Source organism: Cupressus sempervirens, chromosome 10 (genome assembly GCF_028749045.1).
Source record: "Cupressus sempervirens isolate cs-2001-9-10 chromosome 10, ASM2874904v1, whole genome shotgun sequence".
NCBI lineage: Eukaryota > Viridiplantae > Streptophyta > Pinopsida > Cupressales > Cupressaceae > Cupressus > Cupressus sempervirens.
The window spans coordinates 277,055,123-277,199,301 of record NC_143127.1 but is presented as its reverse complement, the minus strand read 5'-3'; the positions used below and the strand labels follow the sequence as shown (position 1 = coordinate 277,199,301).

Genomic DNA, 144,179 nt, shown 5'->3' with positions numbered 1-144,179 from the left:
AGAAGTTTTGATAGATAATTATTCATTAGGTTCATTCATTCTACATTTTCATTTTAGGTTGCATTCATTAATATTCATTAGGCATTTTGTTCATTTTATTAGGTTGCATCATTGGTTCATTAGTTACATGCATCTAGGGGCATATACATCATAACAACATCTCATAAATGCATCCATGCATGTAAAACAAAACAATGCATACATCTCATAATTGCTAGCAAACCTATATCATCCACACATTAGGCATCATATATATATACATCATAGGAAGCATAACATCACACACATCCTACATCACAAGTGTCAGTATCCACATCATGGATATCATATGCATCACATAATCCATAAACACATAGGGCCATTGAATCATGTCATGTATATATCAAAAAATAATGTCTATACAGTCCATATAGAAAACCATGTAGTATCATGTAGTACAAATACATCCTCAAAAACTCAATGCATCTACACATATCTATCAAAACTTATCATTGTACAAAATCAAGCCATTGGCTATGAGGGCCCAGCCCCCCCCCCCCCCCCCCCCCCCCCATGCCCCCCCCTTGGGGAGGTCTCTGTTGTCCTACTAACTTCTCTAATCTAGCCCTGCCACCTATGGTCCATGAGCTAGCACCCCTCTCAAAATATGGTTGCAGCTGATCAGCAGGCACAGCCTCATGACATAAATGATCTATAATAATTTTCCTCTCATATGGTGCGTGCCTCTACTCGGCTAGCTGAAATGGCCTCTTGCATGATTGTGATGGCTGCCCCAGGATGTAGCATCTATCTCGCTATGTCCTTCTACCTACGATATCTATCTAGTTGTGCCTGATGGGTAGCCCGCTCAGCTCATAATGTGGCCACATCTCCTCAAAGTTTCTCTAGCTCCATGAGCTCCTTAGCATCTGCATGGACCTTCATATCTGCAAATGTTCTAGCCCTCTACACCTACAACTCTGCCTATATGGCCACCATGGCCTTCTCTAGACTATCTTCTTATGCCTATTGCACCTATGCCACCCCCTATAATTGGGATACCTTTTCACAGAGGCTATCCTACTCAGCCCTCACCATGTTCAGGTCCTCTACTAGCCCCTATCTCTGTCCACTTACTGGAACCTATACCTATACCTATGGCCCATGTCCCAGTGCATGTACTGGTGCCTATGTTGGTACTTGTGTTGATACTAGCCCTAGGCCTCTCCTTGCATGGGCTATGTGCCCTTGTGGCCCCTCCTATGCTCCCTATATTGGTGGTGGCATCATAGCTACCTGCCCACCATCCCTTGCTCCCTCTCCCTCTCCCTATGCCTGCTCTACCAGAGGAGGTGCCCCAGGCACTGTTAGTCTCATGGGCTAATGAGTTGCCCACCACTATGTATATGTTGTTGTCACCCCTACATCCCCATGATCCTACCCATGTACCTAGGGCACTAGCTACATCACCAACCATTAGCTTCGAGCTAGCCACAAGGTGGTCCCATCACCCTAAAGTCTGTCGTACTCTCGAGATATGACAGGGTACAAAAACCTATCTAGAACCACATCCTAGACCCTACCAAACTACCACTGCACTCTAGAAGGCATGTAGCACATGACCACATGAACTGAGCATCCAATAATCTAGTGGTCAATCTGTGTAAACCAGAGATACATCTAATCCTTCGAGTCGTCCTCCTTACCTATAGCCAAAACTGTCCCCCACCACTCTACCCCATCATACAGAGTCCAACCGAACATGATGATCTCATCTAAACATCACCACCAAAATCCCATAGACTCTGTGAAGGTGTACTAGATTGGAGGTTGGTATCTTCAAGTGAATGGCTCACTGGGATGTCTCTTCTCCTACCTAGTAATGGGCCATGTGACTCCGATATGCTTCCAGGACCATACCATCAGTAGAGTTAGTCCTGGCCCCATGGTCCTCTATGTCTAATATGCACACATGTGAAAATAATTATAAAGCTCCACTAGAATGGTCTAGCCCCAGCAATAGACCTCTCTATCCTCCTATAGAAGGGTGCTCAACACCTATGCCTAGCCAATAAGAAATTCATGCCCAGCATGGACTGGTAGCATCGTCCAAATTAGTGACACTAGGTACACTGCCAATCAAGGCAATCTCTACTCCAAGGCTCCTCTCCATGTCATCCATGATTTGTAGAATTGCAGTCTTTGTCATCGCCACCCAAAGCACTCTCGTAGATATGGGTTTGAACCCTCCAACACATACTCTGAATAAGTCCCCCAGATGGGCACTCGCAAAATCCACCACACATCTAACAGAGTGATCATCACCTCTCTACTAGGCAGATGGAAGCTCCGTGTAGGTGTGTGCCATCGCTCGATGAGAGCCAATAGTTGTGCTGAGTGTGCCCACATGTTTGGCCACTCCTGAACGTGCTCCTACCCACATAGTCGGATATGTTCCCAATCTACATCTGTCAGCCTCTGCTCCAGCACCATAGTCAAAGGATAATGAACCCTCGACCTAAAAACGATCATCTTCTCCTACAGAATAGACATGTAGAGGGTCAGTTTCCTTAGCCTAAGCTATCCCTAGAATGGGGCATCGTACCTTGTCCTTCATCAATTTGTCCCAATTGGCGCAGATGCTAATTTAAATACCTCTATGATCCCCCATAATTCCCCCTTTTAAAAAAATTATATTTATTTAAATCCCTCCATCTCATTAATTCCTCTAAACCTATGATTAAATTAAATCTTGTTTAATTTAATCTTAAACCTAGCCTAAAGCCTAGCCTACAACCATCACTTTTATCCTCCTAAGCCTATCTACTTCCTAATCCCACTTAATCATTTGAATCACCTTGCTAAACCCCCTTCTTAGCCTAAGTGTGTGCTCACACATGTGTGAGGACCACTCACACTTTCCACACCCCTCATGCCTTCCACACCTCTTACAACTTTGTCCCCCACTCCTCTCTTCAAGTTTGCTCACACATGTGTGAGAAAACTTTGAATGTTGACCACTTCAATGGCTTACTTATGTGTCTACTTGTGGCACTATTTTGATGCCACATAGATGCCACCTCACCTAGGGTCCCTCTCAAGCCTATAAATAGAGCCCTTGTCTCAAGCATTTTCATCTCCTACATATGCATTGTTATCATGTTAGTTTGAGTTTTGAGCTTTCATAGTTTTATCATGCTAGTTTGAGTTTTAGAGTTTTCATATTGCTTTTATGTTGCATACTAACCCTTGGTAGCTGATTTTAGATTGCATTTGTATTGTTACATTTAGCTTATTCATGCATCTAGATCTTCATTTCACTTGCATGCTAGTTTAGCTTGCACATTAGCTTGGTTTATTTATTGCATTCCATTTCCACATCCTTGAATGCACTCAAACATGGCTTCTTCCATAGCCATTGTTTGAGGTGTTATGCATTTCATATAGCATAGTTTCATAGTTTCATCAATCACACTTGCACCTTCACATCAAGAGATTCAAACATAGTTGTGTTTGAAGAGAGCACACCAAATATCCCTCCAATCCAACACACCAACAAGGCCTCTCATGGGTGCCTTTGTTGAGTTGTTTGAGGTTTCTTGAGGATTTTATTTCTTGGTTTTTTTGAGTTGCAAAACTCAAACAAATGTTAGTTATCTTCTTTCCATTGTTTAACATTCGATATATGCATATTGGATAATGTTTGTTTGTTTACTCTTGCTTCCAATAGGTCAAATTTTCTAGTATACAAGAACCAATGGTTTTTTCTGTTATAATAATTATGTGATCTTTTAGTTTTGGTTTTTTCCTTATGTTTACAAATTTTATTATCATGAAAAATTGGAGAAAGGATCACTATTTTTCTTGCATAGTGTTTTGTCTCGTATGTGCGCACTTTCTATGACAACATGATTTGATGAATCATGAAACATCTTTCAGTTTTCATTAAACTTCCCATTGATAGTTACATTAGTGGAATTGAGGAAGCACTCCTCCTAATTTCATTGGTTTCTTACCATGTCCTTTTGATAATTTAATTTGCAGATGTGTTGTTGCTTTGGCTTATGTATGTTAGGAATCTCTCTTTCAGTAATTTTCTTCAATCTCTCATTAATAGATCTTCATTATTTTCTTTTGTGGTTAAAATAGGACTTCATATAGTTGCATTGATTAGAAATTACATTCATCATAAAATGGAAAAATACAAAAATATATTAGTTTTGTGGCTACATTTCTTCAAAATTGTGCAGAATTGACACATACCAACAAAGGCCTCCTTGTGAAAATTCACATTTATCTTCAATTGAGACACTCAGTGGGTTGAAAAACAACCATCTAAAATCTTGGACTTGGTCATTGATCATCTTTTCAAGAGAGGGATTCAAAATTTTATTTTGTTAGCATCATGGCAAATGACCACTTAGCAATATCTCACTTTAAAAGAGATGGAAATAAAGAAGTGGAAAAATTATTGAATTGGGCTTTGTCTTTGAAGGTAGGAAAAGTTAGAATTGAAAACTTTCAAGACATACATTTACTAGAAGGGGAGGACTTCATCATAAAAAATTTAATCAAATTTGCTTACTTTGAAGGGAGGAAAGTGTACAAGTTTATTTATTGTGGTCTATGCCTCATTAATTATGGAGAGGATGTCTCATCATTCCTCAAGGGTGGTATAGTAGCTCGATAACTTTTTATTTCAAGTCATGAGAAATTCAATTGCACAATAAAATGGTATGTATACAACCTTGAAGAAAAAATGGAAGCTTCATTCTCACAAACTTGTGAAAATCAATAGAAACCATTCTATGTACAAGCAACACAATGAAGGTGCAATCAACTGTTTGATTTTAAGCATGGAAAACTTAAGGAAGTGATTAAATTTTTGCTTGATGTGTGTTGGTGTTTGAAAATGTTACAGGTTTCCAATTACCCCGATGAGAATATGGTATATCTAGGGGCAGCTAACTCCCATCTTCAACATACTACTTCAGGCATCGGGCCAACTATAAGGCTAGACCCTTCTTCTACTTCAAGCTCTACAAAACCTAGGCGGGTGAACCTCAAATCCAATTAATATGGTACCAGTGCAAAACATATCCCTGGATCTAACAAAGAATATTGCAACTCTTATATCTCCTAATGACTCATGAAATGACATAAATCTACAATAGCTAAATGAAAATCTTTAACATCATAAGCTGAGTGAGGGCATCACATTTAGGTTTTTCAACATGAAAGGTGAAAAGTGTTTGATTAATAATGTTGAATTCAACAAAACCTCAAATATGCAACAGTATAGACTAATGATCATGTAGTTGATTAGTGCCTTATCCATTGGAAAAATCCATAAATCAAATGCATACATATGGTACCTGAGACATACTTGTATCTTCAAATACTTGATCTATCCATTTAACTTGTAAATAGACATCTATGTTCAATCTAACTATCATTCTTACCTGATATCCCCCTCAATAAACTTGCAACACTATTGATTTCTCTGAAGCATTTACATAATTCCTTGAATTAAAAGCAACAATGAAACAACATATAGCCTTAAGGGACTACAACTACGACCTAGGCTCTTTGTTCAAAGACCATAAAACATTGAAGATTATTGAGACAAGAGACGAGAATCAGAATGAAACTAATGAAGTTCTTGCTCATTTGTATTCATTTCCTTGAAACAATACAACTAAATGCATGAAATTAACTCATAAAGAACCATAGATCTAAACTATTTGTATTTATCTTCCTACTACTATTCATATAAGAGAAATTTACTAAAAGAATGAAGGTGGAATCATAGTATGGGAACAAATCAAAATTGGATCCAAAACATGGTATCATAGTAGTGACTGGTTTTTCTCCAAAGACTGGAACCCCTCCAATGGATGAAAGAAAGAAAGATATAAAAAGAAGATGAATTCCTAGATCTGATCTATGCCTAACATGTGTCCACTTGGAATTCAATCCCTTGCAACTGAATAACCTCTCTCTTCCTTGTCCCATTTTGATTTGATTTGGTTTCATCATTATCCTATTACTAATTTGAAAATATCTTCTATTCAATGATGAAATCTTTTACTTGCCAAAATCTGATTTGCTTCATGAAAATGTTGGTAAAATTTGAGGTTTTACTGAGTGAATGTGATCAAATTTGACCTTAACTACATTTCCACTGCCTTTCAACCACATTCAAGTCATTACCATGTCAAAAATTAGTTCTGAACTTTGATACCTGAATACAGTTGTAAATTGGAAACCTAATAGAAAACCTCATGTAGCTTGAACCAGTGGCATTCTATGTAAAAACTAACTTCATAATTGGAAAATTGAGATTCTCTCGATTTCGACGATGTATAATATTGCATATTTAGCCTACCAAAAATGCTCTGAAAGTCAGTTTGAAAATCCCCCCTCTAGTAGAACACTCAGGTCTGCACATCTTGAAATTTAAATTTTTCAAAAATTTTAATTAATCTAAAGTTTTTACTTTGGACTAAATACTCTATTTTATTTAAAAAATCTTGCACATCACTCATTTTAGAAAAACTAATTTAAAATGACAATTTTAAAATTATTTTGCTTTTTCTTAACTCGTTGAATTCAAGTCAAAGCTCTATTGACCAAGTGCCATGTGTCACTTGTTGATTGGTCGACCTTTGTCCACATCATCAGCTCAAACACAGTGCCATGTCATCATGCCCGAGACCCGCTAACACGTGTCAGCATCCCACAATCCTGCATTCCTTAACAGCCTTGCATCTTCTTTTTGCAAGATTGCGCAAACTGTCAGATGAGGACATGTGGCACAATCTGGGTACATCTCACCTGAACTTGCATGTCTCTACTACTTCATTGTATGCGAGACCCACTACCACATGGCACTTGCCCACTTTGCCACAATATTTATCCTCCAGGCAACTTCATTTTGTAGGCTTGCACCCACCGTCCATCTCGCCATGTGGCATAATCTCGTTCACTGCCTCTGTACCTAAGTTGCAGGCTTGCACCCACCGTCCATCTCGCCATGTGGCACAATCTCGTTCACTGCCTCTGTACCTACCATGTCATCACTTTTGTACTTTGATCTAAAATTTGTGATGTCATCGCCCAGCTGGCATCCATGTTTGATGCACGGGGCCCTCTAAGCAATTCCTGCCTTTAAAAGGCGGTCATAAAGACAACTAACCTTTTGTGTGTTGAAGTATTAAAGTAACATAATAGTCCCACTCTTATTACATGTGGGATAAAGGCTTGAGACTTCATTTTTTGTGTTTAAATGTTGTGGCTTGTCTTTGTCCATTTGCATTGGCTACGGGCTCTTTAAGGTATGGATTTTCCTTTTAATTGCCTAGGCTGAGTTCTTTTTATGTTGTACCCTTGTTACTCTTCTTCATTCAGTGTGGGTTGCTAAAGATGCCTCCCCTAGTTTTGCATGAGTTTCTACTTTCCTAGCATGAATTCTTGTCTTCTTAACTTTGTGTGAGTGACCCAGCAATTTTACTTTTATTATTGTTGACTCCAACTTTGGTATGGGTTAAATGAAATGCATTCAGGTTTCATAGCAATCTTATGCTCCAATCCTTTCCTTGTTTGATTGTAGCTTTGCTCCTTTGTTTGCATTGCTCTGATGACTCATGACTTTTCTTGTTTTGTTTGTGCATTTCTTTCTTTAAATAGTGGCTTATTACTTGCAATCATCTATGTGGTCTCTCTTACATGCAGGTGTCCTTCCCTTTTGTTTCATTTGGCATCTTCTATGTGCTAGATACTCTATTTTTGGCATGAATCTCCCTTCAATGTGGGCGTCTTTCTTTTATCTCTACTACTCCTTGAACTCTAAATGCTTTCCTCAATTACATGGGACCCCTACCTTTACCTACAAGCATTAGCTTTCCTCCTTGTTGAGAGCCTCTTCTTTGGTCACAACGTGGGCTTATTTGATCGGCTTCCTATTCTATGGCATAAGGGTCTCCTTTTTTTATACATGGGTAGAGCTCTTTGTATGAGGCTTTGGCTCTTAGAATTCCTTGCCTCTTTAGATGTCCTCTTCATTATGGGTAGCTTTCTTCATCATGGTCTATTATTTTTTTAATATTGTTGCCTTTTTCCTAAGCTGCCCTAGCTCCTCACGTGATCAGCAAGAAAGGCAACTCTTCCTTTAACTTTAAACTATGGCTGTGCTCTCCAACATTGCATTGCTTCCTTTGGTCAGTGTGTAACTTATCTTTAGTCAAATTACTTGCCACAGGCATATCATGCAAATGTCTTGGGATTGGCATTCAAACACTTCATCATCATAGTCTTCTTCATTAAAGAACGCCATACTAGCCATCAAATCAACAGATCTGAATCTCTCATCTAAATGATCCACAGACACATTGTGTTCTACCATTCCAACTGAAGATGGAGAAGAAGCATCAAAATTGTTAGCTTCCAAAAATAGGGGAGAAGTACTTGGTATGCACACTTGAAACTTTCTTTGTTAACGTGTGCCACTTCTTCCTTTTCCTGCTCTAGTGTATACACTTTTGGAGCTTTGGCAACATATGGAGCTTTATCAGCTTTTGACATTACTGTGTGCTCTAAACTCAGCAAATGCTTTCATTGACTTCCCCTGTAACCTCTTTTAAGGTCAGATTCTATCATTTTCATATTAAGTCTAGTTGAGATTTTTGAAGCTATAATTGGTGCACCTTAGTCATCCTTGTATCTTTGGACCAACTTCTAATATACCTCTCATGTCAAGAATCCACCTTAGTGCTTAGAAAGGATATCATTTCTTCAATTATATTAGCCCAATAATATTTTGTAAAAGAAAACTTACATAATATATCCAACCAAAAACTTGCTATATGGATCAATCCCTCTTTTATTACTTGTCCAGAACCTTACCTTCATTAATTTTTATAGGAATAGATGATACCTTTAATTGTTGTAAGGAATTGGGTGCAAAGTAAATATTGGATTTGATGATGGATCTGGATCTAACACAACAAAAGAATCCTTCAGAGGCTTCTAAGAAAAAGTAGTGGACAACCAAAATTCAGCTTGCTCCCTCCTTTTGACCATGATTTTTGACCGAGAGCCCTGGAATGAGATCATCAAAGAGCGAAGAAGGACCCTTCTATAGGTAAAAGGTTGAACTTTAAAATTCCATATGTACCTCAGAGTAGTTAAATGACTATAACCAATTATAATACTTTGGAAACCTTTGAAACTTGCAATTCTAATCATATTGAGACAAATTAGTCGGGCCCCAAAGCAGGTCCGGCTAAAAAAAAAATTGAACTCAAACACCTAAGATGCCAAACTGATCCATAGAACATCTAATATTGACTTGACAAAGAATCAATCAGTTCACATCACTTTTTCAACCTTTTTAAAACTCATTTCACCTCTTTCTGCAAATTGTCAATTTAGTGCCAGGAGGTCCTTTGACTGGCCTTAAAAATTGACCAAATCACCTAATCAAGCTCTGAAATCTGGCACACTGATTCTTTGTTTTGCACACTTGTACCCTATCAAATCTCATCTCATGAAAAATTCGGAGTCAAAAGATATTCGCTATCAAAGTTGATCTCTCAGAACTACCTACACATAAATATGTTAGAAAACAATATATTGGGTTCAAATTTGTCTTTGAAAACTAAGTAGACGGACACTTGGGAGAATGAAAACTAGGACATTGGTTTTCTATCATGAGGACATTATAAATCTACATTTTGGGCTCATGACAAATAACAGGATGCAAATGGTGATCAGTCAAAGTAGGCTACTTAAATTTGCAGACTGGAAACAATGTCAGAAAAGCGATTTTTGCACATGAAAATGACCTGTAAAAATGTGCAAATAGATTCATCAAGACTTTAAAACTGGCACACTTGGAGTATTTTTAGAGAAAAACATAGTGCTGCAATCCATTTGACCTAGGAAATCATAGATTAGGAGATATAACATCATGAACAGGGGTATCGATCAATCTACACTTCTTGACACCAGTAAGAAGATAGAAATTGCGTTTGGAATCATGTTTAAAAACTGATCAAATGGATTTTTCATGAGCTGAAACTTGAAACATAACAATTCTCTAACCTTTACAATACAACACAAAAGGAATTTCATCATTTGGGTCAACTGGGTCAAAATTATAACTCGTCAAATAAGGCTTGCTAGAATTTTGCACAATTACACAAATGCACAAAACAGTAAATGACCAAATTTGAGGGATTCAAAACCTAGTCAAACGAATTTGAAATAACTTGAAATTTGAAATATATGCTCTCAAGTATGGACACTAGACACTCCCAAAGTGGAAAATTAGAAAACATTTTTGGGTTCGAGATATTCAGATGCAAACATGGCCTCCTCTCGCTGTTTGACACTTGGGGTAAAATGCAGATTTGGGATTTTCTCAAAACAAGACTTCACAAAATGACTCATAATGATACTTTAACTTCACGGAACACTTAGACACATTGAATTCAAGGTGTTAGAAGCATTGAACACCTCTTGGGGCTCAAAAGTACAGCCAGGTACAATCTCATCAAAAAGCATTTATGGGTTTTGTTTTCTCATTGGTAATCAAAATAGGGAAGGAAATTTTGAGTCCCAACAATGTGAAAAATCATCATAGGACTTACATAGACATCTACTCTATGATTATGGTGTAGGGTTTGAAATTGGGAGTTTTAAAGCACATAGTAAGGTTTATCATAGAAAGGTTGGTGTCAATGAAATACATGGGTGGAAAAGATGAAATCTTATTTATCTCCACACCTAAGGTGGGTGTGTGGATGCAAGATAATTCAATAGGCATTGAAAAAATTGAGGGAACAATTTTCACTCCATTTGTGTGGAGATTCCTAGAACACCAACACCATGAGAGATTTAAACAAGCATGACTGGGGTGGTATTTGCTCAAATTGCTAATAATGACACATGTTTATGGTGTTGACATTAGAAGAATGAAATCCTTGGCCAATTGGGGTCCAACAGATAAAGATGATTTGATGTTGAACATAGTCAATAAGGAACCAAACCCTCATTCTTGAAGGCAAGAGAAATGTTGGCTAGAGTGGCGAGTTAATGAAGCAATGGATGAGTGAATCTACAGAATAATTTTGCATTCCCTTAACCAAGAAAGATAATTTTTGGTTTCCTACATGCTTTATGTATATAACATGAGCTATTAGTTCTCTAATGCTATTTATAGCTTTTTTGTAACAATTTCATCAAATTTAGTTTTAATGATTTGTAGTAGGAGAAGACCTATCTTTGGGTTCCCACATTTTGGATAGTACTTTTAAAATTTCATAATTTTTGGTATGGAGTAGAAGAATTTAGGTGGAAAACTTTGTAGAATCTACAAGATTTGACCCCTAGTTTTGAGTAAGGACAAACTAGGCTTCAGTTTTGATTGCTCTCATTTACAATGGTATTGGTTATGTTTTTGTTGGTGGTGGGTTTTTTATGGTACAAGGATGTGATTATCCCTTGTGGTCCTAAGTTTATACAAAGGCTTATGGTAGTAAAATGATGGGCTTGAGGGTTCATTTTGTCTACATTATTTGAATGTCCTAATGCAAATTTGGGAAGTGGTTGGGTGCATGTCTATGATGGATAGTAAAGTGGGTGACAACTCTAAAGATAAACACCTACAATGGTTATTTAGGTGTTGTTTTTAAAATTTTATATAGGGTCCAAACTGATAGGTATGTTGATGGCTAGAAGCTGATGTAGAATGAGTGATGAAGCTCTATATTGTATCTTACCTTGGGGTGTAATCAATTGTAGTTATGTGTTTCCTTCTTGGTACAATGGTAGTTGTATGATGCAATGTGGTTTAGTTTTGATCTATATTATTAAACTTTTTAAATATTATAAATGTAATTTTGGAAATAAACTCTTGAGAAACATTACTCAAGGAGATGAAATGTAATTTTTTTCATGTTATTAATTACAATCTTAAAACTATCACCCCCCACAAAAAAATTGGGGACCAATTAATTAATTAGTTTTATAAAATTATTACAATAAAATTTGAGAACATCACAAACCATTGGCATTAGCATGTTCTCACTTAGTTCATTTCGGGGAATTTTTTCTCAATTGAAAAGCCCTCTGAAGGTAAATAAAAATAGATTTAGCTAGGTGGAAAGAGTCAAGATTTTAAATGAATAGTCCTTCTCTATTAATTAAAATATTAAAGTTACATATTGACAAAAAAGGGTTGGGGGATACAAGATCAACCCGCGAAATTTTACATGACACAAAAGCCAGAAAGCTTATAAATTATTCATTAAAAAATAGTAATAATAGCCTCAATTTGCAAGAGCAGTGCCAACTGAGGGAGGAGGATCATAGTGATCATTTGAACCTAATACATCAATAGGGTTAATAGGTGGGTTAGGTAGAGACTACCAATATTCAACAACTTCTTTCTCTTTTTATTTTTCCTCAATCCTAAGAGGAAATATTGCCAAGGCTAGGTGAGGGAACAACCATTTAGAAGAAGTGACCTTAGGTCACATAAAGACACCATCAAGGGTGGACCAACCAATAGTAGAAACATAAGTAGGAATAGTAGGGGCACTTGGGGACTATCTAGATCTATGACACAGTGGAGAAGTCAAGTGATGATGCTAGCCACTATTGCCACCACCGTGAGATTGACGGAGAGCCTAGGACCAAGGAGTCTAAAAGTAGTAGACAAAAGAAATATGACCTCGGTGATGATCATGAGATAGAGTGTGATCAAGATAACCAAAATCTAGTAGTACTGTGGCTACCATACAGGGGACATTGCTCTAGTGATTAAGAAAATCCTGCAAGTGGGCCACCTTGTTGGCTTATACTTGAATATGCATCATTACATCATTGCATATACATGCTTTAGTATACATAGAAAGATTTCTATCAAGAAATTTGTGAGTGAAAATAACAACATTTCTATCTTTCTAAAGCATGAATATAATCTCCATCCTAAAAGCATACCAAATCTAAGTGTATTTGTAAGGATTCTAGGCCAAACTCCCAACAAAATAATATGCCAAGAAAAATGCTTTAGCCTAAAGGGATTGAAAAATTCATGAATCCAAAGCCAACACTAATGATCTCTTTAATAGAACTAAAATATATTTAGAAAGGTCTTAAGTTACCCACAAAAAGGACATTGAGGATCAAGAACTCCCAAATGCTTAAGTCAAGGACCCAATAGCAAGCCTTGGAAAACAATACACCAAGAAAAATGTGAAACCTTTGGATTAGTGATAGCACTCCAAATAGTGTTAAATATGAGTCTCTAGTTTTGCTAAGACTACAAGTACCAATGCTAGTTGAGAGTATCAACCATAGGAAAATGTGGCACCTACCAGAGGTATCCCAGATCAAGACTACACTTAGAAGAGGAGTACACATATACCATTTCCAGTCCTTCCACCATGGCTTGATAGGTTGAATATCGAGCTTGTGAAGGATGTGTGGGGGCAAAGCAAAGAATGGTAGTTCAAAATTTTTTTGATCTAGATGAGATAGACGAAACTAGACATGCATGTCATCCCAATTTTTTAGGCTCATAGTATCCCAAGAGAAAATATATATAGGTGTATTGATGCCATATTTGGAAAAATGCAGCATATTGGCACCCTTCACCTTAACAAGTGAAATCCTATGAGGAAAAAAAAGGGGAGACCACCAAATTTTATATTGGTTCATATAATTTTTATCCCTAAAACCATCTCTAGCCTAGGTATACTCTCTTATCAAGCCACTTCACTCAAGACACACAAACATAGTTCATTTTCCAAAGGAAATGCACCTAAATGTTCAATTGTGCCTAGGTTCCTAATATATTTTTTAAAATAGAGACAATGTTTGCTTGATGGTGATTTAGGAAACTTGCAAAACTAGTATGTTAGTAGTTTGATATTGTTTTTTGTCTTTGGCCAAGGCAACCTACAAGACCACTCATGAGTAGTGAGGCAAAGGTTCTTTGTCAGGTGTATCCTATATGTAAGGAATAAATCAAAATAAGTTGACTACAAGGCTACATAAAGACAAGTTAGAACTTCAGTCAAGGATTAGATAAAGTCAAATCAGTAATCAAATTTCAAGAACTTTTCATTACTACCCCAAAAAACACTCTACTTTTGTATGATAAAATAAAGCTAGAGATACATCTTGTATGATAAAATGTTATAACCTAGAATAATATAAACCAATATTATGAGATATAAGGCTAGTATTGTACGTGATGAATGACTCTATGGCATGTGATAAAGTGCAAAGGCCACTTTTATCGTATGACATGACACTATGGAGTGGCATGATTAGATGAAAAATATTATTTTATCATCTACATTTATAATTTTTATCACATGAAGATTAGTATTCATACATTAGAAACTTTTCTTTTTTATTGTAGATTTAGAAACTGGTTCTAGCCCCACAATGGGCGCAAAAAAATGTATCAGTAAAAAGTGGTACTTTAATTTGAACTACTAAAACTTCTATAAACCATTATATTTGAGATTGCAACAAATCTAAAAAATAATTAAAATTAGAACCCAGAAGACAACTTACAGAACCCTATCTATAACATGTAAGATCTATGTTATTGATTGCTCTCATATTTCAAATAATGAGACCTTAAAAGGTACATTACAAAATAGGAGATCCAAAGAGGAGTAAGGAAATCAACATGCAAAAGAATCTAAACTAGAATGAGAAACTAAGCTATGATAATGAGATTGATTTTGACCATTTAATTAATCTATTTGAATTAAGATAACATGGAAAACAAAAATAGATTAAAGAAATATGTGATACTAAAATTTTAAAAAGACAAAGTGACATATGTAAAATATAGATCCTTTGAACTAAGGCAAAGGCCTCAATTTATAGACTTGAGAAAATCAGATGAACAATTGATACAAAATCGAGAAATGTTGGAGATGTTTCCATTCTTGATCTGTGTGCTCTCAATTTTAGAAGTTTCCAAAATGTGTGTGCACTTTGAGTGGAGTTTGATTTATTTTATTTTGATTTTATAAATCATAAATATGCGTGCACATTAGTGGGGACTTTATTTATTTAACTAAAGGTGAGATATTATTTTAATTAAATGATAAATAGACTTAGTTGGTAAAACTTTACGATATGAATGATTTGAAGATTATATAATAATCTAATCATGCAAAGTAGAATTTTATGCATGATAAGGTATAGAATAAATTTAATTTAATTATTGTAGAACAAGGGCACCTATTTTACTAGACCATAATTAGGTGATTACATCTATCACTCTTGTGAAAAAAATAGTGACCTACCTTCATAACACATCCCTTGTTCTAAACTAGCTATTGCTTCTTCTATCATGCTTAATGTTTCTCTTATTGTGAGTTTCCCACATACTCTGCACATTATAGACTAAGATGGGGGGTCAGGAAATACACTTGATTAGTTCCTCTTATGTAGTGGATTTAATGTATTTTCCTATTGTAATGCATTTCCCCTATAATGTGTTTGACATAATAATAATTCTATTTTCATCTCACTTCTTCTATATGTTGTCATATTATGTTTTACATGTGTCATTATTTGTAAATGTGCCTTTTTTATTGTTCACTTAGGATAAAAATAATAATAACACTAATTCTTTTGTTTTTCTATAAAGTAACCCAAAAATACTCTTCTTTATAACTCTTATGCACCTTTCCTCCATTGTATTGTAGTGTTACTTCCATTTGGGAATGATTATATTTCAATTTGATGTAATATTACATATATTGTCATACTAACCCTAGAGTTGGTAGATCATTTTCATGCTCTTTTTGACACAGTGCAAGGTAGGAATATCCCCAAAGGAGATGTCCTAGCCCTATAAATACAACCACACAGTGGAAAAACAACAACAAAAAGCAATAACACAAGATCTAATACCAAATCACAACTCTTTATTTATGAAATAACTGTTACATGCAATGTGTCGAGTTGTAAGGCCTTCTCAGTTTTGGCCAAATACAATAATAGTTCTAAAGATGCCTCAAGATCCAATCCAAACCCTAGCTATTCTAGATCCACACACTGGTAGAAACCCCCAAGGAAGATCTCAACTTGTGCTCACAAGCCTGCCAAGCAATCTCCTTGTTTTCCAAGCCACAGCCACTAGCTCTTCTCCAAATTTTTTGTTCCAAGCTCCTCCTCTTCTCCACCATGGATGAATAATGACTAAATACTTCCTCACAACCCCTAATTATACCAATCTAAGCCACAAGTTGGCCTAGAACACAAATTAAATACAAATACATAAATTCAAGGCCACAAGTCAGCCAACAACAATAATTAAATGCCCAAAATTGATGTCTTAGTAAAATTGTTATATCTCCTAGCTCCAAATTAATTAGAACTCATTCTTTGAATAATAGGTATAAATCTAGGCCCTCTTTAATCCTAAAATTTTCATCCTCTAAATCATTTTGGAAAATTAGTTATATGAGCTACAACAGGCACCAAATTGCTAAGCAAGGCCAAGCTCCTCCCAAACCATGTCGAGCAACCAAAGACCATGCCGAGTAACCAAAGACCATGCCAAGTCCCAAGAACATACCAAGATCCAAGGTCGTTTCGAGCTCCATAGAACATGCTAAGCTCCAAGAACATGTTAAGCTCCATAGAACATGTCAAGCTCCAAGACCATGCCGAGCTCCATAGAACATGTCGAGCTCCATGACCATGTCAAGCTCCTAGATCATGTCGAGCTCCCAGAGCATGCCAAGAACCAATCTTTCTTTAACCAAGTATTAGTCCAAGAACCCTCCAAATTAACTACCAAGCCTCCTCCCATGAACTCCAAAGTAGTCACCAAGCAAACCCAAGATGCTCCTGCATCAGACTCCCTAGGTAAATAGAAAAGTGTGTCCCACACTTTGATGCCCAAAGAAAGAGTAACAACCACCTTCATCTTCACCAAAGCCTTCCACCCTGACAAAGATAATAAAACCAATCTACACATCATCCACATCTACATCATTATGTCAAACATTAGAATCTCAACCACCCAATCAACATGCTCACTCCCAGGGACAAACTAAACATAATGCTTCAACATCAAATCCTCATCCACATTAGCAACTAGTGAATCCATACCAATAGAAACAAACTCCATATCAGAAACAATATGTATCTCCTCAACAACATATGCCAAACTCACAATACTAGCAATCTCATTGCTCAAAACAAGATTCTCTCCAACACACAACTCACCATCAACAACAACTCGCTAGTACATTTGACCCCATTTTTTGACCAAAATTTTTGACCATTTATTAAAATGTTTTAGATTGGTCGGAATATGCAAGGAAAAATATCTTTTTTTTTAAATCCATGCTTGTGTTGGTCGAATTTTTGACAACACAGGCTTCATATATTAAAATTTAAAAAAAAAGTGGGAAAAATACATTGTTGCTGAGGACAAAAATGGAGGAAGGGTTTCACAAGCTAGAGGAGGCAAAGGAAAAGGTTTTTGAGAAAGGGGCATCTATGTATAGGGTGTGTGTGGAGATGGGTGTGGTAGCAGAAGTGTTAATGAAATCCTTGCAATCAATGTTGTCGTATGCTAATGAGGAGGCCAAGTTAGGGTTGAAGATGAGAGTGACGGTGTTGGTTAATGAGGATGGGGTATTTTGATAATGCAGGATCTGTTAATTGTTGGTTTTGACATCACTAGTGCAATAATAGAATGGACAATGGTAGAACTCATTCGTAATCTAGATAAAATGGAAAAATTCCAAGGGGAGTTGGAGGAGGTTGTAGGTCATAGTAGAAGAGTGGAGGAATCTGATATTGATCATCTACCTTACCTTCATGCAATGGTGAAAGAAGTGCTTCGACTGTATCCTCCTGGTCCTCTTTTGATCCCTCATAAAGCATCAAGATCTTGTGAAAGATGGGGTTTGTGATCCCCAAAGACACACAAGTATGGGTTAATGTGTGGGCAATTGCAAGGGATCTTGTTGTGTGGAAGGAGCCTTCCAAATTCATGCCAGAGAGGTTTTTGGAGGGAGAGAGAGCTACTATGGACTTTAAGGGACAAGATTTTGAGCTTATACAATTTGGAGTAGGGAGAAGAATATGCCTAGGGCTTCCTTTGGCTGATAATATGCTTTATTTAATTTTGGCGTCGTCGGTTCACTCCTTCGACTGGAATCTTCCTAATGGAATGAGCACAAAGGAACTAGACATGGACTATATATTTAGAGTGGTATTGTGGAAGAGTCAAAATTTGGAAGCAATCCCTCTACGCCTGCAACATCACTTGTATTAGTTCTTCAATATTAAGGTAATTTCTTCAATAGGTTGGATTACAAAGTCTAATATGATAATGTCATTTAGAATGGAGGTGTCATAATAGATTTAGTAAGTTGACTAACTTTCCCTACAATAATTTTATTAGTGTCTAAGGCTCTGAAGTATCAAGAAAAGTAACATTTGCGTACACAACATAGTGAATGAGGGCTACCATTTCTTTCTCAGGTGTCACACCTCTATATCAAGAGAGACATACCCATACAATGTAGACCCTTCCCGCACTCTGCATGGCACTACTTCTATACATATTAATGAATATGAATGCAATATTATAAATAATTTCTGCATGCAACTTCTTACCATTAAATACTTATTTTTGTTTAAATTAATATGATCATAAATGAGTTTGAAATTTGTATTAGAAAGACTTTGAGATTTTTATATGGTTTTTGTAATGTAATATGGGTCTTATTCAATGTTATACCACTTCCCTGAGTGTGTTTCATATTGTTTCAAGGAAATTCAAGGAAATTTGGATTTATTTGTAGCTACAGGTTCTTGTGCTTTGTCTTGATAATAAAACATGTAATTGGACCAGATGGACATTCTAGATTATCTACTTTGAAATGTGAATTTGTTGACATATGGGGTGAAAACCTCTTTTGTATCCTTGGCATACACTGATAATAAATGGCATATTGTTATCTTGATGTCCAAGCCCACAAGTTATGTGGAGTAACAATGGTTGAATATCAAAGTCTCTGAGAGAACCTTGGAGACATTACAACTCATTTATTGGATTTTTATTACTAACTCTTACTTAAGATCCATGTGGAAGGGTTTGGGTTTATCACTAGTCCATAAATATTGTCATGCATAAATGTTAAAATGCCAGTATCATTACTATTAATGAAATATATTTCCATCAGGTTTATAAAACTCTTTATAGAGTCATTTACCAAAAGCTCTCTATTAATAGGCTCCGAAAATACTCTATTAATAGACTTTAAAAATACTAAATTTTCAATAATAAGCATTTATAACTGATGTAGTACAAGGCTAAAAAATCCATTTATTTAGATTCTTTTTTTTTTAATGTTGCTAACTCTTCAAAGCCCTTTATTCATCTAGCTCAATTGCAAATGTTTTTCTCTAGAACACAAACATTTACGTGCTTTAATTCAATGGAAAGTGTTGTATGGGGGATTTCTAAATTTATTCAGGTCAAATGCAAATCAACAACTCTGTGTCAGTCTCTAGCTATAGCATCTACAAGAAAGATGGCTTTGATTTCATTCATGTCATCTGCTATCAATTTTACTGAGAGAGAGAGTATATTATCATCTTGGTGGATCCAAGAATGGGCACAACATCATTTCCCTAGTCCTGAACCCATGCAAGAACAACTTGGCTTGGGTTGCACCCTTTTCTTAAACTGATCTTACTTAGCTTTAGGAATAGATCTTGGTTCCACTCAATATTCTCACCTTTAAACCTCAGATTCCCTTGTTTAATAGATCAATTATTATGATATGAAACAATCAACAATGACAAAATCAAATCAAATTAATTTTCACCTTTATTGTCAATCTTGTCATGTAGATTTTTGTTTAGATTTTAATTTTTTGTTCAGTCTCAATGTTTGAACTCAACATCAGATCATCTTTAAAATGGTACAATTATTAAATGGAAAAAAAATCCTATCCTTTACCTTACGAAGTCATTATCTGTCACACTTTGAAGAAATTTTCCTCCTGTGCTAAAGAAACCCATGCCTAAAGGACTGTATGGAACAATCCCAATCCCCAACTCCCTATGAATGGAATAAAATAAAATAAAATAAATATAAGTAAGCTTGTATTCCTTATCTAAGTTCAAATGGAACAAAGTTTTAAAAAAATATTATTAAAAACTTCAACTTTTGGTATATACTATGAACCCAATTCACAAATATTTATTCTCAGCTCTCTGCAATCTATAAAGTAAACATTGAATCACTGACTATTGAGGTATTATATCATCACAACATTTACCTAGAGGTGGGAATAATTTGGGCCTCAAAATCCCTACTCCAGAGAGACCATTCAAGCTGTAGAACAGTGATTGGATGCACTGCATGGGCCCTACAGATTGTTGAAGCAGAGGCTTCAGACAGACCCACATATTTTATATTTCCCTCTTCTACCAACTTCCTCAGTTCACCCATCTATATAAAAGGAAAACTCATTTGCTTGTTATCAGATTTCTTTTGTTTTGCTAGGCGTTGGTAAGGAGCCAGAGGGATACAATCTTGCCCTCCAAAGCTATACAACCTTGATTATTAGACACATATTTTCTAGTGAAATTAGAGGTTTGAAATTTTGATTTTGTTGTTTTTGAGACAAATTCATTGACTCGTGTTACATTAGCTTCATAAGAACTCATCTCTCATGACAATAAGTTGGAGTAGTATTGCAATTAGTGACCTTCTGGAAAGGCTTAATGCTTCACCTTATGAGCATCATCTAAATGTAATGAGTACTACACGTTCCATTCATTCTTATGAAAAATGAGTTCTTTTGAACCACTATTAAAATAACTTGTGTCAATGTGTTTCACTAGAAAACCACACAGTTGAATCCTTGTAGTAAAATCACAATTTGACTTGCTATAGAAAATATTTCATACTTATCAATCTCAAGAATTGATATGTAAAATATATTTCTCACATCAAATCAAATTCAAGATTCAACTATGTAGTTTTTGGAGAAAAACCATTGCCCAAAATTTTATAAATAAGATTAAAATAAAAAACCTATCATAGTAGTACAGGTTTTGTATCTTAAAACTTACAACGCCATGACAAAATAGTATTTTGGTACAAGGTTAAGGGTTTGGAATCTGAAGACTTACAGTAGCTTCTATGGGTACAGTAATATCCACCCTATGCTGGTAATAAAGATCAATGTAGTCTATATCAAGCCTCTTGAGGCTTGCTTCACAAGCAGCCCTGACATATGTAGGATCTCCCTTCACACCAAATTCTCCATTACTCCAAGTCAATCCAAACTTAGTTGCAATATTCACCTTCTCTCTTATACCTTTCAGAGCCTATTTAGGAAGGAACAATAAAAGCATTATGCATGGTGTTAGAACAATCAAGCTCAGAGAATTAATAGATTAAGAAATAGAAACAGTAAGAGCTCGAAACAAAAAATGCATCTTTTGATCAATCAATGGTTTTAACAAATGCATCTTTTGAGTAATATTGATCACTTTTCAGTGATGGGTTATATAGTTTTTAGCTATGTAAGGATTTGGTACAGTTGATGCTTCCGCAGCTCATAATTATGTTATAATGTTGAATTACTTTTCAGAAGAGTCTTCTAGTGCAGACTAGAAAAGAAATGTTAGAACTTAAGTATAAACACACAAGAGAGCTTGTTAGGTTTGTTTACATGAATGATCCAATGTTTTCCAAGACGACACAAAATAAAATAACATGAATGGTAGAACCATTTTTTAAATTGTAAAGTGAAGCTTCTCGACACCTAACATATAGAAACTATTATCCAAATTTTCTCATCTACATCACCACTTATCAGTTACAGCAGTAATCTTAAACTATATCATAGCAGTAACTAGGATCCAGGCATGCTCAGATCAACATGTATGGTAGTCACAATCAAACATGGATTTCAAGAGTTTTTAAGGAAATGAAAGCATTTCATTTTATTCATGCTGCCTATCCAAGAACCTTGAATGGCACAAAGAAATCTTACTCCTTTTTTCATATATTCTATCTTGGCTATATTTATAAGATGTGTCTGTATAATCTTTTTTCTAACATGAGAAGTCATACAAAATATTTGGAAATACCTTCATCTCTAAGTTACAAGGCATAGAATCATGCTAAATTGCTTTAATCCACCTTAGGTTCAGATTTCTTGATTATGCTTCGCAAATATTGATACATTGTTATCCTCTTTTGTAAATCCAATTTGACATTATTTGATTGATAGTTGCTCTGTATTATGCATTAATGGTAGTCCATGTTCGGAGAATGTAATCCCATCTTTGTTATATGAATAGAGTTCGCATAAGAGATGTTGCTATGGTTTTTATAAAGCAAGTTAATAGCTCTATCTTCTAAATTCTTTCTTATAAATGGACATTTGGATATGGTGATATTAAAGAAGGGTCTATATTGGTCAATATGATTGTGTTTGAACAGACAAGAAAAGGAAGTAATCAAAGCAATTAAGAAACGCATTGCCAATAAGAATCCTAAGATCCAAATTCTTTCTCTGATGGTTAGTATTGAATAATATTATAAATTTCTATATACATTTTGATTTATTTTAAGTTATCATTACTGGGATATTTGGTTGAGTTCTGAGTGCAAAAAATATACTATAGTAAGAATTCATTTATGATTGACTTTGATGGATAACTTTGATTTAATATTTGCCTGGTTATTTTTGCAGCTATTAGAGACACAAAAAATTGTGGTGATATTGTTCACTTGAAAGTTGCCGAGAGAGATGTGCTACATGAAATGGTCAAGATAGTAAAGAAAAAGGTCTGGAAAAAAAGCTTTTGTGTAACCTGCACATGTTTTTCTGGGTTGTAGCTTAAACAATTTTTGGTTTGTGCTCTTAGTGCAAATTTTCAACAGTCCTTTATGTGGGTTTTATTTGTATTTTATTTTGCAGCCTGATTTAAATGTTAGAGAAAAGATCTTGGTCCTACTAGATACATGGCAGGAAGTTTTTGAGGGGGCAAATGGAAGATATCCACAATATTATTCTGCATACCACGAGTTACAGGTAAGGAAAAAAATAAAATGAATCTTAAGGATGTTCAATAAATCTCATGTTTTTCAAGGGCAGGTTGAATATATTTGACTGACTCTGCCAAATGGCAGGGTAAAACATTGACCTTGATATTGACCCTCATTTTTGTTACCTAGATTTGATTTCTAGCTTGCATACTTTAAATGCCATTTGGAAGTAGTGTATATTGTTAAACTATTCTAGGATGCAGTGCAGCAGTGATGTTGGCATAATGACATTAGTTACTAATTAATTTAATGCTGCATGTTCTTAGTTTGAAGTTTTATTTGTCATTTTAGAGCCCAATGGCTCTAGGGCCTTGAGTATGGTAACCTGAGAGAGTGCATAAATTGTTTTTTATTGCATGAATTGTTTGTTATTGCATATTAAAATGTGATTGCCTGCCTCGGTTTGCTACATTTGTAGATGCTTTAAGGCTTTCTAGAAAACAACAATAATTGTGTTACGGTTGCTCAAGTATCTTTTGTAGTCACTCCTCAAAGATCTATTTTAAGTTTTTATCTTAACCAATGGAAGGCATCAACTCCTTATGGAAATTTCCTTTTAGGTGCCTACCAAAAATGGTATCATTCTTCAGAATGATGGGGCTCCTGCACAAGCAACATAATGATCTCTTTATGGGATATATTGGATTTTGCCCAAAAATAACAAGTCCCACAACACAAGTTATTTATAAATAGTATTCTATATATAAAATATGTAATTGCAATTCAATTTAGAGAAACTTGTATCAAGGATTTATGATCATTATACAAATGATATTGAAAACAGAACACTCTAAATTCACTTGTATCCATTTCACTGCATACTTCTAATAGCTGACCATATTAGGAATTCAGTGGAAAAGCTTGATAGGATGCTGGGAGAGTTGAGACTTTTCTCCTCAGCTAAACTCAAGGGCACATAATGAGTGTCCAAGTCATATGGCCCCTTGGGCCACGAGAATGGCAGGACATCTATCATCTTGTAGTTGTCGTATTTAATGACAGAACCAGTACTGGTGCATCTTTCTATCAAACATTTTCAAATTGATCCAAAATATGACGTCTGATGGAAATCAAATAAATAATTATTAATCTTATATTCCTTGTTAAGAGGATCAGAGATATTCTTCCTCAACCAAGGCCAGGGGCATGGAATGAGCCTCTGAGCATAACCCTTAGTCCATCCATCTCACGATTGGCATACTTGACGAGGGACGACCATTACTACTACATCTTCTTAAGAAATTTATATGGAGATTAATATAAGAATACTTGCATACCAGTTACTTTCTATTATATTCTTTATTGCTTTTATACACCAATTCTTTTCTAATTCAAACATGGTAGTTTGATTTCCATGAGGTTTTGCAAATCCTCAAGACCACAAGATAGATTAAGCATCAATAAGTAATTGTGAAAGATCCCCACCCAAACCCGATCCAATTTTTCCATTTTGTTTGGTTTGATGTATGTTTTGGACTCCCAGGAATGGTGATGTTTCTGAGTTTGGCAATTCTGATCTGACTTTGGCTGAGTTCACTTTGATGCTTATTTATGATAACACATTACAAATGATTAAAGGAAATGACTATGCAATGAATCAAAACATGTATAGCTAAATGATATGGAAAAATATGAGTTTATTGTTTACTACTAAGACTAAAAAGAGAGATTACAAACCTATTATCAATCACAAATCAAACTGTAACAATTCAATCCATAGGTTTTAATGCCATATAACCAACATGTATCACATCCAGATGTTAGCTAGCTATTGTAGGCTTTTGTAAACCACTTTGGGACTAGTAAATGACCACTTTAAGGTTTGATATGAAGTATGATCTACAACAGAAATACTGATATTATCCTACACAGGTTTGATATGCAATTTCTAGCCATCATATTCAATGCCACGAATCTAATATGCACTTTCAGCCACTATATCCCTTTAGATATGGTAAGTTTGAATGACACTGTAATTTGATTTTTTAATTTGATTCCAATATTGAAAACTAAGAACTCAAATGACTAGTACATTGTGATCCTGTTATACCAAACATCTCAAACTAGATTACTTGAGCAGATTACAAATTCACACTGAATGATATTTCTCATCAATGCTTTGGCAATATAAATTGCAGAACTAACTATAAAGAAGCAAAGATTGAGTTTCATATTCAATATTAAGGCATTGTTATATCTCAAATCACATGTATAGGAATGAGAAATGTTACAGTTTTGGATCTACATTAGCTCTCCAAGCGATAGGCAGCAAGCCTCTATTTCCCATTGTGACTAGTAATTCAACTATGCTTTTCAAACCTCTGATTTTGTCATCTAGCACCAACCTTAAGAGCCTTCTAGGTGATCTATGTTGTTTAAATCTCTCTCAAATATTGCTTATTTATTTTTTGCTATTGTCAGTCCCAATTGTAGGGACACATTTATTAATTCACCCCTTGTACCATAGTTATCCTGGTATAGCCATGATAGTCAAACAGTGAAGGCTAAACTTCTTTTGAGATTCTCATGCATGGCTCTAAATACATTCTTGTCACATTAAATGAATAGACAACTATTGTTGCTAAGAACACATTTTCGGTCTACTAGTCTTTTGTTTGTTTATGATCCATAGTGTTAGTTTATAGTTAATAAATTATAATATTAGCTTATCCACCACCTATGAGCATCATCTAATTGCAATGTGTGCTAAGTGTTCTATTCATTCTCATGAGAGATGAGTCCTTGTGAACTATTACTCATGAAACATGGGTCAATGAGTTTGACTTAAAATCTACAAAGTTGAATCTGCATAGCAATATCATAATTTGACTTGCTGTGGAAAATATCTCCTACTTACTAATAATATATTGTTGTGTTGGTTACTTAATGGTTGCTTCTTATGGGAAAAATGGTTTTAGAAGCTAAAAAAGTGAAGGCCTTTTGAAAAATAATTGAATATTGTAACTGATATAGAAAATATAAAAACAATATAATATTTGTGAAATTTTATGTTACTTAAAAATGCGATTCTATATTTTTTTCCATTTTTTAATCTTGTACTCCACGTGTTCATCAATGTATCATTAATGGCCTTTAGTTATATAAGCTATAGTCTTCTTCTAATATATGTCCTTTCCCTTTGTAGTCGAGCTGTTGGGTACAAGTTTGGACCGCATCTAAATGAAACTATTCCCCTACTTATTAACTATTGTAAAAGTGCATCTAAAGCTGATGAGGAGCTAAGAGAATATAGCTTGCAGGTGTTAAAAGAGTTTGGTTGTAGAGAAATTATGTATTTTCATCTCACACTATTTTTTAACATTAGTGGTTCCATTTTAAAAGTTCATATCATCTATATTGAAACTATATGTATGTTTTGTGAAATGCATCTTCAGATTTCATTCTTCAAATAGAAAACCCTGATTATTCAAAAATCTATAAATAATCACCTTAAAGATGCAATTTGCAGGCATTGGAGAGTTTTGTCCTATGTTGTGCCAGAGATGTGGTTGTTTATTGTGATACGATTTTGGAAATTGCTCTAGACTACATAAGCTATGATCCAAACTACACTGATAATATGGAAGAAGATACAGAAGAGAGTAATGGAGAGGAGGATGAGTATGTTAAAATTGCTTAATAGAATTATTTGATTAAGAAAATTTAATTTTTGCACAATGGTGTCTTTCATTTTCATGTAATTATGAATTTTATGACCAACATGTGAATACTATTCTGTTGATGTAGAGAGAGTGTTAATGAATATAGCGATGATGAGGATATCAGCTGGAAGGTTCAGAGGGCAGCAGCTAAGTGTTTGTCTGCTATGATAACATCTCATCCAGAAATGCTAGTAAAGCTGTATGAGGAGGCATGTGCTTTGAACCTTTCTCAATTGTTGTTGGGAGATATTTATCATTTTCATAAAAGTTGACTCTATTTGTCCTATACATTTGCCCTATTTTTTGACCTTTTTGTGCCCAATAATTTTGGCTTAGTGTCTGTTCAGATTTTATGGTTTACCTCTAAAGAGTGTCAAGAATGGCCCTTTGTCTTTGTTAGAGTCAAGAGGATACATAAATTCTATTCTCTTGACATAACACTAACCTGCTAATGTTATGCACAAATAGGAATAAATTGAGTTTGAAATGATATATATATCAGTTGTTATCTCATTTCAAAATGTGGTTAGCTTTAGGAATTCTTTTATAAGATGTTATATGAAATGATTGCTAGCTAACACCTGCCAAGGAAACATAACTTGCTTCTTCTCACAGTGAATTCTGCTCAAGGTTTTGGCATTGTGAAGTGTAGCCCAGTTCTTTATGTGCCAATGGCAATACTGAGAATGCTAAGAGATGGCATGGTTACTCTCACTGATGTTATTTCTTAATATATCTATTGCATTTTCCTTGGTTTGTTAAATGGGAAGTAATCTAAGGAGACTTTTATAAATATAAAATGATAGCATTATTTAGACTTGCACAATACACCAAATTTTTCTTTACTTCAAGTGACTTGGAGGGGTGACTTGGTAAGCTGAATCAGCGAGCCGACATGGTGCGTGGACTTGGTGAGTGAACTTAAAGAGTTAAGCCATCTCACAAATTTCAAAAGAAAATATTGACAGTTAATCCAGCAATAAGATGTTGCTCTAACTAAGTGCAAAGAAAAGAAGGTTATTCACGATATTCAAAGAATGAGTTTGATGAGAAAAATAAGTGCAGATATACGAATATGAAGAACATAGAGTAAATCATACAGGCCTCTAGAAATTCAAGAAATAATATAGCTCACAATTAATATTTTATATCTTCTATACATGCTAGGCTGGAATGCTTTTTCCTTTATGGAATTGTTTTTGGGCTTCTACATGCCTTAAAATTATTTTTACCTATTTATGAGGATTCTATGAAGCTCAATAATGAGCCTTTCTTCCTGGAGAGAGAAGTAGCCACGCTTGAGATCTAGTTTGAGATAGTTGATCCATCTTAGCCTGCAACTCTTTCCATAGCATTGTAGACCTATATATATATATATATATATATATATATATATATATATATATATATATATATATATATATATATATATATATATATATATATATATATATATATATATATATATATATATATATATATATATATATATATATATATATATATATATATATATATATATATATATATATATATATATATATATATATATATATATATATATATATATATATATATATATATATATATATATTCTTAAGTTATTTCCCCCAAACATTCATATCAAACATGCACTATTAAGTTGATCAACGAGCTTCCAAACATGCATTGTTAAGTTGATCAAACACTTAGCAGTTGTTTGAAAACTGGATTGTTCTATCATGAACATCTACTACATTGAAAAAAAGTGACACCTAGATCAATAGTGAAGTAGCCACAAAAGACCAATCATTCAATTGATCTACCATACAGCAACTCATGCCTTTAATGTTTGCAAAATGAATTACTCTATCATCAAGAATGAAGTTTTTTTAAAAAACCTATAAACTAACCTACAATCTTTAAGGAATTCAAAAATAAAACTGGACATGATACAATCAGCTTAACATGCTCTTATGCCTATAGCATGTTTCCTTTGACATGATAACTTGTGATGTATTTGGTGTGTGTGTGTATGAAAAATACATAAGAAACAATTGTCATGTTCTAGCATACTCAGACTTAAAACACATTAAAAAGTCTTTATTTTATGTGCCCTGAGCACTCTATACACTTAATTATATCCAGCTATTAATAATGATTTGCCCCTTTTTTGGACTAAATTCTAGTGAGAAACATAAGTAGTCAGAATAACAAGCATTCTTACTGGCAACATATCATCCAATCGTCTTCCTCATAGTCTAGAAATGCTCAAACTCCCTCTACAAGAAACCATTGTATTTATTTATGCCCTCAGATGAGAGACCTTGTAGAAAATGGCCCACCAAACCACACTCACCTCGTACAACAAGGACTATGAGAGAAACACACATAAGAGAGGCTTAAAATTTATATGCTAAAGTTAGGCCATTGACTTAGCAACAAGTTTCACCTAGCTTAGGATTTTTTATTGCCAAGCTTCTAAGATCTTAGTGGCTCACAAGTTTGCAATCAGTGGGATATATTCTTTGTAGACTTCTATGATCTCAGTGGCTACAAATTTACAACATTTGGCATTTAAAATGTTTTTAAAACAAATTTGTTTAAAATCCTTTGTTTCTTGTGGCATGGAAACACAAACTGCCAGTGACGTAAGAGACCTAAAAATGTGTATTACCCTTAGAAATGCTTATTGTCCCATCTATTATGTTTATATATTATATTAATTTTTTACACAGCCATATAGTTTTTTGATGGAGGATTTAGATTACTTATGAATTTGTTTTATAATTTTTTGATGGAGGATTTAGATTACTTATGAATTTGTTTTGTTATCTAATATGAAGCATCAGTTTATATAAATATCTTGTTATTTGAGAGTCAAGAACCTAGAAATACTGAGTTATATCAAAGTTGTTCAAATAATATTTATGTCTTATCTATCTTGTAAGGATCTTGTTGTTGCTCTTGGTTTGCTTCTAGGATTAGTTAGTTGGTTCTTAGGTCATTGTGCTCTCAGATTTGGCCCCATTGACTGTTTGGTCTTGTAGATGTCATTAAAATCTTTAAAGATTTGAATCTTGATGATAAAAACTTAATACTATACATCTCAATTTTGTTTAAATTTCATAATTGAACTAACTACTCGTATGAATCAACACCTATATAAAACTATTTGAATGTTCATAAAGAATTGTAGTTCAAACTCTAGTGTACACCGCTAGTATTTGTGAGGGTGTTGCAATTATCTTGGCCAAAGAGCAATCCATTCTAACCATCTTGAATAATTTGAAGCTAATCTTAGAAAAATTAAGTGGACAATTTAAGGAGTTTTAGGTTTAGGTACTTTGTATAAATAGTAGCAGCATCTCCTATTGACTTGGACCTGGTAACTAGGGTTTAAATTCTTGTCTAATGATCAGACCTATTGGGGTTTCTAATAGTAGATACCCTATGCCTTCCTAGGCTAAATCACCATCTACTCTATTTTGATAAAAGTAAAAAGAAAATGTGCTGACTGTTAAAACTCTTGTAAGATGAGTAAATCATTAACCACATGGATTGGGTGAAAAAATGATTACTTTCCCAAATGGAAGTGTTGTGATGTGTGAATACCCATTGTCACGAAACCTCAAACAAGAAAGTGATAGAAATCTATGGGTGAAAGAGGGAAAAAAATGGTAGTAATACCCATTTTTCTTTTGACAATATACAGAGGTAGTTAAGCCTTTGTCACAAATTCTGAAGGGAGTGCTTAGCATTTGCCAACAGCAGAACCAGGATGGAGATGGGCTTCATGGGATTAAGTGGCAGTATTTAGGCCAGATTGGCTTGTGTTTTCAATTTTTCTACTTTCCTATAGCATCCTCATGTTGAGTCCCTTTTTTAGCAAAAGGAGGGCGGTTACCTTTTTGTTGTCTGGCCAATACCTTGCTCAGGAGTTTGGAACTAGTTTAGAGGTTTTTTTGGCAGAGCCTTTTGCGTTGTAGAGCTTTTGGGCCCAGAATGGAGATGGACTTAATGGGATTAGGTGGTGCTAGCAACAGCAGTGAGATGGAGAGGAAGTGGAATAAACAAGGCCTAGAAAATGAAAGCGATAAAAGCCCAAGCCTTAGTCTTATTCAGGAAGCTTACAAAAATAGCCATGGAAAGCTTACAGCAAAAGCCATGGAAGTGGGCTTCAACTTTCCTTATCGGGCAAGGCTAAGATTTGTAACATTGAAGATGGTGATCAAGTATCTCAGAATTTGGGGACTAGTGGTTGTTCATTGAGTAGCCATGTTGTCAAGGTTGGAAATGTCACTGGATCTCCTGGTAAGAGTTTCTTTTCCACATATAACCCTGAGAAGAAGCCCTCCTTGCTAAGGTTTCATAGTCTTCCCAAGGAAAATATTTAGTGTAGAAGTGAGAATCTTCCATTGAATGGCAAGACTAAAGCTATCACTATGGTAATGATAGGCAAGTAGCCTAGCGACCTTCCTAAAGATAAAGGTATGTTAATGAGAAAAGATTTCCACAATTTATGATAATCATCTGTAAGAATTTCTAGGATTGATTGTGTTTGGATTTTTGCATTAACTTTTTGAATCGCACTTTGTGCTCCATCATCAGAATTTGTCCTTCTCTCTTGCTTTGCTTCATCCTAATGATGATGGATCATCAAAATTTCTTCTTGCATTCTCTTACTTTGCTTCCATCTTCATTAGGATTTTTCCTTGCTTTCTTACTTTGCTTCATCCCGATGATGGATCACAGAGTGTGATTCCAAATATTAATACAAAAATCTAAACACCATCAATCCCAAAAATTATTATAGATAAAGGTATGTCATTCAATTACTTTTTTCAAAAGTGGATCATTTAATGTATTCCTTTTTTCCATTTTGTTTTTCCTAAATCTAACTTCAAGATTAATGAAATTCTCCTAACAATACTAGCCAATTTTTTTTTGGTTTAACTTGTATCTAAAATTTCATGTTCTTTCTCTCAATGATCTATATTGATCTGAATATAATGTTGAGGTTGCAGTACCTACGCCAAACATGGCCATCTAGTGGTTAAATTGGACCAATGCTTTTGCATTGCAATAGCTCGTGGATATGAAAAATGAAGAGGAAGAAAGACCTGCCAAGAGGAAATTTGACTGGTTGGTAACATCTAGTGTAAAGTCCATTCCACATGCAGATGCTTTTAAATCAAGAAAGAGAAGTCTAATTGCTTCTCAAGTAGTTAGTTATTCCCCAAATTTTAGTTCTTATCTTGTGGCAACTCTTATTCTTACTTGCCAATGATAATCTAATCTCCTTCAAGTTGAATAAATTGATTTCACCTATAGATTGTTGTAGTGATATTCTTGCATCAAATCCATTTAGTTCTATCTCCTTGCTTTCTCTCCCTCTCTATATGTGTAAAAGTTAATTATTCATTTTCTTTAAGTTAATCTCGCGATGAATAAACATAGTACAATTTCATTCTTGAAAGACTTTTGTATTGCTTACTACCTTAGAACAATATTTGAAGAATCATTTAGAGATGCTAATGCCCTTGCTAAAAAATCTCTATGATTACTGAAAATTCTTGATTGGATCTCATACTTTCAACTCTTTAATGAACCTAGACCAGCCAGTTGTGCGATGCCTTCTTCCCTTTATCTTCAAAGGATAGCTCAGTATCATATTTTACTACCCCAACCTACAAGTTAGTTTTCAATGTTTACCTAAGCTTCTAGTTTTCTTTGGCTAAAAACACCATCCTTCATTGAAGAAGTAGTTAGTCAAGATTAAGAAACAAGAAGATTTCCACAATCCATATGAAATTGCCAAATTTTATGCTTCTAAATTCAATTGATGCTTTCTTTCTCTTATTCGGATGTTTGATGAGAGAATGTAGTCTAAAAAGTTGATGCAAAATAAAACACACAATCAAATCCTAAAACATAAAATTTGATATTCTAGATTCATCAGTCTAGGACAAGAAACTCATTTCATTACTATATGAATCTGTATAAACAACATCCATGATAGCATAAACTTTTATACATCCATGATAGCATAAAATTTCATGTTCTAATAAAATATGATTCACAATACTTTGGTAAATATCACTATAAAGATTCCACATGCCTTCTTACAACCATTAGGAGCATATTCCTACAATATTCCTTTGCAGGAGAAGGATGTCTTAGACAAGGTTTTTAGGGTTGTAAATGTATCTAGAGGGGAGCAATGCATCTACTGGCTACATAGCTATGAAACCTTGCTTTTTCAAGCCTGCCCAGGATGTACAAATTTTTAGCACAATTGGAAGAGATATTTTTTGGTAGTGGAGCCAAAAAGACAAGGATAATAAAATGTGTATCATCTAATATCTCACTGAGAAACTAACTTCAATAGATTGTTGATATTTTGATTAAGAAGAAGCTAAACAAGGAAACATTAAACTGACAGAAGAAGCAATCCTTGAACTCTGCAAATGTTTTGAAGATTAAACCATGTATATTCAGCACGATGAGAATTAGATATGATATTATTGGTGTCAATGCATATTGCTTAGAGGAAATGGTTCTTCTATCAGAACTAATGGTCTTACTATTAGACAAAGGCCATCAGGGAGATGGGTTGCAGAGATAGAAGACAACATTAAAAAGATCAGTCTGTTGGGCACCTTTGACACTGCAAAGGGTGAAGCAGCCTACCTTTTGAGGGGCAAAGAGATTGCCAGGATGCTCCTCCTCAGGTTCAAGGATGCTTGTGCCAGAAACAAGAATATCAACTCTAATTCAAGTCCCAATTTTCTCTCTGATTCTGAGCCAAATTGTCTCAGGAATCATTTCATACAGTCAAAAATCAAGCTGGGAACATAGTATCTCAACTCTAATGCCCATGTCCAAAATTTTGAACTTACCTTTAGAGAAGTCCTCTTGCATTGGAAGTAGGATTTCCAGCCTAAAAAATGTGCACATTACTCCAAGTAATTCCATGGGTGAGGGGAATTTTGAAGGTAAAGACAATGACTCAACTAGTTTTTCTCACAACTCTGTACAACAGAGACATAGTAATGGTGAAAGACAATGGTTGTAAACGTTAGTGAACCATAATTTGGTAAACTTTTAGTTTTCCATCCCCTGTCTCTCTTCTATTTAAAAATGTTCTTTGTTTTGATTTATAGTTCCAATGTGCAATGATATTCAATATTCTTGGTTCATGGTTAAAGTGTTTGACAGTGAAAACTTGTAGTGACCAATCAAGTATATGTCATGACTCTAGACAAGTTCTTTTTATAATTTAGGCATTGTGTATGAACCATTATCATTTTGTCCTCTATAAGTTTAAATAGCTCTTTCTTCTATTATCTAAGCCACGTATTGTGTCTAACCTATTATTGTTTTGTGCTTTATAAGTTGAAATAGTTCTTTCTCCTCTATATAATCTTGTGTTTACACATTTGCTTTATATTTTTAATATCGTGTTAAATAAGCCTATCAAAATAGGGTCACCCTATTCCATCCCATACCCTACTTTGACATAAAATCTTGGCATATTATTAATGGGTCTTTATGGCACTCAAAGGTTTGCATAATTAAATTGGAAAGAGATGTAATACCTCCATCCCACTTATTGGATTCTTCAATCAAAGAGATGTCCATTCTCTACTCCTCCCATTTTAATTATAGTTTTAGTTTTGTAACTTGACATTGTGAGTCACATATGTGAAATTTTGAGTGAATGATGTTGAAAATTGTTCATTGGAAATACAGGCACAACCCTGATGGAATGGAATACAGAAGAAACTAAAAGAAGAGATCAAAGAAAGAAAATGAAGAGATGAAGATGATGAGCTTAGCATACATTTTTTCCTTTTTAAATCCTAGTTGTATAGGTATGCTTGCCTGTTAGTTTAGTTAAATACAAACACAATTTATTAGCAAATATTTTCCTCATAACATAATACACAGTGTTTAATCATTGAAAGATAATGACCAACATCATTTGTGCTCATTACATAAAACAAGGAAAGGATGAGAGTAGATGTAAATGGAGTAGGTCGTGTAGACTGCAATGGAGATCCAGCATTTTGGGTCATATCACCAATAGCATTTGGTTGACCATCCTTGCTAGCAATAGGATTCCTACTACTCAGAAGCATCCAAAGTCTTTTTCTTTCCACATCATTAACATTTGAACTTGAAGGTGATGTCAGATTTCCTTGTGCTTGTGCTTGCATTAACTGTTGTTGTTGTGGAGTTAGCATTTGAAGTTGGTGGTATTGGTACTGTGGAGAATGAATAAATGATTTTTGTTTCTGTAGAAGACCTTGGCAAAGTTTGTCAAGAACCTAGATACAAACACAGTTGAAAAATAATGAATGTCAAAAAATGTGCTTAAGACTAGAAATACAAAGAAAGTATTTGCTAGTGAAATAATGGATAGCATAAGAACATGAGATCTAAAGTACTATCTAACAACCATCATATAAAATAGCCATTCAGCTTTCCACAAAAGGAAAGTAAATAGATAAGATCGTAGTGCGAGCAGCTACATCATCTACTAATTTCTCCAAACTTCTTAGCTAGTGATTCATTATTTGCACTTATCTAAACAAGTGCTCAATTATTATGTTCATCCCTTTGGATAACTCTAATGATTCCAAACATTGTGAGTACTTCCTAATATTAACTACTTATTTATTAAAACCATTATGCCTTAAGCATGCTTGTTGAACACAATAGTTGTCCTGGTGCCCTGTATACTTCTATTTGTATTTCTATTTGTGTTTCATATATCTATCTTTACTTCAGGCCTAATCTGTATTGTTGTGATGTATGCTTTTCTTTAACTAGAAATCTTCAACATGACCCTTTGTTGATTCTTAAGATATGCACTAATTATTCTTCAAGAATTACATTTGTTTTTCAATTTACCAGGGCATTGGATGAGTCTTGGAAGCACTTTACCTATATTTACATCTCTTTCTTAATGAATTTACTATTTTGGTTTAGTACATAAATTTTTATCTTGCGTAAAACTATTAGTATCTTAAGCTCATTCCTCAGGTCCTGACGTACCTATAGCAGCTACCAAGCTCATCAAATGGTGCAAATATAAGGGAACTAGTGATTGAAGTGAGCTGGGTAATATCTTATGAGTAGGTGATGAATTGTAACTAGTTTGTGCTAGAAGTTTTGGAGATTAGTTAACTTAATTTGAAACAAATCCTATCTGTGAATAGAAAATTTAGATATCATGTTGCATACAGAGAAATCCTTAGCTAGAATATTTCACTGAAGGTCTTTTTTTTTGAGTTTTGGGCCTCATTAGGCCTATTTTCTTGAGAAAGGGGCTAGATCTAAGGCCTTGAGTCCACACATTAGACAATTTGGGGCCTAATGCATTTCTTTCTAGTCCAATTTACAAACTCTATGATGCAGGAGCATCCAGAGTTATAAGGGAAATCTTGTGTCACCCAAAAAAATGTACTTAGACTTAGTTTATGTTTCATGTGTTTTCATTTTTTTATACCCATTTCGGTCAAATAAAGGTTCCAACTCTCACAGCTCCACTATTAGTGTTCTGCGTTAGAGTTTTTAATCACCTTGGGATACGTGTAAATGTCAAAAAAATAGAAGTATGTAATTGAGCCATCATTTTGGTGAACTAGAAGGTGTAAATTGGTTGGATGATTGTCATTTTAATTTAGAGCATTCCAGAAAAAAGAATCAGGTCAAAAGGCCCCACGGTTTGAAAGTTATCGCAATTTTCCAATTTTTGGAGACATCCTAAGAATGCTTCAAAGTCAAGTTAGGGTAATTAAATGACCTTGAATAGAGCCAAAAAAATGGGGCATGAGTGAAGCTTTTCCATAGGGCTATAGAGTGCTTCGAGAGCTTTCCAAAAATGTAAACGGTTTGTCAATCAGAGCTACGATTCAAAAGTTATGCCTCCCAAAAGTTCAGTTATTGTTTCTGGATTCTTCTAATTTTGTGCCAACTTCTAATGAAACTTCTAGAAACTTCTATTTGGTCGGTGGATGCCAACTAGCACTTTCTATAATGTATTCCTAATCCTTAACCCTCTAGGGTCTATTTAAGAACATTTCTGGCATTGTAAAAGGCAGTTAGGAGTGGAGTTTGAGAGAGGGTACTGGGAGAAGAATTTATCTCCAGATTTATGCTATTGTAAGCCCATAGGGCATGTTTTGGAGTCTGTTTCTCTGCACTAAGTGTACTAGCATATTTTTACAGTTAATAAAATTTTCCCTTTCCTGTTGTGTCCATTCTGTGCTTGGGTTTTGTCCCCATCACTCTAGGTCACACATTTCATGGTAGGGCTAATGCATTTAGATCTGGGCCCAATTAGAGGCCCACATGTTTGGATATTGGGGCCAATCATTGAACAATGGGCCACACATTTGGTTTTAAGGCCCTTGCATTTGAAATTGGAATTGTGTGTCTGATTAGAGGGCAGATTTATGTCATGCCTCATCTAAATTAAGGCTTGATTTAGGCCCATATGGTTGATAGAAGCAACTATAAGTTTAATGCAAACTTAGATTTAGGGTCATGGGTCCCAATTAAAGCACTCATTCAACTAGGATCTGACTTGCTTGAAATTTAATTAAATTAGGGCCTGATTTATCCCTTCAAAGATGCATGTTAGTTTATTAATGGCCTCTCTTATCATCGAGCTTAGAGCCTGGATTTGGGATCACCTTGCTGATTAGGATCCACCTTGTAGATTTGAGGCAACATGTTTGGATTGGATTTGGTTTAGGTCCTTGTTTATGATTTTTGTGCCCATATTTGGGTGTTATTTCATGTGGCTAAGGCCTATATGTTTCATGTTTTGGGCCGAGGCCCGCATGTTACCCTTTTGAGGTCAGATCTGTCTCAAACTTACCCTGGTATATGTTCCCAAATTCACGCCCTATATGCTAAAGCCCTTGCCACTTGGATCTAGGCCTAATTAGGCCTGTATGTCAACTATTGGGGCCTAATCAAGCCCATTCTACATTGAATTATGGACTTGTCTAATTAGATCAGGTCCATTCATTAGATCCAGAGGCTGTTTAAATAATTTTCAGGCTCCAATCTCGAGTTTTGAGCTTCATGTTTCATTGTAGGCATGATTATAGGCATCATTATATCTAGTTTAAGCTTGATTTGGTCATATAAGGCCCACGTGTTTCATTACAAAGGGCTTGCTGATTGGTTGATATTATATTGGTCTTTAGGAATGTGCCAACACTCCCATAGGAATCTGGCACCTGAGAGGAATCGGTGGTGGAGAAAAGAGAAGAGCGAGCATTTCCTTAGAAATTTCTATGAGCTAGTATAATAATATGGTTCATTGGTTCAATAGATCTCAAAGTTTGTCATTTTTTCACTTAATCATTATCATAACATAGTTATTGTTCCTCCATATTGGTATCAATTATGAGTTTTGTATGCTTATTATTGCTCAGTCATATGTTGATTGATGTCCTCTTGATTATTTATATTTATTGATACAACTTCTCCTTTTTTGTGTATCATCCTGTTACATAGTAATCATGGACCATCATTGGATATACATATGATCATTGATCAATTATCACTTAGTTTTTGGTCTTCAGAGTAGCTATCATACTTATCAACACTTGGGAACCGGAATACCCATTATGGATTCCTCATTTGCTATTCTGTTATCACTCCATATTGATTTAGTAATTGGTTCATTAACCAAATCACTTCTTCTCATGATGTTGATGTGTATTGACTGCTCTTCAACTTCTTCCATGTATGATGCAGATTGATATCTTAGCTACTAGTGAAAATAGTTCTAAATGATGATTTATCCATAGTTGTGATTCTCTAATATGAGTACTTTCCTTCATCTAGGAATGATTTCTCAATACTAGATGTCATGCTGAGGATCCTTCACCATTTGGTCATGGATAATCTTGTGATGGTTATTGCTTTACAATTTACATGATGACTAGTTTGAAGATGTCATGCTGACTGTCCTTTTGAATGGTTTGCCCATACAACATAAAGTGTTTGATGCTAATGAAAGCCTATATATGAACTACTTGAGCTCCTCATTTCCTCTTGTTGGTAGTTGTAATGATTTGTATGCATCCATAAACAAAATCCACATCAACCTCTGATTGAAGACAACACAATTTATAGTTTAGAAACTATCATGTGTATGCCTATTGCTTGATGAAGATAAATACCAACTTAATTCCTTTATTTTTTCATCTCCTATGCTGCATCTTCTCAACATGAAAACAAAGGTTGTGATGTGTTTGACTATTTGTCATCTAGCGCTGCTGATGTATGTAACTTGATATCTTTCTATTTTAATTTGTTTATTTTTTTAACAATATTAACTAGTTCCTATTGTATTCAGATTGGTGGAGGTTCTTACTCGTCTTTGTATTCAAGTCGTGGCATGGGTGGTGGATACTTAGATGGTTGTGGCTCATCCTATTATTAAACTGTAAGTATAATTGTCAGATTTTCTACTATAAAATTTTAGTCTCTAATAGTAAAGTCTAATCTTTTGTTTGGGAGACCTTACTATGGTTTGAGTAGTAGACTACAGAGATGTCTTAGTATGATGTCTCTTTAACACATCTCTATGGCATACAGATATGTGATCATGAGGGTGCCATAGCCTAGAATAGAATCAGGCTCTGAGAGGCATAACTTAATTTTTTAAAGGAAACATTCTTTTTATATGAGAAGAGGCTCTTGTAGCTTGAGGTGGTTGAATGAGAATCGAAGTGCAAAAATATTATACAAGCTACTAGTTGGTAGCTTGAGAATTTGAAGAGATTCTAGTGGTAGCATTTACTATTTCATAAATTAAAGATATTAATATCTCAGGTGTGGGAAGGCATAGGATGCAAGATGAGTAGCACATTATTGTTTACTTGTATCTAGAACTTTGTTATTTTTGTAGGAATCTTCATAGAATGACTCTTGTAGATAGAGGTTCTATGCATCATCTCCAAGTGCATATTACAAGTACATTTTAGTATTATGGATCTTATGCTGATCTACAAATGTTTGCATGCCTTTCTGGCATTTTTAATGATGGGATGTTGTTAGATCAGCAAGACATATCTAGGTTTGAATTGGTATATGGCAAACTGGAAGATTTCCTTTGTGATTACTGCAAAGTGCTTCATTATGCCCTTGATACTGTCAAAGTCTACCATTAGAAAGAATGTTGGACGGTTTTCTTATAATTGAGATACAAACCAAGTTGGAATAAATGTTTCCATTATGAGATAATTATTGGTTTTTAGATTTGAGGGAAAGGCATGTTAGAGCCTCTACTGTAATGCCCATGTTGCTACGAAACTTAAGTGATTTAATCTAAACTGACTTTTGTTACGTTTAGAATGCATAGTGAACAATAAAGGAGGGGATTGAACCCTCCTTGACACTCACACTTGTTGAGGTCCACTTCAGCAATGGCCCTTCCTATGAAATTACTGTCTAAAACCTTTCTAATGAGATAATGTGTTATGAGCTCTTCATCAATGGGATGGAACGTTAATCCAAGAGGCAGTTGTGCATCACCTATATCATGATTGTAACTAAAGTTAAGAGCCTCTATTATTGAATTCTCTTCCCTATCACCCATATTCATTTCCTTTGCTATTCATGCTTCACATGGGAGTCTTTTTATATGATGATTTATTGTTAATCATGTCCATTCGCTACCAAACAATTCATATTCTACAAATTCGAGATGCTAGAAATTTTGTGGATGTGCAGGCCATTGGAACATACTGTAGGGAGGATGGTGAACTTATTCTCAATTGTCAGACTCAGGCAAGTGATACAAATTGTAGAATCTTAACATATGGTTGTTCAAATTTTGTATTTCCTAAATGATTTCCTTTTAGTGTATAACTTGTTGTGCATAGTTGCCAAGTTTTCTTATTGTATCGGGCATATTAATGAAGAAGCATATTAGTTACTGTCAATATTTTTTAGGCATTCTATAAAATAGTTCACATGCCTTGTGTATGATATGAGATTTTGCATGCATACTGCACTCTCCCATCCGGCTGATGATGGATTACGGAGAGTGATCTAAAATGATGACGCTAAAAAACACACAATCAAATCCAAAATGAACTTGCATTACAAATGGATTTTGGAAATCTGATATTGTTGATTTTGCATGCATGTCTACCAGGACAATCACAAATGCAAAATCTCATATCATACACAAGGCACGTGAACTATTTTATAGAATGCCTAAAAAGAAAATTACACCCAGGAATTGGTAGAAATTTCTACCTTCATTGGTCAAAATTTCTACCTTCAATGGTCAAAATTTTTTACCTTCATTGGTCAAAATTTTTACCTTTAATGGTCAAAAATTTTTACCTTCATTGGTCGAAATTTCTACCTTCAATGGTCAAAATTTTTGACCTTCATTGGTCAAAATTTCTACCTTCAATGGTCAAAATTTTTTACCTTCATTGGTCAAAATTTCTACCTTTCTTGCTCAAGATTTTCTACCTTCTTTGGTCAAAATTTCCACCTTTCTTGGCCAATATTTTCTACCTACATTGGTCAAATTTTCTACCTTTATTGGTCAAAAATTTCTTCCTTTTTTGGTCAAAATTTTGACCAATTCTTGACAAAACTTGCACAATGGCTATGGAAGTTTTTCGACCAAAGTATTTATCAAAATTTTGACTAGAAAATTTCTGACCAATGGGTTGGTCGACTTTGGTCAAATTTTGGTTGAAAAGTGGTTCAAAATTTTGACCAATAATGGTCAAAAAATGGTCTTAGATGTACTAGTGACTGGATCATCCATGACCAAGTGCTTTGCAATTTCCATGTCAGACGCAACCAACTGATCATAAAAACCAATGTCCATCTCAACATCAACATGGTTAGGAATATCTTTAGCAACAACCTCCAGCTACTCTACAAGTTTTTTATTAGACTCCACAAACTAATCAACAAAACCAACCTCAACCTCGCTATGCCATCTTCACTCATGGACAAGTCTTCTAACTAGCCAGACAACTCTCTTTCAAATTGGTAGACTCTAGCTCCACAAACATCCACAAAATTCCTTCCTCACCCCATCCTTAACTTGATTAGCCAAGCTAACTTCAAACTGAGCAACCACCTTCTTAGTTCAATTAGCCAAACTAGTTTCAAACCAAGCAGACATCTTAGAAAAATTCCTCTCCACCACATCATGGAGATTCACACTCATCTCAGGTTTCAATCCTCTTGAAGCCATCTTCCAAGATCTTCAAAAACCCTCTACAAAAAATCCTTCCCACGCTCCTTGTGATAAAACCAAATTGTTTGCAAGTCAAATCACAACCTACCACCTTGCATGAACAATCAGGAACCACATCACAAGTCCAAGACCATGGATATACAATACACAAACTCTCTACAATCATGCCTCAATAGGATCAGTCTTCTATCTTCACATCCATCGATCCATCTGCAAGCTCACTAAAATTGAAAGTTAGAATCACAATCTACCACCTGACAACCAAGAGATCTAGGAATCTAGAAAGAAAATCCACCACTAGATCAAGACCAACTCAGATCTACTTCTCCACCCAAGTCCTGGTGCAAATTGCCTTAGCTTCGACGATCTATCTACACGCTCAAGAAAAACCTTGGCTCTAATACCACCTAATGTAGTGCAAGGTAGGAGAATCCCCAAAGGAGATGGCCTAGCCCCCAGAAATACAACCATGCAATGAAAACACAACAACAAGAAGCAGTAACACAAGATCTAATACCAAATCACAACTCTTTATTTATGAAATAACTATTACATGTAATGTGTCAAGTTGTAAGGCCTTCTCGGTTATGGAAAAATACAATAGAAATTACAATAATAGTTCTACAAGATCCCTCAAGATCCAATCCAAACCCTAGCTAGTCCAGATCCACACTTTGGTAGAAATCCCCAAGGAAGACCTCAACTTGTGCTTGCAAGCCCACCAAGCAATCTCCTTGTTTTCCAAGCCATAGCTACTAGATCTTCTCCAAATTTTCTCTTTCAAGATCCTCCTCTTCTCCACTATGGATGAATAATGACTAAAGACTTCCCCTACAACTCCTACTTATACCAATCTTAGCCACAAGTTAGCCTAGAACACAAATTAAATACAAATACATAAATTAAATGCCACAAGTCAGCTAACAACAATAATTAAATGCCCAAAATCAATGTCTTAGTAAAATTTTGATATCTCCTATCTCTGAATTAATTAGAACTCATGCTTCAAACCATAGGTATAAATATAGGCCCTCTTCAATCCCTAATATTTTTATCCTCTAACTTATTGTGGAAAATTATTTATAAGGCCTACAATAGGCACCAAATTCCTAAGCAAGGTTGAGCTCCTCCCAGACCATGCCAAGCAACCAAAGACCATACCGAGTAACCAAAGACCATGCAAAGTCCCAAGAACATGCCAAGCTCCAAGAACATGCTAAGTTCCATAGAACATACCAAGCTCCAAGATCATGCCAAGTTCCATAGAAATTTTCAAGCTCCAAGACCATGCTAAGCTCCATAAAACATGTCAAGCTCCACGACCATGTCAAGCTCCGTAGAACATGTCGAGCTCCCAAAGCATGTCGAGCTCCTAAAGCATGCTGAGCACCAATCCTTCTTTGACTAGGTACTAGTCCAAGCACCCTCCAAAGTAACTACCAAGCCTCCTCCCATGAACTCCAAAGTAGTCACCAAGCAAACTTAAGATGCTCCTACATCACTTTTTCTCATGTTTGTATTTCTATCAACTTGTCATTTGTTAGGGGCATATCATTGTAGACACGTCTCTAGTGGATGCATGTATGCTTTGTTAAATCCATTACTCTTGTTAAGGAACTTGTAATAAACTAATTTTGGGGTACACACTCTACTCATATTTTTACATTCAAAAACTATTATCGATGTTAATTGACACTTGGATCCCTTATGGACACGCAAATCCTTAAGGCCAATCCCCAAATTTTTTTTTTATCCCTTATGGACATAAAAATAATTAAGGCCTAATCTCTCTTTCAAAAATACTTTTTGGATGTACAACCCTTGAAGGATGGCCCCTAGATGGATCGAATAGTGTTGAACACAAACCCTATTAAACTATCAATGTCATCTTTCATGGCACTTTTCTTTGTGTGGTCCATAGTAAGACATGCAAATCTTACTGGGCATGGTGGTCACACTTTTTTCTCTTTGTGTGATTCATAATAAGATATAAAAGTATTGTTTGGATAAGTAATTACACCCATCCCTCTCTCTCTCTTTATCTCTCTCTTGCTAAAAATATCTCTCATCTTAGGTTTGGATTTGACAAGAACTTAAGTCACTTATGGGCTTGATGTCTCCTTGTCTATTTGGCTTTGATAATACTATCTTATGCACTAGTCTACCTTATCATAAGTATGATCATGTATCATGCTCCAACTATAGTAGGAGCTAAATGTATCATTTCAAAATGTGAGCACTTACTTTTTGTCATTTTGGATATTATTTAAACCTTCCTAGTATGGTTGTTCTCATTGTGACTTGTATTGCACATAATTGCATCTATTATTTAATCTACTTCCTTTCCTTTATTTTTTCTCACATCTCTATGTTTTCTTTAATTTCTATGCACAATCTTTGATTCATTCATTTATTTACCAAATGAAATTCCCCTCTCTCATTGTTGTAAAAGTTGAGGTAGGATTTAATATTAATTCATCCTCCTTTACTTTTCCCTCTCCAATGTGAAAAAATTAACGTAGGATCTAATCTCTATACACGCTCCTCTATTTTCCCCTCGATTAACAAAATTCACCCTTCCCCTATTCTATATGTTGGTTAATTAAAGATTCATATGCCTTATTTATTATTTTTATCGTAGACTTTCACAATTTCCCCAAACTCCTTTAGACTTTATTTCTCATTGCAATAATAGATTTAAATTGGTGTCCACGTAGAATGGATTACTGAGGAGGAACCTATACTTTAGAAAGGTCCATTTCAAGGGCTTTCAAGTCTAATGCATTATTTATTTATTTTTTATTGTCTTATAGAGCCAATTCTTTGAAATTCAAAACCAAAATCACTATAAAAGGGAGTCTTCTCTCCTCATTTTAACATTTACACTTCATCATTTCTTAATTATTACCTTTAGGTCATTATAAATTTAATTTTTTTGAGTAATAAAACATTTTAATCCATCAAGCATTAAAGCAATTCCTTCTATAGATCTAGTTCGTTTCTCTATAGAAAGCAAAAGAGTTAGTCATCAAGGGAGGAAATCTACATTGTTAATTTCTCCTTCATTATCCTATGATCCATGGTTGATGCTTAATGATAGGATTTGATCTATTGCACAAGTAGAGAGATCCTACACTCTTCTTCCATTTTTCAACATACATACAAGCAAGTGGACATCTTTGTGGATATCGAATTTGAATCCATCTATGAAGGTTTGAGAAGCAAGATGAATATTAATATTTATCTTTTTTATAGGATTACTTATTTTATTTATATGATAATTCTCAAATGGGGGCTTCAGCAAGGAAAACCCCATTCCCAAAAAAAATTCCCCTTTTATTGTGTGTAGGTTTAGGTTGGTGAAGTTATAGATTTGAAAAAGAAAATTTAAAAGTGTAGTTTCTGTCATATTTATGAAACCTCTATTTGTGGCCCTCCTAGGTATAGGACACCTAAAAGAAACCCATATTAGGGATAGGTCACCCAAAAGTGACCTATTTCTAAAGCTCTAAGATTTCTACATCTAGGAGTTACAAGTGTGTAGGTTGTGGATCTTAGTTTGTTGTAGTTTCCAATAAAACCTGATAAAGATATTAAAATATGAAAGTCCAACCTCTACTAGCCCACGATTTGAGTTTATATTCTTTCTTTCTCCTCTGTAGAATTATTTTGATACACTAGATCGAATGTCCTTTTTTTTATCATTTCTCAAGTGTCTATTCTACTTTCTTCACATTCATATCACATATCATCACATTAAACAAAAAAGAGAACAAAGAGATCTTAGAATTTGAATTTCCTCTTAAGTGTTAATCTTGTATTAGCACCCCTACATCTATCTAGGTAGTACTGATATGGTTTTCATCTAAAAGGATTCCACATTTTTGGGATCTCCTTACTCTCTTTTCTAAGTGCATAGTATGAAAGTGGTGATCTACCATTGATTACCATTTTCACCTCTATAGTTTTGAAAGGATTACAATGCAAGTTGTGAAAGAGAAAGTAGTCATCTGACTTGCATGTGTTGAACATTATTTTTATTCTTTCTACTTAATTAATATGATCATTTTTCATTCATTAGTTTAAGCATGTATTGTTAGATTCAATACACCTTGTTCTATTTTTTAGATTTTACATTTCCCATGTAATGGGAGTTCCTAGATATGCATTTTTTCATTAACATATTTTATAAAATGAGTTTACAAAACTAGTTTATAAGTTATACTTATTGTAAGCATTAGTTTAATGGTTTTGTTGATAGTTGAGAGGTATGGATAATTAGATGTATTTGAATTTTATGTAGATGTTATTTCCAATTATGTATTATTTTCCCTTTAACAACGATTTGGATCCCTTTTTTTTGCTTGAATTTGATGTCTATTTCCTTTGGATTGGCACATCTCCACCTTGTCATTTTATTTTTCTTATATAGGTGTCATGTTGGATGATGAGAGTTCTCTTTCAGATAAAATTTACCTTGGTTTCAAATGTATCTTGATGGAGCACGAGACCATGATGTAGACTCAAGTAGTTTAAATTATTGTAATGTTAATATATTTCACTGATAATGTGGGACATTGCATACATGTGATATAAAATGAAGTATGATATTTTTTAATTTAATTAATTATTTAGTTGTAGGGCATCTAGGAAATGTGTTTAGCTACACTAGCTAGTCATTTGGGGCAACTATTAAATCTATATGTGAATTGGGTTAGTTATTTTATGTGCAAGAAAATGGGAACACTACTACATTTGGATCCAAATTGCAATGGCAGACCATCGCAATTGCAATGTCTACCCATTGCCCAAGCAAGAGAACCACAAATTGGCTCCCATTGGACAGTTGTTGGACTATTTTTGTCATAAATTACAATGGCAAGGGTATCCATCTTAATAGTGACTGATGACACTATCAAAACTTGGAAGAGGGAAGGGACAAGAGTTCATGTTCATGACATCGTAATTGCAACAGTGTCTTATCATAATTACGATGTCTTACGCTTCCAATCTTTTGTCACAATTGTGATGTCTATGTGATAATTATATTGTGGAAGTGGCATTCATTTTTTGGGAATAGTTATTATAATTACGATGTTGTTATGACAAGTGTGATGTGCAAGTGATAGTTGGTAGTCAAAATAGGTTGTCACAATTGTCACAACTAGTTGATTATTTTTTTTAAATGTTGCTTTTAACACCTAGGTTGCTTCTATTGTTAGAGAGGCTTCAAGCTTTTGCCATCATATGCAAATAGAAGTAAAGCAGGTGAAGAAATATTAGAATGACATGGACCTATGTCTCAAGTTTCTCTTTCGAGAAGGGGCTAGGTGGTATGGACAAATGTGACATTGAAAGGACACCTTCAATGGAACAAAATGTGGTTGCAGAATTGGGTCAACATGGTCTAAGTGAATCAGTTGTAGTTAATAAGAAACCTTAGTTTGGGATCAGATTGTTCATGTGAAGCTGCAAATGATAGACTTGCAAAAGGTTTGGAAGACATTCCAGGTATGCAAGGTACAATGGAGTCTTACCTCAAGTTTTCCTCAACAAGAAATGTTGTTGATTCAACTAGTCATGACAATCCTTTTCCAAGTACAAGATTAGGGTCCCTACATGAAATAGAAATATCACAGGGATTCAAAATGGAAAAGACTTACACAATAGAAGGAAAGCCTACAGAGTGCTAAAAAATGGATGAACTTGTGAATAGGGATAAGGAAGCTACAAATTTTCACAATGCTTTTTGCTCATTCACTCCAGTAAATCAAATGTTGAAGTGTAGAAATTACACACCATCAAATGTTTGATGGGATTATCTTTCCTCAAACTCTAGTGATCACTCATAAAACTCCAAATACTAGGGGAAGGGATATCCATAAGAGATTGATTATTCAGATTCATTGACCTTTGCAGGTGGAATATTATTTGACAAAACTATCACAAATTACTTGGAACTTGTTTGCAAAGCAAGTTCAAGAGCATACTAGATGTTTTCCTATTGAGCAAGAAAGCCCGATTGAGAAGGAGAATATGGGTTATAATACTGCAATGAATAAAATTCAAAAATGATTCAGCTCATTGACTAATAAAAATTTCTCAGTGCCATGAATATTTTGACAGACTCAGTAAAACATAATTCACCCATAGCTACTTCTCCAACTGGAAGTTTCTTTAAAAGGATCATCACCAGATCCACACAAAAAAAACCAAAACTTCAATTCTACGAATCTTGGAGGAAGCTTCTGTAAAGGAAAATCTAAGTGAGTTACAAAATAGATATGGTTCATCAGTCAGAAAGAAGGATTCAAAAGCACCCAATGTAAGAATTGGTAGCAGCTTTGCAATGTTGGAATTACAAATGGGAAACATATACTTCTAAGGGGGGGTTGAATCAAAAGTTCAAACTTCAGCACTTAAAACCCTTTTACCATTCATTAGATGCATGTAATAAATTAAAATGAAATGTAAAGAAAATGTGTCAAATAAGCATACACACATTTGACACCTGATATGATTACCCAGAAACCCTCCAAATGAGAAGGTAAAACTAGGGTGGGGATGACACTCATGATTCTTCACTACTGCAGCAATAAAGTGTCATATGTTAAGGTTACAAAATGTTGACCATGATACATGATCTACCCTGTTAAAGGCTTACAAGAGACTATTAAGTCCCACCCTACTAAAGGATTTTAACACCTTGTTAGAAGTGTGCCTGATCAAAGGACTTTAGAAAATTCAGTTGGAATGTCACCCTATTAAAGGATTTTGCAATGATTGTCAAGTCAACCTTAGTCCAAAGGATTTCATTCTACTAATATAGTTGTTAGAAAGTAATAGCAGAATTTTTGATCTGATGACTTACAACTTTGACTTGCTAGTTTTAGATCACCATTTTGTCCGTCTTAATCCTTTTTGATCTGATTTTCCAATGTTGTGTCTTTGATCCTCTATTTTGTAAATTGATTCTACTATTATTTCACTCTACTAAGTTTCCTTGAATGATCACTAATCAATTAACCCCTTTCCTTCCTTCTAATTTTCACCCACATTACTCTCTTGATTATGGGGCTTCATCTTCCTTATAATGACTTTGGTGGCTTAGGGTTAGGTATGAATCTATGGCTGAGATTCATCATTTTTGTCATTTAACCTTTCCAATTTTCTGATTGGTTGCATGTTGACTGCATAGGGAACCTAGATAGATTCATCTTTATCTTTAATGCTTTGAGATTTATCCATAAATTGGCATAAAAATGGTTTACATTGTTGTTTATCTCATCATAAGCAACTAGATCTAATATGTGTTACTCAACACTTGATAATAGTGATGCTTGGCACATATTGTAGTTTTGTTTCTAGCTCAGCACCTGAATTTCTTGGCATTAACTACTTACTCAGCACTTGAATAACTCGGCACTCATTGCAACTCAGCATTTATACATATTATACTTGGCATGTATTACTAGCTCAGCATGAACTTAGTAAATATCTTAAGTGTGTCGACACTCAATTGTCAAAACCAATCTAAGATCAACAATCTTCCCCTTTGACATGAGTGTCAAAAACACTTAACTGTACATAAAAAATCTAATCTCCTTGAGTATAATACATCCATAACTTGACAAATATACAAAGCTTCAAAAAAATTCAAAATTTTGTAGTAGACTATATACCTCAAAAAATTTATAACTCCCCCTGAGTTAATGTGCATGTTTTGTATCAAAAATATGTTCTTCATGAATTTGTCTTTTGTTGATACTCTGTCTTTAAAAGTATTGATACTCTTTACCTGATAGGCTCTGTGCTCTATTTCTGCTCTTTTGCTATTTGGTCCCCCTTTGGTTTATCTCCCCCTCTTTTTCTATCTTTATTCTCCCCCTTTTTTTGGAATATCTGCCCTTGCATATTTGTTTATCTCCCCCTTTTTAACACTTATGTCAAAAGGTCTATACATTGATTGTGTATTTGTCCAAATATTTCTTGTGGACTTCCATTATAATCTTTAGAGCAGCATCCTAGTTTTCTAATGCAACATCTAATGACTTTATCTGGATTGCTATCTCTACTACAAGGTGAACTAGTCCATCTGATGTTGAAAGATTTGGATCTTTCTTCATCAGGGTCTCTACATATCCTAGTTCCTTGTGGAGTATCTCAATATGAGGGGTAAGGGAGGCTTGGATGTTAGTCAACTTGGCTCTTATGTTAGCCTATTCTATTTTTAGCATAGCTAGTTGACTCTTTGAGTGAAGCAATGAATGGAAGTTCTTCTCACTCTAAGTTGGGTTCTAAGGTAGTTACATACTTGATACTTTGAGATTTCTCTCCAGACTCAGAATTCTATGGCTAGTTTCTTGTGTGAAGAGTGTAGAATCATACAATTTTGTGAACAATGAGAATATATTTTCAAGTAATTTCTTCACTTTCTCAATTTTATTAGCCAATTCAACTTGTGAGAGTGTTATATCACTAGATATCTTCTCATTGACTTTCCCTTGAAATTTTCTTTTAGACCATTCCATAAGTTTGACATTGGTTTCCTGGTCTTCATTATTCACCTATTCCACAATATCTAATAATTCCTCTAATATTGACTTTGATTCATTAGGTTTCGCAAGCTAAAAGCATCTAAAAAGATGTCTTTAATATCTTGTAATGTTTTCCTCTATTTGTACTCTTTTCTAAGTATTTCTTGGTTTTTCTTTCTTTCCAAGGCTGCTTGCATTATGCCTATATGTTCTAGTGTCATGGTTGCATAATCATATTTAGGTATCACTATTTCCTCATCTAGAATTGCATGTCCATAGTGAAATACCTTAGCAAATTTGGATGAGCTAGAGTCTGGTGCTAAAATTTGCAGTGGTATTGCATCAGTGTTCAGCCTCTGAAGGACTTCTGTTGGAGTGTCAGATGTTGGTAAATTTCCCTATGTTTGTATGGATTCTTGCTCCTTCTCCTTTGGTATGTCCTTTTCTTTATTTCTTCCTTGATCAACTATTATCTAACCTACTCCTTGTGTTTGTGTATTAGGTACAAATACATTTGTCTATCCTACTTGTGCTTCAGTAGCCTTCTCTTCTTGAGCAGTTTAAGTTTGTTGTTCAACCATGTCAACTTTGACAGTTGTGTCAACCTTTGTAGATGTATCTACTAGTGTTTGCACTAGAGTTTGCACATGGGTAGCTAAAGGGATGGTAGAAGGTGGTTCTTGTGGATTTATCTTGTCCTCTATTATATCAACTACTACCTTTTGAAGCTCTTCCACACTCACCAATATAGGCTTTTCACACAACTTTTCTTGGAGTGTAGACTAATCTAATATCCTCTTCAAGTCATTTGTAGCTAATGGATTGATATTTTGAGGTGAAGCATCAGGAACATCCTTAACAATAATTGTCTCTATTGATTTGTCTGTGTCATGTGGGGGGCTGACACTTGACACTTGTGTGTCTTGCACACTCTATTCCTTTTGTTGATCCTTAGTCGTTGCCTTGTCTTCATCTTGTCTTTTAGGTTCTTCCCCAATAGTATTTTCTATCCTCTCATCTTCTTTCATATCATCATCATCTTTGTCATCATCCTTGCTATCTTTCTTATCCTCACTCTTTTCATCCTACTTTTCTTTAGAGGGATCAACCTCTTCTAGCTTTATAGTGGTTAACCCATAGATTAATTTCCATATCTGGTTTGATTTCTTAACCACATCATTTATATTTCTTTGTATAATGCTAAAGGCTCTATATTTAGGTGTAAACCTAGTTGCATATTTCTCTACTGCCTTAGCAATTTTTCCTTTTGTTAGCTCTAGCATTACTTGAGCTAATGTTGACTCTCTAATTTGTTTCTCAAGATTTAAACAATAATGCCACTTTTTTCCCAACAATATAAACTTTTGGGTATTGTGTTCACAAACTTAAGTGGAGTATTCTTAAATTTGGACATCATAGCATATATTGACTCTTCCACTAGATTCTTTTCATTTATACTCAGTTTATCAAAATCAATGTTCTTTAACCCTGTCATATCTACATTATCTTTAATATTATCACAAATATTCTCAAGATCATATTTAGGTGCATGAGTTACCACCCTAAACTCACTTGTATCTTCATACTTTGTCTTTTCATCATCTGTTTTAGGTTGAGCAATATATTTCCTTCTTTGTTTCTTTTGCTCATGTTCTCCTTATTCTACCTGCCTTGTTTTCTCCTTAGCATTTTGTGTGGTTGCTCCTATGCTTGCTCTGGTGGTAGGAGCTATAGGCTTTTATAGGATAGGCTTAATAGTTTTCTTTACCTTTGGTTTAGCCTCAGGCTTATCCTTAGCCTTTCTCTTCTTTGGTGTTGATTGGGTTGGTGCCTCTTTGATTTCTTCTTCCTTGGCACCTTCTTCTTCTTGATCCTAACCCATGCCTTGGTTTAAAGCTAAAGGTTATGGTGCTTGTACCTCTTCTTCCTCTTCATTCTCTTCTTCATCTTCTTCTTCTTCATCTCCTACCTCTTCACCAAATTTGGCCTTCATTTTCAATGTAGAGGTTGTTTTTAGTTCCATTTCAACCTTTAACTTTACAACATCATAATTACCAAATATTTTGGCTGATTTTAAAATTTCTTCAGCAAGGAGTGTAGTGATGGCAGCTAAGGCTTCATCCACATTGTTTTCATAGCCTAGAGATCTTAACCATCTAACTCTAGGTACTACAACCTGAATATAAGTGTAATCAATATCAACAAGGAAACATATATCAATGTAGTGTTGTTCTACTAAGGAAACAAGTATCCTCAATCTTTGCTTCATAGACTTCTTAAAGTCTTCAAAATAACTTGTCATAATTGACTCAAAATTCTCTCCCATTTTCTCAATATACTCATTGATTTGGACAGCCATGGATCTGTTTTTCTTCCATCCAATTTTGCCAAAAGAAGGGAATTAATTTTGTACATAGAAAAATATGCATACAAGAATTGATCCAAACTTAAATTGTGCACTTTTTGTCTTTCTGATGGCACCGAGGTTTTCATTTATCTATTGCAATTGAAGTTTTGCAAGATCATAGGTGTGGTCTTTCTTAACAATTTTGTAACCAACATCCACTACTATGCAGGGCACACTGTTTAACCTACTTGATTGGTAGAACTTGTGAGAAATAGCTCTTATAGAAAAATCAAGCAAAGGATCTGTCACTACTACATTTGACATCATTTTTCTACCAAAACTTTTGACAATCAACTAAAAAAGATTAGTTTGGTCAGAATGTAGAAGGCAAAATTTTTTTTTAAAAAAACTAAGCCCCCTGTTGGTCAAAATTTTGACCAACACATGTTGGTTGAAAGGGGGGCTTCGATGTAAAAAATAAATACATTTCATGTTTGTTGTTTTTCGTGTGCATGGGATGTTTTGTTGTTTGTTGTTTTTTGCGCACATGGGATGTTTTGTTGGAGTTAGATACTTGATGCGCCATCATTAGACAAAAAATTGGATGCTCTGGTTCTGCCCTAGCTTGCTCACAGTTGGAGTTGGAAACTTGATATTTTGAAAAGGTGGTGATTGGACTTTTGGAAGTTTAGATTTGGAGATAGCAAGGCCGAATGCATAATGCAAAGTTTCAATTATTTTCTCTTTAGATTCGTTGCCTTTACATCTGCCAAAAGAAATTTCTTATTTTTCATCTCTTTATTATCATTTGTTCCATGATTGTATTCAATGTAGTTGTATAACTTGTACATGGCTATTTCTTTTGAATCCAAGAAATCATTACGTCTAATTCTCTTCCATCATTTTGATGGGTATTTTTTCCTTGTTCTTTCTTTGATGGGCATTTTTTTCCCTTATTCTTTCTTATCTTTTGAACTTGGTAGCAAGTGCAAAGGACCCATTCTTCACTTTCCTTGTATGGTATTGCTTGGCCAGTGATGTGCTCTCCTCAATGAATTCTATGATATTTCATGCTTGAGAATATGCCTCCCTTTGAACAATCCTTAATGGACTATGCATGACATGGAACAATGTTCTCTTCTATGCTAGTTTCCCGATGTCAAAAGTTAAAATTAATCTCTTTTATATATCAAGTTTGGACTTCATTCCTAGAAGCATCAATTCTATTTTTTGGTAGTTTTGTAGAACATCTGTTGTGGACATAATTTACTCCTTACCTACATTGCAAACAACAAAGAAGGAAACATCTGTTTTGTTGGTTTTGCTATCTTAAAACTATTTTAATCCTTTTAAAGCCTTCATATTAGATATGTACATTTCTTGATCACAAGGTTACATACATCATCATGAAATATGGAAAAGAAAAAAATATATTGTTTTTTTTATAATAATTATAGACTATAGAAAGCCATATTTTGGGCATAAAAAGGGCATTGACATTTGACACAGGTTAAGCCTTCTTAGCTTGCCATGCCATTTTAAAAACCTTCAATAAGTTATGTGCCCTATGAACCATTGATCATAGATCTGCTCAATTCCTTCATTAACAACTAGGTGGTATTTTTTGTCATGTCAAATTATGTGATGTTTAATTAGTATTGATCTTGAAACAATTGCAAGAGTAGTGGTTTACAAGAGCTCATCTTTTGTGATTACAAATAGTCCACCTAGCACTCATTGCATCCATGTGATCCTCATACATTTGAAGCATTTGAGATTTATTTGGTGTTGTTGTTGCAAGACCAGTACAAATTTGTTTGCATCTACAGAAAAGAAAGTATGGAGAGTGTGAGGAGAAAATGTTGTAGGTCTAGGAGCTCAAAATGTTGTTAATAAAAAAAATTCGGGTGCCCATAGTTTAAAATTTTATGAAAGGTTCTACAAGGCTTAACAACCATGTTTGAATGCTTCAAGTGGGCTAGAGTTTGGTAGGACAGACTCGAAGCAGAGGAATCTGTCATGGAGTTGACAGCAATAGCATTGGATGTTTTGGATAATCTACACTCCCCATTGGACAGCCAATGACATGTGTGTAATATGTGCAACCCAAAATCATGTTATATAAAAAATTTATATATAAATCAGTAAACTGATTAATTAATATAATATTCTTGTAATCCTATAAAGATATATAGGAGGGATGTGAAATATATATCTTCCTATTAGTTTATTCATTATTGTATTTACATATAAATTGTTATATATAAATATATATAGGAATATCAAATTATATATTATATTGTACAATGAACCCAACCAAACTGATTTTGGGATTGTTTTACCATATTGGCAAAACCAATTTTTGTAAACTAGCAAATCACCATAGAGCAGCTGGATGTTTTGTGACAAAAACCTAGAAAATATAGTTGCATTTATATAGGATGAAGGTTTATTAAAATTTAAAGAGGGAAATATGTAATGTATATAACAGTCCAAGAGATTTGACCAACTAGAGATGAATACAATAAAGAACTGAGGGATAGTAGATTAGATAATATAATAACATTACAACACATGAATAAGAAAGGAAATTAGGAAACTAATGGAATTCTCATCATTCTAGCTTCATCATCACCTTTACAATATATTTTCCTTAACAATATTCCCAAATGAAAACACTAAAAAAATTCCAATTTCTTGTGGCTTGTATCAGATTAGAATGTTAGCATCGCAGTGAGAAAATGTGGTTATCTAAATATAGGAAGAAAATCAGGATAAGATTGTAAGAGCATGATGGCACACTGGGCTGCCTCTATGTTTGATCTTTTTGATTCTTGGATGGTTCATGGTGATCTTGTTGGAATTTTTTCAATGATCACTACCAAATTTAACCTTATTTTTCTACCACAACTGTGTTTCTTTTTCTCTGCTTCATTTTACTAAACATTCCCTATCTACAAAATATTGATTTTGTTTCAATATTAAAATGTATGAGTGTATGTGAATACTTTGCCTATTATCCATAGAAACTGATTGAGAAGCACATGAAGTTTTGACAACTCATGCACCCTTGTGATGCAGAGGATAGAGTGATGGACCCAAGTTAAAACCCAAAAATGAGCAAGATTGTAGGAGTGTTCCTAGTGACCCTTCTAGGTTTTGATAGGCAAGTTCCAAAACTAGTAAACTCTACGATTTTTTAGGGCCTTAATAGGGTTGTTATAGTCTATCTAACATTTTCCCATCAACACCTTTCAGTTTCCATACCCTGCAAGCCAAAATGCATAACTCACCTAAATTTTGTCAAAGCAAAATTGTAATTTCTGTAACAGCAGCAAGACAAAATGGTGGATATCTTTTGGTTTTCACAAATGACATAGTTTCAAACACCCTTTATCTTCATTCAAAACATATGTAAAGCTTGCATGGGCTTCCTTTGGCAAGTATTAAAGATTATTCACAATGACCATGTTTCAACAATGAACCAATAGTGTATTTACAAAGCAACTTATAGAAGTACTCAATCTATGGACTTCAAAACTTGCATATGTTTCTAAAATGTCTTTAATTAGACAAATCCACACTCAATTCCACTCTATGGGTTTCCCAACCCCAAAAGCCCCAATTCATCTATTCAAAACCCTTGTTTCTAGGGTATCACCAATCTCCCACGTACCAAGGTTTCTTGGACTAATTCAAACTACAGACATCTATGTTTTATCACCATAAACATGAATCAACTCTCAAACCCTACGCTCCTTAAGGAAAATCTCTCTCCATATGATTGTCCCCTCCAAATAACCCTTATTTTTACCCTTTTTGTGTATAGTGGCCACCAAATACTTAAGTTAGTGGCTCATTATAGAGTTAGAAGCATTCCTACAAGTTAGAAACCTTCCATTCCATGAAGAATTAGATAGGATTTCATGGAATGACCTTGATTATTTGAAAAAAACTTCAAAATTGTTAACAAATTGCCTGCTACAGCCAGAAATCTATGAATTTGAACAAATGACTTACAAATTTGGATTCAAATATTGGTTTAAGACATCAATAAATGTCTAAGAATATAACACAATTCATTCCAATTCAAAAGATGTGCAAGAAACTCGAAAATTCTTCAACCTACTGTTAAAACCAAGCACTTTTATTCAATTTTTTTCTGAGACAGTTTGTACAATCATATATTTATAGTTTCAAGAGATAGTTAACAACCCCTTTAACTAACTCCAACTCCTTTCACTTCCTATTCCTTCATAAAATTTAAACTATGGAGTTTCCCTCCAGAATGCCCATCTAGCCGTTACATTCAAGATTTGAATTTTCTAAAGCAATAAACTATGTTTTTAAGGGACTTATTAAATGTTTTAAATTATTTAAGGACTTGAGATTATTATGACATCATACTAGACCCTATCACATGAATCCTCTACCTTAGACAACCTCTAGATCCTATTCCATGCCCAATTACAACTTTTCAATATGAAATTCTTTCAAGGCATTATACAATATTATGACTCTTTATGCTTTCAAAGGCCATGATTGGTTGCAAAATGGACCAATTGATACCATGAGATTCTCCATGTCCTCTATGATGACCTGGACCCTCAAGGTACCTATGATGAGCATATGATGCCCCTGCATCACCTTGCCTCTTCAACTAGTTTTATTTTTAGGTAACAAGTAACAAAGTTTCTCTCATTCATTTTCTTATATGTTTCAGCTTAACTTACTTAATGTTCTTAGGATTATTTTGTGTTAAATCTTATTGATACACAATCATTTGGATTGGAATTCTTAGGACTCTAGCTGTAATTATAAAGAGGAATTATTGGAGCTTGCTTTCCTACCTTGAAGTCATTCCACCTTTAGCTCTCAACATTGATGCAGAGACCTAGGTGGACTTTCAGTTATTCAAAATAAGAGGGACTTTCCTAGTGTTCTCATAACACAATCAGGCTTCTGCATAGGATCACTCTCCTTGATCCAATCAAATCCAAACCTTATTAGAGTGCACATACCATTCTCTTGTGCCACTATAGGCTCTACATCTTAGAAATCATCCCATGTCCCTCAAATGGATTCACCAAAAAATCTTGTTCAACAACCATCAAATGCCCACAATGCCTCAATAGGCTCCAATCTTGACTTCACTTCAACTAGGTGTTTTTGTCACCTTCACACATCTCAAAAAAATTCAACTAACCTATTTCCAAGGTTACCAAATTCTCATCTTATTATCTAATACCAAAAACCCACTACAAGCCCTTCACTAGGCCTATTTCCTAATTAGCCCTGCCTAATCAGTTTTTCACACTTTTCTCTCACTTTTCCCAAAACTCTCAAAAAACTAAGACCATATCCAAATACCATTTTGGATTCTACACAAATACTTCAAATTCTAATACTACTCCCTTGGACCAAATGCCCAAACCAACATTGTTGCCCCACAATTAACCCTCTTTTAGCCCTTCTATTACAAAGCAACCACTAATATATCTCATATCACAAACCATTTGACCTCAAATAGAGTTGTCTTGTCATCCAAAACAAATTATTTTCAAATTCATAGGAGATTCCATCAAGTTTTACACACCCAACCAACAAACCCTCCTTCCTAGGTGCCTAAACCAAGGGTTTTACCAAACTCACCTTTTTAAACATTTCATGATCCTTCCAATGGATCCAACAGCTTCATATAGCCCTAACATGACCTTCCTTTTCATAAAATATAATCCTCCTTCAGATGGAACCTCTAGACCTATGATTCCCACAAAATATTTATCAACACTTACCTTGTTGCTTCTAACAAAATGCTACATTTCTAAACTTAGATCTACAAGCATTTGAACCCTCCAAATATAATATTCCTTTATAAACTCTAAGTTAAACACTAAATCCATTTGAGCTTAGATATCTTGATCTCTAATTTCTTTTCCAAAATCATCCTCCAAGGTGGAACTCGCCAATCTGCTCTTCTTATATGCTTATGGAATTGTTTTGGATGTTCCAAAGAATTTCAATATCCAACCTTTATAGATGTTTGAGTCCTAAATTAATGTCCCTTGATGTTAGGCCCAAATGGTCTAAGGATTAAGTTTTTTTAAATTGTACAACCACCATGAGGCCAAACTTGCATAAGCTAATTGATTTCTAATTAAGTGAAATATGATTTCTTCTTTTGACCCTTAGGCTAACCCACTTAGGCCTATTTTTCAACAAATTTCAATTGCAATTATTTCATGGCTGAAATTGTAATGATCTTAGGCTCACAATTTGTTGAGATTTACCCATCTTTTGAGCTCACATGTTCTTGATTGAAGATTGCATTAATATGTTTCAATCTTTTATTCATCTTCATTAGTTGATGCATTAATCACATTAGTCATTGCTATCAAGATTAGTCATGGCATGTTGTTGTCAGCACCTAAGTAACTTTCACCTTGTGACATCTCTTTGAGGCATTTTGCAAATAACTAAGATACATTGTCTATAAATCCACATTTTGCAAACATCTAGGCCTTCTAGAAATTATAGGATCATTTTAGTTACATTTGAAAACATTAATCAACAATTTCCATATGTGCAGATATAAACATTAACTACAACATGTCCAATTTATTTGCAGGTATATTTTCTTTTGAAGAAAGACCACGCCTGACAATATGAACCCAGAACAAAATAATGAGACAATGGCTGCATTGTGGGCTCAGCTTCGAAGAAAACCTAATAAATGTTATTGTCCTTGCAAAAAGTGTAAGGGCTTAAAGAATCGAAAAATTATAATCACAACAGCCTAGAGTCATTGTAGGCAATATGGTCATGTTGAAGGGGACCATGATTTTTGTCCATCATTGAATGTGGATTTCCTACTGGAGAAACATGGAGGTGTGAATATCCAAGTTGAGGATAACACTCCCATGGAAGAAGATGATAATATGCCAAAGGACACGATTGAAGAAGATGGTATTAGGGAAAGTGATTAAGAAGCTCACAATGATGGTACTAGTGAATCTAATAAAAAAGATGAAGATTGTCTTGACATACCTTTACTTGAGAAGGCACACGAGCCCTTATACGAAGGCTCCCAAATAACTCTACTCTTGGCTATAGTGTTGTTGGTGAACTTAAAGGTTATGAATGCTATATCCAATGTAGCAATGTCACGTATGCTAAGGTATGTCATTTTTGTCATATTCAGTGTTAGCATACAATTACTATTCATTATATTAACAATGCATATTTGTTGTTGTAGGTTGATTAGTGAGTTTTTTTTACCACCATCAAACATTTTGCCTCGTTCATACCGAGAATTATCTAACATTATGGATCAGATTGGAATGAAGTATTAGACACTAATGATCACATTCTATATCATAAACAACATGAATTTACAACATAATTCTCTGATTGTCATGTTAGTAGATATTGGTCAGATCAAATAACAAAAAAGTGCCTCACAAGCTTCTTCGATACATTCTCATTATTCCATGTCTTCAATGGTTATTCAAGGGTGCTAGCTTGGCACAATTTATGGATTACCATGCACGCAATAGAAGTCAGGATGACATTATGTGAATGCCTGCCGATGGTTTTGCATTTAAAGAGATAGAAGAAACATGGTCACACTTTACAAAAGAACCTCATAATTTGAAGCTTTCATTGGTGGCAGACGGTGTCAATCCATATGGAGATATGAGATCTGTTTACTCAGTGTGGCCTGTTTTTGTTATTAACAATAACATTCCTCCTTGGATGTCTATAAAGAGGGAGCACATAATGTTGTCAATCATTGTGCCAGGTATTTATTTTATTTTATAGTTATCTAAATTAATTTATAAATAGTGCATGAAAATGGTTATAATAATTACGTAAAGTTTATGTTCATTCAATTGCTAGGTAAATACCAAGTTAAAGATATGAACATGTATATTGAGCCCCTAATTGATGAGTTGTTGAAGTTATGGAATGGCATCACTATGTATGACATCTCTAGACCGATACGACATTGATAATTTCAATTCCATGCAATGCTTATATCAACAATACATGATGCCCCTAGGCTAACTCATTTTTGCGGTATGTTATATTATTAAGATCACATATTTTTGGTCTATTATAGTGCTTACACATTACTATTGAATGCTTAAGTTGCACATGATAATTGTACATGATCCAATTATACATGATCTTTTAGGTCTTCAGACAAAGGAAAAATTTGCATGTCCAATTTGTGGTTCAAAGATGAAATGTCATCATTTGAGAAGTTTAGGAAAGTAGGTGTATATTAGTGAATATCTTTCAAAGTTTGCAACAAATATCCATGTAGATCACATTTGGGATCCCAACTGTAATGACAAATTCAAAGGGGAGTACTTGACGGAGAAAGGTAGATTGAGGAGGGTGAGAGGTAATTATAAGTTTTTTTTTGTAATTTAATAATTCTTATCCATCATCAATATTATAAGTTGTTTCAAACAAGTGTAATTGTCTTCTTTATAGCTGGTTGTGAGTGGGATGCACTACACTTGTATATTGCAAACAATCTTGATTGGATGATAGTATGGATTGAATAGCCTCAAGAAAATGGTCGCTCATTAACATGGGATGGTGTTGCATCATTGGTTAAATAAGCTTATCGTAATTGAGATCCCAATGTTACACCAATGGTACTTGATCTAATATATGACTTAAGAGATACAAAGGTACACATAAGATTACTAATCATGAGACATAAGTTTAATATCAACTCACAGATCAATAAGAAGATTCTTGACATGTTTGAATAATTGCAGGTCAAACACCACAAAGTTATGTACTACCATGGTTATAAATTCTGATGCAGAGCCACACCTTGGAAAGCTTAGGAGGAATACTCACTCAACTGAGTTACTTCAAGGGGCACGACATCAATCAGTCGGGATTGAACTCGAACCAAACTCAAGATTGGATTAATCAGAATATATAAATCTCCATAATTTATCTTCACCCGCACACCAAGATCTTTAACCTGGAATGTCCTCAAAGAAAATATATTTGCACTTTGACAAGAGAGACCAAGATCGAATTGCTGCCAAACTCCATAGTCGATTATCTATATCCTTTCTAAGGCAAAAATTGAAACTTTCTCTATTACCCAAATTCGAATGAATCTCTTACATAGCCAACTGGCTTATTTAAAACTAACTCTCCTTTTCTAATAAAAGGATGAGAAACGTTTTTTTTCATCTTCTATCCAAGAAAAGGATAAGAATCCAAAAACCGCCTACTACCTATTATTGGAATCTGACAATCATGCAGTAGGCCACACGTTTTTCCGTCTTCTATCCAAGAAAAGGATAAGAATCCAAAACTGCCTACTACCTATTATTGGAATCTGACAATCATTAAAACTATTCTAATTTAAAGAATCTACACCCGATCCTAGGTGGCTATATCTGGAGAGCTCATCGAACTACTACTCTAGGTATGCCACCACATGTAGGACGTTTATTGAAAACATTAAATTTAAAATACACAAAACATAAACCTTTCTTATTCTATTTCCCGCTCTACTACTGCAGCAAATTCTACACAAAAAAGTTAGATGAAATGAAGAAAACGTGTGATTCTGAGATAAGTGTTGTCTTCGCAATCACCAATATTTCATCTAGAACTGATATACATCCTCAACAATCTAAAAATTGATACTATGGCATTTTGGATGATATACTTGAGTGCGACTTTAATTCATTCAAAATAGTTCTATTTGTCGTCAAATGGTTCAGGTTATGACTAAATTGAAATGATCCCGATAGGACTATTATTGAACATGATAGTGGATTTACTATGATTAATGCAAGGTCATTTGAGCCAGTCGGAGATGAGCCCTATGTTCTTCCAAGCCAATGTGAGCAAGTGTTTTACTTTGGTGTTCCACACAAACCAAGTTGGTCATTTTTTTTTAGACATGACCCAAGAGGAAGGCTGGTAAAGTATAATGTGATCGAAGAAGAATATATTGAAGAAGCAAAAGAGGAAGTAAATGATTATCAGGAACGACGATTACCCAGTGATGAAGAAGAAGAAGATGGTGATGATTTTGGTCATGCTAACAATAATGGTGATAATGATGATGATGATTCTGATGATGATCATGATCATGGTGATGAAGATGGTGATGATCATGGCAATGATGGTCATGATGGTGATAGTGATCAAGATGATGATGATGGTGATGAAGATGGTGGTGGTGACGACGACTATCAAAGTCACAAGTACAATGATGGTGATGATGATGATGATGATGACATGGATGAAGATCGTGATGATCAATGAAATTTCTAGGTAGGATCAATGTCAACTATGATGGGGTCTTGTATGACCAAATTTTTCTTTCCAAACCATATGTGCACATATAAACATTAAGTAGAACATGTCAAATATTTTTTTAGATATAAACATTAGTTACACTAAATTTTTAACTTAAGACAAATGATTTACATATACTATCCACTTTATTATTAATATTTTTTTTTGGTAAGTTTATTACTTTAATTTTGTTGTTGATTTCTAAGACTTATAAAAAAATTTCATAGGGTGATATGGATGCACCATCTCAGACACCTTCAATAGAGGTAAACATTAATTATTGTAAATTTTAATGTTAATATAGAAACAAATGTCATATTATTATGTTCTTTTCTTTATGGATTTGGAGTTATTTTGATGAAATTATACTAATATTTGATGTCACAAATGATAGGAAAAAGCTAGAATGGTCGTTGATCAAATGTGATCTAAAATACAGGCGTCATATCTACATGACATTGCCCTTAGTACTGACCCTGTATTCATCACCCAAAAAATTAAGAAAAGATACACTGATGAACTTGTTAACATTATCATTGAGGGTGATAGAAGTGAGGAGAAAGAGGCACTGAGAATGGAATTGGACCGTAGAATCCAATCTTTGAAGGTAAGCAGTAATTTGACTAAAGCAGTAATAGAAGTTCAATAGATATTAATATTTTATAGTATCTTATGGATCATGATCTCTAATTTTATGTGTTCTTGTATAGACATATGTGCCAGTTGCGACATTACATGGTGAACATGGTGAGGGTTGTTGTGCAAAACCTTCATGTAAGTAACACTTTGTTTGTTTTGGTCAACATTATAACACTTAACTTATTTTTTGTGGGCATTTCTCGCTAGTATCCCATTTGATCTTTATCCATTGCAAATGTCTTTGCTAATAATATTCTATTCTTCAGCTCATGATGCAGAGTGAACTCCTCCTTCAGTTGGCAGTCCAGTATTGCCTAGTGCATTGTTGGCAACAAGGACCATGCAAACATCCTCGTCTATGCCCACTAGAATTGGTAAAACCTTATTTTTCTATATTTTGTAATGTGTTATTTGTAATGTATTTCTACAAGTTGATGAACAATGAAGTAGCATATCAGTGCTTAAATGATGTCTACAAAAGCTTGCATACACACAAACACATGCATACACACACCATGCATATATACATACATACATATATATACCCACACATAGAGAGACATGAAGATAGGTAGGGAGGTAGTCCAATAGAGAGCAGTACTAGAATTGTCATTTAATTGTCATGATGTTTCAATTGATAGACCAACAAAGAGCAGTACTACTGAAGTTGATCCATTTCCTAGAGCAGTTCGTGTGATTAGCACTGGTTCATATGAAGGGACATTATTGCTGAATAAGAAAACTATTTTTTTGTTAAAAGAACAAAAGCTTCGAGGTCCTTTAATATTGTTATTATTTAAAGTGTAAATTTAGTTTACTTTTACATTACTCATTTTGGACTGATAAATCCTTTATGTTTTTATAAGTAATAATGCTTTCTTTGAACATCTTTTCCATATGACATTGAGACTATTTGGACACACCATACGTAAAAGGTACGTAGTTTCGTATCATTACTACATAATTTTTCTTTTCTTCCATTTATTGTAATATATTAAAGTTATTGATCTAACAATCTATTTGTTTTTACAAAGGTGGAATGTACAAGCTTTGAAATTAAAAAATCAGCCAATTACATCTTTTGAAGAGAAATTTGGGAAAAACATTTTTGACACTGGCCTACTTCTAAAAAGAGAAACAAAGCATATAAAGACTGTGAGGGATCAATATAGAAGGGCTCTTAAGGATAACCCAAAGTACGATCATCCTTCTATGATTCCACTGATAGAGTGGAATGAAATAATAGAAGATGCAAAGGAGAAAAGGCTATGTGAAGATAGAGATAATGAAGTAGCATAGCGCAAAAAGAGGTATGTCATTATAGTATTGAGTACATTGTAATCATGCACTAATTATTGATATTTGTAAATATATAATCTAAGATGTTTGAAATTGTTCATAGATTGCAGGACACATCTGTGGCTACAAAAGTGAGAGTAGAAAAGGTTGGCCAACACAAACTTGGCTCTGGTGGCTATATGAATCTCCAGTCTTGACTTGTAAGTAGAGCAATGAAATTTCATTTTTTTTTTAATATAATGTTGCAAACAGTTTTGTTTAATGAAACCATACATGGAAAACTGATGTTATCAAGCAAAAAATATAGGGCACAGAATTCAATGTGGAGATCACAGATGAAGATAGAAAAATTGCCTTCAAGGAAGGCTATAAAGTTGTGGCTGCATGCCTACACAAAGAATCTGTAGGCCTTGCCCAAGAATCTAGTGCACCAAATGATATCTCATAGGTAAATTGGTCAGATGAAAAGTAAATGAAATTGAATAGTTGAGAAGATTCTTTTTTTTCATTAGTTTTAAACGTAAATTGACTACATAACATTTTACTGCAGCCTTCATATCCTACCACAGAACTTGCTCGTGATGATGGCCATGATGTGCATTATAGTGGTGGAGGTATTAATTTTCTATTGGAAATTAATTATGCAATTATGAATACAATTTAACATGTTCAATTGCAATTTGACATGTATCTTTTTTTCAAATATTTCAAAGGATGTTGAACATCATAATGAAGGAGTGGACCATGTTCCAAGTGTTCAACATGTTGACACGGTGGCAGATCAAAATTTTAATGTACATGATGTAATATTGTCAGGTAAGAAAAATGCATGTTATGTTGTATTCATACTTAATTATAAACTTGTAACAATTAGAAAAAGAAAAAGAGTATGCCAATTTATCCCATTCACTTGTTCTTGCAACAGAGCCCCCTTTAGTGCAGCAGCCTCCTGCTCCTCCAAAGAGAAGAAGCCATCATAGTTTGACATTACATGTGCCAAAAGAGGAGGAGAATGATGCAAATATGGATGCTCTTATGAGCGCTTTTCTTAAGAGAGCTCAGAAAAACAAAAAAAAGAAATGATGTTTTAAAAATCTTCTTTGATAAACCTTGTTGGATAATGAAGGAACTTTGTTTTAAGTAATTATGTATGAATGATGCGTATTAATAGAGATTTTTATTTTATGTTAATGAATATTGTTATGTGTTAATGAAGTCTTGATTAGTATTGTGTATTAATGAATTTTATATCGTAGTAATGAATGTTATGTGATTGTATTGATTGAATGTTATAGTTCATAAATGGATGAATGAATGAATGAAGTATGTAATTAGATGATAATGGGTACTTTAGATTGATGTTAGGGTGAGGGGGGTGAGGCCAAATGAGCTTCCACCTTCACATGGTTGGCCTTGTTAAGTAGAGAATATTATAGTATTCTTGAAACCAAGTGAAGCTCAAACTAAGGACCCTTTTTCATTATGTTCAAGAGGGTCAGACAAGCTAAGGACCCTTTTTATTTTAGTCTAAAAAGTAAGTTTATTCTATTACAACAATATGTATCTTTATTTTCCTATCATATTGATGTCCTCACCAGAATCCAAGGAACTTTAGGAAGTTTATACGTTAACAAAATCCACATCTCTGGCCCATCAAGAATCCAAGGAACTTTAGGAAGTTTATAGGTTAACAAATTCCATGTCTCTTGCCCATCAAGAATCCAAGGAACTTTAGGAAGGCTAGAGGCTAATTGACTTCTCTCCTCTATCCATTCTCTATAATAGCCATTACCAAAATGGAAAAATATAAAGAACAGATCCCAAATTTAAGCATTAGAAAATCGGACCCTTCTCTAGCCCTAGAATCTCACTTATATAATGTGAGATGCAACAAGCTACAGCCTAAGAGAAACTAACAAGTGTACTTTTTAGGAGATAATTACATACACCTATCACAAAATGACAAAAATATGGATAACAGAAGATGCCTAGATCAAACATTCCTTTTAGTGGGTCTACTTCTATTGCATTCTCTATTATTGTTGATTTGGTAACTATTATGATCCCTCTTTGTATGCAACTACCAAGCTAACTAACGATGAAGTTTGTTTTGATGATTGCAAGTTAGTCCCCACCTGTGGGCTTTCACCTTCTTCATCCTGCACAGTGGGAATAACTTCTACTTTTCCCTCTTCTTTGGTTGTATCAGTGTCCTGTGGGCCTGGGTCTACAACTGAAAGTGACTAATCATTCTTTTCTTCTTCTCCCTGTTGGCCTTGTGTAGTGATGGTGTCAATGATTTGGATCTCATCACCCTACACCTCATCACTGTCAATTTATATTTCCTCAAACTGTTCACTAGGAGTTATTTCTACCATCCACTTGTCAAACAGTGTGTCATCTGGCCAAGTGAATTGCAAAATATCACTTTGCCTCTTGACCACATACTTAGCCTCATTATCAATGGTAAAAAAATTCTATTTCAAAGAATCAAAGAATATTTGGGCTTTCACTATTTCTTCAGTTGTTGTGGCCCACCATGCATGCCCTGTTTCATTGGTAACTTGATTCATTCTTAAACAAAATAAATCATCAAGCTCCTTAGCCCATTCATCTTTGTTTTTCAAATTATTTTTCTTATCTAGGGCACAAGGAAACAAACTAAACTTTTAGCTCTTGTACTTATCTAAGTAGCCAACTATTATTCTTTGCAAATGAATTCTCTTATTGTCAAAGTCAGTAAGATCAGAAATAATATCAAAAGTTTTCTTGATTTGATCACAAGAAACTTTTATAATAGAATAACACAAAAATGTCACCTCTTTCCTCCTTCTTACCCACTTATTTACAATAGGCTTCAAAGCCTCATCACTTGCTTTCATTTCATCCCAAATACTGATCACCCTAGCCAACTGATCATAAACTAGTGGCCATTCAATTTTATCCCCAAATATGTAAGAGCCTTTCTTAATCTTTCTTCATATTTCACATTCAATTCCACATGCAAGGCCCACAGTTTATTCTTTTCTTCTTCAAAGTCCTCAGCAGTATAATATTATGGCCTTTGGGGTGTATCTGGTACCTCTATGAAGGGAGTGGATTTAAAAGGTTCAATTGGGGGGTGAGGGTATGTTATTCTTGGTCTTGTGGACCTCCCCATTAGCTTATTCTCAAGCTCAATTCTCCTCTTTACCTCTTTATTGTAGGCATCCACAACTGCCTCATACTTGATCTGTAGCTCAATCATTTCCTTTTCCTCCCTCTCTACAGTAGCCAAGGAAAATTGAGAGTAATCTACATTCATGTGAGCTACCTAGACATGTGAGGTATCGGAAACTCTCCTCACAGTGATACTCCATGTTAGTCCTAAATCATCAAGCTGTGATGGAGCAGCCCTGGATCCTCTTCTCAATGACCACATGACAAGAGCAGCTTGTTCATTACTAATTGTAGTTCCCAAGAATTCTTTTTTATTTGGATCTTTCAATCCCAAATTATTTGACACAGAATTGAAAATCAAGGCATCAGTAATGTCCCAATTGGTCAATAATGAAATATTTGTAGCCTTTACCATCTATCTCCCTTCTTTAGGGGTTATATTCTAGAACTCTTGAATCATTTGTTCCTTCATTCAATTTTGAATGGAGGCTTCATCCATTTTTGGATGCTCTATTTTCATATTCTTACATCTTTCCTCAAAATTGTGCATGTTTTCCCTCCAAGCAAACTGATGGAAAGCCCTAGACTTTACAAAATTTTCGTCAAACAAAAATTACTGACTAGCTTGTTCCAAAATAGGATCCAATTCCCTTCCCCTAAAATCTACTACAGTCAACTCAAAACTTGGCATAGGAGACTCCTGAGGGTTCCCTTCATCAATCTCTACTTGGGTAACAAAAACTCCCCCTTGTGATCCAATTTGTTCAATTTGCTCATCAGTGAGCCACTCCTCCTCAATTCTCATAGGGGTTTGGGAAGGTGAGTAACCCTCATCTTGAGATTCCTCTTCCCTTATTATCCTTCTCCTCTTAGGAGAAGGTTCAGGAGGCCTTTCCTCAAAAATAGCACTAGTGGATGCAACTATCTATTTTCCTTTATCCACCATGGGCCTTTGATTATGAATGATAGTATATCCTAGCTTCCTTTGAACAATTAATGGACATGTCCCTATATTAGGAGTGAAGCCCAATCTCCTCATTATTTCCTTGGCTTTATCTAGAAAAGAATTAATGAAATATTATTTTTTCTTTCATTACCTCCATTATTTCAGGGAATGTATTCATAAGCTTATTAACTTTATCTATAGTAGTTATAGCATTACTAAGAGGACTGTAATCTTCATCAAAACAATTAATAAAATTCAAAACTTTTGAATAGACTCTCCATTTTTCTTTCTTTGTCTCTTGCTCCAGCAGAGAGTACTCATTCCTTATTACATCTTCAAGGAAATAAAACTCATGCTCAACTGGACAAAGCTTGATCCTATGCCTAAGAGCTAGATTAAAGAAACCCTCTGCATCACAAAAATGAGGGTGAGATATAGGCATCTTATACTAGTCCAAAAATTTGTAAAGAGAAACCCATCCTTCCTTGGTTATCACAAACTAGTGGGCTACTGTGCAAGTGGGAAAAATTGATCCCGTCCCTCTTTTGTACAAAAAAGCTTCTTCTACTCCTCCCAATTGCCACAAGAATTCAGCTACTCCTACCTTTAGGGACACCTGGTAAGGTAGTACATGGGGTGTCCCTTTGAATCCATAAATTCTAATAATAGTTGAAACTGAATATGGGATGACATCTCCCCAATTAAGTGAAACCTTCAAATTATGGGGTTTATCCATAGGCCTAACAAGGTGCATTAGTTCCTTAGAGATCCTAGGATTGTCACTCAATACGAGGCACCTTAGTTTGGAGGTGAAGTACCTGTCAAATCTAACAAAACTAGCATTTTCTACTTCCCCAATCATATCTACACTCCATAATTGAACTAGCAATGTGTCTCCTTCTTGTTCTCTATTTAAAACCATTTCTTTACCAAAGTACGTAACACCCTTAAACAAAAACATGTGCATTAGCAGAGAGTAATGGCCCCAAGCCTTTTCCACCTTGCCCTTAGCAATCTCAACCAATCCACTGTGAATCTCATTGGCCAAGTAAGAAGCAAAATCAAAAATTATTTCCACACTGAAAGAGGAGATTTGAGTAATCATATACATGAAACTCATAGGGATAAAATCTTCTTCACCCTCTCCAAACACTCTGCACAGGGTCCTGTATATCTCTACTGCCCTGGCATTGAAGCATGTTTTCTTGAAAGATTCTTTATAGGATGATGTTATTGCTGGTAGGGTTCCAATTCTACCAATGTGGGCCTTCAGTGCACCTTTTCTAACTATATCCTTCTTAGACATATACTCTTTTTCTAAATCTATCAAATTAATGGGCACATGATACCTAATGAGAGGTCCCAAATGAAAAACTTCCTGAATCTCTTCTAGACTGATGGTGATTAGAATTTCACCATCTACTCTTCTCACTACCCTAGTGGCTTGATCATAATTCTTTGCCACGGCCTCAAGGAGATCATAATCCATAAAAACACTGGGGACCACTAGCTTTCCTAGGTCAAAATTCCATATATTGGCATGTGGAGCAAATAGTTTTCTCTCTATAAACCATTTCTTAAACAAATTTAAACCAGTTTGCAAGGTATGAGCATCCCGAACCCAATTACCCTTATTGAACAATCCATCTGCTATCCTCAACTTAGGGTTTAATGAGGTCAACTTCTTAACTTGTACTATTTCAACAGTAGACTTAGGAAGTAACTGAAGCAGATCATCATGTACATTTCTATCCAAATAATTTTCCTGACCTTTAAATCCCTTCTTCGAAGGCATCTTGGATTATGCTTTGTAGTACTAAAAAAACTTATAGAGATGATAGTGTAACTACTTACTTGAATTCAGCTCTCGTTCTCTCTGTATTTCTACAATTTCTACGTGAACCAATTGTTTCACAATCTTGCCAATTTCAGCACGATCTTCTTAGTAATTACTTCTGCTCAGAAAGGCTCAAAATCTTTGTTCACGTAAGGTGGAAATGAGAAAATATTCTGTATTATACTCTTTTTTTCCTCACACGCGAAGCTTTCATGTCTAATTAATACACATAGTGGTACTACCTTCTGCATTTAAATCTATGTCATCAATCTTTGAAAATCCTACGATCAAGGGATGCAGAAAAAGACAACTTGGCATTTCACTTGACAAGTTGGCCAGTCAATCCAATGAAAATTGACCACGTACATAGCTCTGTCCTTGATGGAATTTTTGTCTAGACCCACTAGCGATTGAGGACACATGTCGACAGGTCGCTACTTTGCTATACATAAAGAACGAGCACCTTGCCATAGCGAAGTAGCAATAAGCATTGATTTGATCTTGATCCTATGGATGACATATTACTACATTGCTTTGAAGAATAGTGGTGGGCCCTTATTCGCTACCTTGCTATACATATCCTCCGAGCTATTCTTCATGGTGAGATAGTGACAGTCATTGATTTGAGACCAAATCAAAGGTAGAGAAACTACATAAAGTACCCTAAAGAGTGGTGGGTCCCATACTCGCTATGTCACATAGAGTAAAAAACTTGCAACTTTCCATAGCAAGATAGTGAGGTCTTTTGATTCTAGTTTGATCTTATGATCAAAATCCCTTATATGCTTTATGAATGGGGCGTGGGTCTGGGGCACTAGTGACGTAGGAAAATCTGCACTGCTGGCAACAAGCCAAACCTTTCTTAAATCTTAGTCACCTTTCCATGTTGCTTGAGGTGCCACCATGTGTTCATTTCACAGTGTCTCGCTACATTGCTAACGACAAGATGCCAAAAAAATTTGATAGCGAGGTAGCGAGCTTCAGTGATTTCAACAAAACTTGACACCGAAAGAATAAAAACCAATCAAATCACCATCGCCTTTATTAACTGCTTTTGACAATAACAGTTATTACTCATCATGCCACTTGGACAAAGTACGATTATCAAGAAACATAAAGGTCACCGTGCTCTTTGATTTCATGACTACTCGCTACTTCGCTAACGGTGGAATACTTATTTTTTCCTATAGCGAGGTAGCGAGGCATCGAAAAACTTTTGTTCTAGTGTCATTTTCTGGCTATCTTTTACTGGGTCCATTTTCCTACCTAATGGTACTAACATGGTGTGTGACTAAATTTTTAGCTACAAGACAAATCCCTGACCATCGTCCCTTTATTTTACAGTCTCATTCTTTTAGAATTTTTGGTGCTCGCTACTTTTCTATGCATAAAAAGTGCACATCTTTTTATAGCGAGATAGCGATAACTGTGGATCTTTCCAAATCTGACGATGGGGAACAGGAGAGAAAAGGCTACCCAGGGGGCACAAAATAAAAGGAAAATAGAATATTCACCCAAGTTCCCTTTTCAAAAGATTTCGTGCCCAAAAAATTTTAAAGGACTGAGACGTAGGGTTTTAACAAAAAATTTCAAAGGCTAACAAATGGATGATTAAATCAGAAACCCTAGTCACCACTAATGAATTCCAACCTACTTTTTATACCTGGACAAAGGAAATTTTTTCATGCAAAAAATCATACCAACACAAGTATAATGTTATTTTGTGTCTAGGAACACAACATGCCCTTTTCCTTAAAGAGACTCATCCTCAAAGCTAGTAAAAGTCAAAATGTTAAGTAACACTTTTAATATAGAACTTCACAAATGTATAAAATGGGGCTTCTTTCTTAAAATGTTGGCTCACATGAATGTTTTCCCACAATATTTGAAGTCTTGGCAAACACTTCATAATTGAGTACTAGATCATCTATTGCAATCGCTTTTACCTCACCTTCCAAAATCAAATCGTTATCTTTAGCATCAATTTTGCCTCTTCGGTAGCAATCCTTCCAGGTTTTAATATTACTATACATTATACATTTGTTATTGGGATTTGCTTCTAATTTACTGTGTTCCAACATCTTGCAGACTTGCCTAGGAAGACACCGCGGATCCTTTGTACTACCCCACCAAGGAACACTCAGAACATAGGGTCAAACATGCATGAAAAACTATTTTATTTTGTTTTAAATGGGAGAATTTTTTTGTATTTAATTAGGATTGTTTTTTGGAGATTGCAGTGTGGAAGAGTGTGCTCATTACTTGGAGACAATCAAAACATACGAGAACAAGTCAGCTAATAGTATTATGGAGCGTACTGACAATGACTATCTATCATGAGTATTCTTCATACCTCTGTTGAATAAAAGTTGTGCATTGTTCATGTAGATTCAAAATTTAGAAATATTCATTTCTTTAGCTAGGAATAATAAAGATAAAATGATTGAAAGAAGAAATAGATTTTGAAGAACCTCTTTAAATGAATATAAGACATTTGTGTTAAATTGTTTTGTGTTTTGAATAATTTTTATTGTATTTTTGAATGATCAATGGAAAAGCTTTCTTATATATGCATCCTTGAGTGAGGAGTGCCATTGTATGGGACATGTCTCGTGTCCCTTCATTTCCTTTGCTAATCGCACCTTTTCATTACAAGTCTTCTAACAATGAGATCAATTAGTATAACATTTTTTAATAATGAAGATTGTATCCCTTCATGATCATTTCTAGATGCACCTTTTCCTTGTTAGATTTGCATCCTTTCATTCAATAATTAATTAGCCTTTAGTTATTGATTATAATATTCTCCTGATTAGATGCCAATAGTAATAATCTTACTAGTCAGTGTGCATGAGCTAGTATAATAATATGGTTCATCAGTTCAATAAGTCTTAAAGTTTATCATTTTTTCACTTAATCATTATCATAACATATTGTTGTTCCTCCATATCAGTATCGGTTATGAGTATTGTATGCTTATTATTGCTTAGTCATATGTCGAGTGATATCCTCTTGATTATTTATGTTTATTGATACAACTTCTCCTAATTTGTGTATCATCCTATTACATAGTAATCATGGACCATCATTTTATATACATATGATCATTCATCAATTATCACTTGGTTTTTGGTCTTCATAGTAGCTAGCATACTTATTAGCACGTGGGAACTAGAATACCCATTATGGATTCCTCATTTACTATTTTGTATCACTCCATATTGATTTAGTAATCGGTTCATTAACCAAATCACTTCTTCTTATGATGTTGATGTGTATTAACTGCTCTTCAACTTCTTCCATGTATGATACAAATTGATATCTTAGCTACTAGTGATAATAGTTCTAAATGACGATTTATCCATAGTTGTGATTCTATAATATGATGATTTATCCATAGTTGCAATTTATCCTGATGGTATCTATAGACCATTCAATTGAACTATGTATTTTTTTTAGCCTTCCTCCAGGAGGAGGATTCAATTGAACTATTCATCTAGGATTCCACATTTTGCATGCATGTCTACCAGGGCAATTGCAACTTAAACAAATATATTCTCTCAATATATCTATTTTGTGCATATCTAGCAACCATGGCTTTTGATGACCACATTATGTTCAGGCATCCTGTCAAATAGTTCACATGACTTATCTATGCTTCCATTTTGCAAGCATCTCTCCCAAGGAAAATGCTACTACTTCATCTACACCATCTGAAAAAATCCTTTATGCTTTGATGGATGCCTGTAGCTTATCCCAAAGTTCTCATTCAACAGTTATGAGAAGATCAATCAAGAGGAAATAGTTGAGAGCTTAGAGTGACACAATTTTCAAATGATCATATGAAATGAAATGGGTGTGCGAGTAGAAAGAAACTAGAAAGACATTGTGTATAGATGAAGGCATGAAATGTGTTGGTCTGATTTTTTACATATTAATTTTTCTTAGAATCATGGTAAAAAAATCAGATGTGAGTTCTTTTGTTAGGTCTTAGGGTTTTAGGTTTTGGTCTTATATTTTGATATCTTTTAAGATCTGTGTAAACCCTAGGTCTTGCCATTTAAATCTTATTTTGGCGCGAAAGTCTTAATAGCAGCTGAATATTCTTTCCCACCTATGTCAAGGTCATTGTTGAGTCCTTTTGAAAAATCTTATCCCGCCTTTGGATCTTGTTAGAATCAACAGATGTCATGTACTCGCTATAAAAAGTTACAAAGTTGTTTCCTATAGCAATGTAGCGACCATCGGAGAACTATGTCCTAGTGCTGAAAGTGAAGTCCAGCACCAATAAAATTGTATTAATATGAAGGCATTATGGTCACATGCTATCTCCTAGGATTGTTAGTGTCAGAAAGGATGCACGAGGAGGAATTCGCAAATGGTGTCATCGAAATTGAAGTTTCTCCGGTGACTCACTAAGTCGCCATCGAAAAATCTATGCGACCTATCGGTAGTGACATAGCGAGTGCTCGAATTTTAAAGGAAGCAGCAATTTTTTTTTAAACTAATGTGATCACGAAAATTCCCATGCAAGTTCATAAATATGCATGACCACCTTCTCTAACACTAGTATTAATTAACGAATTTTCAATCAATGTGTTTTTGTTCTCCATCACCAAAGTTTTGACTCTGCCAGAAGTCACTATCTCGCTAGCTGGGAAGTTGGTGTTTTCACCGGTAACGAGGTAGCAACTAGTTAGAGGGTTATGATGTAGTGGAAATTTTAAAAGAGATGGGCCCTAAACAAGTGATTCATCATAAATGAATTGTGCAGATTAAATGACATGGTGGCATTCTACATAGCATTTATAGGCTAAAATTTTTGACTCCGTCGGAGCTCGCTATGTCACTACTGAGAAGTTTGTGTTTTTTGCTGGTAGCGAGGTAGCGACATGCCTGAAAATGACAAACATAGCAGAGTCAAGGAAAAATGATGTCATTAGAAATTAAATAATATATATGTATGCCAGCATGTTAAGCCAGCTCAGTGATAGTAGTATCTTGGACCCACTCACCATGCATAGAACATGTAAATGATTCTAAATAGTAGAGCCTATAGAGTAGAAAACCATTTTTGGTTTTGTTGAAGTTGGGTCAAAGTGGTTTATTCATGTAATTTATACTAGGAATTGGCTAATCCTTAGATTGTGTGAGTAATTTCACTGTGATATTGAGCATTTTGTTGCTTAGTAGTTTCAAACACCAAAAAAATGGATGGTTTTGGAGCACTCAGCATAGACACTTAGCATTTAGTACATCATCATTCAAGATCAAATGGGTGTGTGGGATTATATGCATAGTGAATAATAAAGGAGGGAATTAAACCCTCCTTGAGGCTCACACTTGTGGAGGTCCACTTCAATAATGGCCCTTCCTGTGAAATTTTTGTCTAAAACCTTTCTAATGAGATAATGTGTTATGAGCTCTTCATCAGTGGGATGGAATGTGAATCTAGGAGGTATTTATGCATCACCCATATCAATACTGTAACTAAAGTTAAGAGCCTCTATTATTGAATTCTCTTCCTTATTTCCCATAGAAAATGAAATGAATATGGATTATAGGGAGGAGAATTCAATATAACTTTAGTTATAGTCATGATATGGGTGACGTACAACTGCCTCCTGGATTCACATTCCATCCCACTGATGAAGAGCTCATAACACATTATCTCATTAGAAAGGCTTTAGACAAAAATTTCACAAGAAGGGCCATTGCTAAAGTGGACCTCAACAAGTGTGACCCTAAAAAAAATTTTGACCAAGCATTGGTCAAAATTTTGACCATTGCTTGGATGTTCTCGACCAAACACTGGTCGAAATTTTGACCAATTCTTGGAGTTTCCAATCAAGTATTGGTCAAAATTTTGACCAATGTTTAGTCAAGAACATCCAAGCATTGGTCAAAATTTTGACCAATGCTTGGTAGAATTTGGACCAACATGTTTGACAATTCTCGACCAATGTTTGGTTGAGAACTACCAAGTATTGGTCAAAATTTTGACCAATGTTTGGTCGAGAACTACCAAGTTTTGGTCAAAATTTTGACCAATGTTTGGTCGAGAACTACCAAGCATTTGTCAAAATTTTGACTAATGCTTGGTAGAACTTGGGCCAGCATGTTTGATAGTTTTTTACCAACGTATTGGTCAAAATTTTGACCAACTAGCAGGTTGGTCAAAATTTTGATGAGAAAAACTTTGATGAATGGGTTGGTAAAATTTGGTCAAACTTTGGTCAAAAATTGGGTCAAAATTTTGAACAATTTTGGTCTAAAAATGGCCTCAAAGTGTAATGGTGTCAATGGTCATACCACACTTGTTCCACTTTGCACCTATATTTTTCTCGATGACTTCTTTTGAGTCGCTTCTTAATGTCTTGGGCCAATCTAGGGTTAGATAACCAGTAACCCTATGGACAATCCTTTTTGAAATCTTGATCAATCCACCCTCTAACCATAGACATCCATCATGAATTTTGCTCAAAACTATTTTAATTCATTCATTTTTGAAAACTGTGGGAAAATCTAGGGCATGGGTCAAACCCTTTCTCTCCATAATCTTGAACTCTTCCTTCAAGACTCCATTTTCACACAATTTTTCATGTGTCTGTCTTATTTCCATGTCACTTATGGCTCCTACTTTGCAGTTGTAACATTTCCTCATGGCTTGAACCATTATTAATTTAGGTGGGATCATGGATAATGCAAGCCAGTTGGATCTTATTTATAGGAAACTTCTGGAATAGCTTTGAAATTTGGTTGTTTAACTTCACTTCTAACTTATTGAATATTGAACGCTTCTTTCTCTTTTACAGTTCTTGAACTAGAATCCATTTTGACAAACTAGGGTTTATCAAATTTAAAACTATGCAACTCAGCTTATGAAGAATACCTTTAAGATTTGATGAGTTTTTGCTTGATCATTGTAGGAATCCTTGCAAATGCTTTGAACCAATTTGTAGATCACTTCTTCACTCTGCTCATTCTCACTGTGAATTTGTAATGACAAAAAATAGAAGAAAATTGACCTTATATCCTTCAAAACTTTGCAATTAATGCTTTGTCATGTATAGTTGTAGAACTCAACATCAACACAATTAGTATTCCATTCAGCATCTATAGAGACTTCTATTTACTCGATAGTTACTATAGACTCGACTCCAACTGACTTGATTAGCAGCTCAGTACACACTAATATTTACTTAGCAACATCATGAAAACTTGAAGATTTTAACCTTGAATTTTTCCTTGAATTCTTTACATCTTAATTCATGTTGATGGAATCATTTTAGTGCTAATTACTTTTGGAACTGATGTATAATGCAACAATTTAAGTATTAGTCCCACATACCTCTTATTTTCTTAGTTTGATGAAGTGTGACCACTTGACCCATTGGGTGAAGTGATCCCTTCTCCATTTGATGTACTACCAGCATCTTTCTTCTTCCATGTCTTGTTCATCTCTTTCCTGATGTGCTCAAAATCTGCCTTGCCTTTACCTTTATCAAATTCACAATTTGGTGCCTTGGACCTAGTTGGACAATGCTTGCTAATGTGACTAGTCTTGTGCTAACTAAAACATGTGGTTTGACTCAACAATCTCTTGTAGTTACCATCGAAGTGTGTTCTTATGAAATTCTCAGCGATATGTCCATATTCTTGATAGTAGTGACAGTTATAACTTGTATTATAATCCTAGTTATAGGAGTTTTCATAGTTCCTTACCTTTGTTGGCTTGCTTGATGAACATGTGGACTTGGATCTGCATTCAAAGGCTCTATGTCCATACTTCTGACAATTGTAGTAGTGTCCTTCAAATTTTGGTGCATGCATTGTTTTGATTCTGCATTCATGTGCCTGATGACCTTTTTTGTTACACTTGTGACAATGAGTCATGTTCTTTGGCTTAGCATTCTGACTTGCATTCTTACTCCTACAAACATTAGTTGTATGTCCTTTCTTACTGCAATAATGACAAGTGGGTTTGGAGTTCTTACCTTTCTCATTCCTTTCTTCAACAGTCTTGGATGATTCTCCTTCTTTAGTGCTTGTGTAGCCCAATCCTGATGTATCTCTACTAGATCTAGGCAATTTTGGTAGTTGCTCAAAGTATTTGATGGCTTCATTTGGCTTGTTGAAACTTTCAACAAATTCCTTTTCTCTTTTCAAGTCAATCTGCAGTTGTTCATTCTGCAACTCCAAAGTGGTGATTTCAATGTCCCCAACATTCAAGTCATGATGAGCATGCATCATTTGGCTCAAGGTGTCCAATTGCATGTTTGAGATCCTGGATAGCTCTGCTGACTTTTCCTCCAATCTATTTGCAAAAATTATTTTGTCTTCTTCAATCAGGCGTTGTCTTTTATAGCTTTCTTCTTTTGTTCAGTCACCTCATACAACAATATAGCTTGTGATTCTTACTCCAACTTGAGATTTTTTATCTCTTTAGCTTGTGCTCTATTCTTTTCCATTAGATCTACAATTGTTACATTGGATTCATTGGAGTTACCAGCGGCAAATAGCTTTGTGGTGTCAATCTCTTTGTATTGTGGGTCATTTTCTGCTATAGCAATCTCTTTCCTTATCTTTAGGGAACCCTTCAAAGTGTCTTTTACTTCATTCAATTGATGTAGTATGAGATGCATCTCAATCTCCTAATCTTCAATGGTCTTTCCCAACTTGTAGACATCCATTTCAAGATCTTTCCTCAAAGCTGCAAAAATTCTTCTTCTGAGAACTCGGCTCTGATACCAATTGTTGGAATTAAAAATGGGAAACATATACTTCTGAGAGGGGAGGTGAATCAGAAGTTCAAACTTTGGCACTTAAAACCCTTTTACCATTCATTAGATGCATGCAATAAATTGAAATGAAATGTAAAGAAAATGCATCAAATAAGCGTACACACATTTGACACCTGATATGATTAGCCAAAAACCCTCCAAATGAGAAGGTAAAACTGTGGTGGGGATGACACCCCCAATTCTTCACTATTGTAGCAATAAAGTGTCACCTGTTAAGGTTACAAAATGTTGACCATGAAACATGATCTACCCTATGAAAGGCCTGCCCTGTTAAAGGTTTACAAGAGGCTATTAAGTCTCACCCTTCTAAAGGATTTTAACACCCTGTTAGAAGTGTTCCTGATTAAAGGACTTTAGAAAATTCACTTGGAATGTCACCCTATTAAAAGATTTTGCAATGACTATTAAGTCAACCTTAGTCCAAAGGATTTCATTCTGTTGATATAGTTGTTAGAAAGTAATAGTAGAATGTTTGATCTAATGACTTACAACTTTAACTTACTGGTTTCAGATCACCATGTTGTCCTTCTTAATCTTTTCTAATCTGATTTGCCAATGTTGTGTCTTTGATCCTCTATTTTGTAAACTAATTCTTCAATTCTTTCACTCTGCTAAGTCACCTTGAATGATCATTGATCAATTCACCCCTTTTCTTCCTTCTAATTTTCACTCACATTCCTCTCTTGATTATGGAACTTTGTCTTCCTTATAATGACTTTGGGGGCTTAGGGTTAGGTATGAATCTACGGTTGAGATTCATCCTTTTTTTTGTTTAACCTTTCCAATTTTCTGATTGGTTGCATGTTGATTTTGTAGGGAACCCAAATAGATTCTTCCTTATCTTTAATGCTTCAAGATCTATCCATAAATTTGCATAAAAATGGTTTACATAGTTGTTTGTGCCATCACAAACAACTAGATCTAATCTGTGTTACTCGACACTTGATAATACTGATGCTTGACACATACTATAGTTTTTTCAAGCTCAATGATGACATGAAGAAATAGAAGTTTTATTAGCCCTTTTTGTGAACATTTGTCTATAACATGTTGAACTTTATCATCCTTTAGTATAAATGTTTTAAACTTTTGATGTATAAAGTATGGACATAGGGCATAAAATGATAATCGGAATTATATTTAAAAAGGGGCTCATTTTGTGGTAAAAATGTTTCTTCATGAATGTTTGATATGGGTAGATCTTCCTGCAGTTGAAGAGATTACAAAAACTGTTAGTTGAATAATTAATGCCTTTTCTTTATAAACTAATAAATGAAAATAAATGTTTGCAAGAAGTCTTGTGTGTATTAAATGTTGATCATAGGATACAAGCAGAGCGGAGTTAAACAAACTACGAAGGAATAGCACTAAAGCATTGATGACATTAAGGAGAAGCGTTATGACATCGTTGCAACTAGAAGACTTGGCGGCAAAGTCAAAAGGGACCTGTTTTAATGAATAACCAAGTGGGACCTAATAAAGCGGCCAAGCAAGGAAGTAAGCATAAAAGCAATCAGTTAAACATGCAAAGCACGATACCTAGATTCTTGGAAAGCTATTTGAAGACAGATAAATGAGCAAATCTAGCATTTTCTATGATCTCTATATTTGTGGGGAATTTAAGGGAGAATTAATGTCTTTCCAATTGCATGTTTATAGTCTTAAAGTTGTAACTAACTTTCCTTCATGAGGAAGTCATAGTTTTAGGAGTTTGTTGTTCTTCTCTATAAATAAGACCTTGTCTGTATCTATGAGGTTAGGTAGTGAATAGACAGACAGAGTTGATAGACATCTTACTGTTTTTCCTAAGTTATTGTAATACTGCATATTTGATGAATACATGCCTTTGCTGAGTTTCTACACTTTTATTTAAGTTTGTCTTTCCTTCATTCTTTCATGGGGGCCCACATGAAAGGTGGAGTTTTACTTTAGTAAGTAGAAGTTAGACTCAATTTTCTAAGTTAGAGTTAAAACTACTATTCCTGCAGCCACTGGAAACAGAACCAGTCACTGTTCCTGCAGCAGTAGGTGCATAGATATATGGCTAAATAATTAGAATTTCCTTCTAAGTATTTGATAGTCATCTTTCCTTTGGATAAACTAGATTTCTTTAACAGTTATTGCATTCCAAGTGGTAGTGACTTTTACTGAAAACTAGAGCATATACTTTGCAGACATCATCTCAAGTTCACGCTCCCAGATTGACATTTAATGAAAATCAGCATAGTACTTTGGTGGTAAGGGATGTCCAATCCTGCAACTAAAAGGGTGTTATATTGATTAGACATATTTTTGGCACCGTTTCCGGGGATGGTGTTAGTCTAGTATTTACTATTGAGTCATTTAGTTTCATTTCCAGCATTTTTGCATGCATAGAAGAATAGATCACCTTGGAAGATTTCTTCCCAACTTCAATCAGGAAGATCCTCTTTATCCTGACTCTAAAGAAAGAGAAGAAAGAGAAGAGAGAGAAGAAGAACTGTTTGAGAATGTATTTGCAAAAGTATCAGAACAAGTACAATCACCAACCACATCTGAAGAATCTTTTCATTTGAATAATCTTTTTGCTGAGCCAGAATATCAAGATAATCCATTAGATCTAGTCATTTATCAGCCACCACTAGGACATCTACAAATGGCAGCAGCTCAACCTACCTTTCCCTTTCCAATTCCTCCTCGGCAAGGTAATCAAAATTTGAAAAATATACCCTTAGCTGCCCTGCCTAAATTTTATGGCCTTATTACTGAAGATCCAGAAACTTTTCTCTTTGAATTTGACATCCTTTGTTGAAGTTATGACTACACAACTAATGCCCATAAGCTGAAATTGTTTCCATCAACTCTCAAAGAAGCCGCTTTGAGATGGTTTATGAGTTTAGGTGCCAATGTTGTGACAGATTGGCCAACTATGAGTAATCTGTTCCTTAATAAATATAAGGAATATTGCAGAGGCCATGATTTGAAAGGAGATGACATTTTTAAAATGACACAAAAGGAGGATGAGACTTTGGAGGACTATGTTGCCCGGTTCATGTTTAACCTACAGCGCAACACACAACATCAGCTGAATGAGGAGTCTCAAAAGCATCTCTTTTTGAAAGGAGTACATGACAAGAGTATGGAAGCTTTAGACTTAATGGTTGGAGGTGACATTACACAGAAGACATGGGCTAAAATCTGAAATATTTGTTTAAACTATTCCAGAGCAACAACAAAAAAAGGACGAGGTTTGAGGGATTTACTCCAAAAGACTCCTAGGACAGGAGTATCTAAGATAGAATTGTCAAACCTCTTGTCGGATTTCAAGCAAGACATCATTAATGATGTTGCTACACAATTGGATACCATGCAAGCACGTAGGAAGAAGGAAGATGTTGATAGTATGTTGGCAGAATATTGCCCCCATTGTAGAGAAAAGAAACGCAACTGCCGATGTATGCCTATTGCTAGTGTGGAATCACAGCATGTGCCTACTGAGTTCAAGGCAATTGATGAAGACAGGGACGTCTTTTATGTTGCTCAACGGAGGCCATCAGCTCCAAGATCAAGTATTCCTCAAGACTCACTCCACAATTATGGTAGTAATAGTCAATGGCAACAATAGCATGGTAATTATAATCATTGGCAACAACCTTACCAAGGTTGGCAACAGCCTTACCAAGGTTTGCAATAGCCTTACCAAGGTTGGCAGCAACCTAACCAAGGTTGGCACCAACCTTAGCAAGGTTGGCAGCAAACTCAGAATTGGCAGTAGCATCAGCAGTAGCCGGCTTTGACTCAACCTCTTCAACAGCAAGCCTTAATGCCTCCTGTAGCCAATATAGCCCCTCCAAAACAGCCACAGTTACCTGCACAACCTGCACCTAACCCTAATAGTGCAAAAACTTTAGCCTAGCAACAAAGTTATTCCATTACCCTAAATGATATTCATCTAAGATCTGGAACAATGCTTGCCTCATCTCAGCAGCCCATTATAACAGAAATAGATTATACGAGTGTTGAGTCAGTTCAAGAACCTGTCACCACTATTTCTCTTGTAGCCAAAACACCACCATTTTCTAGCAGGTTAACAGAGCAAATACTACCAAGTGAAAATCAAGCTGCACTAGATTTGCTCGAGCAACTCAAGCAAATAACGGTAAAAATTCCCTTACTTGATGCAATCAAGGAAGTACCTATATATTCAAAAGCCATTAAAGAAGCCTGTGTTAAAAAGCCAAGAAGGAAAAAGAAAGACCCAAAGACTATCCATGTCCTTGGACAACTCTCTAATCCTATGCTTGATAACTGCAAAATTCCTAAGTATGCAGACCCTGGTAGCCCAATAGTAACCCTCACCATTCAAGGAGTACAAGTACAAAATTTCTTAATAGACCTAGGAGCATCCATCAATGTAATAACCAAGGAAGTAGTGTCCAAATTAAGTATCATTGGTCTCAGGCAGATGCCAACAATCTTGCAATTAGCAGATAGTTCTACCATCATTCTTGATGGTATGCTAGAAGATACCACTATCATATTACATTCATGGGAGTATCTAGTTGATTTTGTTGTGCTCTCTCCAAAAACAAGTACTGGAGGCTACCCTATCATTTTAGGATGACCATGGTTAGCAACAGCAAATGCTTATATTGCATGCCGATTAGGGAAAATGACTATTTCAGATGGAACAAATGCTAAAAATTTGACCTTGTATTCTCCTACTCAGCCTTTGCTGCAGGATGATCAAGGTGTCTGGCCAAATATGGATGACTCTGATATGGACATAGATTCTATTCAACAATTGATGATGTTCTCACGGGACTCATTTGTAAACGTCAAAGAGGAAGATGATGTCATTTCTTCTATTATTGAATGAGTGTGGAACACAACTTGAAGCATCTTCTACACAAGAGTATGTCTTAGAAAGTATTCTGCCTTTATCTGATGAACTGCATTCACTTCTACCACATGAGATAGATTCACAACCAATTGTACAAATTTTAATGGCTAAAAAAGTAGTCAAAACAACAATCATTCCAAGAAGAGAATTAAATATGAGCAAGTCCTTATCTCAGGCACAACATCATGATACCCTGCAGCTATTACAAAAGCATCAAGATGCTTTTGCTTGGGAGTATATAGATATGAAAGGTTTGGATCCTGCACTCTATACCCATAGAATTTATATCAGTCCAGATTATAAACCTGTGAGACAACCTCGGCGTAGGATAAACCCAGCATTAAGGGATATTGTCAAAAATGAATTGCAAAAGTCACTCAATGTTGGCTTCATATATCCTATTTCTGATAGCCAATGGGTATCACCATTAGTTATTGTTCCCAAAAAGGGGGGAAAATGGCGAGTCTACATAGATTATAGAGAACTTAATTCGGCTACCAAGAAGGATCATTTTCCATTACCTTTTGTTGATCAAGTGCTTGACAATCTTGCAGGAAAGAAATACTTTTCATTCTTAGACGGGTTCAGTGGTTACAATCAAATCCAGATAGCACTAGAAGATCATGACAAGACAACATTCACATGTCCATGGGGAACATTTTCTTATTCTGTCCTACCATTTGGTCTGTGCAATGCACCCGCAACCTTCCAAAGAGCTGTTATTAGCATTTTTTCTAACATATCTGTAGATTGTTTGGAAGTGTATATGGATGACTTCACCACATACGGGCAAACATTTGAAGAAGCCAAGGAAAACTTGGACAAGGTTTTACAAAGATGCAAAGACTACAATTTGTCTTTAAATAGTGAAAAGTGCTTTATTATGATGCAAGAAGGAGTGGTCTTGGGACACTTTATTTCTCCTAAAGGAATTGAAGTAGATCCAGCAAAAATAGAAGTCATACATACATTAGCTATACTAGCCAAATTGAAAGAAGTCGAGAGTTTTTTAGGACATGCAGGATATTATCAGCATTTTATTAAAGATTTTAGTCAAATTGCGGCACCCTTATACAAATTGCTTCGAAAAGATGCAGAGTTTGTATGGGATTCAGAGCGTACAAAAGCTTTCTTGCAACTTAAGGAAGTCCTCTCAACAGCACCAGTGCTTCAAGGACCAAATTGGTAGTTACCTTTTCATATACACACAAATGCTTCAGATCATGCCATTGGAGTGGTACTTGGCCAAAAGACAGATTCAGTAGAACATGCAATTTACTATATCAGCAAAAATCTTCAAGGAGTCGAGTATAACTACAGGGTGACAGAAAAAGAACTGCTTGCTATAATTTATGCTCTAAACAAATTCAGTCATTACATTATAGGATACCAAACCTTTGTACATACAGATCACTCTATTATCAAATATCTAATGAACAAGCTAGCAATCTCTGGATGATTGGCTCGATGGTTGTTACTAATGCAAGAATTTGACATCACCATTATTGACAAGCCAGGTAAAGCAAATGTTGTGGCTGATTTCTTGTCTCGTCTTCAAACACCTGATGATCCTGCAACCATAGAAGATAGCTTTCCTGATGAACATCTCTTCCTTTTATCAATGCACAATCCTTGGTATGCTGACATTGCCAACTATTTAACTACTGGCAAAACTCCATATTTTTCTGCAAAAGAAAAATTATTGCTAGCATAAAAGAGTTTTAATTTCTCATGGATCTCAGGATTCATGTTTTATACTGGACCAAATCAGGTAACACGATGGTGTCTCAGAGAAGATCAAACATATGATGTTCTTCATGCTTGTCATGACGAGCCCTGTGGTGGACACTTTGCTAACAAACGAACTGCATTAAAGATTCTAAATACAGGTTATTATTGGGCTACACTTCACAAAGATGCGGCTCAGTATACAAAAAAATGTGATAAATGTCAAAGAATGGGTAGACCGACCAAAATAGGTGAAATGCCTCTGCAACCATAGATAGTAGTAGAACCATTTGATAAATGGGGAATTGATTTTGTTGGCCCTATTGAACCACCATCAAAAGGGAAAGGTTACATATTGGTTTGTACTGATTATGTTACTAAGTGGGCTGAAGCAAAACCCATGAAGCATCCCCGTGACAATAATGTTGCAAAGTTTTTGTACAAATGTATCTTTACCAGATTTGGTGTTCCAAGAGAATTACAATCAGATCAAGGGCCTCAGTTCACATCTAACCTAATAGCAACACTCATCGAGGAATATAAAATTCAGCATGGAAAATCATCTCTGTATCATCCACAAGCCAATGGACAAGTAGAAGTAACAAATAGAGAGCTAGAACATATTCTCACAAAAATAGTATCTTTGCATCATAAAGATTGGGCAGCAAAACTTCCTGAAGGCTTATGGGCATATAGAACAACATGGAAATCCACTACTAGGTTTACACCTTTCCAACTCCTATATGGAAAGACAGTTGTTGTGCCTATTGAATTTGAACATAAAACTTTGCGAACAGCTTTAGAACTTGATATTACCCTTCCTAAAGCACAACAGGATCGCATTCTGCATCTCAATGAGTTGGATGAATGGCAAAAATCAGCTCTTCAGAACACAAAATTAATTCAAAGTCAAAGAAAGCAATGGCATGATAAATTCATTAAAGATAGAGAATTCTCTGTTGGTGATTGGGCACTCCTGTATGATTCATGATATCAGCATCACCAAGGCAAATTTTAAACTCGATGGCTTGGTCCCTATGAAATCATTACAATTTTTGACAATGGAGCAGTTCAACTATCAACAATTGATCCGGTTAAATTAAAACTCCTGGTTGATGGGTATCGCCTGAAGTTATATCATAAACTAGCAACTAGAGAAGAATTTCTTCAACAATTCACAACAACAGAAACATCTCTTCCTGCAGCCACTTCGTCTGAGGCTTCCACTCAAATGCCTGCAGCCCCTTGAATTTATTTTCAAGGCCTTCATAATAATAAAAAATTTGCACTCATGCAAAAATTCATTCCTTTTCCACCTCATTCCATCCCATCTTCTTGTCTTTCCATCATCATTCCATCTCACTTTCTTTCTCTTAAAAGGCACTTTTTGGTTCACCCTTCCTATCGCACCTCAGGTCAGTCACACTCAACCCCTTTGCATTTATTTATTTCATTTATTATTTATTTAGGAAAGCATGTTATTTCAATTTTTAGAATTTGCAATCTTTACGGTCTGGTGGGACCCAATCTCTGCTAGGTTGGGGGGAGGGGAAATTGATCATGAATGCAAAATCAAGGAAATCTTAAGTTACCATATAGGATGTACGGGGAAGGCTCATTTTAGTAATGAGCTGGCAACCTTTTGTACTTTCAAAATGTGTGAAATAATATTAAATCATGATTTTGCATACCTCCTCATTAATATGGCATATATTTTTTAGCACGATCTTTATTCCCATTATGATTTGGTGATTAAAATGCCGTCATGAAGTACTGAAGGGTGTGATGTTTGGAAAGTATTCAAGTATTGCAATTTCCCTTTGTTGAAACCCCTATAGCTATCACCGCCCATACTTTCAAAATCACTTGCAGTGAAATCGCCTGTATTAGCATTTTTATTTTTATTTTCAAAAATATGGGTGGAGAACCTTAGCGGCATGAACCAGCAGATCACAGAGTCTTACTGGCAAACCAGGCCACATGTAGTTTGTTTCAACAATGAGGTTGGTTGACTTATTGTCTCAGTTTGAAGCAGTTTGATCAAGAAATTGCGCTTCAATTTCATAATACATTGAGGGATGGATATGCAACTGTTAAGGGCATTCGAGTAGAATTCACCGAAGAAATGGTGGCAAAAGTTTCTGGGTTACCCACAATTGGAGAACGTTGGACAGAGGACATGGATGCATGACAAGCAAAAGAGCAATTCTCTGTAGTGCCTGCCCCTAGTCTACATTTTTTCTAGTTACATTTATGCTATCATTGCCAAACTCTTTTAGGCCAAGTTTTATGTTTGATAATTAGTAGCATTATCTTGAGATTATTAGATATTGTTTCAGACTCAGTTGATATATGATGAGATTACTTGGTACTCTATACTTCATGTGTGCATGATGATTATTACAATGTTGTTAGATTATTGATGATGTTTAGTTAGATGGATTATCCTATGTCTTTTCTGATGGATACTTACCCCATACTGCATGTGTATGGTGTGCGTGGTTGTTTTCTTTATGTATGATGTTTATGATATGGTTAAGGAAGGGAGTCGTAGTCACCTGCTAGCTGAGATCTACACGATGCACCACTTCCTGCCATTGCCTGTTTAGCTTAGTATATATTGTGTATGTACATGTGTGGATTTTATACAGGTTGCAGGTATCGGGTATCGACTTCCTTGAATTGCCAGGATGAGCGTACCCTATCCCATTATCTCAATGGTAAGAGAGGGGAGATAAATTCTTAAGTCCAAATCCTAAACCTTTGAGCCATTCATCCTAATTAACAATTAGGACAAGTATCTGAGTCATGTACCTTTCAAATGCGTCGAATGACGTTAATTCATGATTTTAAACCCTTGCTTGAATTTTGTATGTGTTTAACTATGATGGGTTTTCGTATTTTTACTTTATGAGTTTTGGTGAATTTTTTGTTTATTAAGTCTAATTAAAAAGATTTAATTAATAATTTAATTTAATAGAAAATTATATGTTATGTTAATATTTTATTTAATTAATTGAGAAATTAATTATATAAAAGAGTCATATAAAAAGAATTAAATTTGAGAATAAATCTATAAGTTTAAATTTGAACATGACAATATTTAATTAATTTAATAATATATATATATATATATATATATATATATATTTGGAGTGCATTTTTAAATAAATGCTAAATAATATAATTATTAAAATTAATAGATAGTTATCAAAATTATTGTTCAAAAATAAATTTAGAAGTGGGAAAAGAAAATTAAATTATTAAAAGTTTTATGATTGCATAATACATGCATGAGATTAAATTAAATAAATCAATTTAAAAGGGGTCAAGTAAAGATTAAATAAATTAATTTAATGGATTATTGTATGTGCATGGAAAAGATAAAAGAAAGATAAATGAAAGTTAATAAAGAGTTAAAAAGGTGTGAGCAAAGAGTTCTCTAAGGTGAATGCACAATTAGTGCCCCGATTATAGGGAGAGAACTCCTTTATCACAAATTGGGGGTTCATTTTTCAAGGGGCTGGAAATTTTGAAGGGAAGAAGGAAAATTTCAGAGAAGGAGAAAGTTCTGAAAGGGGAATTGTTTTCTACAGATTTTTGGAGCATAGCAAATTAGCATCAGTGTCCAGGTAGACGCTTGTGAAGATTTGCATAATTCAAATACGTTCTTTTAATTCCTGTCTTCTTTGTGTTTGCTAAATAATTGTCTGGATAATTCTGGTAAAGAATATATATCATGCTTGTGAATTCTGGATATTGGAAAATTATTCTGTACATGGAATGTTTTAATTGTTCAATATAATTTCTCCCCAATAGATTGTAAATTGTGAAAACTTATCTGAAAGGGTAGAAATCTTATTGGAAAATCTTCTTTAAAATATTGATAAGAAAATAAGAAATGGGGATCTAGTTTTTTGTCTATCAGATTTAATTCTGAACTTTTGGTAAAAGAATATATATATTTACACAGTAAATATATATTCATTTAAAATAAGTTCGATTATAATCGAATTCATTATTTACAAAATCTTGTTGTTAAAACATTTTTATAAAAAAAAATATTTTTCATAAAAACATCATTTTTTTGAAATTCGTTTTATATATAAAAAAAAATTTAAAAATTTTGTCAAACTTAGTCAAACTTTAGGTTATTTCTTTTGGATCCCTTGGCGGGGCGTTACATTCTCAGTACTGGGAGATCCTTGGCTAGAGGAAAACAAAAAGCAAGGTACATTACGGTTATCTCTCCCTCTACAATTTATCCACCCTGTTGAATTTATCATAAGATATTTTACCTGTGACAGAAGATATTCCTATTTTCATGTTGTTCATTTCAAAATTCTTAGTGGTTTGCGGCATGGGGATTGTCTTTTAAATCTTTCAAGTTTCCTTTATAATATTATCAAAAGGCAAGCTACCTATGTACAGCATGGCAAAACCCAGTCAGTATCCCACCATTGCTTGATTAGGGCTATAATTAAAAAAGAGTTGACTAGGCAGCATTTGGGAACATGGGATGATTTTGTAAAGTTAAGGCTAGAGGGACCTAGAAGGGGTGTACCTAAAGAGCAAGGAGTAGGGACAAGAGAGAAAATTGTTGTAGGAGTCAAAAAAGTAGTATATAGAATGGCTCAAGAAGCTTCAACTTCTACTTCTATGCCTAAAACTACAAAGAGGAAAATTTTTATTGTAGAAGCCTCAACTCCTAGGAAGAGAAAATCACACATAGTTGCCTCAGAGGAAGGTTCAGAAGAAGTGCCTCCACTATCACAAGAACTTGCACTTAATCTGAATAAAGGAAAATCTGTTGATAAGGACAAGAAACCAATTTCTACCCTACGGCGAGTCACCAGAATGTATGGGGTGAATATAAGAACTGAACCACCTGCGCCAGCTGCTGAGCCTCCTATGCCACCTATTGATATTGAAACTCTAGTACCTACACCTGCACAGTCACCAGAGCATACAGCACCTACTCCTGAACATAAAAATAATCCTGAGGAAATTTTTGCAAAACCAAATAGTCCTATTAATGTTGATAGTGACATAGAGTCCTCAGAAGAGATAGTGCCTGAGGTTGGACACCCAGCGGAGGAAACTGATAATCTACCACTAGAGGAATATCCATCTATTACACAAGAAATGGTTCAGGAAATTGTTGAAACATTTCAAGAACAAATGACTATTGCACCCTATCCTACAGCAATTGTCCCTTCAGAAAAAGTTGATAACATTGTTACTTGTCAACATAATGATTTTGTTGAGCAACAGCATTCTCAGGATGACAACACTGCTGACCACCATCATCTTGAGAACTGCCTTGAAGATTATAGACCTATTGTTTGTCATCATACACCACCAGACATTTCCACTCCGTTAACAGCCAACTTTAATTTGTACCAACAATTTCAATGGGAGAAAGCAAATTGGGATTTATAGAAGAAACAAATGCTCAAAACTATCAGGGAACAAGCACAGAAAATTGAAGAAAAGGATAATGAAATTAAGATCCTACAGCAACGTGTCACAAAGATCACAGAGCTCATTCCAGAGCTTGTAAATTGCAGGTCCCCATCTCTAGTTTATACATTGTTCCTATAGGAGCAAATGATTAATTTTCAGTTGTCTTGAATTACTCAAGGATTGAACCCTTCTTTACATACTCCTCAGGAATTTTATGCAACATTCAATTCAGTTCCAATGACTTTGAAGAATCTCCTCTATGAATTATATGTTCATAATCTTGTTGTACCAAATGATAAAGATTTGAATTCATTGATGTATGTGGGAGATGTACAGTTTAGGGTCATTATGTCATGGATGCAGAATGAGATCAGTCAAGAGAACCAGGTTGCTCCTTACAGGGAAAAGGAAATGTTTGAACCATTGTACATTCGGCCAAAAATATAGAACACTTACAAAGTATTCTTCGATTGGCTTTCTGTTAGCAATAATCGAAGTGTTGCTGCCAAAATCCATCCTGTCCGTGAATAGGCATTTCTGGATTAGGAGCAGCATTGTTCTAAAAATGCCCCTGATGCTATACAAGCTTCTCTTCAAAGATGGATTCAATTGCCAGAAGCCCTGAAAACCAAGGAGTTGCACTCTCCCCAAAATCTGGAATTAGCCATCAGCAGGATGCCTAGGAATCTGACGTTGGGAAGAAATCAAAAAAATTATTGGATACCTCTTCATTTCCAACCGCTAATACTCCTGCATCCTATGCTTGGAAAACATGATCTGTTTGTTGAATATAACATGACTGTTGAAGAACAGAAATGGGAAAGATTGAAACAAAATCATGGATATTTCAATTATAGAGCTCATGAATTAGGAGAGAAAATTGCCAATGACCTCAGACTGCAGATGAGGATCAGAAACTTATAGATACTGAAGGAACCAGCCTCAGGACAGTTGGGGGGGAAAAATGATGACATGAAGAAATAGAAGTTTTATTAGCCCTTTTTGTGAACATTTGTCTATAACATGCTGAACTTTATCATCCTTTAATATAAATGTTTTGAACTTTTGATGTATAAAGTATGGACATAGGACATAAAATGATAATCAAAATTATATTTAAAAAGGGGTTCATTTTGTGGTAAAAATATTTCTTCGTGAATGTTTGATATGGGTAGATCTTCCTGCAGCTGAAGAGATTGCAAAAAATGTTAGTTGAATAATTAATGCCTTTTCTTTATAAACTAATAAATGAAAATAAATGTTTGTGGGAAGTCTTGTGTGTATTAAATGTTGATCGCAGGATATAAGTAGAGCAGAGTTAAACAAACTATGAAGGAATAGCGCTAAAGCATTGATGACATTAAGGAGAAGCATTATGACACCGTTGCAACTAGAAGACTTGGCAATAATGTCAGAAGGGACCTATTTTAATGAATAACCAAGTGGGACCTGATAAAGTGGCCGAGCAAGGAAGTAAGCATAAAAGCAATCAGTTAAACATGCAAAACACGATACCTGGATTCTTGGAAAGCTATTTGAAGATAGATAAATGAGAAAATCTATCATTTTCTATGATCTCTATATTTGTGGGGAATTTAAGGGAGAATTAATGTCTTTCCAATTGCATGTTTACAGTCTTAAAGTTGTAACTGACTTTCCTTCATGAGGAAGTTGTAGTTTTAGGATTTTGTTGTTCTTCTCTATAAATAAGACCTCGTCTGTGTCTATGAGGTTAGGTAGTGAATAGACAGATAGAGTTGATAGACATCTTACTGTTTTTCCTAAGTTATTGTAATACTGCATATTTGATGAATACATGTCTTTGCTGAGTTTCTACACTTTTATCTGAGTTTGTCTTTCCTTCATTCTTCCATGGGGGCCCACGTGGAAGGTGGAGTTTTACTTTAGTAAGTAGAAGTTAGACTCAGTTTTCTAAGTTAGAGTTAAAACTGTTGTTCCTGCAGCCATTGGAAACAGAACCAGTCACTGTTCCTGCAGCAGTAGGTGCATAGATATATGGCTAAATAATTAGAATTTCCTTCTAAGTATTTGATAGTCGTCTTTCCTTTGGATAAACTATATTTCCTTAACAGTTATTGCATTCAAAGTAGTAGTGACTTTTAGTGAAAACTAGAGCATATACTTTGCAGACATCATCTCAAGTTCATGCTCCCGGATTGACATTTAATGAAAATTAGCATAGTACTTTGGTGGTAAGGGATGTCAAATCATGCAAATAAAAGGGTGTTATATTGATTAGACACTCAACACCTGAATTTTTCAACATCAACTACTTACTCAACACTTGAATGACTCAGCACTCATTGCAACTTGGCATCTATACATATTATACTCAGCATGTATTACTAGCTCAACATGAACTTAGTAAATATCTTAAGTGTGTTGACACTCAATTGTCAAAACCAATCTGAGATCAACATGCAAGCCAAATTTCACCAAGGATAAGTTAGAAACTAAGAAACATATTATGTAATGTGAAATAATTTATTCCATTAGTTCAGCAGAAATAGGCAACGACATCAATTGTGATAGTTAAATTCTTGTCAGATTCTAAGAAAATAGTTTGTGTTTTATCATATGCATTCATTGTTTTTAATGTATTGGACAAAACATCTTTTCCATTATTTTTTGACTTCTCTTAATGTACCAAGGATTCCTTTGAATCACTTGCATGCCCTTATTTGAAATCATTTTCTCATTTAGCTTTAAACTTCATGTGATATTGTTGTCCTATAATAGTGACTTATCACCGTTTCTAGTTTTTTTTACACTGTCACTTCTTTTTGTAAATAGGAAAATCATTATTTTTCTCATTATTTGTCTATCCTTCTCCACTTCTTCTCACAATCTTCCATGACTCATGGTTGTGATAACAACATTATCACTATTCATTTTAACACTTCATTTTATGATCTACTAGTCATGTAAACAAATCCTTTAAATGTACTTACAAGAAAAATGAAAAGGCATACATTAAGATTAGATGCTTAAAAGGAATAAGAAACCTTCTTTATAGAAAAAATGTTGGTACCTGATCTAGAATGGGAATACCAACAACATTCTTACTAATCTTCCATAGCTTTTTCCAATAAGGGAAACATGTATATACCTTATACATATACTATCTTTTGTGGAAATTAGTGTATTCTAAGGTGAAACTAATTAATCATTTTATAGCATTCTAATCAACTACTAGTTAAGGACTCTAACATAGCTATAAAATTATGAATATGATCATACCAACATTTTTCTGAGAAAACCTATATCAAATGACTACTTTGGAAAAATACATTGTCAAATGAAACATTCTCATCATACAATCCTTGTTGCTGCTCTAGACTTCAATGTAGATTCAAAAATTTAAGTTGAACATTTCAAAGAAGAATTTAAAAAATTATTCCATCAAAAAATAAGGTTTTACATAATTGTTTCCATCATATTTACAACATCATATTTTTTATTGATGTATAAAATCATATCCCTAAATACTTACAGCCCAGCACAAAAACAACTCTCTATGCATATCAAAAAATCATTAACCTCACATAATATCATTCCAATGGAGGCATTAACAAGAAGCCTTTTACCAACCTCACACTAAATTAATCTTTCTATAGTAGAGCACCTTTAAAGATAGTTTATTTGGTTAATGATCACTAACTTCTCACAACAAATGGATCAAACCAGTCCCCATGTAAATAATCATACCATCCAATCAAAATAACAAATTGATACAATGATGTTTGAATTTTACAATAATAGACAATTCCAAGAACACCATTGAGTAAAAAGGCATATAAAACTGGTGTTACAATATAGTGAACATACATAAGAGTGTCATGCAAAAAACTACCACATTAGTGTGACTACTTCTGAAAAATGTTTTGCAAAGATTGAAATGGAAAAAGTAATAAATTTATTATAATAGAATATAGGATTATATCCACAATCAACTTAGTATCCTTCAATTAGACCAAAAAAATGAGCACATACAAAGTGGGAGAATGCCTTACTTGAAGCAACAATAGTGTACATACCAGTCACAGAGATGTATGAAGCTTTGTGTTATAATATGAGTATCTTTCTTACTTGTCCAATGATGTTCCCTAACTATGTAAGAGATGTGATTATATTTAACATATAATTTTGTTCTTCATTATTTATCATCATGTAATTTTTGACTACTTCCATATAACTGCAACATGTCAAATGAATGCCATGTGTGGGCCCCATCAAATTACAAGTCTATGTTGGAATGTTATCAACCAACATTTCCAACATCATTTTTCTACACTTTCTTATTTATAAAATAAATTGTTCTGCTTATACTCTTCTCTTTTTTGAGAGAATTCATAAACAATTTTGCATTTTTTATTCTATCTGCTAGGTATTCTTTTTCCTCTATTGACTAATTGTTGGTCTAAATTTATGTTATTTTCTTGTATGTCATATATCTATAGTGTTTCTCACCAAATGTAATTCTTGTTATTTGATATTGTATATTCTTCTTGCAAACTTGTGACTTCTAGACACATCAAACTTGATAAAACATCATTCAATGGTAACTGGAAGAAAGATTCCAAGTCTAAAAAATGTTTGAAACTAGGTATGTTCTTCCTAGCATGTGATTCTTCAATCAGGTGAGCTTTTCCAGTGGGTATTTTAGAGGACTTATTACCAAACTTGGTAACTATTCACTATTTTCCCTTCGCTCATTTATGATTACCACTTGTTTAATTCTTGTATTCTTGTTGTGTTTGGATTCTTGGACTACAGACATATTCTATGTATTCTTGTATTATGTTCCTTCCAACTAACAACTTAATGAATGGTGAACCCTCATACAATTATCGACATTGCATTGTCTAAAGCAAAAAGATTAATATAATATAGTCGATGATTCCATTTATTATAAGGAAACTTGCAACAAAGAATATAATCATTTGCACATAACCCATAATAGATCTGAAATAAATATGTAATTAAAATCTACATGCAAAAGAATAAATAACATACCCACAAAAATTGTAACACAAGATATACCCTGGGAAACCCTCATTGAGGGAAAAACCTAGCCTCCAAAAGCATCTATCACCATGTATTATTTAGCAAAAAATATCATTGCAATACAACCATGGAAGCCTTCAAATCCATAGCCACTAACAAGCAATCCATGTGAACAAGCATGAATTCAAACATCTCATGCCATACTTCTAACCTTCACAAATGCCCCCTTGGCTAACTTGTCAAGCCTTGTCCTGCTCGACTCTTGTCTTTTCCCTTTTCCTCTTCTCCCTACAACTACCCTTGTGGTTGCTTATATAGTGGCAAGTCCCACAAAACCACCAAGTGGTATTACATAAACCATGTGCTAAAACCATGTGCTACCTAACACATTGACCCCACATTTACTATTGAAAATTTAATTCTTTTCCCTAATATTAAATAATTACATTAAATATAATCACAATGTTACAATACAAGTCATAAAGTATATCCCATGGGAATATTTACATGTTGCATGTCCATCTAGGTGCAAAATTACATAATAAAATAATATAATATAATATAACAATACTATGCAATATGTGCAACACCCATAATCTCAACAATCTCTCACTTGTTGTATACATTGCATAGGGTTAATTTGTAATCACATAAATGAACAAGGGAACAATCCCTCCTAGCACATCGACCATCATAGATCAAAGTGCACCATGTGCTCCAACCTAGCACCCATAACAAAATCAAAGTATCCAACATCTCAAACATGAATGATCCCACCTCCTATTATGCCACTGCCATTGGACATACATAGAAGCCATCCAAAGAGAAAGCCACCCAATATATTGCATTAGAAGATCACAAAATCTTGTACCAACTAAAATGCCAAGCACAAAAACTTGATCCAAAGGTAATCACATGTATCCGTAGTTGTCAAAATATCCATAGTTGAAATAGCACCCATAGCAAGTGCCAAAACCATCCATTTATCCATACCACCAAAGGTATACAAAGTGAATCTCACAATCAGCAACATATCCAATCTGTAACCTGCAATCACAAGCCTCAAGAGAAATATCTACCACATATATACCAAGAAGCTCCTGCTACAAAAGATAATGTCAAATCTATAACCAATCCACTCACAACATCTCAAAGAAGTGAGTCCATGTAGTCTCAAGGACATCCACAACATATAAACCAATAACTTGCAACAACAACTCTCACAAAATATCTCCAACAGTCTCCCAGGCTCTCCATTACCAACATAGGAAAGAGTTAAAGGAATAACCATGTCATCTCTCATATGGCAAGCATGAGCACAAACCAGTGATCACAATCTCTAACCAATCTCAAATCCAATGTAAGAAAAATCGAACATCCAGAAAGATAACCAAGACCAAAGAGAAACCATGCAAATCATAACCTGTATCATATCCTTCTGCACACACCTCTAGATGTATACTATGCAAGTATGATCTCCTCCATAAAACCCCAACCCAGAAGCCTCAACAACACCCAAACCATACCATATAACTAATCATGGATGTAAGCCTATCACAAGAAGATCAAACTCATAATCCATTCCTAATCCAAGGGATCTAATATAAAACCATCTCCCAAACTCAACTAACATAACAACATTTGAAAATGAAGATAACCAATGCTAAAACATCTCTCAAATGTACCCTCTAGAACTAACCCATGTATCGTAGCTCAAGATCCATATCCATGAAAGATAAGCTTAAATATAATGCACCTGAGAGAAACAATGGGCTATACCTCTCAAGAAGCAAACCACTAAGTAGACCAAGAGTGGGGAATAAAAATGTTCATCAAGATATCCAAGTCTCCAATGAAGACTCATCTAAGAAAAATCTCCTCTCATATTAGGTGAATGCCCCTTGGAATTTCTGTTGAAACCAAAAAATTGACCCAACAAATACTTCTCTAATCCAAGAGAAATCAGCATCACCACCATCTCTAAGTATCCATGAGCACCTATAACCAATCAATCCATGCCAACTACAAATTCCACATAGCAATATCATGAAGTATCCAACTTATGATCAATGTACTCAATACCAAGAAACTAAACCAAGATCATTGTCAACATTCCAACCATGGCCTCAAGAACATAAACATGACAACATGATCTAACTATCTCAACCAAAGAGATAACATGCTCCATATGAACATAAAATAACATGTCAAAACTCTAAACATGTATCAAGAGTATACCATGACATAAAAATGAAACCATCCTCACACCAAGGATAACATGTGAAATGAAAGCATAAACCACACATTTACCAAGAACCCCATTAGTCCTCGAGATGCAACCTTCTCCGCACACCATGAAGAAAACCATCTCCACATACCATGAAGAACCATCTCCACACACCATGAAGATAACCAAGAACCCCATGAGTCCTCATGATCTACCCATCTTCACACACCATGAAGATAACCAAGTGCACCATGCAAATGTCAAAGATGCTTCTGTAGCAACAAGATCTAAGACAAACCTCTAACATTTGCAAACACTCAATAAATATATCAGTGCCAAAAACTCCCACTCAACCATGGCACCAAGTCACCTATAGCATCATAAAATCCATCTCCTGCATGAAGATCCTCCATTTCTACACTCACACAACCAAAGTGTCAATACCAAGTGAAACCAAGATCTCTAAACCAAGAAGATACAAACCAAACCAAACCAAGAACTAATCCTACATTGTCACCTCATCACTGTCACAAGCTCCCACTAAAATATGTATCCAAGCTATCTATGAGATCATGATGAAAAAACCATCCTCTAACCATGTGAATCAACCAAGAAATCAAACCATCAAAGAACTCAAAGTGCACATCATCAGCTCCTCAAAAGAAACCAAATAACTATGATCCTCAACCAAGAAGATATACCACCATAACCAAATCAACAATCCAAACCAATGAACATCAAGGATGTACCTGTATATCCAATCATGTCATGCCAAAATCCATGGCACCATGATCACATCCATGAACTGAGCAACTAACTCTCAATGTGTCCAATCTATCAGCATAAAATAGTCAACAACAATCCTCCACCATGACTATACCTAGTAATAACATCTCATCCATTCTAAATGAAGAAAAATTAGCAAATCATGTGGCTTAGGGTATAGACAACCCAAATCTAAGCCACCAATCTAAATATGCATCAATAATGAAAGATCAATTGGCATAGACAACCCATAACCAAGCTATAAATGCAAATAGTAAGTATAGACCACTTACAAAACTACAAAACTTGTAGACCCAAAAAGTCATCATACATATCTAAACCAAATACTAATAACCATATCATCATGAGACAAATCTGAAATATGAACTAAGTATACAATGAGATCAAATCTCAAATCTCCAAACATACAATGTCATAGACTCACAATGCTACCATAATCAATATATCATAAACTATTCAGATCATTACATCACCAAATAAACCATGTCAAACCTGCACCAAATCTAAACTAATGTGTAGAGCTCTCCAAGAGATTTTTGTTGACTATTCAAAGTCCAAAATCCAACTCTGTATGCTCAAGTTATGCCCTAATTTGTGTTTAAAATATAGAACATCTAATTTGTAGGCTCTTGAAACCTGACAAAATGTCAAAATCGCAGAACTAAACCTATGTCAAGTTGTAGTGCTCTAAATTAGCTTTTCAATGCCTGTAAGAAGTCCAAAATCCAATATCCTGAAAGAACATTATGGTTGTTTTACTAAGACTATATTTTTACCATTTTCAATGCGATTTTTTTTTGTGACGAAAATTCTAATGGGATTAAATTTAACAACCATCATGTGGTAAAACAAAAAAACTCTTTCATTTCCTCTGAACATGGCCAAACTAGGGCATATTATAGATCAAAATTTATGAAAACATCAACCCAGATCCAATGGTGAGGTTTGTTTTTATCCAGGAGGTCATTTCTACAAGCTCCCCCTAAAACCCTCATTTAAATGAAACATCCAAAAAATCCTTTTGTCCAACAATTTCACATGCCCAAATCTACCAACATCCCATCATAACAAAAAGGCCAAAACCCTTAGATCTATAATAAAAAAACTCATATATCTTGCCGTTTCTTTTATCCTGTCATGCATTCCCATGGATTCAATCTAGGGTTACAATAACAAAACCATAGATCTAATACCACTTGTAAGGAAACTTGCAACAAAGAATATAACTGTTTTAACATAACCCATAATATATCTGAAAAAAATGTGTAATTAAAATCCACATGCAAGAGAATAGAAAACATACCCACAAAAATTGTGACACAAGATATACCCTGAGAAACCCTCATTGAGGGAAAAAACCCAGCCTCTAAAAGTATCCATCACCATGTATTATTCAACAAAAAATATCATTGCAATACAACCATGGAATCTTTCAAAGCCATAGCCACTACCAAGAAATCCATGCAAACAAGCATGAATCCACACATCTCATGTCATGCTTCCAACCTTCACAAATGCTCCCTTGGCTAACTTGTCAAGCCTTGTCCTATTTGACTCTTTCTTTTTCCATTTTTCTATTGTCCCTACAACTACCCTTGTGGCTACTTATATAGTAGCAAGTCTCACAAAACCACCAAGTGGTATTACATAAACCATTTGCTAAAACCATGTGCTACCTAACCCATTGACCCTACATTTAATATTGGATATCCTTATAGCATTTATGTTTCACTTGGCATCACTTATCACTCAGTACCTAAAGATCACTCGGCACCTATTGAATTCTCTAGCTCGGCACACACTGTAGCTTGGGATTAACTGAAGAATTGGTTAAGTGTGTTGACACTGAAATGTCAAAACCAATCTGAAATCAACAATCTCCCCCTTTGACATGAGTGGCAAAAATACTTAACTAGGCATTATGAACTTGATCTCTATGAGTATAGTACACATTCTGTTCAAAATTTTGTATACCTCAAAAAAAAATTAACTCCCCCTAAGCTGATGTTCCATTTCTGTAACCAAAAACTCTTGTGTTGAATTTGTCTCATGTTGATGTATCTGATTCTTTTTGCCTTGTCTACACTCTGTATCTATTTCTACCTTGTTTCTATTCCCTATACTGTGTATCTATTCCCTTTCACATCTTCTTGTAGTTTTGCATCCTTCTTGGCTTTTATTACTTCCTCAAATTATGAATGTGAAAATCTAAATATCTCCCCCTTTGGATATTCTTTATTACTTCCATCAAGGAATGTATTATGTAACCATTCTTATTCACATCTCCCCCAAAACATTATATTGTGAATATCTCCTCATTCTTATTAGATGCAATAATGAATTATCTCCCCCATGAATATATTCTCCCCCTTTTTGACACTTATGTCAAAGGGTCCTAAGAATGAATAGAATACTTTGACAAAAATGTTTTATTTGCCTCCATAATCATCTTGAGAGAAGCATCCCAATTATCTAAACCAATTTCCAATGATTTGTGCTAGATGGTTGTCTCTATTGCAAGACATACGAGGCCTTCTAAAGTAGAAAGGTTAGGATCCTTCTTTAGAACATTCTTGCATAGACTTGTTCCTCATGGAGTACTTCCAAATGTGGGGTAATGGAAGATTGAATCTGCATCAATTTGGCCTTGATATTGGCCTCTTCTACTATCAATACAGCAAATTCTTTCTGTGTGTGAAGCATAGCTACAAAATGCTTCTCACTCTGAGCTAGATCTTTGGGTAGCTATGTGCTAGAAATCTTTAGATTTCCTTCCAAGCTCAGTATTCGTTGGCTAGTTTCCTATGTGAAATAGGATGAATCACACAACTTGGTGTATAATAAGAATACATTCTCAAGTACTATTTTTTCCTTTTCAATCTTCTTAGCCAATTCAACTTGTGAAAGTGTTATTTCACTTGATATTTTCTCATTCACTTTCATCTGAAACTTCTTTTCTAACCATTCTAATAGTTTTACATTTGTATCAAGGTCTTCATTTTGTACCTAGTCCATAATGTTTGACAATTAGTCCATGATGGGTTGAGTTTCATTAGGTACTTGCAAGTTGAATGCATCAAGAAATATTTCTTTGATTTTCACCAGTGCTTGCTTCTACCTATACTCATTTCTAAGTATCTCTTGTCTCTTCCTCCTCTCTAGTCCCTCTTGCATTTCATTTATCTATTGTAGGTTCATAGTTCTTGAGTCATAATTGGGTATGACTATTTCTTCATCAAGTGTAGGGTCTCATAGTGAAGTACACTTACAACCTTGGTGGAGCTCAAGCATGATGCTCAAATCTGCAATGGTACTACATCAGTGCTCAATTTCTTATTAGGAGTCCCCAAGGTAGGCAAGTTTACTAATGTTTGTATTGCCTCCTACTCCTTAAGGGCTTTCTCCTCTTCCTTCTCCTCTTCTCTACTATCTTGATTAATAATGATGATTTAAGGAGGTGCACCTTGACTTTATGCAGTAGGAAAATCTTGCCCTATTTGTTCCTTTGCTTGCTCCTTGGTAGTTGTTGTTGTTGTAACTGTACTATCAACCTTAGCAACTTTATCTTATTCTTCTTGCTCTTTGGATTGATTTTTTGTAGCTGTGGGAGGTTGTGTAGATTGTTCTTGTGTTCTTTCTTTCTCCCTTGTTATCTCTATTATAACTTTCTACAACTCATCAACACTCATCAAAACTAGATTTGTACAAAGTTGTGCTTGCAATGTAGATTGGTGAAGGATCTTTTTGATATTCTCTATAGTTAAAGGATTGATGTTATGAGCTGAAGTGTCAAGAACATCCTTTACAATTACTGTGTCTACAAGTGTTTTATGTGGAGGACTTGGTCATGGTAGTTGGGTGTCTTCGAAACTTTGTTCTTCCTACTGCTCTTCAGTTGTTTCCTCTTCACCATGTGTCTTCTCCACTATTTCTTCTCTTTATACTTTCTCTACTTTTTCATCTTTCTCATTTTCCTCTTCCTCTTCATCATTTCTCCCCTCAAATGGGAATTCCTGCCCTTCTTTCACAATTGTCAATCCATATATTAATTTCCACATTTGTGTGGACTTTTGGACAACATCTTCTATTTGGTTTTGCAAAATTCTAAAGGCTCTATATTTGGGTGCAAATTTGCTCCCATACTTCTTACTAGCCTTTGTTATTTGACCTGTAGTAAGGTTTGGCATTACATGAGCTAATGTAGACCCCCTTATTTCTTTCTCCATTTTGAGAATGTAATGCCATTTATTCTCAAATAATGAGCTTAGCTCCTTAGGCATTGAGTTATCTAGTTCAAGTGGGGTGGTCTTGAACTTAGCCATCATAGTGTAGATGGACTCTTCCACTATGTTTTGTTGTTCCTTCAACAACTAATTGAAAGTAATGGTCTTTAGACCAGTTAGATATGCATTATCTCTAATATTATTGCAAATACTTTCCAATTTAGATGTGGTAGAATGGCTTACCAATCTATATTGATCTTCATCAGACTTTGTTCTTTCTTCATCTGATTCAGGGGGTGCAACATACCTTCTTCTTTTCTTCTACTCAGCTGGTCCTCCTTATTATGTTGCCTTTTATTTCTCCTACTCTTTTTCCCTTGAGTTTTAGCCCTAGTATTAGCCCTTGTAGTTGGCTTGGTTGGGCTTGGCTTTGTAGCCTTCTTCTTTCCCTTGGGCTGTGCAGCTAGCTATTTTTGAGATTTTCTCTTCTTTGGCTTAGCCTTTGGTGCTTCCTGCTTGGCACCTTCCTCCTCATCTACATCTTCTCTCATACCTTAGGTTAAGGCAAGTGGTCCCTAATCTTGTTCTTCTTCATCACCCTCGGCATCTTCACCTTCTTCTTCTGCTTCTTCTGCAGTACCTTCCCCAAATTTAGCTTTTAGCTTCTTAACAAGCTTGTCCTTCTTTTTCAGAGTGGAGGCAATCTTCAACTCCATATCCACTTTTGATCTCACCACATCATAGGTTCCAAAATATGGTGTATCCTTTTCTATTTCCTCTACTAATAATGAATTATTACTACTGATGCTTCATCTATGTTTATTTCATACCCAAGAGGTCTTAGCCATCTCACTCTTGGTATGGTAGCTTGTATGTATGTATAGTTTATATCTACAAGAAAACATACTTCATTTACATGTTTTTCTACTAATGACATTAGAATCCTTAGCCTTTGCTTCATTGTCTTCTTAAAGTCCTCAAAATTAGCTCCCATCTACTCTATGTATTCATTGACTTGAGCTATGATTGACCTATCAGTTCTCCATGCAACTTTTCCAAAAGAAGGAAATTTATTATGAACATAAAAGAAAATACAAATCAAAATAGCACCAAATTCACAATGGGCTCCCTTGGTTCTTCTGATTGCTTCTAGGTTCTCATTAATCTGTTGCGGTTGTAGTTTTGCAAGATCATAGGTATGATCCTTTTTCACCAATTTATAACCAACATCTACTGCAATGTAGGGCACACTATTGAGCATACTAGATTGGTAGAATTTGTGTGCAATAACTCTGATAGCAAAATCAACAAGAGGGTCTTGGATGGTGTCAATTTCCATCCCTCTCTTGTTCCACTTAGCACCAGTATTCTTCTCAATTGCTTCCTTGGCATCACTCCTAAGTGTCTTTGGCCAATGTAGGGTTGGGTACCCTATCACTCTATGAAAAATTCTCTTCATGATTTTTATTGGGCCATCCTCCAACCATAAGCTTGCATCATGTATTCAGTTGAGCACTAGTCTAATCCATTTAGTTTTGAACACTATAGGAAATTCTAGGGCATGTGTTAAACCCTTCTTCTTAGCAATCTGGTATTCTTCCCTCAACACTCCATTCTCACACAGTTTCTCATAGGCTTCCCTCATTTCCATGTCACCTATGGCTCCAATCTTGCAATTATAGCATCTTCTTACATCCTGAACCATTACAGCCTTAGAGGGTATTATGGATAGGGCTCCAGCTAGATCATTCTTAAATGCAACCTCTGGGATTGGGCAAAAATTAGGTTGTTTGACATCATTGGACACAAGTTAGACTTCAAATGGTTCCTTCTCTTGAGTTTTCCTAGAGCTAGAAGCCATTTTCACAATTGAGGGTTTGTTCAAAAAGAAAACATGAAACTGTGTAGCTTAGCATAGACATAAATACCTCAAGATCGATGAAATCATGTTGAAATACTATTGAAATCTTCTTATACATTGGATTCTTTTCTTTGGACTCACTTTGTGCTCTTTCGCATCTTTGCTCTTCATTCGTGATGAAGAAAAATGATTCAAAATGCAACAATATACCCTATTTTCATCGCATTTAATGCTTAGTGTAGTTACAGCTGTCCACTCGGCTTCTAAAGGATTCTACATTACTTGGCTTCCATTGCCTTCCCACCACTTGACTTCCACGAGAGTATTCTTTACTCAGCTTCAACTAAGATTTCTTCTTCACTCGGCTTCCTCTACCAACTCAGCTCTAACTATTTTGACAATCAACTCAGCATGTACTGGATTTTTACTCGGCTTCTAAGGGAAACTCGACAACACTTGCAAAATCTTGAAATTTTAACTTTGCATCGTTGTTCATGTTGATCTCTTATTTTCACTACTTACTTGTTTTAGGAACTTATGTATGATAAAACTTTGTTAAATCAGTTCCTCATGCCTTCTCTTTTTGCTTAGTTTGATGAAGTGTGATCACTTGACTTGTTAGGTGAAGTGATCCCTTCATTTGATGTGCTATACTCATCTTTCTTCTTCCATGTGTTATTAATTTCTCCTTTGATGTGTTCAGCATCTACCTTCTCTTTTCCTTTATTGTTCCTTGAGGTGGGTGCCTTTGACCTTGTTGGGAAATTCTTATTGATATGACCAATCTTCAAGTAACTGATACATGTGGTTTGGCTCAACCATCTACTATAGTTTCCTCTAAAATGTGTTTTTATACAATTTTTAAGAATATTTCCATATTCCTAATAGTAATGATAGCTATACCTAGTGTTTTAGTCCCAATTGTAGTGATATCCATGGTTACCTTCCCTTGCTTCCTAATTTGGTGTCCACATAGTTTTTGATCAACACTCAAAAGCTCTATGTCCATACTTCTTGCAATTGTAGCAGTGACCTTCAAATTTTGGTGTTTTGATGGTCCTAGTCCTGCAACTATGTGCTTGATGTCTTTGCTTTTTGCACTTATGACAATGACTTGCATTTTTAGGTTTGTCATGCTAATGGGCATTCTTACTCCTACACACATTAGAGGTATATCCCTTTTTACCACAAAAATGACAAGTAGGTTTAGTGTTCTTACCTTTGTTACTCCTTTCTTCTATAGTTTTGGATGATTTTCCTTGTTTAGTGCTGATATACCCTATTCTTGAAGTATCATTGCTAGCCCTTGGTGATTTTAGTAGCTGCTCAAAGTACTTGATGGCCTCATTAGGTTTGTTGAAACTCCCTACAATCTGCTTCTCTCTTTTTAGGTCATTTTGCAGTTGTTCATTTTGCATCTTTAGTGTAGAGATCTCAATGTCCTTGACATTCAGTTCATGATGTGCATTCATCATCTAACTTAGGGTGTGTAGCTGCATGTTTGAAATTATTGCAAGCTCAATTGACTTTTCTTCTATTCTGTTGGCAAGGTTTTTCTTGTCTTCTTCTAGCATAGCCTTGTCTTCAATGGCTCCTTTCTTCTATTTAGTCACTTCACAAAGCATCATGGCTTGTGATTCTTGTTCAAGCTTGAGTGTTCTGATTTCTTCTGCTTGAGCTCTATTCTTCTCCATTAGGTCTACTATTGCTGCATCAACCTCTTTGGAATCTCCATTTGAAAACTAATTTGAGGTGTCAATCTCCTTGTGCTATGTGTCATTCTCAGATATGGGAATCTCTCTTATTCTCTTTAAGGATTTTCTTAGTTCTCCTCTAGCTTCTTCGAAAGCATGTAAAGAAAGTTGTTTATCAATTGCTTGATTCTCTATGATCCTCCCAAGTTTGTAGACTTCCATTTCCAGATCTTTTCTCCAAGTTGTAAGGCTCCTCCTTGTGAGAACTTGTCTTTGATACCAATTGTTGGAATTAACAAGTGGGAAGATTTACTTTTGAGGGGGGGTGAATCAGAAGTAACTAACTTTAACTTTTTCAAATCCCTTTAACTGAAACCATTTACATGCATCTAATTCATCTAATAAACATGAAAGTAAAAGACATGTATGAAAATAGATAACACAAAAATCTAGTAACCCAAAAACCCTCTAAAATGAGAAGGTAAAACTAGGGTGCAGATGACACCCACAAAATATCACTGTAGCAATGTGTAACTATTCAAGGTTACAATGTTTGAACACTTCCAATGGTCTTCCCTATGAAATGTTTGTCTTGTTAAAGACTTTGCACCCTATTAAAAGTGACCTGGTTAAAGGATTTAACTACCCTGCTAAAAGTAGGCCTAGTTAAAGGACTTTAGTACATTCACTTGGAATGCCACCCTGTTAAAGGATTTATAAATGGATGCTAAGCCAACCTAAGTCCATAGGATTTCCATATCCAATACAATTGCTAGAGAGTATTAGAAAGTCTTTGACTTGATAGCTTTGCAATCTTCAATTGTTGATTCCAGATACTTATTTTGCTCTATCTGCTCTGATCCTTGCTTGATCTGATATGTCACTCTTCGAGGTTCTAATACTCTATTCTTCAACAACTAGATTTTGTTATGCTACTCTATTCTTCACTAAGATTTTGAAGACTTAAGTTTAGGTATGAATCTGTGATCCACATTCACTCTTTATTTCCCATTCATTTCTTGCACTTTTCTTATTGGTTGCATGCCTTCTCCATTTTTCTTATTGGTTGCATGTTGATTACATAGGTAATGAAAAAGATTCAATCTTATCTTCAAGATCCTTCGAGATCCATCCCATGTCAACTCCAAAAATGGTTTACATCTAAGTTTGTGAAGATACAAACTCATATGCTAATTCTATGTTACTCGGCACTTACTAGTTGTTGATGCTCGGCACATATAGGAATTCTATATCACTTGGATCCTATAGAAATTTTTTCTCGCTTGATACTTATGGCATTTCTATTTCACTCAGCATCTATACTCTGCTCAGCATCTATAGTGACTCAACATCACTTATCACTTGGCACTTGAACTTCACTCAGCACCTAAAGATCACACGACACCTAAAGTTTACTTGACACCTATTGAATTCTCTGGCTCGATGCACACTGTAGCTCAATGTTAACTAAAGAATTGGTTAAGTGTGTTGACACTCAAATGTCAAAACCAATCTGAGATCAACAATATAGTTTTGAGTATGTGAAATCATAGTATCTCTTTAAAAGAAAAAGTATAGTGACTAATAAAAAGAAAAATTAAGGGTTGTACATTGTGTAATACCTCTATTTATTGACTGTCTTTGAGCATTCTAATTATGAGTTTTTTTTCACATTCATTCACTCCTAAATGCATTTCTTTCAACCCCTATCAATGCTAGTCTCAATTCATATTGTTATGAGTATATTTGATCTTTCTATTTTTCAAAATTTGATATCTGTTCTCTTCATGAATGTGCCACCAAATATCCCCTTGTGCATGTGTGTATATATATTTATTTCTTAAACATCTCATTTCCAATCTATTGTTGTTGGCTGGCATTGAAAATATATGTAAAATGACATTATTAATAAGCTATGTAATGGGGCAATGTCTACACAAATATTATCAAACTGTGTTTTATAGTTTAATATTAAAGTATTCAATATAAAATGGATGTGTCATCTTATATGCTTCAAATGATAACAATAGTTTAATTTTAAACTATTTTTGCTTTAGTAATTTACAAAGTGAATATAGCTGAATAGACACACCACACTTCTGAAACTTAACATCTTAGGATGAAGCTGGGTCAAACAAATTCTGGCATAGCCCTTTAGAAACTTTAGGCCAATGCATTTTTTATTCTTCTATGATGGTTATACTCTAGAATGCTCTATTGACACTACCAAAAATTCATCAGTCACAACCAGTTGTACAGAGGAGAAGGAAAAGGCACAACAAACTTCTAGGACTAAATCTCCTAACACTCCAATAGTATTTATAAGAGTTGTTGGAAAGGGAAGGTGGAAGATGTAAACCATTTTAATATTGTACTTGTATTTACTTATATTTTTATAAAGATAGTTCATTATTTATATTTTGCTTCAGTGTTAAGACTATCAGGCTATTGCTACCAGTCATCAGCATTACACGTGAGGATGTCATTTGGTACCTTAAATGCATTTAAATATATTTATACTTAGCTTTTTTTATTTGTTTACTCATTTACTAACTCATTAGATGTAGGTCCTCCTTGAATTTTGCAAAAAAATACATTTCAAATTAAATATAAGGAATTTTTTAAGTTTCATTATTTTTCTGATAAGTTGCAAATTTATCACCAATATTTTGTTGATATTTTTTTCCATTGGCAATAATTTATCAATAATGATATTTTGAACTATGGTTGAAAGCTTATGTTTAACTTAATGTTAGGCATCAAGCTTCATAGACTCTATTTGAAATGACTTTGGAAGCCATGTTCTTGTTTTGTTAATAAGTATCCTTCACAAAGGCAATACTAACCTCAATGTAAAAACAAAAATTTATGAGTGAATGGATGTAACATCTCGATAGAGATCCTTACCAAATAAATTCTACAATATAAAGGCAAAGTTATGATTTACCATAAGTACAAAAAAATCATAATGTTGAAATAAACTTTTTAAAATGGGGATTTATTTGAGTAACAAACTTGAAATTTTGATTTAAAACTCTATACCTGCTTCCAAAGTGGTAGCAACTTGGACTCAATTTTCAAATTGTCAGATCTTTGTGCACTTCAGAACCAACAATACACATACAAGCAAATAATTAGTGATACTTTTTAATAACAGAACAATATTGACATAGCACTCAAATAATTTTCATACAACCAAAATATTATCCAACAATTAATGTGAGCAAATTGTGACCTTACTTTAGAGTTGAATATGCATCATATGAAAAGTACAAGTTGTGTGTTTTCTTTGTAGTCCTCAACAACTTGGTAAACTCTTCCTCAACTTTTTTCTATTAAACCATTATTTCATAATATGTATAGTTGATAACCTATGTTGACATATCAAAATTCAAAAATTTCATAGAATTAATGTTTACCTCTTATGTTGTTGACTTTTGCAAAGTGGAATTGCAAGGCAGGAATCGTATGTCTTGAATCCTAAAAATGGGATGGCCCCTATAAGATCCAACACATTCATGAGTAGTAATTACCAAAATATATGCCCCTAAAAATTACATTATAAATATTTAAAAGCATACAGGGAATGTAGTCTATGCAATCATCTTGAATCACTTTGTTAGCCTTTAGTCTTTGATAATAGGAAAAAGAATTCATTCACTTTCAAAAAAAAATTAGAGCCAAAAAGTAAGTTTATGCATATGTATAGTTTACAACAATAGCCTAGCAATTAACTAAACTTGCTAATGCAAAATTGTAGATGTGAATGATATCATACCATTCATTTGATAAACTTATGACTTCTAGCCACATCAAAGTGCTAGTTTGTGGTGATTGTTCAGGGAAGTACTATACATACTCCATAACTTTTTTGAGGATATCTTATCATCATTTTATGGCTGACATGTTGTAACTAATTTTAACCCTAAAGTGGAAATTGTATAAAAAGGAGTTAGGGTTATAGATTTTCATAAGGTGTGATGTGATAATTGCTTATTGTTGTGGTGTTGAGTTGTAAGGGATTACAAATTGTAATCAGGTTGTAATCACTAAATCGTAATAATATTGGACTCATTTTTTGGTGGTCATAGCCCAAGGATTGGGTGAACCGCATTAAATCTTGGTGTCTTGTGTTCTCTTCTGTGTGATTTATTATTTTTTGATATTGGTTATATTTGTATGTAATTGTTATTTCTATCTATGGTTAATGCTAACACAAAGTTGATAAAACATCATCCAATGGTGACTAGAAGAAACATCCCAAGTCTAAAGATTATTTGAATCTGGGTATGTTCTTCCCAGCATGTGATTTTTGAACTAGGTAAGCTTCTCCAGTGGGTATCAGAGTCACATCCAAAATAAGATTATGTCACTCTGAATCAAGAATGCATGTGCAGTTGTATTCTATATGCATGGACAATAGGTGGAGCTGAAAAAATGCACCATGTTTACATTTATTTTATAGGTCTATTAAGTTTTTAAAATTATAGACCATCATGAACATTATAACTCTAGCTACTATGGATGAGAGAATGTCCTTAGCAAGCTAGCACATAAAAAGTCTTGATTTTCTTGCATGCTAAGGACATTACCCTTGCCTATAAGATTCAAAGTTACAATGTTCGTAATGGTCTATAACTTAAAATACCTAATTAAATAGCTCTAAAAAAAATATAAACATGTTGCATTTTTTAGCTCCAACTGATGTTGTATGCATATGAATTTTAGATTGCATATTGAACTATGACCTCCTTTTTCATTGCCTAATACCAAGAGATTCACATAGTTAGTTGTCATGCAATCATAGGTTAATGTTGAGCTTCACTTAGTTTCAAGAATTGTTTAATATTCTCTACTAATTAGGGCCAACCACGTGAAGGTGGAAGCTCATTTGCACCCCCTCCCCCCCAACACCGACATCTAAATTCTCCCTTAACATCTAAAATTCATTCATTCTATTAATAAAATGTAGCATTCATGATTTATCACATGATAACATTAATTAACGCATAAGTTTCATTACAATATTCACATTAACATTAAAATAGAATATTCTCATGAACATTCAATTAGAACATAAATAAAACATCTAGACATAAACATCAATTATTATCAAATAAGTTACATAAATGAGAATCATTTATTTTGTGTCTTTCTATTTTTTTGTCCTTCCCTATATTGTTGCAAAGGCATATCCATGTCTTCATTGACATCTCTTCTCACTCGTGGACATAATCCCGTTATCCTTTGTAAAGGTGGGTCCTCTACAATAACAAAAAAAAGCATTAAATTTTAAAAATTGAGACTTTAAAGACTTTAAAGAACATTGTAGCATTATTTACCTTGTCCAACCACATCATCTTGCCAAACGGCTTGAACCTCAACACACTCATCAAGAACAATCTCTACATCCCCTACAACTACAATACAAGATATTTTCTTAATTCCAACACATATTATAGTTAAATTTGTATTACTACACCAAATTTAGTTTAAAATGTTTACTTGTATTAATAATTCAGAAATAAGAGATCGAATAGAAAATATATACCTTCAACACTACAATGCACATTTGAATCAATGCCTCCATGGTGCTTGGTTGGTGTATCAGGATTGGCAGGTTGCAATCCAATGTAAATAGCTAGTGCATTTATCAGTAATATATACATATAAATACAAGACTAATACTGAGAAATGTTAATCATTCATTTTAATACATATAAATATATTCACTTTAAAGTTTTAAATAAATATATAATCATTGTTTCCTTGCTTAAAACAAATATAACGACTTATATTTTTGGAAATTAATATCAAATACAATAATTGCTAAAGTATTCAATTTGAAATAAAAATCAATTGACTTATTTACCTCATCAATAGATCTAGTAGAAGAACCTTGTACACTCATTACTCGGAGTCATTTAGCCACGGTTGTATAGCCTTGTCTATAGGCTAATTTATTGTCATCTTCAGAAGTTTTTTTTTAAACTCCAAGGCCTACATTTTTGCTTGGTACCATGAATATTTTTTGTAATCAATTTCATCAAAACAAAATTGTGAACAATTTTATAAATATTTGCATATAATTTTTCATTTACTCATACTTACAATTCATGTAACAAGTTTTGAATATCCACACGAGCTGAGCTTGTGTTGCCTATGCTTTTGTTTTCTTGCTTTGGTTGTCTTTGATGTGTCAGGAAACCTATGTTAAGTTTGAAATATGCTAGATCACATAATTATTAAGAGTAATTAGCACATAATTTCATTCTTAATATTATGGCATACCTTCTTTCCTCGGGTGGTACTATTTCTCCACAGTGCCTTGCACTTTTCTTAGTGGGCATCCTTTTTAAGATTCTCCCACTCAATAATAGGAATATAGGGGGGTGCTCATAACAAGGGTTATTTTGCATTTGGGTCCTATAGTTGTACCTAATATACTTCAAATCTTGGACCACTTTCTCAAGGAGCCTAAGTCTTTGAAAGACGTTGGGTCCAAAAAGTGTTTCCATGGCATCAACGAGTTTATCCTTTAACTCTTTAGTTTATAAATTCCAGCTTTTAAGAAAAGAAAAAAATGGTTAGATTCATAAATGAATTGAAGCTACCTTTTAATTTACTTGAAGAAATTGATCAAAGGAAACATGATCTAGCAATTAAATCAAAATATGTTATCCTGTGTGTATAGTTGGCCCAAATATGCGCAAACATTCATCATTATGTTTTTCATAAAATAGATTATTCCTTGCAAAATAATAATGGGATTAGTTGTTATTGCAAGGGACTACATGGGAGGTTAGTGCATTTAATTATAAGTATAATATTGTATAGTAAAAGAAAAGGTCAATCTTTAAAGTACCTAGAATTTGGGCTACTCTTAGGGGAAGTCCATCTTCATTACTCACGAGCAATTGATCACTAACATGGGTGAACCCAAGAATGTCCTCATTTCCTCCTACATCAAATGAATCCAATATTACAAAATGCCCCCTAAGAAATAATAGTTCAAGTGAAATAAACACATGAAAAATGAGAGAGATAAAAAGAGGAATCTACTTATCAATAGGCATTGTCATTGCACCTATGGCCATGCTATGTGTTGTCGACATTATAGTCAGCATTGCCTGTTTGGTTATGTTCCTTGTATCAGGTGATGTAGTGAACATAGGATCAATGATAGGAGCTGAAAACTGAGATTGTTAGAGCACAATAAAACAAAATTGTTAGAGATATTAAAAAAAAATTGTTCAAGCAAAACACAAGTGTAGGATAGAACATGTGATGTACTTGAACCACCTAAAGTATCATCCTCTGGGGCATTTCCCTTGAACCTCTTCAACATCCTCTATAAAAATAACACATGCATTTTATTTAATGACAAATGAAAAAGTATACTATAAAAATCATTATTGAACCTTTTTTTATAATTAAAAACTACATTAATACTTATTATATATGTCTCAACTAGGTGTATCAACTCATCCTCTCTCTATTGTATTTGAGGAGTCTAAGGTCAAATTGATGCCAATTGCATTAATGTTCTTGATAAATCACAAAGCACCTTTTGCACTACAACCATAGGATCAATGGTTGAGGCAAAATTAGTCATGAATTCATCCTACTCATCGTGTGGCTCCTCGTGGACTACTTTTTCCATTCCCTTTTCATGATTATCACTCATTTGTGAGAACAATATTATTAGCACTATATTTAAAATCAATCCAATATAGTAGTGAAGAATAAAACATAATGTAAAATATGAATTAACATATTTAGTGTATATAATTTATACAACAACAATGAATTTTACCTGTCGGGAAGAAGAAGTCCCATGAGAACCATTGTCGTCATGTGTATGGTGTGGCTGTTGATCCATACTATAGCCCTATATTTAAAAAAAATCATTGAAACATGTTAAAACACGTGTTATTATTCTAAGTTAGCAAAAAAAAAATTAAAAATTAATTATGTGTTGGATTCATTGATTGGAGTTGATTTCAAATGTGCATAGTACGTACCACCTTGCCCATGGTAGTGGCTTTGTTTGTATCTATGTGATTCAAATTGTAATCAATAAGCTCTTAGTCTCCATGTATTGATTTTATTTCACATGCAAATATGTAATTTCCCTCGCATGCCTCAAATATGCAATTGGGTCACTTCTTAGTTGATGTAGGTCGTGTAGTATTTTAAAAACCTACAATATACCTTGATGCTTTTGGACTTCCATCAATGTATATAGATATTGTTTTACTTTGTTCACTAACTTTTTTTTGTATATAATTTTTCGTGAGTGCATACCTATACATAATTTTTTTTTAATCTAACAATTTGCATCCAACTACTATAATCATAACAAGTTCTGACATACTCCATCAATTCAAAAACCTTGTTGTAAGAGACCTTTATGTCATCCATGAAAAATATGCCCAAACCATGTAATGAGAATGGTGCTATGCAATATATCCTCTCTTCAACACAAAAATTAGTGTTTATTGGAGGAAGTCCATTAGGGACCCATTATTTCTGTAGATGTTTGTACCTAAAGGGCACATTGGAGTCACCTTCACTCTCATCATCAACCCCCCTTGAGCAAGGAAAAATTTCATGTGCTTATTGAATTTCTTTTTGATATTTTGACCTCAAGTCGACCTCCTTGATTTAGATATTCTAAATGTCTCACTTTCTTCTTCCATTCCTACATTTTCCTTGCTCAAGGAAGACAAATCTGATAAATGCCTATTCACTAGTACCTGCACTCTATGAAATAAGAGAGATAGGTGGCAATGAGAGAGATATTTTACAAATGGTAAAAGACATTAACCTCTATGGGGTGTACTAACTTATACCTAATGATCCATGAGACTGTGTGGGATGCTCATGAAAGGGCTTTGGGTTTTTGCATATGTAGATCAATTGTCTTACGTTAGCAGCTTAAAAATTCATGATACGTATACTTAAAACTACATCGAATATTAGCATCACATATGAATTATAAATAGTAAAAGGTACATGACAAGTTAATCAAATTAATCATTGATCTATCAAGAACTTGATATTGAATAACATGGGCATTGATCACATAAGTTTAAATTTCATTCTTTCCATTGATAATCAAACTCCCCTTCAATATTAGCTAATCAACCTCCCCTCCCCCTTGTCATTGATATTATTCTTTATCCATCTCATCATTAAGGTCATTGTCGACATCATTGTCATTGTCATCCTCCTCCTCCTCATCATCATCATCATCATCATCATCATCATAATGATCAACATCAGCATCAAGAGCATCATTGACTAACTCTCAATCTTGATCCACATCTTTCTCTTCCTCGGTATCTTCTTCTTCCATCGCATTATACTTTATCAGCCTTCCTCTTGGATCATGTCTAATGACAAATGACCAACCTGGTCTATGTGGAACCTCTAAGTAAAGTACTTGCTCACACTTGCAAGAACATATGGCTCATCCCCAACTGGCTCAAACAACCTTGTATTAATCATTGGAAATCTATTCTCATGCTCAATAACAGTTCTATCAAGATCATTTTGATTGAGTCATAGTCTATACCATTTAATGACAAAACTAATTTGAAGAAATTAAAATCACATTCAAGTATATCAACCAAAATGACATAGTATCGATTTTGAGATTCTTGAGGATGTAAGTCATTTCTAGATGAAATATTGGTCACCTAGAAGATTGCACTTATTCAAGAATCATAAGTTCTCTTTGTGTCATCAAAATATTTGACACAAAATTTATAACCATTGCATAACATAGCCTTGTGGTGTTTTACCTCCTATAATGTCAAACATATATAAATTATTGCATCACCAATTTAAAAACATATGGTTGATTAACAAACTTATAAGTACTTAGAGATCTCTTAAACCATATGCTAAATCTATTTCCTTTTTTATAACATTGGGATCTCCATTACAATGAGCTTTTATAATAAATGAAGACATAGATTCTCATTTTAATCTATGACCACAATGTTGACGTTGTTCAATCCAATCTTGATTGTTTGCAATAAACAAATGTATTGCATCCCACTCTTTAACAATTGTACAAAAGTAAATAGATGACTTACAATAGAATTATTTTAAAGATTAAGAATTAATTAACTACAATAACTTCTCATAATTTGTTACCTTTCACTTTCCTAAATCTAGCATTCCCCACCAAGTACTCCCCCTCAAATTTTTTAATGGAGTAGAGATCCCAAATGCAATCTATATGGGTCTTTGTTGAAAGATTAGGAAGATATTGAGTAACATACACCATCATCTAGTATACCATACCATAGAACCCTTGGGACGTGCTCTTTGTCGAACCAAACCCTTCAAAAAATTTAAGTGTCTCTCAACCATCCATATTGACCTAAGTTGCACATGTTCGCACAATTCAATCTCCTTAACTTAGTGTATGAGGTAGTGTTCTTTTTCATTTAAAAATGTTGAAGCTAAACACTTTTGAATTTTGCACATTAGTAGATGAATTCTTTTCTTCCAATGTTTTATATATTCTTTATGGATTTCTTTAGATGACAACCACCTACAAGGGATTCAAGACACAAAAATATATAAATATGAGACTTTACAATATATTACTTGTTTGATATATTGAAGAAATATCACTACTTACCTCATGTATTTTCCAAGATCATATATCACTTGTTTAATATTATTTTCAAAGTTGTCTAAGAGCGATAGCGGTAGCACATACTACAACAATTGTCAATTGATCATTTTATTCTTTTCTAACGTAATACAATGAAAGTTGAATGTATTTTCATAAATATGTCGTAACAAAAGACCATGACTTGCCTTGATGAAGGTATGTCAATCATGCATTTTCAGCTTTGGCCTAAATTCACTTTTCTTTGATATGAGATTGCATATATTTGCAGCAAATCCTATAGGAAATCAAATTTTACATATGACTTCTTTTATGGAATTACTTTGATGCTCCATAAATAACCAAGGAAGAGCACTTGCATTAATCTGGTCTCCATTTCTATTTGATTCAATGACATTTTTCATTGCATGATTGGAATCATGAATGCCACTACAAATTTTGGCAAGTTTTTATTTGTCACGCCTTCCATCCAATATTTTTCACAATGTCTCTATTACATTCTTTCCAATATGCATAGTATCAAACAAATGCACAATTTGTAGCTTCTTGTAGTAGGGCAGCCTACTAAATTCTCTAGGATAACATTTTAGTCCCTTTGGAAGGTGGTCAGTGATGCCTTGACAACCTTCATGATCATCAATTACATAATTATCCAACAAAACAAAATCAAAATATATAATTTCTAAACATAAACCATTAGGTGGAGCGATACTACCTTGAATTCTATTATATCCCAACTTCCATAGGTGAGGTTTCCTTCTTCATGCCTTTGATGTAGTCTCTTCTTTCCCATTGAAAAGATATTTTTTGGCACTTTGATACTTATGATTTATGTGGTGGAAGAGCCTATACTCATCAAACACTTGCTTTCTTAAAATTTTTGAATGACGAGATTTCATCTTTGGACCATACATTAGAAATGCAAATTTTATCATTGTTTGAAGACCTACAAGATAATGATACAATTGGATTAAATATATTTATTTTTGGAATTAGTAGTATCACGTACAACTAGACTTCAACATAACATACCACAAAAATGTATCAACCCTAAGGCATCGTGAATTGTCCACACAAACATTGCATGGAATTGAAATTATTTCTGTCCAATTGGTCTAGAGATATCATACATAGTGAAACCATTCCATAACACTAGCAACTCATTGAAAAGATGTGCAATATATACATTCATATCTTTCACTTGGCACTTACCCAATTGAATGAACAACATGATATAATTATTGTGGTCATTTCACTCCAAGACTTATAATTACATGTAGATAACAATAAAATAATAAAATAACTAGAACAATCATTGTCAACATAATATGCTCCCTCTTTATTGACATCCATGGAGGAAGGTTATTGTTGATAACAAAAATAGGCCACACTGAGTAAATAGACCTCATCTCTCCAAATGGATTGACACCGTTAGTTGCCAAAGAAAGCTTGAGATTTTGAGGTTCTTCTTTAAAGTGTGGCCACTTTTCCTCTATGTCCATAAATGTTGAACCATCTGTAGGCATTCAAATAATTTCATGTTGACTTCTATTATATGTATGGTTATGCCAAGCTACAATACCTGAATAATCATTTAAGATGTGGAATAATGAGGATGTAATGAAGGACCTTGTGATGCATTTTTTTTGTCACTTAATCATCTTAATATCTACTCATATGGCATTTAGGGCATTCTATTGCATTTTTGTGTTCTTTATGATAAATAACATGATCTTTAGGCACTACTACATTGGGGCTAAAATTGTGATGGCCACCCATCACCCAAGCTATAGTACCACGAATTGGCTCATGTCAGACAGGCATTAGACTTTTGTTGTCACAAACTGTGATGGAAAGCTCATATGTCACAATTGGGATGCCTAAAGCCATCATAAAATAAAGAAAGGGAAAGAGTTCATCTTCACATCATAGTTATTGCAACGGTCTACTGTCACAATTACAACAGCTTACATTTTCAATCTGTGGTCGCAAGTGCAATGACTATGTTGTAGGGCCAATGACCATCCATCGTAAAGGGACATCACAACAGTGATGGTATGTGATGGAAATGTTATTGGAGCAATGGTCATCTATCATAAGTGGTTGTCACAACTATGATGATATACAACACAATGTTGTTGGAGCTGCAATTACTCATGGGACAAGTCATCACAATTGCGACGGCTTGCTGAATTACTAAAAAAAAAATTGGTAGTTCTGGTATTCTATTGTTAGTTCCTACCATGGCAAAGAACTCTAGAGGTGTAGGCATCTCGAGGCATTTGTAATCATATTTTCTTCTTTCTTTCTCTATCAATTCCTTCTAGAGAACGTACAAATATGTGTATACCCCAATGAAAGGTAATAGACTTAAAAAAAAGGGTATTAATAGTACATTACATAATTAGCAATGCATTGTAGACTATACAAGAGAAGTTTCACCTTTAAATAAATATTTATATATAGAGCACCATATAATGCAAGAGTTTCCTTTCAAATAATGAATCTTTGTAACTACTTATTACATTTCTTCTATAGTTTTTTAAGTGTTTACAACCAAGCTATTCTCTATAAATCTCCACTCATTCAAAAACATGAGAGTGTCTATCAATCCTTTCATCTATACTATCAATATTGCTCATGTGTCATTTTGCACTGGTATATGATGATGCATTTGCAATGACAATAAATAAGACAAAGAGTGGATGCTCTAAATGTGCAAGTGTTAGATTGTGGTGACTGATCAAGGAAGTATTGTACATACTCCATAATGCCTCAATGGGAAATTTTTTGGTGCTATTTTATTGGCATTTTATGGTTGACATGTTGTAACTAATTTTAACCCTAAAGTGGCAAAATACTTGTATAAAAGGGCTTAGGGTTAGGGATAATTTCATAAGGTGTGATGCAAAAATTTCTTCTTGTGGCAGTATTAAGCTGTAAGGGATTACAAATTATAATCAGGTTGTAATCACTGGATCATAATAATATTGGACTTGTTGTTTGGTGGACGTAGCCTAGGGATTGGGTAAACCATGTTAAATCTTGGTGTCTTGTGTTCTCTTCTGTGTGATCTATTATTTTTTTTTTATTGGTTATATTTGCATGTAATTTTTATTTTTGTCCATGGTTTTATACTAATAATAGGTATGATCAACAGTGGATGAAAGATTTCAATATGCACATGGGATTGTTAATCTCATACTGGTTTTGACATATGAGTGACAACACACTTAAGTCATTTTCTTAGTTCATGTTGAACATGTAGTGTATGTTGAGCATAAGTTATCAGATATATAGTATGTGTCGAGTAACTAGTAAGTGTCGAGTCACTCAAGTGCACAGTAGATAGTAGATACTGCGTCATTTAGATGTTGAGTGATCAATGGATGCTGAGTCATTCAAAGGTTGAGTTACAGCATTGAAGATATAGTGGATGTCAAGCATCAAACACTTCAAGTATCAAGTAAATTGTTTTGGACATAGTTGTTTGTAATGGCACAAACTTCTGTGTAAACCATTTTTTAGCTAACTTAAGGACATTTTTATGATTCTAAGATGATAAGGATGAATCTATATTGTAGATCCCTATGTAGTACCTACAACCAATTAATTGAAGGGATGTTTTAAGTGAAAAAATGGGTGAATCACAATCGTTGATTCATACTTAACCCTAAGTCACCTAGGTCTTCTTAAGGAGGACAAACCCTAAAAGATGTAAGAGTAGAATGCGAGAAGAGAGAAGTTTGCATGCACAAAAAGAGAATTCATGGTGGATAAGGAGTTGTGAATTGAGATACATTACAGAATTAGTTAGAGGAGAATAGAGGAAGTGAGTTAGAGGACATAAGTGATACATCTAATTAGAGAGGATCAAGTACACATCAGGAAAGAGATGATTTGTTATCTAGTAGCAGAGTGCTAACCAAAGGATCATTGTTGATACATTCTAAAAGATGAATTAATTAAATATCTTAAAAAAGTAGTCCTAACAGGCTATTGTACATGGATTCAGAAGATTACGAATCCCCTCAGCGTAGTTTGGACATGTCTCCCTATTTCAGCAAGGAGGTTGCCACTCCCCCTGAGACTGGGAGAGATACCTATTCAAACAAAGGGTATAATGAATAGGATAATTGTATGGAGACTGGGGGTGACAATGCTGATGGAAAGGAGATGGCCAAGGCTGAAAAAGGAAAAGATAGCAAGAAGAGCAAGCAGAAGATTATTATCAAAGTGCCTTCCAGTAGAGACATGGAAGCCATGGAGACTACCAAGAATAAGAGGAAGAAGGAAGATGTCAATAAAAAGAAGCAGGGTGAGGGAAGTGCCATGATGGAGGAGAACCCAATGGACAAGCCTAAGCAATAGCCCGACTTGGAACCCAACCAAGGTTTTGATGATGTGGGAACTTCCACCTATAGGTGCTCCATCACTGGCAAGGACAGGAAAGTGGTCTGGAGAAATTTTGATGACACCACTTCCAATTTGGGGATCAAGAGAGAGAAAATTTGTACCCAGGTCTATGAAAATGAGGAGGGCAGGATCCAGATAGAAGAACTTATAGACCCTTCCTTAATCATCCTCAGCAACATTGCTAGGGACAACTTGAAGATGGATGTGTTGAATAATGCTAAGAACAATGTTGTGGATAGCTACAGGAAAACTAAATGGATCTACCATGAGATCCTCGATCTCAAACATAGACTCAATGAGTTGGAAAGGGAGACTTATAGCCTTAGGAATAGGGTTAATGAGGATGAACTCAGCACGAACAAGAAGTTGGAGGCTTTCAACACTACTTCCCTGGATATGGTGAAGACCTTGCAGGGCATATCTGAGAAAAACCTCAACATCCTCAAAGATCATGATAACATAAAGAGGCTCATCCACTGTGGCGAGGTTCAAAGTGGCAAGGAGAAGGAATAGGGTATAAATCAGAAAGACAAGCCCCTGGAGGAAGGTGTTCAAAAGAGAACTAGGGCCAGCACCAGAAAGAAAGACACCACCTCCCCTGAGCAGGACACTATGGAAAAGAACGAGGAGATGGGAAAGATGTCCAAGCTCGAGATCAATGTCATGGAGATGCTCAGTGACATTAGTTGATCTACCCTAGCCTTTGGTGGCTTGCCCTGGTTTTTGGTGCTCTTCCCTGGCTTTTTCTTGCTTTATGTTTTAGGGATCTGTTGTTTTTCTTTTTGGCTCTTGGTGACCTTTTTCGTTTAAACTATTGACTATCTTTTCTATGTTCAGGGTTTCAGGGCCCTTTTAAGGCCTATTTTCCTTAATCAAAAATAGGTTGTTGTGAATCCTTTAACAGGGTGCTTACTTCATTGGAAGTTAAAGTCCTTTAATTAGGCACGCTTCTAATAGAGTGTTGAAACAGGGTAAGATATAACAATCTTGTAAGCCTTTAACAAGGCAGACATTTCATAGGGTAGATCATAGTTTATTATCAAACATTGTAGCCTTCATTGGATATACCTTATTATTGTAGTAGTGGGGATTTTTGGGTGTCATCCCCACCCCAGCTTTACCTTCTCATTCGAGGGTTTCTAGGTAACCAAATATCTTGTGTCATATATGCGTTGAATATTATTTGCTTTCATACCATGGATGAATATGTTTAGCTAGCTATTTCAGTCTACATGCAAATTGTGAGATGGATGTGTGGTGAATGAATTTGTGGTTAAAGTTTTGAAGGACTGATTCACCGCCCCCACCCCTCAGAGTTTACTTTTCCTATTCTATTTCCAATAATTGGTATCAAAGCATTGGTTCTCTGGAAAGGAAAGCTTTGCAGCTTTGAGGAAAGATCTTGAAGATGGAAATCTACAAGTTGGGAAAGATTATTGATAATCAAAAGATTGAAATCCAGCTTGCCCTACATCAGTTGAATGAATCAAGAGATGAGTTGAAGTGCTCATTGAAGAGAAGGAAAGAGATAGATATTGAAGAGAATGACACACAATACTAAGAAATTGACACTACTAAATTGTTTGTAGATGGAAACATAAGTGAATTTGATGCAACAGTTGCAGATCTGATGGAAAAGAATGGAGCCCTAATTGAAGAGGTCAAAAATCTTAAGATAGAACAAGAAGTCCAATCAGTATTGCTATGTGAGGTGACCGAGAAAAAAAAGAAAGTTGAAGAGGACAAAGTCATGATTGAAGATGACAAAAGGATATTGACCAACACACTGGAAGAGAAGACATCAAAAGTGAATAGACCGAGAAAAAAAAAAGTTGAAGAGGAGAAAGTCATGATTGAACATGACAAAAGGATACTGGCCAACACATTGGAAGAGAAGACATCAAAAGTGAATAGGATTGCTCGCATGCAACTAGAAACATTGAATCAAATGATGATTTCTAATAATGAATTGAATAGAAAAGATATTGAAATCACAACACTAAAGTTGCAGGATGAACAACTGAGAAATGATCTAAAAAGAGAAAAAGAATTTGCTAAAAGTTTCAACAGACCTAATGAAGCCATCAAGTATTTTGAGTAATTGATGAGATCTCCAAGATGTAACGGTCATACTACTGGATTGGGTTATACTAGTATTGAAGAAGGAGAATTATCCAAAAATGGTGAACCAAGGAGCAACAACAGTAAGAACTACAAACCTATTTGTCATAATTGTGGTAAGATAGGTCATACAAAAAAATTTACAAGAGAAAAAATGCAAATTAGAACCCGAAGAAGAAATTCATGGGTAACTATCACAAGTGAAACAATCAAGGACATCAGGCACATGAATGCAAGAGCAGGACATCAAACACACAAAGATTTGAAGGTTATTGCTACAACTATAAGAAATATGGACATAGAGCATATGAGTGGAGATCAAAGCCTTACTGGTCATTAAATAAAAAAGCCAAGGTAAACCATAATGGCAAATCCTACAATTAGGATTAAAATACAAGGTATAGTTGTCACTATTATCAAGAATGTTGTTGAAAATGACATTAGAACACATTTTAGAAGTGACTAAAAAAGATGGTTGAGTCAAACTACATGTTAGTTGTTTGAAGATTGGTCACATTAGTAGAAATAGTCCAACAAGGTCAAAAGCACCTAGTAGTGAATTCAAGAAATGCAAAGGAAAGGTTAATGTTGAAGAAGTTAGAGTGCAGATGAACAAGACATGCAAGAAGAAAGAAATTGTAACACATCAAGTTCAGATGGGATTACTCCATCCAATGGATCAGGTGATCACACCACCTTCAACTAGGCAATTAAAAGGTATGTGTGCGACTGATATTTCAAAGTTTGATTATACATCAATTCCAAGGATTTAGTTCTGAAAAGATCATATATGTATGAAGTAAGATGTAAAGTATTGGTTAGAACTTAGAAGAAATCTATAAGTTTTTATGTTGCTACCAAGGATGAAAAGTTTTACTATGGTTGTTGAGTAAAAAGTTAGTTGTTGCCGAGCTATTAAAGGTGATAGTGTTGGTTGAGCTTACTGTGGTTGTCGAGTGTAGTACAAATTACAAGGAAGCCAAGTGAGTCAAAATTGATATTGAAGCTAAGCTTACAGTTGTGTAAGAACTAAGCATTAATTATGACATTTTAAGGGCTATATGGTCAATTTTTGACTCATTTTCTATTATTCAAGATTGAAGAGAGCACGAAGAGATAAAGGAAAATTGGAGAAAAGGATTCAAGTGTTTGCAAATAAATTCAGTTGCTACTTGACACCAATCATCATATTTTTCAAGGTATTTATCATGTGCCATGCTATGTTGTTTGAATTTACACAAACCCTAGTTAGTTGTTATGGCATTTAGTTCTTCTACTAATATGGTTAAGGAAGGAAAGGAAGTTTTGAATGTTTAATTGATAAGTAATGAGATCAAACAACCACATTTCTAAGTGATTCCTGACATTGCATATAAAGGAGACCCATCTGGTGTGTTATCTATGATACCACCACAAGTTTTGATGGTACAAGATGTAAGGTGTTGCTACACTTGTAAGGTTGGAAGCATTGGAGACATGGAAATGAGAAAGTTATATGGAAAATTGATTGAGAGTGGAGTATTGAAAGAAGAATACAAGGTTGTAGAGAGAAAAGGGTTAACTCGTGTCCTAGATTTTCCAAACGTGTTCAAGACAGAATGGATAAAGATTTTTCTTAGTAGAATTCATGATAATTTTGTATGGTTGGAGGATGGCCATATCAAAATCAAAAAGAGGATTATTTATAGAGTGACAGGGTATCCAACCCTAGATAGACCTAAGATAATGAGGAGTGATGCAAAAGAGGCCATTGAGAAGAATATAGGGGCACTATGGAACAATAGAGTAATGACCATAGACACAGTTACTAATCCCCTAATTGCATTTGTAGTAAGAATTATTTCACATAAGTTATTTCAATCTAGAAATTTAAATAGTGCACCATGTATGGCTATGGATTTGAGTTACAAGATAGTGAAGAAAGACCATTCTTATGACCCTATCAAGTTACAACTCCAGCAGTTATCTAAAAACTTAGGACCCATAAGGAAAACAAAAAGTGCACAATGCAAATTTGGTTCAATACTTGTTTGCATATTTTTCTATGTGCATTTTTTCCACTTTTTAGAAAATAGATTGGAAGACTAATAGGTTAGTTGTAGTGCAGATTGGTGAATTTATAGAGCAACTGAGAAATAATTTTGAGTCTGTGATGACTAGCTACTTTAAAAACTTTAAGAATTCAATGAAATAAAGACAAAGGATTCCAATATCATTAGTAGAGAAGAATTTCAATGACTTTTGTTTTCTAGTTGGTGTTAATTTCATATATGTACAAGTTGTTTTTCCAAGAGTGAGATGGATTGGACCATTTCTTTATGAGATTAATGTTGATGAGGCATCTGCAGCCATCATTGCTTTACTAGTAGAGGAAGTAGATAAGGATGCTACTACTTTTGGAAACTATGATGTAGAAAAGTCAAAAATAACAATGGATTTGAAGACAACATATATGATGAGGAAAAAGAAAAATCTTGTGAAGAAACTCAAGGAATAATTTGGTGAAGGGGTGGAAGGAGGTGAAGAGGAAGAAGATAATGAAGATGATGAAGATGCACCTACCCAAGCACCACTTTCTCTTACATAGGGTCTATTAGAAAAAATAGTCCACCAAGATAACTAAGAGGGGGAGGTGAATCAATTATCCAATTAAAACAATTATCAACCTTAATTAACTATGGAAACCCCTTGATCAGAGGGATAACCCTAGCGGGAATGATTCTACAAAGATATATTGATATATATATTCCTTGTTAGAGGATGGACCTTGATAGGAGTCTATAAACACATTTAGTACATAAGAGTCCCTATTAGGAGACTTTGAATCCCTATTAGGAGATTTCAACCCTATTAGGAGTTGTGCCAACCCTATTAGGAGTTATAGAAGGCAGAATGACCCATTGTCCAAACAACTTCTAGGGAAAGACCACTGAACTTCACTGTCCAACTGATCTCTCAAATACTCCTTATAAAATACTTGTTTGTACTATACTTTAACCTCTTTCATCTTTCTAGTAAACCAGACTAGGTCAAGAACCTCATATCCAAATATCAAACCTTGAATCTCAGAATAAAACCTTAGCAATGAAGTTCTCTCCAACTTCACTCTGCTCTGCTTATCCTCACATATCAACTTGTTTCTCTTTTGTTCTGCTCTTTGTGCTTCTTGCAATCATTTATACATTTATTCATAAAAAAGGAAAATTTTCTTCCTTTATACCAAATCCATAAAATAATTCCCTGAGTCAGCTATTACACCTTCTCAATTAATTATTATAGGGCCTCATTAAGAACATGTTACACTTAGCGATAACTTTAATCTGTCACCTTGTAAGTTGAATAACTTTTCATACATGTAATATTATGACCAGAAAGCTTAGCCATGTCATCTCCAACATGTCTTCTACATGACTTTAACCTTGGTTCTCAAAATAACAACTCTACTAAGAGATATAACAAGTTTACCAAAACATGCTTCTGTAAACTCTATCTAAGAACAATCTTCACCAAAACTTGCATAACTTCTTCCAGACTTAATATCTTATGCTTCTGAGGTTAGATGAATATAATAGACACTTAATGCTATCTCCCTTTAACCTTTCTTAGTGAAAATACTCAACGATCTATCTGTAGCAACTTGATCTTTACCATTGTTCTTCTGTTAGATACCACAAAAGATCACTATGTTGACATCAATGACAAACACAGTCATGAATGTAACATATCATCATGATAATGATCTAATCATGTTTCTAAAATACTCCCCCATAGAAGTATCATTAGCATTCATGCTTCCAACAATTACCCCCTTTGGCATTGATGGCAACATAGATGAAAAACATCTAGTTCCAAGAATACCAACAGTTAAAGATTGTTATCCTTTATTTTCAAATCCTCTTCATCAATCATTCTCCCCCATTGATATACCTCAATGTGCTTTATATCAAACTATTTTTCATGTTGTAATCTCTCACCCATTGAAAGGATAACAACCTTTAACTATTGGTATTCTTGGAACTAGATTTTTCCATGTTGTAATCTCTCCCCCATTGACATCAATGTCAAAGGTTTCAACAACCATCTATCTCTGCAACAACTGTCTCTAACTTTCTCAAGTGTCCAAAGACATTTTTTAAAACAATATCTATCAAGAGTTTGAGATGACTCTATATGTCATAGATACTCCCCCATATAGGAAGCATCAACATTTAGTCCAAACAAACAATACTGCTCTGGTACCAATTAAAACAATTATCAACCTTAATTAACTATGGAAACCCTTGATCAGAGAGAAAACCCTAGTGGGAATGATGCTTACAAAGATATACTGATATATATATTACTTGTTAGGAGACTTTGAATCCCTGTTAGGAATTGTGCTAACCTTGTTAGGAGTTGTAGAAGGTAGAAGGACCCACTGTCCAAATAGCTTATGGGGCAAGACCATTAAACTTCACTATTCAATTGATCTCTCAACTATTCCTTATAGAATACTTGTTTGTACTATTATTTAACCTCTTTCCTCTTTCATGTCAACTAGACTGATCATTGTCAGACCCTGTAGATCAAGTCACAAACCTTAGATGCAAATATCAAACCTCAAATCTTAGAATAAAACCTTGGCATCAAAGTTCTCTCCAACTTCACTATGCTCTACTTATCCTGGCATATCAATTGGTTTCTCTTGTTTTATGCTCTTTGTGCTTCTTGTAATCATTCATACATTCATTCATAACAAAGGAAAATATCCTTCCTTTATACTAAATCCATAAAACAATTCCCTGAGTCAGATATTACACCTTCTCAATTAATTATTATAGGAGCTCATTAAGAACATGTGACACTTAGTGATAACATTATTTGTGGCCTTGTAACCTGAATAAATTTTTGTACGTGTAATATTATGATGAGAAATCTTAGCCATGTCATATGCAACATGTCTTCTATGTGCCTTTAACCTTACTTCTCAGAATAACAACTTTGCTAAGAAATATAACAAGTTTACCAGAACATCCTTCTATAAACTCTATCTCAAAATAGTCTTCACCAAAACTTGCATAACTTCTTCCAAATTTAATATCTTATGCTTCCAAGGTTAGCTACATATACTAGACCCTTTTTAGTATCTCACTGTACCTCACTTAGTAAAAATACTCAATGATCTATCCATACCAACTTGATCTTTATCATTATTCTTTTGTCAGATACCACAGAAAACTACTATGTTGACATCAATGAAAAACATAGTCATCAATGTAACATATCATCATGATAATGATCTAATCATGTTTCTACAATACTCCCCCATAAAAGTATCAACAACATTCATGCTTCCAATAGGTTCAAGGTGAGGACCAAGGAGAAGAAGATGCAAAAATTGATGAAGGTGTCGAGGGAGAACAAGCCAATGAAGCACCTATTGCCACAGAACAGAAGAAGAGGAAAGTAAAGAAGCTAGCAGCAAGAAAACCTAAAAAGGTTGTGGAGTCTTCACATCATAAGCCTACAATTCTTGTAACCAGAGCTAGCACAAGAGCTATTGCCAAAAAGACTCAGGAAGTTTAGAAGCCTAAAGGGAAGAGAGCTAGCACAACTACAAAAGAAGATGAACATGACCAGAAGCAAAGAAGGAAGTATATTGCCCCAATTGAATTAGATGAGGAGAGGATCGAGTTAGATGATAACAACCAATTCAAAGTGGTAAGTCATACTCCCTCTTCTGATATGGACAACTTGTGTAAAAATATCATGAATAATGTTAATTTAAGTGGATTTACACATGTTGAGTTTGATAAACTTCAAAAGTTAGATATGGATAAAGTAGAAGAGTCTATATATGTTGTGATGGAAAATTTCAAGAAGACTCCAATTGATATTGCCAACTCTTTACCCAAGAGCCTATATGATAGAGTTGAGCAAAGGTGGAAATATAGTCTCACAATAGAGAGAAACATTAGAAAGACTACACTTGCAAGAGTGATGCCAGATTTGGACAAATCTAAGATGACAAAAGCTAGTAACAAGTATAAGGGAAGACTTTCTCTAAAGTATTGAGCTTTTAACATTTTATAGAACAAGATTGAAGCTGTTGTTCAGTAAAGCACACAAATATGGAAGGTAATCTATGGGCTGACAATACAAAAGCTATTGAGTAGGCATTTATGGAAGTAGGTGAAGATAATGCACATGGGGAAGACACTATAGAGGCAATAGCTAAGGAAGAGCATGAACAAGATCAGAATGCACTAGAAGTACACTTGTTAAGTGCTAGTTCTCAAGTAGATGTTAGTAAAGATTAAGGATGTCTCTGACAGCAATGTTTAGAACATCAATCCACTAACAGAGGAGGATATGCAGAATATACTAATTGATTCCACCACCAAGGCACAACTATGTAGTCATCCTGCTTTGGTGAGTGTGGATAAGATTGAGAATGTAGAATTGGCATCTAAAGGGGAGAAAACACAAGCATTATCCATTGCCCCCTCTCAATCTACAGAGGTGCAACCCACCTTGCATATGGTAGTATATCAAAGGAAGGACACAATGCCTTCACATATCAACACTAAGGTACAATGTTTCAGTACTAGCAATTACAATAATTGAGAAAGAAGGAACACAAGTCCAAACATGTCAGGAAGCCAATCTTGCACCTACACCACAAGCACAAGGTGGAGAAAAAACTAAAGAGAAGGAGAAGGATAGGATTGAAGATTCAATCTTGACTATGAAGCTAGAGGAAGTAATAGCAATACAAATACTGGTTGCCTTACTAAATATTGCTACTCCTACTCCTAGTCAAGTACTTCACAGGCTAAGTATTGAAGCTACACCATTGCAAGCATCAAGGCCAAGTCTTAGCACATCTAAGGTTGATGAGGTGACATCCTATGGTGACATCAACTTAGATGAAGTGATTGAGTTGCCAAAGTATGATCTTACAACAATTACAATAGAGTAGATGATCATATTGTAGGATGCTCTAGCAAGGAAGAAATGCCAAGAACTACTTAGAAGGGAGCATAAATAGAAACAAGCACTTCATGACATCAAGGACATATTTCTTGATGCATTTAGCCTCCCTACACCTAATGAAGCCAAGCCAATCATTAAGCAGTTGACAAATATTGTTGAAAAGATTAATGATGAAGACCTAGATTCCAATGTCAAATTACTAGAATGGTCTGAGAAGAAATTTCAAACCAAGATTGAGGGTGTAAAGAAGATGTTGGAGAACATTTTTTCTCTTTACACCAAGCTGTGTGATGTTCCCCTATTCACACAAGAAGTACAGAGACATATTTGACCATCTAGAGAGAGATTTGAAGAAAATAGGTAACATTCTCTAGCAATCTCCTGGTCAAGGTCAGTCTCATTTTGGGAATTTATTATCAACACAAGGTCAATTAGTAGCTTTACATGCTTAAGATGCAAATATTAGGGCTACACTAATCAGCATCCAGTCCATGTTGACCCCTCACATGGAGTTACACAAGGAACTAGCCTATGCAGAGACATTGTTGAAGAAAGATCCCCATCTTTCTACACATGAAGGCTTAGTCACCCTTACTGTTGAGTTAGACATATAGATAAAATATCTAGAGGTAGCATGTGACAAATGGGATGCTTTAGTAAAGATAATGATGGAGGTCCATAAATATTTCTTGGACAAACACACAATTTGTGTACAACCCATGACATAATTGTCAAAAGGGGGAGAATGAATGAAGGATGAGAGAATGAAGAAAGGGGGAGAATGCATGAAAAGAGAGCATAAGTTTTGGGAGAGACCAAACATGACATGGAGACTATAGTACATAACTAGAAATAGAGTTATCTACTCAATAGGAGTATTCAGTTTTAGAATTAGAACAGAATAATCAACTCATGAGGAGTTATAGAATTTTTGAGGTCTGACTATTAAGTCATAAGTGTTTTCCAAAATTTTGAAATTTTTTATGTTAGTCAAGTACAATATGGATGTTATGTAATTTATGCTCAAAGGTTAAGATTATTCATGCATGACCAAGTTTTTTTGCCTCTCATGTCAAAGGGGGAGATTATTAATATCAAATTGATTTTAGCATATGAGTGATAACACACTTAAGTCATTTTCTTAGTTCATGTTGAACATGTAGTGTATGCCAAGCATAAGTTGTAAGATATACAGTATGTGTTGAGTAACTAGTAAGTGTCAAGTCACTCAAGTATTGAGCAGATAGTAGATGTCGAGTCATTCAAATGCCAGGTGATCAATGGATGTCAATTCATTCAGAGGCCAAGTTATAGCATTGAAGATACAATGGATGTCGAGCATTAGACACTTCAAGTGCTAAGCAAACATTTTTGGACATAGTTATTTGTAATGAGACAAACTTCTATGCAACCAATCAATTGAAGGGATCTTTTAAGCAAAAAAATTGGTGAATCACAATCATTGATTCATACCTAACCCTAAGTCACCTAGGTCTTCTTAAGGAGGACAAACCCTAAAAGATGTAAGAGTAGAATGTGAGAAGAGAGAAGTTTGCATGCACCAATAGAGTATTCATGGTGGCTAAGGAGTTGTGAATTGAGATACATTGCATAATTAGTTAAAGGAGAATAGAGGAAAGGAGTTAGAGGATAGAAGTGATACATCTAATTAGAGAGGATCAAGTACACATCAGGAAAGAGGTGATCTATTATCTAGCAGCAGAGTGGTAACTAAAGGATCATTGTTGATACATTCTAGCAGGTGAATTAGTTAAATCTCTTAATAGAGTAGTTCTAATAGGCTGTTGTGAATCCTTTAACATGGTGCTTACTTCATTTTAAGTTAAAGTCCTTTAATTAGGTACACTTCTAACAGAGTGTTGAAATCCTTTAATAAGGTAAGATCTAACAACCTTGTAAGCCTTTAACAAGGCATACTTTTCACAAGGTAGATCATAGTTTATGATCAAACATTGTAGCCTTCATTAGATACACTTTATTACTGTAGTAGGGAAGATTTGTGGGTGTCATCCTCATTGGAGGGTTTTTGGGTAACCAAATATCTTGTGTCATATATGTGTTAAATGTTATTTTCTTTCATACTATGGATGAATATGTTTAGCTAGCTATTTCAATCTACATGCAAATTGCGAGATGGATGTCTGGTGAATGAATTTGTGGTTAAATTTTTGAAGGACTAATTCACTACCCACCCACCCCCACCACCCCCCCCCCCCCCGCCACACTCAGATTTTATTATATTTCCAATAGGGATGAATGACCAAGTATTGTTGAGCTCTACAAATGGCTATAACCCCACTGGTCAGAATGGAAAAGCTATGATCAATATACCCATTTAAAGATTGTGTGTGACTTATTTGAGCTAGTGCCTCATGATTGTGCTCTCATAGGAATTCATCCAAAATGTGGAATCATAAATTTGGCTTGCATACCATTTTAGCTGAATACCCAAAATTAAACAACTATCTTCAACACACTTCCACATGGGTTCAATTTCCTATTTCATCTATCATCGTGGACTTCAATTGTAAATTTTTGGTAGCAACAAAATGAAGAAGTTGGTAGAAAAAATTGTAAAAAGTATGTGTGCAACATATGTAGATCTCTCACTTAAAATGTCTTATCTCTATTCTAGTTGTGGTAGGAAAGAGGTATTGGACTCTTTGATAAAGTGTCATGTGAGCAGTTATTCTAGATCCAAGGTAAAATTGTAGGAAAATGCATAAAGTGAATAAATTTTTATCCTACCACCTCTTACATTTTCTCTCCCTTGGTTGAGGTCTCCATGCACACAAACACACCCTAAATCTCCTTCCAACCTATGGGCCAAAGGACAAGCCTTGAATCAACATTTTAATATCTTTTAAAGCATGATTGAAGTTATTGAAACAATATGGATCATATTGGAGATTCAAAAAATGCCTAACAACATTACATCAAAATTTTAAAAAGAAAAGTGTGAGTTAAGTCATAAGCAAAATAAGGACCACACTAGTGCAATGATCACATCCTTTGGATTGCATTGTCTACCACTTGAACATACAAGATTTCTCAAATAAGGCCAAACATAAATTTTGTATGTTTTTTTTGAATTAAACAACAAATATTTAATACATAGATCATAAATGTATTTGGAGTTGCATGTTGTTGTTGTTCACGAAACCATTGGATGGCATACTTAGAGATAAACATGTCAAACATATCATAGAAAATTATTTGTGTTGATTAAGTCCATTGGCAATGACATGTATTAGGTTCATATAGAAGGTCCTCAAATAACTAAAGCAGTTTAGAAATAAATACTTACTTTCATGATCAAGAGCAATACTCCTTAATGTGAAAGCAAGCTGGAAGCATTGAATTTGTGTATTGTGATTTGAACTCTACAAGCATGTATATTCCATCTCTGAATTAGTATGTTGTGACAAGGCTCATTAACAAGATGCAGCAACCAGGTTGACAAACAAGGAATCTTGCCCTCTTCAAAACAGTTCCATCTACATCCACACCTCGTTAAGCAACTATAAAAAAAAAAATTCCCTAGTGAATGAACACAAATCAAACTAATATTCAACAAAGGCTAATACAAAATCAGATCAAAAATAATAATTAGAATGCAGTACTCTTAGTTTAGTACTTAATTGTGCCAATGGAGAAAGTGGTATCCCAAGGACTGAAAATGTCAAAATTATCATATGGAAAGGGCACAAGTACAATTTTGTGCATCTCTTCTTCAAGCTTATACATATATGATGTACTGAAGTTACAAGTCAACAAGAACATAAGTATAGCTTTATTGATGAATCCCACCCATTGTAATCATTGTCACACATTTAGAATCTACCATCAATTAGCATAAACAAATATATATCCATTTGGTTCAACTTGCTAAATTGACCCTGCCTTTACAAGGTTGTGATAAATAATGTAACTCCTAAGGAAAGCATTTTCCATAATCCAACTTATATGTCCAAGTAAAGAAATGCATAATATACTTAGGCAATAACTTGTAAGGGAAAACGTGATCATTTTAAGTAAGCAATATTCCTCAAACAAAGCACTGATGCAATTAAAGAGCAAGTTAGGCATATAACTTAAAAGTGAAAATATAGATTACCTTAACACAAGAGAATAGTAATGCAAGACTATAAGTATTGGCAACTGCCTCAAAATTTGTTGTTGTATTTTTAGGGTATATTGCCTAAGTAAATAGTGAGGAAAGTAAAAGTGCCATTATATGTCCACTCAACCTTAGATAGCTTGTTTCTTGATAGTTTTAGAAGTAAGAACCATATTTCAACCCTAAATTAAAAAAATTTACCACATCATATGAATGGACAAAATAGAAGTCTTTCAAAGAGATGTTGAAAAAGGTTTAAGACATATAACACATATACTTACCACATGTTTCATAGTTTCCCTAGAGAAATTTCCATTAGTTATAACACATAATGCAGGAAGCTTCAAGCTATGGGTTTGGGTAGGACTTGGATAAATTGTATAGTGTTCAATATCAACATCACTTTTTGGTCCATCCACCTCTTGGGGAATGTATCCTATTTTCTACATACTTTGAATATTTTTTATATCATTTTCTTGACCATTATCTTTACCTCTATCTCCATGTTGAGGTTCCTTTTCCTTTCTTAGTTTCTCAAATAAGGAAGATGCTAAAGAAAACACTGAAGTAGTTCTTGAAAATATCCTCTTGAGTCCCTATGCTCTTGGTGAATCTAGAGGATGAGACTCAAGTCGAGGACAACTAGAAGATGGCACGAGGACAATTGAAAGAATTCAATGGACTCCAACCCTTGTTTCATTATCTGAATGTGCCATAACTTGCAATAACTAATGAAATAGAGCCTCTAGAAAAGCCTGGACAAGAGAGATCCTATGTCTTGAGAACCCTTGTGCATCAAATGCTTACAAAAGAAAAGCCCAAAATTTTGAGTAATTATCTAGTGATGCTAGCAATAACTAGGAATATAAGGAACAAATACATTCCTTATTATAATATTAATGATTTGGTATAGATGATATGATATGTGTAATAAGATAAGTTGTTGCAATTGTTGTTCTAGCTATGGCAGTGTTTTTAGAAAGATTCTCCAATGAGACAACCATCATGTCAAGAATTGGACCAACATCACCAACCTAAAAACCCAAAAGTTAATCAAAGATGTCATGGTAGGTTACTATAGATAAAAATTGCAAGAAGTTATTGTGATGAAACTCCTTTACTATCTAACATCTATATTTTACTAGGAAAAACTCCACTTTTCTTGTCTATAGGCATTTCTTATTCTTTCAAACAATTTCTTGACACCTCTTTAGGATTGTAGCTAAACAAGTTGAACTTTCCAATTATACTAACCAACTCTAGATATTAGTGGATATTTAATACTAATTTCATATGTGTCTAACAACATGTGCATTCAAGAAAGGAAAAGAATCATTAAATTTATCACCTTTTTTATAAATTGCACCAGACACTCTTCAATTGCAACCTGAAAAGACTTGTTCCAGTTGTGTATATCATCACTGAGATTGGAAGCCTCATAAGTACAATGCATGCTCTTGCACAAATGCCATGCCAAATTAGACACAGTACCAACCATTGCTACAAAAGCTTGTGATTTTGACTATTGTGCAAGGATATCATAAATTTCAATGATATTAATCTGCATTTGAGGTTGTTACACCACATTCTTGTGATCAAGATGTTTAATGAACATAGAAAATAGTAAATGAGTAGAATAGCCTACAAATTGACCATCATAAAAGCGTGAAATATCATAAAATATTAAAATGGAAAGGTGAACTTGGTATTTGGAAATAGTAACTGAAATATTCACGTATAAATTACAATTTAACCAAAGTATTTTGAAAGTAAAATTTACAATTTAAATCAGTAGATATCATATATAAACCTAGAGATGTAGCCAATGAAGTTTGACTTTTGCATGTTGTAATTTGCAACAAGGATTATAAATTGTGAAATTAGAAATGTTACCTACTTTCTCTATTAAGTGTTGCATGTCATATAGAACACATAGTGTGAGTCCATTCTGAAGGGACCAATGTTTCCCACTATCAAAAAAATGAAACATAGGTTCAAGTACATGATGTATTGTGGTGGTCTCCTTTGCTAATTTGGCCATGTTTTGAAGACAAATCTTTGACCAGACATTAGGATCCTCTGCTTCCTCCCTATAATATTATTTAACATATCACCACACTCAAAAGAAATAATGAGAATAGTTCATGAGAACACTATGAAATAATAGACTGCACAAGCACATAAATTATGGTGTATTCATATACCCTAAAGATTTGTTTTTCCCTTTAAGTCTACTACCTACTAACATATCAAGTCAATTTGTATGACAAGATTCATTTAAAAATTTAAAAACTATATCATGAATCAATGTGTACTTTAGAATGATCTAATATCATTTGTTTCCATTATTCAAATTCTTCTTCATGTCTCCCAATTTACAACAATAGTTATCAAATGCAATCATTCAATGAGAATATGGAAAATATTAGACTAACCAGTTGAAAATTCATAATCCAACGTTTTAGTCTCTTCCTCCCATGATTTCCATTTCTTCGTCTACAATAGTATTCTTATATTCAACCATGACCACAAATTTCTTTTGCATATAACAATAAGAGGAGAAAAGCCTAGTGACTCATACCTCTACCCATCCTAGTGTCATAATTACAGTGCAAGACAAGACATGAGAAATTACCAATACAAAAATGAAGATGTGTAGTCGATGGAGTCCATCTTGTGATATAAGAGGAACCTTACCCTACATCAAAATAACAAAGGACAAGATCACTTAATTTTATTTCCATTAGAAAACTAGTTCCATTCGATATGAATATACAAGAAACAAATTCTACCTTTGAAGCACAATGACCAGCTGCAACCCCATCTGTTGCCAAGCTCTACCTTAATGGTGTTTCATGAGAAGCTATGGACATGAGTTTTCTATGTATTAAAAACTTTTCAGTCTCCTCAATAGTACTATCTTCTTCTTCTAAGGCCTCCTCCTCTGGACATGGAAGGAAAGAGTCTCCTAATCTCTCAGATATACAAATCTTTGTAGTTCTTATCTGCCCAATAGTAAGTAGAAGTGAGATAAATCCCAACAACATCAATTCTGCAAGAAAATTATAAGAAATCAAGCTAAATACTTTAATTATATTGTTTACATTGGATCATGCTTTCTAATATCTTTCTCTTATTTATATGATGAATTATAGAATGTGATCTAAGACATTGATGCAAAAATAACAACGCAATCAAACATGATTGCAGATAAATAGAAACAATAGAATACCTTAGAGAGGAATAATTTGAGGCAATCCTATAGAAAGCCATTATTTTGAATACTTCATACACTGCAACTAAATTTCATAAATCAGTGATTTTGACTATGGCATCCTTCTACAATGCCTGAAACCAACAGATTCACACAGTTAGTTGTCATGCAATCATAGGTTAATGTTGAGCTTCACTTGGTTTCAAGAATAGTTTAATATTTTCTACTAATTTGAGCCAACCACGTGAAGTTGGAAGCTCATTTGGCCCCACCCCACCCCATCCACCCCCAACATCTAAACTCCCCGTTAACATCTAAAATTCATTCATTCTATTAATAAAATGTAAAATTCATGAATTATCACATGATAACATTCATTAACACATAAGTTTCATTAGAACATTCACATTAACATTAAAACATAAGATTCATTAAAGAATTCACATGAACATTCAGTAGAACATAAATAAAACATCTAGACATAAACATCAGTCATTATCAAATAAGTTACATAAGTTCACATGAATCATTTCTTTTTTTCTAGTTTTTTTTTTTTCCCCTTCCCTATATTGTTGCAGAGGCATATCCATGTCATCATCGATATTTCTTCTCACCCGTGGACGTGCACTCGATGTCCTTTGCAAAGGAAAGTCCTCTGCGATAACAAATAAAAGAGTTAAATTTTAAAAACTTGAGACTTTAAATATTTTAAAGAACATTGTAGCGCTCTTTACCTTGTCCAACCACATCATCTTGCCCGTCGGCTTAGACCTCAACACGTTCATCAGGAACAACCTCTGCATCCCCTACAACTACAATACAAGATGTTTTCTTAATCCCAAAACATATTTATAGTTCGATTTGTATTACAACACCAAATTCAATTTAAAATATTTACTTGTATTAATAATTCAAAAATAAAAAATTGAATAGAAAATATATACCTTGAGTACTAGGATCCATATTTGAATCACTGCATCCACAGTGCTCAACTGATGTATTAGGATTGACAGGTTGCAATCCAATGTAAATAATTAGTGCATTTATCAACAATATATACATTATAAATACAAGAAAAATACAGATAAATCTTAATCATTCATTTTAATACATATAAATATATTCACTTTAAAGTTTTAAACAAATATATAATCATTGTTTCCTTACTTAAAACAAATATAATGACTTATATTTTTGGAACTTAATATCAAATACAGTAATTGCTAAAGTATTCAATTTGAAATAAAAATCAATTGACTTATTTACCTCATTGATAGATCCAACAAAAGAACCTTGCGCATTCATTGCTCAGAGTCATTTAGCCATGACTGTATAGCCTTTTGTGTAGCCTAATTTCTTATCCTCTTGAGAAGTTGTTTTCTAAAACTCCATGGCCTAAATTTTTGCTTGGTATTATGATTTTTTTGTAATCAATTTCATCAAGACCAAATTTTTTACAATTTATAAATATTTACATATAATTTTTCATTTACTTATACTTAAATTTCGTACAGCAAGTTTTGAATATCCACCCGAGTCGAGCTTGTGATGCCTGTCCTTTTGTTTTCTTGATTCAATTACCTTTGATGTGTCAAGAAAACTATGTGAAGTTTGAAATATGTTAGATCACATAAGTATTAAGAGTAATTATTAAATAATTTCATTCTTAATATTAGACATACCTTCTTTCCTTGGGTGGTACAATTTCTCCATCATCTATTGTTTTTTACTTAGTAGAGTCCTTTTTAAGATTCTCCCACTCAATAATAGGAATATAGAGGGGTCGCTCATAACAAGGTTTTTTTTTCATTTGGGTCTTGTAGTTGTACTTAATATACTTCAAAGCTCGGCCTTCTTTCTCAAGGATCCTAAGCCTTTGAAAGACATTGGGTCCAAAAAGTGTTGTCATGGCATCATTGAGTTGGTCCTTTAACTCTTTCATTTGTAAATTCCACCTTTTAAGAAGAGAAAAAAAATTGTTAGATTCATAAATGAACTGAAGATACCTTTTAATTTACTTGAAGAAATTGATCAAAGGAAACATGATCTAGCAATGAAATTAAAATATGATACCTTGTGTGTATGGTCAACCCAAATGTATGCAAACATTCATCATTAAGTTTTTCATAAAATACATTATTCTTTGCAAAATAATAATGGGATTAGTAGTTATTGCATAGGACTGCATGGGAGGTTAGTGCATTTGATTATGAGTATAAGATTTGTATAGTAAAAGAAAGGAACAATCTTTAAAGTACCTCGAAGTTGGGCTACTTTCAAGGGAAGACCATCTTTATTGCTAACGAGCAATTGATCACAATTCTTTATTGTTCCTGTATATCTAACACGAGTATACCAAGGAAGGTTCTCATCACCTTTTGCATAAAATGAATCCAATATGCCCCCTAAGAAATAATAGTTCAAGTGAAATAAACACATGAAAAATGAGAGAGAAGAAGAGGAATCTACTTACCAATAGGTGCTGCCCCCACATCTGTCACCATGGTACGTGTTGTCAAATTTGTAGTTGGCGGTGCATCTTTGATTATGTTCCTTGTAGCAGGTGGCATAGTGAACAAAGAATCAATGGTAGGAGATGAAAAATGAGATTGTTAGAGCACAATAAAACAAGATTGTTAGAGCTATTAAAAAATATATTGTTTGAGCAAAACACAAGTGTAGGATAGAACATGCGAGGTACTTGAACCACCTAAAATATCATCCTCTAGGGCATCACCCCTGTAAGTCCTCAACATCCTCTGTAAAAATAACACATGCATTTTATTTAATGACATAAATAAAAGAGTATACCATAAAAACTATTATTGAACTTTTGTTATAATTAAAAACCACATTAATACTTATTATATATGTATGAACTAGGCTCATCAACCTATCCTCCATCTTTTGTAATTTAGTAGTCTGAGGTTGAGTTGATGCCAATTATATTATCCTACTTCCTATAGCACAAATCACCTTTTGCACTACAGCCGCAAGATCAGCAGCTGATGCAAAATCAATAATAAATTCATCTAGCTCATTATGTGGCTCCTCGTCCTCGTGGACTACTTTTTCCTTTCCCTTATCCTGATCACTACTCATTTGTGAGAGAAATTTTATTATCTCTATATTTAAAATCAATCAAAAATAGTAGTGAAGAATAAAATATAATAAAAAATACGCGTTAACATATTTATTGTATCTAATTTCTACAACAGCAATGAGTTTTACCTGTCAGGAAGAAGAACCATTGTTGTCATGCGTATCCTATGGATGTTGATCCATAGTGTAGCCTTGTACTTCAAAACAATCATTGATACATGTTAAAACACATGTTGTTATTATAAGTTAGCAATATATATATATATATATATATATATATATATATATATATATATAATGGTGTGTTGGATTCATTGATTGGAGTTGATTTTAAATGTGCATAGTACATACCACCATGCCCATGATAGTGGCTTTGTTTGTATCTATGTGATTCAAATTATAATCAATAAGAAGCTCTTCTCTTCCACGTATTGATTTTATCACACATACAAATACAAGATTTCCCTTGCACACCTCAAATATGCAATTGGGTCGCTTCTTAGTTGACGTAGGTCATGTACTATTTATAAAACGTACAATATTCCTTGATGCTTTTGGCCTTCTGTCAATGTACATAGCTATTGTTTTACTTTGTTCATTAATTTTTTGTTGTATATAATTTTTGGGGAGTGCATACCTACACATACTTTTTTAATATCTAATAATATGCATCCAACTACTGTAATCATAGCAAGGTTTGACATACTCCATCAATTCAACAACCTTGTTGTAAGAGACCTTTATGCCATCCATGAAAAATAGGCCCAAACCATGTAATGAGGATGGTGCTATGCGATATATCCTCTCTCCAACACAAAAATTAGTATTTATTGGAGGAAGTTCATTGGGGACCCATTGTTTTTGTAGATGTTTGTATCTAAAGGGCACATCAGAGTTGCCTTCACTCTCATAATCATAAGAACATGACCCCCCTTGATCAAGGAAAAATTTCATGCACTTATTGAATTTAGTTATGATATTTTGACCTCAAGTCGATCTCTTTGATTTAGACATACTAAATGTCTCACTTTCTTCTTTCATTCCTACATTTTCCTCACTCGAGGAAGACAAATCTGACAAATACCTATTCATTGGTACCTACAATCCATGAAATAAGAGAGATAGGTGACAATGAGAATGATATTTACAAATGGTAAAAGAAATTAATCTCTACGGGGTGTACTAACTTATACTTGATGATCCATGAGACTTTATGGAATGCTCATAAAATGGCTTTGGGTTTCTGCAATAGTAAATCGATTGTCTTATGTTAGCTTAAAAATTCATGATACATATACTCAAAACTACATCGAATATTAGCATCACATATGAATTATAAACGGTAAAAGGTACATGATAAGTTAATCAAATTAATTACTGATCTATCAAGAACTTAATATTGAATAACATAGGCATTGATCACATAAATGTACATTTCGTTCTTCTCATTGATAATGACACCCCCCTCTAATGCTAGCTAATCAAACCCCTCCCCCTCATTTATATTATTTTTCATCCAGCTCATCATCAGGATCATCATCATCATCAACATTGTCACCACCACTATCTTGGTCATTATTGTTGTCATCGTCATCGTCATCCTCATCATCATGATCAATAGAAGCATCATCATCATGATCAATAGTAGCATCATTTGCATCAAGAGAATCATCAACTAAATCTCAATCATTATCCACTTCTTCCTCTTCCTCAAT

At 34.5% G+C, this 144,179-nt stretch overlaps 2 pseudogenes; both read right to left on the bottom strand.

Annotated features, from left to right (window-relative positions):
* Nucleotides 1-19,546: 19,546 nt before the first annotated feature.
* LOC149533719 (putative aldo-keto reductase 2) lies at nucleotides 19,547-22,161 on the bottom strand (annotated as a pseudogene).
* A 12,518-nt stretch (nucleotides 22,162-34,679) lies between these two features.
* Nucleotides 34,680-142,464, bottom strand: LOC149533718 (protein SEMI-ROLLED LEAF 2-like; annotated as a pseudogene).
* Nucleotides 142,465-144,179: the final 1,715 nt, after the last annotated feature.